We start from the raw sequence: 141,091 nt of genomic DNA on the forward strand, positions 1-141,091 counted from the left end.
CAAAAACCAAAAACCAATAATAGCTGCTATTGACTGGTGCTAGCCAGACCTGGCCGGGCCCTAGGCTGTGTGTTTTACAGGCATTCTCTCTTATGCTAACCCTGTTTACAGAGCAGGAAATGGAGGTCTAGAGAGGCCAAGTCAGTTTCTCCAGTTCTCACAGCGAGGAAGGGTGGAGCAGGGAATGGAGTGTAGGCCACACCGGCCCCGGCGACTCACCTTTGGTTCTGCTGAAGCTTTTCGGTTCTAATGTGCCAGCCACGGAAATTGCCTGCAGGTTGGGGAGCAAAGGGTTAGAACACCCAATGCTGGAGGACCCTCCCCACCTTCAGCAGCCCGGCCCTCCAAGCACTTACCCAGAGTCTCCAGGGGTCGCTGGGTGGGACCAGTAGCGGGTGCTGGCTCATAAATGTTGATGCCTGAAATGCACAGGTGAGTGGAGCCTCTGGGCAGCCCCTCCACCTTCCACTGCCTCATCCCTCCCTACCCGCAAGGCTACACACTGGAAGGGCAGGAATCTGTGCCAGGTCAGGGAAGCCCGGCAGGGATGAGTGAGTCAGGGCTCTGGGGAGAGGGCGATGCCAGGGGGTAAGCAGGGTGTGGTGAGACAGAGACAGAGGGACAAAGAGAAGAACCCAGAGAAACAGACAGGCCAAGAGTTTGAAACCAGCCCAGCCTAGCCAACATGGCGAAACCCGGACTCTACTGAAAATACAAAAATTAGCCAGGCATGGTGGTGCATGCCTGTAATCCCAGCTACTGGGGAGACTGAGGCAGGAGAATTGCTTGAGTCTGGGAAGCAGAGGTTGCAGTGAGCAGAGATTGCACCACTGCACTCCAGCCTGGGCGACAGCAAGACTCCCTCTCAAGAGACAGAAACACAGGCAGAGGGGGAGAGAGAGAGGAAGAGAGAGAAAGAGAGAGGGAGAGGTGTGAGAGAGGTAGGTGAGAGACATGACAGAGAGACAGGGGCAAAACGGAGAGGCACAATGACAGAAAAGGGGACAGAGGGATGCAGAGAAATGCAGAGACAGTGAGAGACAAAGAGCCAGAGAGATAAGGAAACAGAGAGGAAAAGAGGAAGAGACAGACGGTCAGGGTGGTGCCTCCCGGCTGCTCGGGGCCGTGCGCACCTTCGGGATTGGGCGAGCGCAGCAGGTTGCGGTAGAGCGGCCGCCGCAGCAGGAGCAGCTTCCAGGTGAGGCGAGGGGGCAGCTCCAGGCCCCCGCTCAGCGGCCCCCACTCCTCCAGCAGCAGCTGCCGGGCGTGAGCCTCGGACGGCTGCTCCGGCTCGGGGAGCTCGGGGGCCTCCGGGGCCACGGGCGATGGCAGCGACGGCAGTGAGGGCAGTGGTGGTGGCGACGGCGGCGGTGACGGCGACCGTGGCGAGGGAGGCAGCTCCTGGGGGCTCGCGGGCCCATCGGCTTCCATCCCGCCACCGAGCGAGTGTCCCTCACGCACCTCCTCCATCCCTCGAGGCTGCGCGACTGTCTCAGTTTCGCAGGGCTGGGGTTAACTGGGAGCGGGAAGGGGCAGGGCACCCCGGCTGGCATTTAAGAGAGGGACGTGTCGGGGGAGGATCTTGTCCCTCGGACCCTCCTCCCTCAGACCCAGGAGTCCAGGTCCAGCCCCTCCTCCCTCAGACCCAGAAATTCAAGACCCCAGCCCCTCCTCCCTCAGACCCAGGGGTGGGTTTCCCCAGTCCCTCCTCCTTCAGACCCAGGAGTCCAGGCACCAGCCCCTCTTCCCTCAGACCCAGGGGTCCAGTTCCCCAGCCCCTCCTCCTTCAGACCCAGGGGTCCAGGTCTCCAGCTCCTCCTCCCTCAGACCCAGGAGTCCAGGCACCAGCCCCCTTCTTAGGTTCCCAGACTTCCTGCCCCAATTTTCCCAGGGCCAGCTGAGGACCCAGCGAGGGCCTGACAGAGCATGTGACAAATGCACTAATGCCAGGGCTCCCGACTGTCTAATGGGGCCCGTGCACCTCATTAAGATCTAGCATAGCAGGATTAAGAGGCTAATTAACGAAGACGCCCCCTCCTCCCCCTTCCCACTCTGCGGAGGGGGAGTGGGCGGATGAGCTGGGGTGCAAAGGGGAGATCCTGCCTCTGCCACTTCCTTCTCTGTCCTTACCTGGGACACCCCCTTGGGGCCCTGACACGTTCTGTCCAGAAAACCAAGGTGGGGAGAGCAGAGAGACACCCAAAACCAGTGATGAGGAGCCTCAGAGATGGGGGACCCCAGGGAGGAACAAAGATGGCAGCAAGAGGGAAGCAGTGATCCCAGCTGGGGATTCTGGGGACCTGCACCCCTGGTTGGGACTGGGGTGGGTGGCTGCAGAAGCCTCCTCCATCAGAGGTCACGAGGAAGTGGGAGCAAGGAATTGGGGCTCAGGTGGGGACAGGAGGTCAGGTGTGGAGGAAGTGGGGTGGCAGAGGAACCTGTAGAGCCAGATGCCCACAGCCATTTCCTGCCCATGGCCACATCCCTCTACCTGGCCCAGGTAAGCTCAGCACTTAGCTGATGATCAGTATCATTCACCAGTGAGCGCTTTCTTTCTCTTCTTCTCTTTCTCTTGTTTGCTTTCGCTGTCTTTGTCTGTCGTCTGATATTATTCTGAGTATTTGGCGTGCGCTCGTGTTGCGCGAGTAGCTCTGATAGCGCGCTGGAGGGTCGTTGTTGCGGTCGGGGGGGGGAGGTGTCGGGGGGAGGCCGGCCTTTCGGCTTCCCAAAGCGACAAAACTACCTACATGCCTTCCTTCCTTTCCTTTATTCCTTCCTTCCTTCCTTCCTTCCTCCTTCCTTCCTTCTTCTTTCTTCCATTTTTTGTTTTTGAGATGGAGTCTCACTCTGTCGCCCAGGCTGGAGTGCAGTGGTGTGATCTCAGCTCACTGCAACTGCCACCTCCCAGGTTCAAGTGATTCTCCTGCCTCAGCCTCCCGAGTAGCTGGGATTACAGGTGCCCGCCACCACGCCCAGCTAATTTTGTGTTTTTAGTAGAGACGGGGTTTCACTCTGTTGGTCAGACTGGTCTCAAACTCCTGACCTCAAGTGATCCACCTGCTTCAGCCTCCCAAAGTGCTGGGATTACAGGTGTGAGCCACCGCACGGTGAGAGCTTTCTACTGAGTTCATTTCATTCTCCTACAAAGACAAGATGGGTGCTACTATGATCGGCATTTTATAGGTAAAGGAAAAGTAACAGCAAACGTGTGTGTGCAGCTGTGTGCTGGCGGATGCCCTCTGGGACAGGTCTTTCCACTACAACAACCCCGTGAGGGATGCTATCATTATTCCCATTTTACAGATGAGGAAACAGAGGCCGCCTTCCCAGGCCGGGTGCCACACAGTCCCAGATAACTCCACATGCCTCCACAGGCACTTCCTGCCCCACGTGCTCAGACACTCACAGACACTTGGGGGGTGGGAGACATAAGTCACGCCCCAGTGATGATGATCATGTAATTGAGACTGCCCGCATGCCAGGCATTGCACTAAGTCCATTATGTGCAATGGACTTAGGTAATTAATTAGGTAATTAATTCAGTATCCACATCCACCGTGGGAAGTAGACATGACTAGGAAGCAGCATGACTAGGAAGTCATGCCCATTTTGTGATGAAGAAACAAGGCACAGAGAGGTCTAGTAACTCACCCAAAGTTGCACAGCTGGTATAAAACGAGTTAGACACACTCGCATACAGAAGGTTAGAGAACATACACAGAGACACAGATTCAAATTGCCCCCAAGGGCTGGGTGAGGTAGCTCACACCTGTAATCTAACACTTTGGGAGGCTGAGGCAGGAGGATCACTTGAGCCCACGAGTTTGAAACCAGCCAGGGCAACATGGAAAGACCCCATCTCTACAAAAAAATTAATAAATTATCTCAGTGTGGTGGAACACACCTGTGGTCCCAGCTACTTGGGAGGCGGAGGTGGGAGGATCACTTGAGCCCAAGAGGTCAAAGTTGCAGGGAGCTGAGATCGCGACACCGCATTCTAGCCTGGGTGACAGAATGAGACCCTGTCTCAAAGAAACAAAAAACAAAAACAGGCCAGCAGGCGCAGTGGCTCACACCTGTAATCTTAGCACTTTGGGAGGCCAAGGCAGGTGGATCACTTGAGATCAGGAGTTCAAGACCAGCCTGGCCAACATGGTGAAACCCCCCTCTCTACTAAAAAAAAAAAAAAAAAAAATTAGCCAGGCGCAGTGGCAGGCGCCTGTAGTCCCAGCTACTTGGGAGGCTGAGGCAGGAGAATTGCTTGAACCCGCGAGATGGAGGCTGCAGTGAGCTGAAATCGTGATACTGTACTCCAGTCTGGGCAACAGAGCAAGACTCCATCTAGAAAACAAACAAACAAACAAACAAATCACCCCTGGGAAGAAAGAGTCTCACACGGAAGCAAGCCGGAGATGATGGTTACATTTACTGAGTCTTGGACTCTTTGAACCTCACAACCCGGCAGAGGTCGGAACTGGTAATTGTATCTCTACTGACAGATCAGGGAACTGAGGCAACAGAGGTGAAGTGACTGCCCTGGAAAGTTGGGAATTAACCAGTACCTGGGGGGGTGGGGAAAAACCAGGGGAGGGAGCAGATCAACAAATACTGCACCTGGAAGTTCCCCAGCAGATTCCCAGGCAAACACTGGTAGAGCCCAGGACACACGCACAACCAGACACTCCCCCAACCACCGCATGCACACAAACCCATGCCCTTGTCCTGGCTGCCCGCCCATCCTGCCTGAGAACCATCACTGCCATGGGGGAGGAGGAGGAGAAGGAGGGGTATCTGGTGAGTGGAGTCAGAGCTGTCCCCAAGTCAGAAACCGAGGCAGGGAGTGGCTGGGAGCTGGAGGCGACTAAGACAGAAGGGCAGCCAGGAGTCTGCAGAGTGGCTGGATGCGGTAGCTTGTGCCTGCAATCCCAGCACTTTGGAAAGCTGAGGCGGGCAGATCACTTGAGCCTAGGAGTTGGATACCAGCCTGGGCAACATGGTGAGACTGCATTAGCCAGGGGTGGTGGCACATGCCTGTAGTCCCAGCTACTTGGGAAGCTGAGGCAGGAGGATTGCTTGAGTCCAGGAGGTAGAGGTCACAGTGATCTGAGATGGTGCTGTCACTGCACTGCAGCCTGGGTGATGGAGCGAGACCCTGTCTCAAAAAACAATAATAATACGCCAGGCTCGGTGGCTCACACCTGTAATCCCAGAACTTTGGGAGGCTGAGGCAGGCAGATCACTTGAGGTCAGGAGTTTGAGACCAGCCTGGCCAACATGGTGAAACCCCATCTCTATTAAAAATACAAAAAAATTAACCAGGCGTGGTGGTGCGTGCCTGTAATCCCAGCTACTGAGGAGAATCACTTGAACTGGGGAGGTGGAGGTTGCAGTGAACCAAGATGGCACCACTGCACTCCAGCCTGGGCAACAGAGCGAGACTGTCTCAAAAAAAAAAAAGAAAGAAAGAAAGAAAAGAAAAAAAGAATTGAAAAAATAATAATAAATAAAAATAAAGAAAACTGGAGTCTGTAGAGATTGACATCCCTTCCTGCCTACCCCTAGCCTGGCTGTGGTTTTCACATGATCTCCTTTCTGGGTGCCTTGCCCACATCTGTTCCACACACACCCGTACACATGACAGCCACAGGGGTTGGACTAAAGCCTGAACTGCGTCACTCTCCCACTTAAGCCCTCCATGACTCCCCAGTGCCCTCAGGAGAAAATCCCAGCTCTTTGGCCAGCATCCAAGGTCCTGGGTTACTGGTCTCTGCCTCCAGGACCTGTTCTCTTGCATCTTAGGGCTTTTGTGGTTCCCCAACTCAGCGGTTCCCAAACTTTAGGGCAGGTCCTATCAGATTCACCCAAGGAGCCTCTGAAAAATGCATGTTTCCAAGGAGTCTGCTTCAGTCATTGTGATGGGCCCCAGAATCCATGAGAAACCCTTTTACTTCAATCCAAGGGATCCAGGGCCACAGCTGGGCCCTGCAAAGCCAGGTGCATTATTATTATTATTTTTTGAGACAGGACCTTTCTCTGTTGCCCAGGCCGGAGCGCAGTGATACCGATCACAGCTCACTGCAGCCGTGGTCTTTCAGAGTGCTGGAATGACACGCGTGAACCACACTGCACCTGACCTCCAAGTGCGTTCTAACAGTGAGTCCCAAACTTCCCCCTCTCTCTACCAGGGGGGCGGTAAACGTCCTAATATGGGAGCTCAGCCCCTGACACGGTATCTCCCAAATACATCAAGATCTGGGTGACCAACACAGGCCCTCTTCCCCAAAGCCAGGTCTCGTATATCATGAATTGCAGAAAGCACGAGCAGTGGTGTGACCACTTTGGAAAAGGATTGGACAATTTCTTTTCTTTTTTTTTTTTTTTTTAAGACGGAATCTCCCTGTCACCCAGGCTGGAGTGCAGTGGTGCAGTCTTGGCTCACTGCAACTTCCGCCTCCCAGGTTCAAGCAATTCTCCTGCCTCAGCCTCCTGAGTAGCTGAGATTACAGGCGTGCGCCGCCACGCCCAGCTATTTTTTTTGTATTTTTAGTAGAGACGGGGTTTCACCATATTGGCCAGGCTGGTCTCGAACTCCTGACCTTGTGATCCGCCCGCCTTGGCCTCCCAAAGTGTTGGGATTACAGGCATGAGCCCCGCCCCCGCTCTGCCAACAATTTCTTATAAAACCAAACACACTCACACCCTACGACCCAGCGACCCTGCTCTGAAGTATTTAGCCGAGGGAAATGAAACATCATCCACCCAAAGACCTGGTCATGGTAATTTTTCATAACAGCTGCAAGCTGAGGGGGACCTAAGTGCCCAGCAATGGGTGGGTGCATAAACAAATCGGAATGACCACAATGGAGCACCCCTCAGCAAGGAGAGGAGTGACCTATTTTTTATTTTTTTATTTTATTTTATTTTTTGAGATGGGGTCTGGCTCTGTCTCCCAGGCTGAAGTCCAGGGGCGCAATCTAGGCTCACTGCAACCTCCATCTCCTGGGCTCAAGCGATCCTCCTGCTTCAGCCTCCCAAGTAGCTGGGACCGCAGACACACACCACCAAGCCCAACTAATTTGTGTATTTTTTGGGTAGAGACAGGGGTCTCCTCATGTTGCCCAGGCTGGTCTCGAACTCCTGAGCTCAAGCAATCCTCCTGCCTCGGCCTACCAAAGTTGTTAGATTATAGGTGTGAGCCACCACACCTGGCCCAGGAAAGATCTATGGGTACACACAAAACACAGATAACTCTCAAACACATTTTGATGAATGAAAGAAGCCAGGCAATACAACGATACATTTTATTTATTTATTTTACAATTTTTTAATTTTTTGTAGTTAAAATTAAAATTGATGGGGGGTCTCACTGTGTTCCCATGCTGGTCTCACACTCCCCGGCTCAAGAGATACTCCTGCCTCGACTTCCCAAAGTGCTGGGATTATAGGTGTGGGCCACTAGGCCTGGCCAGTGATAGATTTTAGAGCATAAAGCAAAAAGAAAGCCAGGTGCGGTGGCTCACGCCTGTAATCCCAACACTTTGGGAGGCCGAGGTGGGTGGATCACCTGAGCTCAGGAGTTTGAGACCAGTCTGGCCAACATGGTGAAACCCTGTCTCTACTAACAACACAAAAATTAGCCGGGCGTTGATGCATGCCTGTAATCTCAGCCACCTGGGAACTGAGGCACGAGAAGCACTTGAACTTGGGAGGCGGAGGTTTCTGTGAGCCAAAATTGCACCACTGCACTCCAGTCTGGGCGACAGAGTGAAACTCTGATTCAAAGTAAATAAATGAATAAAAGAAAAATAAAGAAAAACAAAAGAAAGAAGCCAGACATAAAAGTACGGACTATGTGATTCCCATTATATAAAGTTCTGGAAAAAGCAAAACTAATCTAGAATCAAAGACAGCAGGTCTGTAATTTCAGGAGGCTGGTGGGGCTTAACTGCAAAAAGGTGCAAGAGTGAATGCTGTGGGCTGATGAGAAAGTTCCATTTTAATTGCAGTTGTCATTATATGGGTGTATACGTTTGTCAAAACTCAGCGAACTGTAGATTTAAAATGGGCGTATTTTATTGTATGTAAATTACACCTCAGTAAGAAACAAAACAGAAACAATAGGCAACTCTATGTTGCTGATAAGGGAATATCCACAAGGCAGTTATTAAGTAGAAAAGCAAGATATGGCCGGGCGCGGCGGCTCGCGCCTGTCATCCCAGCACTGTGGGAGGCCGAGGCGGGCGGATCACGAGGTCAGGAGATCGAGACCATCCCGGCTAACACGGTGAAACCCCATCTCTACTAAAAATACAAAAATTAGCTGGGCATGGTGGCGGGCGCCTGTAGTCCCAGCTACTCAGGAGGCTGAGGCAGGAGAATGGCGTGAAACCGGGAGGCGGAGCTTGCAGTGAGCTGAGATTGCGCCACTGCACTGCAGACTGGGCGACAGAGCGAGACTCCGTCTCAAAAAAAAAAGAAAAGCAAGATACGGAACAGTGGGTCTTGTGCTTCAAAATGGATGCTGAAGAAGAAGAATATATATATATATATACACACACACACATACATATACATATACATATATATACACATAGACAAAACATGAGCATTTGTCAGATCTCTTCCAGAAGGAGACTCTGGGGGTGAGATCTGGTGGTGGCCGGGACAGGCAAGGGGGGGCAATGACTTTGTACTCTATGTCCTTTGAACCTTTTGGATTTGGATTTGGTATCACTTATATGTATTACTTCTTTTTTTTTTTTTTTTTTTAGACGAAGTCTTGCTCTGTCACCCAGGCTGGAGTGCAGTGGCCGGATCTCAGCTCACTGCAAGCTCCGCCTCCCGGGTTCACGCCATTCTCCTGCCTCAGCCTCCCAAGTAGCTGGGACTACAGGCGCCGCCACCTCGCCCAGCTAGTTTTTTGTATCTTTAGTAGAGACAGGGTTTCACCGTGTTAGCCAGGATGGTCTCGATCTCCTGACCTCGTGATCCACCCGTCTCGGCCTCCCAAAGTGCTGGGATTACAGGCTTGAGCCACTGCGCCCGGCCTACTTCTTTTAAGTATTACACTTTTTTTTTTTTTTCCCCGAGACGGAGTCTTGCTCCATCACCCAGACTGGAGTGCAGTGGCGTGATCTTGGCTCACTGCAACCTCCACCTCTCACTCTCAGGTTTGAGTGATTCTCCCACCTCAGCCTCCCAAGTAGCTGAGATTACAGGCACCTGTCACCACACCCAGCTAATTTTTGTATTTTTAGTAGAGATGGGGTTTCACCATGTTGGCCAGGCTGGTCTCAAACTCCTGACCTCAAGCGATCTGCTCACCTCAACCTCCTAAAGTGCTGGGATTACAGGCATAAGCCACCACACCTAGCCTAAGTATTACACTTTTAAGTGTAATTTTTTTTTTTTTTTTAGATGGAGTCTCGCTCTGTTGCCCAGGCTGGAGTGCAGTGGTGCAATCTCGGCTCACTGCAACCTCCGCCTCTTAAGTTCAAGCCATTCTCCTGCCTCAGCCTCCCCAATAACTGGGTTTAGGATTACAGGCATGTGACATCACATCCAGATAATTTATTTTGTATTTTTACTATTTCAACATGTTTCACCATGTTGCCCAGGCTGGTCTCAACTCCTGATCTCAGCTGATCCACCTACCGCGGCCTCCCAAAGTGCTGGGATTACAGGCATTAGGCACTGCACCCCGTCTAAGTGTAATTTTTTTTTTTTTTTTTTTTTGAGACAGGGTTTCTCTCTGTCACCTAGGCTGGAGTGCAGTGGCTCCATCATAGCTCACTGTAACCTCAACCTCCTGGGCTCAAGTGATTCTCCCACCTCAGGCTGGGACCACTGGCACACACCACCATGCCCAGTTAATTTTTAAATGTTTTGTAGAGATGGGGGTCTCGCTATGCTGCCCAGGCTGGTAAAAAGTATAATTTTTATAACGCAAACAATGTCCGGAGCCTCTCATTGCCCTTTCTACCACGTGTTCTTTCAACAGATGTTTATGAGATGCCTTCAGTGGTCAAGCCCTATGCACTGGGGTGTAATGTGGTGAAAGAACAGATGCCATTCCTGTCATGGGGCTTGCAGCCTTGTAGGGGAAGGGATGTCAATTAGTTACAAGTCACACAAGTAACTAGTTAATTGACAAACAGCACTAAGTGCCTTGAAGGTGAAGAATGGGCTGTCAGGGCAGAGAAGAGCAGGTGGAAGCCTTGCCTAGTTGGGGTGGTCAGGGAGGGCTTCTCAGAGGAGGTGACATTTGAGCAGAGACCTGAATAAGGGGAAGGAACTGGCTGCACAAAGGCCTGGGAGAGGAGCATTCTGGGAGAGAAAACAGTCAGTGCAAAGGCCTTGAGGTGGGACGGAGCTTGGTGGGTTGGGGAAGAGCAGGGAGGCCAGTGTGGGGTGAAGAGAATGAAGGGGAGATGAGGTCAGACAGAGAATGAGGCAGCTCTTTGAGGGGGTTCTTGGGAAATCAAGTACTCCATGCATATATGTTAACAACGAGGTATCCACAGGGGCGATGCCACGACAACTGGATGTACGGGCTGGAGTTGAGAGAGGGGTCGGGGCTGAGATGAAAATCTGGGAAGCATCACCTTGTCGATAACCAGGGAACTGTATGAAATAAAAACCAGCCGATGGCCTGGCGCCATGGCTCACACCTGTAATCCTGGCACTTTGGGAGGGTGAGGCAGGTGGATCACTGGAGGTCAGGAGTTCAAGACCAGCCTGGCCAACATGGCAAAACCCCGTTTCTACCAAAAATACAAAAAGTAGCCAGGTGTGGTGGCGCGTGCCTGTAATACCGGCTACTCAGCAGGCTGAGGCAGGAGAATCGTTTGAGTCTGTGAGGCAGAGGTTGTAGTAAGCTGAGATTGCGCCACTGCACTCCAGCCTGGGTGACAGAGTGAGACTCCGTCTCAACAAAACAAAACAAAACAAAACAAAACAAAAAAACTGGCCTTGCACAGTGCATGTAATTACAGCACTTTCAGAGGCTGAGGTAGGAGGATGGCTTGAACTCAGGAGTTTGAGACCAGCCTGGGCAACACAGCAAAACCCGTCTCTACCAAAAAAAAATTGCCAGGCATGGTGGGACGTGCCTGTGGGTCCACCTACTTGGGAGGCTGAGGTGGGAGGATCGCTTGAGCCTGGGAGGTCGAGGCTGCAGTGAGCCAAGATTGCGCCACTGCACTCCAGCCTGGGTGACAGAGACTGTCTCAACAAAACAAAACGAAACAAGTCATCTTGTCATAAGGCACACACCCTTCTTGCTTTTTCCTGCCTAACAAGATGGATTGATGATTGTTCTCTACTAAGAAAGAGAGCTGAGCCGTCCCCAGGCCAGGTAAATTCCCCTCCCCTGCTAGTCTCTGTCACACCCCATTGGTCCTTTCTTGCATTCAGCATGCTTTGTAAATACATCTGCGCATGTGGCTGTGTTCACTGGGTCACAATCTCTCACTCTGCCCGAATGTCATCCTCACCAGGGCAGGGCCTTGGGCAGGTCTGTTTGTCCCCAGCTCAGGGCTGACATGACATTGCTGTGCTTGCTGGGCAGGGAGGGCAGGAAGGCCCAGCTGGGCGGTAGGAGGAAGAGGCTCTGACCCAGCCAAGGCACTGCTTCCAACCTGCCCAAGCCTAGCTCCCACCACACCTGCTGCAAAACCCGTCACCCCCAGGAGTCAGTGTGTCCCGTGGCCCAAGCCTGCTGGTAGAGGGGGAAGGGCAGGGGTCCTGGAGGGTGGGCACCTGGGGCTGGGGTAGCAGATCCTGGGCTCTGCATCAGGGCTGTGGAGGGTGGGAAAGTGCAGCCAGGTCAGGAGGGGGCAGGGGTAGGAGAAAGGTGAGCTGGGGTGGGTGCTGCCTGCCCCAGATACAAATCAGAGGTTTGTGAGGTGGAGGGGCAGTGAGCCCGCTTCACCCTGCAGGGGGCGACAGAGAGGCAGGACTGAGGTTGGGTAGGAGGAGGGAAGTGTGTGGACAGGGAGAGGCAGAGAGAGCAAAAAGATACACAAAGAGCCAGAAAACAGGAAGAGAGGGCCCCTGTAATCCCAACACTTTGGGAGGCCAAGACGGGAGGATCGCTTGAGCTCAAGAGTTCCAGAACAGGCCGGGCGCGGTGGCTCAAGCCTGTAATCCCAGCACTTTGGGAGGCCGAGACGGGCGGATCACGAGGTCAGGAGATCGAGACCATCCTGGCTAACACGGTGAAACCCCGTCTCTACTAAAAAATACAAAAAACTAGCCGGGCGAGGTGGCGGGCGCCTGTAGTCCCAGCTACTCGGGAGGCTGAGGCAGGAGAATGGCGTGAACCCGGGAGGCGGAGCTTGCAGTGAGCTGAGATCCGGCCACTGCACTCCAGCCTGGGCGACAGAGCGAGACTCCGTCTCAAAAAAAGAAAAAAAAAAAAGAGTTCCAGAACGGCCTGGGCAACATGGTGAAACCCCAATTCTACAAGAAATTTAAAAATTGTCCAGGCGCGGTGTCTCAAGCCTGTAATCCCAGCACTTTGGGAGGCCGAGACGGGCGGATCCCAAGGTCAGGAGATCGAGACCATCCTGTCTAACCTGGTGAAACCCCGTCTCTACTAAAAAATACAAAAAATTAGCTGGGCGAGGTGGTGGGCGCCTGTAGTCCCAGCTACTCGGGAGGCTGAGGCAGGAGAATGGTGTAAACCCGGGAGGCGGAGCTTGCAGTGAGCCGATATCCGGCCACTGCACTCCAGCCTGGGCGACAGAGCGAGACTCTGTCTCAAAAAAAAAAAAAAAAAAAAAAAAAAAGTAAATAAATAAATAATAAAATAAAATACAAAAATTAGCCAGGAATGGTGGCGCACACCTGTAATCCCTGCTACTTGAGAGGCTGAGATGGAAGAATCACTTGAGCCCAGGAGGTGGAGGTTGCAGCGAGCTGAGATTGTGCCACTGCACTCCAGCCTGGGCGACAGTGAGTGAGACCTTGTCTCAAAATAAAATAAAAAACAAAATAAAATAAAAAACACCAAACAACTCCAAGCCCCCTAAATGTCCAGTGACAATGGCTGTTCCCATGATTCATGGTTCCTCTGCTCAATGGCATATTATATAGCCACTAACAGGATCAAAATTGCTTTTTATGTACCAGCAGGGAACAATCACCAAGATACATTGTTAAGTAGGAAAAAGTAAGGGGCAGAGGGATGTGTCCATTATGCCAACCTTCAGCTTTTTTTTTTAGACAGAGTCTTGCTCTGTTGCCCAGGCTGGAGTGCAATGGCGCAATCTTGGCTCACTGCAACCTCCGCCTCCCGGGTTCAAGTGATTCTCCTCCTCAGCCTCCCAAAGTAGCTGGGATTACAGGCACAAGCCACCGTGCCCGGCTAATTTTTGTACTTTTAGTAGAGACGGGGTTTTACCACGTTGGTCAGGCTGGTCTCAAACTCCTGACTGCAGGTGATTCACCCGCCTCAGCCTCCCAAAATGCTGGGATTATAGGTGTGAGCCACCGTGCCTGGCCCATTATGCTAACATCTGTATGAAGGAAAATACACATCTGTATATGCATGTTAAGTATTTCCTGGTACATGCAGACATTTCTGGAAGGAAGCACAAGAAACTTGTTATCAGTGGCTGCCTCTGAGGAGCGGAACTGAGAGGCTGGGGATGGGGAGGGAGGTAAGGTGGGAGGGAGGCTGATTTTCCCATTTATTCCCTTTGGGATCTTTTAAATTTTGTACCATGGGCTTGGGCCACCTGTTCAAATAATGAAAAAGACTAAGCAGGAGAATGAAAGAGAGAGAGACAAAGGAAGGCAGAGATAAAGATGCAGGAAGAGGCTGGGTGCGGTAGCTCACGTCTGTAATCCCCCCACTTTGGAGGCTGAGGCGGGCAGATCACTTGAGGTCAGGAGTTCGAAATCAGCCTGGCCAACATGATGAAACCTCGTCTCTACTAAAAATACAAAAATTAGCCAGGCGTGGTGGCTGGTGCCTGTAATCCCAGCTACTCAGGAGGCTGAGGCAGGAGAATTGCTTGAACCCAGGAGGCAGAGGTTGCAGTGAGCCAAGGTCTTGCCACTGCACTCCAGCCTGGGTGACAGAGCGAGACTCCCATCTCAAAAAGAAAGAAAGAAAGATAGATAGATCCAGGGAGAGGAGGGAACAGAGAATTCAACTTCGTATAATCCAGCAGTCCCCAAGTGTGGCTCTGAGCTACCCCCATGTCCCCCAAGCGCAGTCCAGGACCCTGCTTACTGCCCCATCTCATCCCCTAGTCAACACCTCTCCACCCCAAGTCTCCTTGGAACACCCCAGGGCAACAGCCTCCCTTTCGGAGTCTGCGGCTTGGGGCCCGCCCTCCTTCCGTGACCAGCCACCTGGGAAGACACAGGCCCTTTTCTGTTCATAACTGTGGTCCCATGAGTCGGGTAGTGAAGGCAGCCTTGACCCGCTTCTCAGTGTGGCATGGTGAGGATGTGCAGGAATTCCCAGGCCCGATGCCAGGATTCTAATCCTGCCTCTATCGCTTTCTGGCTCTGTGACCTCAGGTTGACATCTTTGTTCCCGTCTCTCATCTGTCAAACAGGCCAAGGAAGGTGCAGTAGTTCCGCAGAAGGCAGCTACGAGGGTCATGTTTCCTGGGCTGTGATCACAAATTCCCAATGCGGTGGCTTGAAATAGCAGACATGCTCTCAGTTCTGTGTTTTGTTTTTGTTTTGTTTTTGTTTTTTGAGAACGAGTCTTGCTCTGTTACTCCAGGCTGGAGTGCAGTAGTGTGATCTCGGCTCACTGCAATCTCTGCCTCCCAGGTTCAAGCAATTCTCCTGCCTCAGCCTCCTGAGTAGCTGGGATTACAGGTGCCCACAACCACGCCCGGCTAATTTTTCTGTTTTTAGTAGAAACGGGTTTTCACTATGTTGGCCAGGCTGGTTTCGAACTCCTGGCCTCAAGTGATCCACCTGCCTCGGCCTCCCAAAGTGCTGGGATTACAGGCGTGAGCCTCCATGCCTGACCGTATTCTCTCAGTTCTGGAAGCCGAAGTCTGAAGTAGAAGTGTGGACAGGGCTCTCCTCCCTCTGAAGCCTTCAGGGCAGAATGCTTCCTGGCCCCTTCTGGCTTCTCCTGGAAGGCCCCTGGCGTTTCCTGACTCAAGGCTGCATCAACACTCTAACCCGTGATGGGCTGCTGCTCCGTGTGCCCCAAATCTCCCTGTGCATTTCTCTAAGGGACACTTTTCAGTAGATTAGGGCCCACCCGGATACACCAGGGTGACCTCGTTTCCAGATCCTTAACTCAGGACACATCTGCGGAGACCCTTTCTCCAAAAAAGGCCGCACTCACCGATTCTCCGTGGACCTATCTTTTTGGGGGGGTGGGGGTAACCTTTTTGTTTTTTTTTTGGTGGGGGGGGGAACATTTTCCTTGTGGGGCGGTAACCACTACAGGGGTTAAATGGGGCAAAACTAGGAGCTTGGCAAAGCCCCTGAACACAGCCAGACTTCGATCAATGTTGTTTTGTCTTTGAGATGGAGTTTCGCTCTTGTTGCCCAGGCTGGAGTGCAATGGCATGATCTCGGCTCACTGCAATCTCCACCTCCCGGGTTCAAGTGATTCTCCTGCCTCAGCCTCCCAAGTAGCTGGGATTACAAGCACCCGCCACCACGCCTGGCTAATTTTTGTATTTTAAGTAGAGACGGGGTTTCACCATGTTGGCCAGGCTGGTCTGGAACTCCTAAATTCAGGTGATCCGCCCACCTCGGCCTCCCAAAGTGCTGGGATTAGAGGCATGAGCCACCGCGCCTGGCCCATTCTCCCATTCTCAATCCTGGCTGCATGTTAGGATCACCTGGGTAATTTTTATCTTAAACACCTGTGACCAGGCCCCAAGCCACACAAAAGGGAGTTCCCGGTTGCTTAGAGAACCAAGCCTCAGTGTGGCCTTCAAGGCCTTCATTTCTCCCAAGATCTGTGGTTCATTCATTCTTCGCCCGTTTCCTTCCCCAGTGGCAGCCATGCGAATATGCAAATGAGTCTCCTAATTTGGTCTTGCAAAATGAGGACCATTGTTTTATGTCCATACTTTACAATTTATACACCCAGCCTTGTATTATAAATCTTATTATTGTTTTTCTTACCTGCTGGCTGCACAGGAATTTTGGGGGTGCACCCTTTCTGTTTAGCCACCCACCACCCTAGGGTGGACATGCCGCCACCTCCAGCCCCCACCCCACAAATAATGCTGCAGTGAACAGTGAACGTCCTCATTGACTCTCCCTCAGGTCCAGAGAGTTTCTTTGGGAAGTCACGCGGGTGTGACTATTGGAATCATTGGGAGAGACATATATGGAACACTTGACTAAGTCGGATCTGTTTTTATCAGACTCATGGTGTAAAACGCCACGGCATGTTTGAATGTGCATGTCTCTGATGACTAACGACTTTGAGCGGCTACGCACACCCTTATTGGCCTTTGAGTTCTTTCTTCTCTAAATTGCCTGTTCATATCCTTTGCCCATTGTCCTGTTACGGCTGGTCTCTTTTTCTTAAGAAGATATCTTAACAGTGTTAGACTTTGCAAATATTTTCCCCCATTCTGATACCTGTCTATTACAAATGAAAATTATTATTTTTTGAGATAGAGTTTTGCTCTTGTTGCCCAGGCTGGAGTGCCGTGGCGCGATCTCATCTCACTGCAACCTCTGACTCCTGGGTTCAAGCGATTCTCCTGCCTCAGCCTCCCAAATAGCTGGGATTACAGGCACCCGCCACACACCCAGCTAATTTTTTTGTATTTTTAGTAGAGATGGGGGTTTCACCATGGTGCCCAGGCTTGTCTTGAACTCCTGACCTCAGGTGATCCGCCCACCTCAGCCTCACAAAGTGCTGGGATTACAGGTGTAAGCCACCACGCCTGGCTTTTTTTTTGTTTTGAGACAGAATCTCACTCTGTCACTCACGCTGGAGTGCAGTGATACGATCTTGGCTCACTGAAACCTCCACCTCCTGGGTTCAAGTGATTCTCATGCCTCAGCCTCCCGAGTAGCTGGGATTACAGGCACCCACCACCATGTCCGGCTAATTTTTGTATTTTTAGTAGAGACAGGGTCTCGCTTTGTTGCCCAGGCTGATCTCGAACTCCTGACCTCAAGTGATCTGTCTGCCTCGGCCCCCCAAAGTGCTGGGATTACAGGCATGAGCCACTGCAGCCGGCCCCCCGCATGCTTATTAAATCTCCTTGTCGTATATGAAGCTCCTGTACACACCCGGGTCTGCCTCTGAGTTCTGTCCTGTCACCAAATCAGAATTACCAGGGTGAAGCCCAGCAAATCTAATGAACAAGAAGGGTGGAGAATCCTGACTGCATGGTAATAGAATTTGTGTTAGACACACACACAAACACTACATTTCCCAACCTCCCTTGCCTCTGGGTGCGGCTGCGTGACTAAGCTCTGGCCAATGAAGCAACGGCAAAACCTCTGGGTCAGTCCTTCAAGAGGAGTGCCCTCTTCTCTCTGTGCCCCCTTCAGAGCATAAGGAATCCTCTAATACCACATGGGAGAGGCAGGTGTCCCAGGAGGAAGGAAAAAGATGGAAGGACCAACTCGGAGTCCCACAGAAGTAGACCTTTTACACGGAAGAGCAGTCGTGGATCGCAGGGGTTCCCAAACGTGAGTGGGCACCAGCATCCCCCGGAGGGTGTGTTAAATACAGATCACTGGGCCTCACTGGCATCTGACGCACCTGGGGTGGCGCACAGGGATTTATTTGCGTGTCCAGTAAGTTCCCAGTGATGCTGCTGGTCTGGGAACCACACTGTGAGAACAGCTGGTCTGACCTGGTTGCATCGTTTATTTTGGGTCTCTGTAAACGCACCTCCAGCCCCCAGGTGGACAAATCCATCCCTGTGCCCCTCCTGGGCCTCCGGGTCTGACCCTCACCCACAGCACCTGTCCAGTCGAGTGTCATTCATTCCTGTGGAGCGCCTCAGCTGGTCAATTAAATGTGGGCAGAGGGAATCCTCTGGCGCCACCTTGCCCTAAGCGCTCCCCTGTTCCGCTCCAGGCGGACGCCTGAAACATGGATCTGTAGACCCCCTGGGCCGGTGGGGTCGGGAAGGGTCTGCCGGTAGGAGGCTCCTGGGTGAGAGTCCAGGGTGGGAAGCTGGATGAAGACACTCTGCTCTGGCCAGGCTGAGGCGAGAGTGACCACCTGGGATTTGGGGAATGTCATCGGCCCCTTCTGTTCCTCCAGCCACACAGGTGGCAGCAGCCTCCTGTCTTTAATGATCGCTGGGCACCTGGCGCTCTGTGGCTCCTCCAGCCTTCTCAAAGCTTTGTCATGATCCAACCACCTTTACCAAATCCCGCCATTTGAAACAACTCTGGTTGGGGTCTGTCTACCTGACTTGCTCCCGCAGGAGGAAGCCACGTGTGGAGGAACAGGACCTCGGGCAGCTTTCACCCCACGTTGCCCAAAGCCGTGCCTTCAAACTGCAGTTGAGTGGGCTGGGCGTGGTGGCTCACACCTGTAATCCCAGCACTTTGGAGGGCCAAGGAGGGAGGATCGCTTGAGGCCAGGAGTTTGAAACCAGCCTAGGCAACTTAGTAACATGTCTCTCAAAAAAAAAAAAAAAAAAAAAAAAAAAGAACAAAAACCCCCAAACAAAACGGAAACAAACCTGCAGTGAGTGACTGAAGGCACCAAACCAGCCGTCACCGTGGGCTCACAGATGTGACTGGGTACAGGAGCTCCCGCCTCTGAGCCTGTGGTTTCTTCAGCAGGAGAGTGGGCAGCTCCTAGAGCTAGCTGTTCTCCGTGCCCGTGGGGTCGCCGAGCACCCTGGCTGAGCCTTGTGTTTCTGAGATGCTCTGTTCTTCTCAGTCCTTATCTGGGTCTGGAACCACAGTCACAGTGGCCTCCTGAACTGCTATTCTCTTTTCTGGAACAATTTGTTCACAAGGTAGAAGGAATTACCTGCTCCTTCAAAGTCTGGTAAATCTCATTTGAGGCCAGGCACGGTGGCTCACGCCTGTAATCCCAGGACTTTGGGAGACCGAGGTGGGTGGATCACGAGGTCAGGAGTTCAGGACCAGCCTGGCCAAGATGGCAAAACCCAGTCTCTACTAAAAATACAAAAAATTAGCCGGGAGCGGTGGCAGGCGCCTGTAATCCCAGCTACTCGGGAGGCTGAGGCAGGAGAATCGCTTGAACCCAGGTGGCAGAGGTTGCAGTGAGCTGAGACTGTGCCACTGCACTCCAGCCTGGGCAACAGAGTGAGACTCCGTCTCAAAAAAAAAAAAAAAAAAAAAAAAAAAAAAAAAAAAAACAAACTCATTTGAAAATGCATTCAAGCCCGAAGCTTTTTATTTATTCTGGAGTGTGTGTACAGTGAGGAGACAGTTATTTTGGTTTTGTTTTCTATTTCTTCTTTTGCCAATGTTAGCATTTTTTTTTTTCTGGAAAAGCATCCACCTCACCTAAGCCTCCAACACATTGCAGAGAGCACAGCTGCTTGCACCGCTGGGTTTCACTCTGTGATGATCCATCTAGGCTGTGTTTGCATTTGGCATAGGCCCTGCCACACAGAGTACCCTGATTCTTGGGGTCAGGACCCATGGAGGGTGGGAGGCGTGGACTAACCTGGAATCTCTGCCCTGGCCACTCACTTCCCAAGAGGACCAGGCTGAGATCTCTGGTGCTGATGACACCTGGCTGGCTTTGGGGATGGAGGCTCACTCCTGGCTCTCCCCCTGCCCCACTGCCTCCCTGGGTGCTGGGGAGGATGCAGAAAGTGGAGCCCAACAGGGCCTGAGGCACGAAGTGCCAGAATGCAGCAGCAGCAGCAGCGATGGCGGCATGGCCACCTCCATGCCAGTCAGATGCCCCCCAGCGTGGGCTCGGCTCCCGGCTCCTGCGTGGAGGGACACACTTCACAGCGGGTCTCTCCGAAGCCAGCAGTTCCAGGCCAGTCGGCCTCCGTCAGTCCTCCAAAAGTCCATCTGCCCACTGACCAATCTGCCAAATGGCCTTAAATTTACCAACATCGGGTTAGCTCCTACCCACCAAACCTGCTCAAGACAAACAGCCTTTAAAAGGTTCCAGGAAATTGCAGATTTGGCAAACTGGGATCAGTCTGCACGTGGACCGTGGCAAACTGGCTGCTTCCAGGGGTGGGGACAATCCTGTCCCATTCTGGGGAGTGGCGGGTTGGGGGGGCTTACTGGCTACTTTGAGCTGAACTCCCCACTCCCCACCCCACCCTTGCCCTGCCTTGGCTGGAACTGTGGTTTGCTCCCAGATCCAGACCCTCTCCCTGCAAATTCCCACCCAAGACAGTCGGGCAGGGCCCCCAAACACACCACACACACACAAAACAAGACAATGTTTTAATTGTAAAACTAACTCGAGGCAGGGGTGGGGGGGCCGGGGCTGCGTTGACCGGGCAGGAACCTGGGTCTTCAGGCAGTGGTTCTGCCCGGACCACCCCGCAGGACAGGGACCATCTGTCCCCCAATAGGGGCAGGGGCTAGAGTGTTATAAAACGACAATATAAATAGACTTCTAGAAAAGAGGAGGCTGTCCAGGTGCAGTAGTCATTTGCTGCAGGGGCTGGAGAGGGTGGGGGGCCCTGACCCTGTCTTCCCATCCAGCCACAGAAAGGGGGTGCAGGGCTACGGGAAAAGGCCACTCTTCGGACATTCATGATCGACCCCCACAATGGCTCAGGGGGAGAGGGGGCTGGGTGTCAGGCAAGGCGCCAGACACCCCCTCGCAGGCTGGAGGACGGGGTGGCTGGATCTTTGCACACACGCACATGCACACTCGCACGCGTGCACACACACACACGTTCACCTCTTAGTGTTCTCTCCACCCCCAGCAACCCCCACTGCAGACTTCCAGTGATGGGAGGGCCGCTGTCCTCCTGGAGACAAGAACACGGGGGAGGGCCTGTCCCAGAGGGTGAAGGTCCTGGGAGCCTCACTTGCTCCCACGAGTCCCTGTGTTTTTCTAAAAGTCACGAGATCAAAACTGGAGTTCAGTAGTAGGGTCCCATCTACCCCCGGCAAGGAGGGCAGTGCCACACGGAGCACCTCCCGGGCTGGGAGGAGTGGGAGGCCTGGCCCCCTACTGGCCTCAGTGGGGCGGGGGTGACCCGGGGGGCTCTTTGGTCGAGGGGAAGGGCGCTGGGCCTCATCTGGTGCGGTTCTGGCGCATGAGGGGCACGATGCTGGCGGGCGGCCCTGCCTTGGCCAGGAATGGGTGCTTCAGCAGCTCAGCTGCCGTGGCCCGCTGCGCAGGGTCCCGCACTAGCAGGCGGTCCAGGAAGCCCTTCAGGGATGGTGACACCTGTCGAGGAGGAGGGGAGGGTCAGGGGGTGAGGGCCCCACTGACGGTTTGCTGTGGGGCCGCAGTTTCTGCCTCTGCCAAGTCGGCTGGCGGCATGTACTGTGCAGGAAGGAAGCGGGCAGAGGTCATGGGTGTCTAGAGCTTGGGGTGTAGACGGGACAGGGACAGTGATGGTGCCTGCGATGGGGCTTACTGTGTGGCCCCAGAGGAAGCGACAAACTCTGGGGGCTCATGGACTCCCTATTTCCATGGCTTAGCAAGGAGCTGGAAGCAACTGGGCCCCAGAGGTGCCCCTTCCTCTCCTGGCGAGTCCTCCACTAGGGAGGTCCCGGCCCTGTCCTCCACTTCTAAGTGTGCGAATCTCTCTAGGGCCGCCGGGCAGAGCCCAGGGCAACAGTGAGGGTGCGGGGAGGGGCCTGTGGCTCTGCTGCCTCTGTCGCCCAGGCCCCACAGACGGCGTCTGCACAGACACATGAGGCCTGGGGGTAGGGGGCCCAGCACACAGTAAGCACCATCCCAGGCGCCATCACCGTCCCCATCCCGTCTACACCCCCTGCTCCGGCTGGCGCACAGTTTCCCGGCCAGGGAGGGGCCTACCTTGTGTAGGTTCTTCAGTCGGGGCGGCAAGTTGTCCCGAATCATCTTCATGGCTTTGAGGGGTGGCTCGTTGAAGTAGGGGGGCTCTCCGTCCACCATCTCAATCACCATTATCCCCAGCGACCAGATGTCCACCTGGGGCAGGGGAAGCGACAGCAGGGCTGAGCGGTGGGGGGTGGTGGGTCCCGGGGAGGCCGTAGGGAGGGGCCGCCCGAACGCTGTCTCTGCCTCTGGCTCCCGGAGTCCTTGGCCCAGAACTCCCTCTTGGACACCCAGCCAGCAGTCCACGCACCAGGGAGCCCCTGAAGAGAGCTGCCCAACCCACACCCACCCCTCTTCTTTCTGTCAACTGCCCCCAGGTCCCCTCCCTCCCTCAGTCCAGGTGGCATCCAGTGGTGGGTTCAGGACCCAGGCGGCCTCATCACCACAGTGGAGACAGTGATTGGTTCAGAAACAGGCACAGGACCCAGCCTGGGTCAATCAGAGCCAACCTGGGAACTTTACCCAAAACACCCAGGGAAAGAGGGGAGCCCGCAGGCGGGAGACACTTCCCAGAGCTGCCGGGGCCAGCTCTGCTCGCACAAGGGGAAAGCCGGCCTGTGATGACAATGCTCAGAAATCAGAGCCAAGGCCGGGCGAGGTGGCCCACACCTGTAATCCCAGCACTTTGGGAGGCCAAGGTGGGCAGATCACCTGACGTCCGGAGTTTGAGACCAGCCTGGTCAACATGGTGAAACCTCATCTCTACTAATACAAAAATTAGCTGGGCATGGTGCCCGGCACCTGTGATCCCAGCTTCTCAGGAGGCTGAGGCAGGAGAATCGCTTGAAGCCGGGAGGTGGAGGTTGCAGTGAGCTGAGATTGCGCCACTGCACTCCAGCCTGTGCGACAGAGCGAGACGCCATTTCAAACAAACAAACAAAAAAAGAATGAATGAATACATGTATGCCTGCAGTACCTCCTCATCCAGAGCACCATTCCTGGCAATCACTCCCAGACTGGGCCCCACCTCCCGCCAGTGCTGCAGCTGGAAAATGGCAGTGTATGCTGTCCACGGCGGGACAGCCTAACCACCCTGGGGCTCACCTCTGGCCCATAGGGAAGGCGGGAGATGAGCTCTGGGGCCATCCAGTAGGGCGTGCCGACCAGCGACTTCCTTCGGGGCACTTCCTTGCTCACCTGGGCACAGAACCCGAAGTCTGACAGCTTCACCTGGGGCAGAGCAGAAGCAGTGGGGTCAGAGGAGCTGGCACTAAAGGAAGGCAAGCAGGGGGGATCCGCCTGCGTCATTCCTTGGCTTCAGACACGATGTGCTGCCCAGAGGACAGAGCTGGGGCCCAGAGCCAGACCAATGGGAAGCTCTACCACCGCCTGGTGGGGGCCCTCGGGCGAGTCACCTCCCCCAGGATCCCCTCATTTCCCTTCCTGACAGCCTCTGGGGCTTTTGGCGGCAGTGGCCTGAGTACTGCAGATAGCAGAGGCCGGGCTGGAGCTGGGAACAGGGGTGGCCCCAAAAGCCTGTGCCCTGGGGCCCTGCTGCCCTTGAGCAAGTCTTCAGTTGGGCTGGAGAGGAAGGCAGCCCCGCACTGGGGCCGTGAGGGGACACAGCCTGCCTTTGCGACAACCAGGCCCTCCACACCTCAGGAACTGTGGGCCCCAGTCCGAGTTCTCAGGATCTCTATGGGTCTTCCTGCCTCCAGAAAACATCCCCACAACCGTGTGTGGACAATCTCAGGTGGCCCACAGATGTCACCAAAGCACATCTGTAGACATCCGGAGCCTTCCACAGACTGTCGGTGACACAGAGCTCTCTCTGCCTCTGCCTAGACTGACTGGTGGGGCTTAATCTTCCTTGGGGGAAGGGATGGAGTCATCCACTTCTGCAAGCATTTCATTCAAGTCGAGGGCCCTCTCTCACAGGAAATCACGTCCACCCGGCGTTATAACTGCCATGGCCTCAGATTCGGAACCTCAGTCCAAAGTATGGAAGACAGGGCTGGGGTCCACGGCCCGCCCCGGGTGCTGGGCAGGGAGCAGCTTTTCAGTGGAGAAGCCTGCGGTGCGGGCTGCGCTGTCTGCCCAGATCCCTGTCCCCGGGCCCAGCGTCCTGTGCTGATGGCACAGCCTCCGCCAGCCTCTGCCCTCCCACTGCATACAGTCCCCACGGAGCTGGAGCCTGACTCCATGCTGCTCCACGACGGAGAGACGAACTTCCCAGCTCCTCAATCACAGACCTGGGGGTCGGAGCTCACCTACCCTCAAAGGGGATGGGGAGAGGTGGGGAAGCCCTGCTGCCGGAACCCCACCACCCCTGCACCCCGCCGCCCATCACCTCACCCTGCCATCATGGGTCAGCAGGATCGAGTCGCTCTTGATGTCCCGGTGGATGACGCCCTGGGCGTGCAGCACTGACAGGGCCTGCAGCACTGCCAGGCACACGGCCGCGATCTGCTCCTCGTTCATCCTGTGGGGTGGGGTGGGGGGTGAGCAGCCAGGTGGACAGCACCCCGGGGGCCAAGGGGGATGCAGTCCTGCCTTGGGATGGGAGGACTCTGAGACCACTCAACCCCACTCTGGAGCGGGAGGAATGGAAGACAAGGCCCCATCCCGGAGGCCCGAAGCACAGCTGGTTTGGAGATGTGGCCCCACCCCAAGCGGTCTGGAGGGGACTTGGTTGTGTCACAGGAGGGGTCTGAGGCCCCCGCACTACCTGGTGTGGGTGACGATGTCGGTGAGGGCGCCTCCTTCCAGGAACTCCATGACCACCCAGAGCTCGTCCCCCACCAGGTAGCTGTTGTACATCTCCACCACATTCTCGTGCTGGTAGTCCCTCATGATCACCACCTGTGCAGGGGCTGCATCAGCGGTGGGGGGAGGCGGGAGGGCTGCCAAGCCTGCCTCAGACCCAGCCAGCGCCACCCCCCTGGATCCCCCTGCAGTTCCACATCGAGTTTGTGCTCACTGGGGTCACCTGGACTGCCTTCCCCTACTGCCACAGCCACATGGGCCTCAGAGCCAGCTTGAAGCCCATGCCTCCCTTCTGGGGGTGCGCCCCCCTGGGCACACGCCCGTCTCAGGTCAGTCCTGGGCTGGTGCTGGCGGGGGAAGTGGGAAGACAGCGTTCAAGCACAGAGCTGAGACCCAGACAAGCAGGTATGGGGCAAGGATGAGAGAAGAGGCGTGCCTCTGGGGGTGGGTGAGGAACTCAGGCGAGGAGCTCCTGGTGCAGCCAGGCGCTGTGACGCGCAACGGGGCCAAGAGGGGCCTCACACACCCGGCAAAGGGGCCTGGGCTTCCTACTGTGGGGGCACTGTCGGGCGCTGCCAGGGTCTCTAAGGAGGGACGGGGATGGGGTGGCCTGAACGCGAAACATCCTCTTGGTCGTTGTGTGGGCTGTGCCGAGGGGATGCCCAGGAGCTGAGGCCGGGGCGGGGCACAGGGAACCCAGGAGGGGCAGGTCTGGAGGACACTGTACCCTGGAGCCCGGGTGGGCTTCAGTGGGTGCAAAGGGCCTGGAAGGCACTGGGTGAGGGGTCAGTGGGCCGAGGAACCCTGGGTCTGGGGCTCAGGGACAGAGATGTGGGTGACAGTGCTGTGAGGACAGAGGCAGGGACCAGCTGGGGCGGAGGAGATGGCCTGGGGAGGGAGAGGAGTAAGGGGAGGGGAGGAGCCTGGCCCAGCATAGAGGAGTGCAGGGAGAGGAGGGAGGGCAGGGTGGGAGGACCGGCAGGGTGGCAGGGCAGCATGGCAGCAGCGCCCACACCTCGTTGAAGAGCAGCTCGCGCCTCTGCTGCTTGCGCAGGTCCATCTTCTTGACGGCCACAAGCTTGCCCGAGCTGCGCACGGTGGCGATGCACACAATGCCCGTGGACCCCTCGCCAATCTTGATGAAGTTGTCCAGGTAGGAGCGGGGGTCACCTGGGTCCACCACCAGCTGCAGGGCAGCCCGGAACTGCTCATGGGATACTCGCTGCGGCTCCCGCTGTGGCGAGCGGGGGCCAGGGGGCCCGGGCACAGTAGGGGTGGCAGGGGCAGCAGGGGCGGCTGGGTTGCGGGTTGGAGGGGCCAGCTGGGGCTCCGAGGCGTGGGGGCCCAGCACTCCAGGGCTGGGGGCACCTCGGGCTCGGGTGGGAGGCCGGGAGGAGGAAGAGGAGGACTGGGGGATGGCCAGGCCCCCCGCTGATGGCCCGTTGGGGGCCACGTCGTGAGGCTCCCCCTGAAACAGAAGAGAGAGGCAGCTGTCAGTGATGGGTTCCAGGGGCCAGCTCTGCTCCCTAAGCAGGAGAGAGACCCAGCGATGGGACAGACACATGGGTGGTCAGGATGAGATGCATGGTGGCAGGGTGGGGCTGGAAGGTGGGGACGGAGGAGCAACGGGCAGGGGACAGTGGGGCCCTGGGGCGGGGGATGGGTTACCTGGGCACCCCGGGATGGGTGGTCCGTGTCAGCCCTCGGGTAGGTGTTAAAGGGCCGGCCAGCTGCCAATTTCGCCCCACTGGCCAGACCAGCAGGCTGGGGGGTGCCGACGTCAGGCCCGGAGAGGGGGCGTTTGTCCCGGGAGGACTCCTGGGGCCCCCCTGAGCCCTCCCTGGAAGACTTGGGCCTCTTCTCTGGCCCCACCCGTCGCCTGTCACCACTGCCGCCACCCGCCTCGCTGTGACTGGCGATCCGGCCTTGGCTGCCTGCCTTCCCCGGGCCCCCTCTGGCCGTGGTGGCCGGCTCCTCCGGCATCCCATTTTCCTGGCGGGCACGGGCGGGCGGCGGCGGGCTGTCTCTCCGCAGGGAGTTGGAGCGTGTCACCGACATGTTCTCAAACTCATCCAGCAGCAGCGTGAGGGCCCCATCCTTGGCACCTTTGCTGCCCCGCACGATGGTCTGGGGTCCCAGTCAATGGTGGGTGGGGGCCCAGCAAGGAGTGGGGCACACAGGACGTGCATCCGACACACAGGGACAGGACAGCACGACACACACAGAGACAAGACAGAGACGCAATGAAGAGATGCCATGGAGTGACAATGCCATGGGCGGTGCGGCCCCTCCCCTCCCTGGGGACGCAGCTGCAGGGGCCGGAGGAGTGATCGCCATGGCCAGGCTGCTGCCCCCTGGGCTGGGTGGGACCCTGGGGAGGCACCCTTTGTTTTTCTCCTGTTCCCCACACTGGCAGAATAGTCCTGCCCTGCGGGGCTGGGGGAGGGAGGGCAGAAGCCGACCCATCCCATAATCAGCCCTGAGGGCTGCAAATGACAGCGAGCTGGGGCCTGGCCTGGCACTCCCTCCCCTGTGTGCGCCAGTGTTCCTTAGCCCCAAAACCACACTCTGCTCCCGTGAACCACAAGGGGTGGGGGACAGGGAAGGTCAGAAAGGCCTGGTCCCAAAGTAGAGGGCAAGGGGGTCCCAGGAGCCAGGTGGCAAATACAAACGCAGGTGGGGAACAGGCAGAGCGTCCAGTGCGTCCCAAGTCACCCTGTCCCCACCCTCTGTGGTCTGAGTCGTGTCCTGCAGGGCCCCTCTGCCCCTGCCCCATTTCCAGGCACACGGGTGTCTCCCCGCCACGCCCCCGCCCAGGGCCTCTGCTGGCTGCTCCCTCTGCCTAGAACAGCAGCTCTCAGGGTCACCGTGGCTCCCTCCCTCCACTCCTTCAGGTCTTCGCTCAAAACTCAGCTTCTCAGTGAAGCTTCCGCTGGCCGCCCGTCATCTAAAATGCCAGCCCCTGCCCTGCCTGCATTCTACCCAGAGCTCCTGACAGCAGCTGATATAGAGCACGCAGGCATCTGTCTGCTCCTGGCTCTGCCCAGTGCACGCTCTGGGCAGGGATTGTTTTTTCCTGTCTGCTTCAGGTCCTGCTACATCTCAGCACCTAGACCAGCATCTGGCGCACAGCAGGGGCTCCGTGAACTTTTGCTAAACCACGGAGTCAGTGAGGCGGCTGTGCAGAGGCCACGGTGAGCTGAGAACGTGGGCCCTGCTGACAGGGACCCTGCCCAGGGTTGCCAGATATCCTCCAGCCGGAGGCCTGCCTCTAATGTGCAGAAAACACTGATCCCACAAAACCTGGACCCTGCCCGGGGCTGCCAGGCGTCCTCCAGCCGGAGGCCTGCCTCTAATGTGCAGAAAACACTGACCCCACAAAACCCGTGGTCTGCTGCTGCCCTGTCTCTCCTGGCTGTGGCTGTCTGCCTGAAGCCGGGCCTTGCCCAGGGGCCCCAAGAAAGCAAGGTGGACACAAGGCCAGTCTTTGCTCTTAGAACAGAGAATTGAGGCTAGGAGCGGTGGCTCACGCCTATAATCCCAGCACCTCGAGACCAAGGATCACCTGAGCTCAGGAGTTTGAGACGAGCCTGGCCAACATAGTGAAAACCCATCTCTACTGAAAATACAAAAACTAGCTGGGTATGGTGGTGGGCACCTGTAATCCCAGCTACTCAGGAGGAAAATCACTTGAGGCAGGAAAGTCTCTTGAACCCAGGAGGCGGAGGTTGCAGCCAGCCAAGATGGCGCCATTGCACTCCAACTGGGGAGACAGAGCAGGAATGTGTCTCAAAAAAAAAACAACAACAAAAACAAAAACAAACAAACAAACAAAAAAACATGGGGTTGAGAGGGCCCTGGGAGGCCTGAGGCCCGGACAAGGGCAGCAAACACAAGTGCCCATGGGGCCCCAGGACAGTGCTGGCCACCAGGTCGTGTGTGTGAATTCAGGTGTCCTGCCTCCTGGTGGGACAGTCACAGGCAGGCCTCACATCTGGTGAGCCAGGCAGGAGCTGGGTTTTTGGAGACACCTTGATGTGGGTCAAAGTCTACATGCAACTGGCCACAGAGGCAGGCAGGGCGTGGAGCTGAGGCGGGTCGGGTGTGGCCTGCGGCCCAGAAGAGCCAGTACCCTGCCTGCGGAGGCCACTGCCACTCGGCTCCAGCTGGTCTGTCACCAGATGCCAGAAACGGCCTCGGAAGTGGTCTGTCACTTTTTCAGTGGTGGCAAAGAAGTCGAAGCATTCAAAAGCGTCCTGTGTGGGCCACACGGACTCCTCAGTGGGCCACCACACTGAGGCTGCACTTGTGTCTACAGCCAACTTGTGGGCCTTGGGGCTCCTCCCCGCCAGGCCGGGCTGGGCACCGGGAAGGGTCAGTCCCCAGGCACACCCATCTCTACCCCGCTGGAAGCAAACCTGGCCGAGCTCCCCTTGGCCTGCGGCCCCTCCCAGTCCCCACTGACCACAGGAGAGTCCAGGCTCCAAGGCTGGCTTCCGAGGCCCAGCAGGGACTCAGGCCGGGCCAGCCTCATGCGAGGCCACACCCAGACACCGGCTCCACAACTCTCACCATTTCACATGGAGGCAGGAGAGGGGTTAGGAGCATGGGCCTTGGAAACAGACACTGGTTCAAATCCCAACCTTGCCATTTTGCTGTAGATGGCAGGAAAAAAACCGAAAACCAAAAAGCCTGTGCTTCACAGGACTGGCCTCCCCCACTAAAGCCCCACTTCCCCAGTGTCTGCTGAATTCCTCCTCCTCCTCCTCAGCTCTGGGCTCCGCCTCGGTGTCCCCTCCTCCCTGAAGCTTGCCTGGAGCCCTGGTCTGGGTCAGGTGCCTCTTCCAGGCTTCCCCATCCAAGCCCTGACCACTTGGGGCTGTCACCCTCTGGGAATGGGTCTGTCTCCCACTGCCATGAGCTCTGGAAAGACTCAAGGGTGCGATGGAGTGTGGTCTGGGGCACAGCAGCACGGCCCCCGGGGTATGAGTGTCTGGGAGACAGCAGAGCTTGGAGGCTGGTGTGGGGGCTGTCAGATGGGTCATGGGGGGCTCAGGTTGGGGTGGCATGGGTTCTCAGAACTTGGAGCTGGTGGGTGGAGGGTGAAAGGCCAGCGTTGGGCCCAGGATCAGGGTTGAAGGCTGGGGTGTGTCTCTGTTTCCATGTCAGTGAGGAGGTGTCAGTCATAGGGTCGAGTGTGGGGTTGAGGGCTGGGGTCACTCGGGGTGGGGGTGGGCTGGGGAAGGTGGTGGTGGGTGCCGCATACCTTGGGGGCCCCGGGCTGGATGGAGGTGATGCAGGCGGGGTCGATGAGGGGCTTTGGCCGGCGAGCTGACTCCTCGATCAGGCTCTGCCACTGGCGGGGCAGCCCCGTGAACTTCTGCTCGTGCTGGTCGAAGCCCGTGTGTACGCGGTGCTCGAAGTTGGACGGCGCGGAGATCTCCACCCGCTTCTTCCTCTTCCCAAACATGATTCCGGGGGGCTCGGTGCAGCCTGCGGGAGGGAATCGTGGTGGGTGAGTGAGAGCCTGCCTGTGTCTCTTCCTCCTCTGCCCCTGCCCTGTCCCTTCCAATCTCATCTTCCACTGGAACCAACAGGAGGCAGGAGCCTCCTTCCGGGCCTCCCTGCTCACCCCTGCCCCCATCTGTGTGGCACACACAGCCAGAGGGCATCCGTGAGCACCTGAGCCGCCATGTCCCTCTGCTCAGAACTTTCCTGCCGCTCTGTCTCCCGCGGGCCCACAAGGCCCCATCACCTCTCTATTCTCACCCCGAGACTTCAGGGCCTTTGCACAGGCTGGCCCCCCTGCCAGGAGCTCACTTCCCAGTGTCCGCACAGGGCTCCCCGTCTCCTCCTTCAGTTCTCAGAGCAGCAGTGACTCTTTTCCTGACCACCCCAAGGCAAGCAGCCCCGTGTTCCGCCGTCCCCGCTCTACATCACCGTCACAGCCCGGAAATCCTGTCTGTTGTTCCATCTTAGGTTCACGAGTGCAGCATCCACACCACTCCGCTAGAATGTCAGTGCCACCTTCTGGCCAGGTCTCATGTGCCCCGCTTCCCCACATCCCCCACTATGCCTGGTACACAGTGTGTACTCAACGGACGGTCACTGCTGGCCTGGCCACAGCCACTGCCGCTGGCCCAGCCCTGAGTCTGGGCTGGGGACGCACACACCATTGGATATTGCCTCAGCACAGGGTTACTGAGCCCCTGGGGTAAGAGGGAACCCAGGCAGCCTTGCCACAACACTCCCCTATCTTTAGGATCTGTGGTCTTCAGTCCGGCCCTTGCCATAGTACCAAGCACAGAGCAAACGCCCGATCAAAGCCACTTTAAAAAACAAAGGGGCTGAGGGGGAGACATGCTGATGGTGGCATCTCATAGACAGCCTGAAGAAAGATGGGAAGGGGAGCCAGGCGGCCAGAGTTGAACTCTCCACCACATGCTGCCGTGGCCTGGGGCAGGTGACAACCTCTCTGTGCTGTGGATGAACCCCCACAGGGCTGCTGCGAGGGGTCATGGGTGACTGGGAGCCAAGAGCTTGGTGCAGGGCTGGGCAAATGCGGGGGGCCTGTCGGTGGGGGCCACTGTGATGGCCGGGGCGGCTCCCACAGTGTCTGTGGGAGGAGGGACCCAGTTCCTGCTCCCCCCGAAGGCCCCACCCCAGCTGTCCCAGGCCTGGGCCCTGGAGTCGCACACACCTGGTCTGATGCTGGTGGGACAGAAGTGCCCTCAGGCAGGTGACCACTCCTCTAGAGGCTTCGGGTTACTCATCTGTAAAATGAGAGGAATGCATCCGTTCACTCATTCACCCATTCATTTAGGAGTAACTCAGCAATGGGCCTCCTCTGTGGCCACCGCAGCGGCCCAGACAGCCTTTGACCTCATGGGAAGTTCGTGTGGGGCAGACAGACCTGTCCCCATGCAGCAGCAGCCCAGGTGGTCAGGGCTGAGGGATGGAAGCACAGGACCCAGCCTGGAAGGATGGAGGGGTGGGCAGTAGGGAGGCTTCCCGGAAGAGGGGAACAGTTGAGACCAGAGGACGGGGGGACAAGCAGGTGGAGTTTCTGTTCTGTCTTGTTCCCAGCTGGCTCCCCAGAGCCAGGCACAGTGCGCAGCCCAGAGAGTCCTGTGGCCGTAGTGAGAGGACAGAGGATGCGCAGATGTAAGTGGCCCCTCCACACCTGCTTCTCCGCCCAGCTCAGGCTGCCTTCATGGGAGCAGCCAGGAAAGGTGAGGCCCTGGCCCAGAGCTAGGACCATCAATGGAAGCCAGCCAGGGGAACCGGTTTGGCAGCGGGAACCCCGTGGGAGGCGGGTGGGGACCCGGCAGTCAACCTGTCTCAACTGGTCCCAAGAGGCCAGCGGGTGGTCAGAGCCGGCCTGGCCAAGGCTCCCAGGGTTGGCCCAGTTTCCCTGCTTGCCCTGGGGCCCAGGATGCAGGGCGGGCCGGGGGCCTCCTCTGTGTCTGCCCAGCCCCTTTTCCGAGCCCAATGCCGGCGCCCTGAGCGCTGCCCAGCCCTCCCTCATGGCCTTCCAGCCGGGCCCATCCCTGGTGGCCCTGACCTACTCTCTCGCAGCTCTCTAGGCCCAGCTCCTAGGGTCATCCACATACCCAACAGTCCCCATCTCCCCACTCTGCCTGCTGTCACTCCAGAGCTGTGTCCCATGTCCTCTGGCCTCTCCGTCCTCCCAGATGTCCCTCCACCCCCTTTGGCCCCATGCCCAGCCCGTGACTCTTCATCGTGAACCTGTCACCCCGCCCATCCCACTCCCTCCCCACTGCGGGGCACTAGGCTGTTCCCATAGTCACAGGAACAGGATCAGCCATGTGACCCTCACTAAGCCCAGAGGGCGGAGAGCAAGGCAGACCCTGAGGTGGCGGACGCCTGCGGACAGGGCAAGAGAAGCCTGGAAGGCGGGCGGCTGGCCCAGCTAGCAGCACGGGGTCTGGGGTATGTCCTCCGAAGCCTGGCCTCCTGCCCTCCCACCCATAAACCCCCAAAGGAAGGGGGCAAGGGGCACGCCTCCGGATATTTGCCTGGGGCCACCCCTTTCCTCTGGGCACTGCAAAGAGGGCAGGACAAACAGAGGAACTGAACATGTTTATGACTAGGCAGGGGCCCCACCCTGGGCCCTCCTGGGCAGCTCCAAGCCCTGCTGGCTTCCCCAGCAGGCGCTCCCTTCCCGACATAAGCTCCTGATCTCGTGGGGGCCACAGAAGCCGTGCCAGGCCTGGGAAGAGGGGGAAGAGCTAGGCAGAAAGGCTGGGCTTGCCCAGGTGCAGGGAGGGAGGGGTGGGGGCTGGGCTCCTGGGCCAGCTCCGAGCTTGGCAGTCAGGCTGCCCAGGGCTCCAAACCTCAGCAGGGCTGCTATGACCTGCCCTGTGTGACTTCACTTTCTGTGTCTGTGAATTGGGGATCTAACCCAACCTGGGGACCTCAATATGTGGCCCTGAGTGAGCAACTCAGCCACGCTGTGCCTCAGTTTCCTCCTCCGTTCAAAGATGGCGATGACAGTAGTTGCTTCCTGGAGTATTTCTTTCTTTCTTTATTTTTTTAAATGGAGTCTCGCTCTGTTGCCCAGGCTGGAGTGCAGTGGCGTGATCTCAGCTCACTGCAACCTCCGCCTCCGGGGTTCATGCAATTCTCCTGCCTCAGCCTCTCGAGTAGCTGAGATTAACAGTTGCCTGCCACCACGCCCAGCTAATTTTTGTACTTTTAGTAGAGACAGGGTTTCACCATGTTGGCCAGGCTGGTCTCGAACTCCTGACGTCTAGTGATCTGCCCTCTTCGGCATCCCAAAGTGCTGGGATTAGAGGGGTGAGCCCCCGCGACTGGCCTTACTGGAGTTTTTATAAGGAATTACGGAGAACACAGAGCACGGAGGGCCTGGCCCAGAGACAGCGGTTGGGATCAGAGCCAAGGCAAATCACACACAGTAAGTGCTCAGTAAGTGCCGGTCACCATTCCAGTAGCAGCCAGCACTTACTGAGTAGCTACTGTGTACCAGCCCTCTTCCAGGCACTTTACCCAGGTCCCACATCTGGCCCTGGAGGGAGGGGCCATTATAAGCCCCGGATTACAAACAGGGAAAACAAGGCACAGAGGGGGACTTCATTAACCCCGGTGACCCAGCTCGGTGACCCAGCTAGGGTGGCAGAGTGGACCCCAGACTTCAGGCCTGTCTGCAGAGATTCACGGGTTCCGGCCCTGCTGTGTCTAATCCCGTTCCATCCTCATCCCAATTCACAAATGGGGAAACTGAGGCCCAGAGAAGGGAAGGCCCTTGTCCAGGGCATGGACAGGAGAAGCAGCCGGTGAGAAGCAGCCAGGATTTGAACCTGGGCGGCTGTATGTGGAAGGCACTGAAGGCTGGGCTCTTACCTGCCTGTCCTGCTGCTCTGGAGGGCTGAGGTGATGCTGTTGGTTTTTATTATTATTATTATTATTATTATTATCATTATTGTATGATTACCATCATCCTCTCAAGGCTGGTCCTGGCCTCCCCTCTCCCTCCCCATTCTTTCTGTCTACACCCAGACCTTGCCTTTCCTCTCCTGGCCTAGTCTCTGCTGAGTGAGGGTCCCTCCCTCCTGTGTGACCTGTCCTGGACACCACAGGCAGTGGGAGGAAGCACAAAGTGGGCCCCCGGGCCCCCACCTCCCCCACGGCTGTTCACCAGCCTTTCCCATGGGCCTTTGCAGCAGGAAAGATGCTTAAAACCAACCCTTCCCACCAAAGGTGGCCTGAGGCTCAGCTTGGTACTCCCACTACCACAAGGGACCCATGGCCAGAGCAGACGCTGAAGCTGAGCTCACAGGCACCCCCAGCCGCCGTGGTAAAATTTCTCACTAAACTCACCAAGCAGAGCTGGGCCTGGAAGCCAGTCCTGCCCACTCCAGAGTCCACAGCCTTAAACCCTTTGCTGGCCCCCAAAATGCCTCCCTGTGGCCTGAGAGTCCCCACAGGACATGCCCATCACCACACTGCCCTCCTCTCCTCCCAAGCACCCCTGTACTCACTGTGCCCTGGCCACACAGGTCTCCCTGCTGTTCCTCAAATCCTAGACACGGTCCCACCTCAGCACCTTTGCATGGGCGAGTGCCCCATCTGTAACTCTCCTCTCACTGACCTCCCTCCTCCCCTGACTTCCCAGGCCCGCCTGTGCTCACAAGCCCTGCTCCTGTCCTGTCGCCCTCTACGCCCATCTCTGTTTTATCTTTCCTCAGGGCTCTTACCACATATATGGTGTGTGTGTGTGTGATTCTTTTTTTTTTTTTTTTTTTTGAGACGGAGTCTCGGTCTGTGGCCCAGGCTGGAGTGCAGTGGCCCGATCTCAGCTCACTGCAAGCTCCGCCTCCCGGGTTCACGCCATTCTCCTGCCTCAGCCTCCCGAGTAGCTGGGACTACAGGCACCCGCCACCTCGCCCGGCTAGTTTTTTGGGTTTTTTAGTAGAGACGGGGTTTCACCGTGTTAGCCAGGATGGTCTCGATCTCCTGACCTCGTGATCCGCCCGTCTCGGCCTCCCAAAGTGCTGGGATTACAGGCTTGAGCCACCGCGCCCCGTCTTTTTTTTTTTTAGACAGAGTTTCACTCTTGTTGCCCAGGCTGGAGTGCAATGGCGTGATCTCGGCTCACTGCAACCTCCACCTAGTGGGTTCGTGTGATTCTCCTGCCTCAGTCTCCCGAGAAGCTGGGATTACAAGCGTCCGCCACCATGCCCAGCTAATTTTTGTATTCTTAGTAGAGATGGGGTTTCACCATGTTGGCCAGGCTGGTCTTGAACTCCTCACCTCAGGTGATCCACCTGTCTCAGCCTCCCAAAGTGTTCGGATTACAGGCGTGAGCCACTGGGCCCAGCCGTGTGTGTAATTCTTTAGCGTCTGCCTCTCCCCTAGAATGTGTCAGCTCCACAGGGCAGGGACTGTCCTCTGTCTTGCCCCCTCACAGCCCAGGACAGCACATGGTAGGGACTCTGTGGAATGACTGTCCCTGCCCACTGCACTATTCCCCTGCTCAGAGGCCTTGGACAAGGTCCGGCAGCACCTGGAAAATCTTTCAGATTAGCAGCTGGGACCTGGGGGCAGTAGCCCCAGAGCAGCAGGGAGATGCAGCCGTCTGCCCCAGCCGGGGCACAGATGCCTCTGAAGTCCACTATTCGATCGCAAAAATGCAGGCATATTTTGTATCCTACTCTAAAATGTTTATTTCCAATTTAAAAAAATCTTTTGAATTCTTTAACATGTGGGACAGGCAGCGTTGACCTGGCCGAGCAGACGCTTCAGATTTTCCAGTCACCCCCGGCATCCTCTGACCTTTTATGGGAGGAAAAGGGTACTACCACCCCCATTCTACCCTACAAGGTTAATTGGCCCAAATGGAAAAGCAAGATCCACTGTGTGACAAAGCTGTCGCTGTGAGCAGGTGCACATGTAAAACCCCTTACCGCCTGCCCCACCCCCCTCCAGGCTCTGATCAAAGCTGCTGCCCCTGGAAGCGAAGGGGGCTGACCCAGAAACAGAGCAGGGGAGGTGGCCAGGACCACAGGCATCCTTTCATCATCACTAAAATGAAACCCGAATCAGGAAAGGGACCCAGAGTGGTCACTGCCTCCAGCCTGCACTCAGGCTTCTACCATGGGTCGCACTCACCACCCTGCCACAATCTTCACCTACCAGCTCTGGGAAGACCCCTCCCTGCCTCAGTTTACCCCCTACCTTCTGGGGATGTGCTCTGATGGCAGAGGCGCTGGGAGTCTGGCTTGCGGTCCCAGCACAGCAGGCTCCTTGCTGTCCCGAGTCCCCCACGCCATTCCTGCCTCCAAACCTTGGCTCAGCTCTTGCCCCCATCCTGCACAGCCCCAGACCCTCCTCTATCCACATCTCTCCTCAGGCCTCCCGCACTGAGCCTCGTTCCTCCAAGGAGTCCTCAGGTTTGGGACTGACACATCCTTAGGGTCCTCCTTAGCAAACACCTACTCCACCCACAAGTGACCCCATCGCACCCACCCCCGCATCGACCCATGCACCTGTCCATATCTACTGAAGGCTGACTCTGCTGGGCCTGGGGCCCATAGCAGTGCACCCAACAGTCAGAAACATCCCTGTCCTTGCAGCATTCACATTCTAGAAGGAAAGAGGCAGTCAGTGTATGAGATAAATCAGAAATGTATCTACTAAGTCCAGGGAGGAATGCTGAGATAGAAAATAACGTAGCAACCAGGAGCTGAGGGGAGGGGAGGCTGGAATTCTCAATAAAGTGGTCAAGGCTGGGCACGGTGGTTCACACCTGTAACCCCAGCACTTTGGGAGGCCAAGGAGGGAGGATCACTTGAGCCCAGGAGTTCAAGACCAGCTTGGGCAACCTAGTGAGACCCTGTCTCTACCCCCCAAAATAAAAAATAAATAAAAAATTAGCTGGGCGTGGTGGTGTGCGCCTGTGGTCCCAGCTACTGAGGAGGCTGAGGCGGGAGAATCACCTGAGCCTGGGAGGTCGAGTGCAGTGAGTGATCATGCCACTGCACTCCAGCCTAGGTGACAGGGCGAGACCTTGTCTCAAAAATAAGAATAACAGGCTGGGTGTAGTGGCTTATGCCTGTAATCCCAGCACTTTTTGGAGGCCAAGGCAGGCGGATCACTTGAGGTCAGAAGTTGGAGACCAGCCTGGCCAACCTCGTGATATCCCGTCTGTACCAAAAATACAAAAAATTAGCCGGGCGTGGTGGCAGGTGCCTGTAGTCCCAGCTACTTGGGAGGCTGAGGCAGGAGAACTGCTTGAACCTGGGAGGCAGAAGTTGCAGTGAGCCAAGATTGCGCCACTGTACTCCAGCCTGGGCGAGAGAGTGAGACTCCATCTCAAATAATAGTAATAATAATAATAATAATAATAAAATAAAGTGGTCAGGCAGGCCTTGCTGAGAAGGGGACACGTGAGCAGGGACCTGTGTGAGGAAGGGAGAGGGAGCCATATGGGGCCCTGGAGGAAGGGCAGCCCAGGAGGAAGGAACAGCCAGGGTGGTGGGAATTTGCTTGATATGGTCAAGGGGCAGCAAGGAGGCCGTGGGGCTGGAGCAGGGTGGGCGAGGGGGTGAGTGGAAGGACAGGCCAAGGAGGTAATGGGGCAGATCGTGTGGGGCTTTGGGGGCCACAGGGAGGGCCTGGTCCTTTCCCGAGTGAGATGGAGTTGCAGGGGTCTCTGAGCCCAGGAGGGCCACTGCCTGACTCAGGAGTTCACAGGCTCCCACTGGCTGGGAACAGTCTGTGGGGGCAGAACGGAAAGGGGTACCAGGGAGGAGGAAGCTGTGATAGTCCAGTGGAAATCAAGAGCACAGGCCCGTGGGGACTGCAGAGGGAGCAGCATGAGCAGGTTCCAGGCACGCTATAAAGGTGGAGGTGGCAGAACTGGTCAAAGGCTGCAGCATGAGCTCACAGGCAGGCGCTTGGTCTGGTCTTGCTCCATGTGGCACCCCCAGCACCTGGCCCAGAACCTGGTCAGCCTGGGTCCATTCCCTCCAAGGCCCTCAGTGTTGCCTCACACGTTACAGTTGTTTGCCTGTCTGTGGCCGTCGTCCTCGCTAAGTCAGTGGCTCATGTGGACAGACACCACGTTTTGGTTCACGATGGCTGCATCTCAGTGCCTAGAGCAGGGCGGGGACTCACAGGGGCCCCCCTTCGTGGCTGTGGACTCGCCCAGGCCATGTCAGGCACGCAGACCAGGCCACATGGAGCCCTCTAAACAGTTCTGGGTGCTGGGTGGGGAGTCCTCTTCCTTCCTGTTCCTCACACCAGGAAACTGAGGCCCAGAGGGGGAAGTCACTGCCCAGGGCTATCCAGTGCCAGGTCACAAAAGCAGCCACTCTGTCTCACAGAGAAGGCAAGTCAACATACCCCAGCCTCCTGTTCCCCGGTGGCCCCGGCTCCAGCCAAGGCCTCCACTCGAGAGAAAGGACCCTGGAGGTTTACAGGACAAAAACAGGGAGGGACAATGTCCCTGAAAATAACCAGACCAAGACCAGAAAAGCCACCTTGGTTAGAAGGGAATCTGAAGACATTACACAAATGCACACAGTTCTACATGGCTTCCCACTTTGGCTCAAACACTGACTCAACACGGCCCTGACTGGGAGGGCCCTGCCAACCTCGCAAACCTCACTTCCTCCCCTCGCTTCTCTCCAGCCGCGCTGGCCACCTTTGTGTATGTCTTGGACTCATCACAGCTGTTCCAGCTTCCAGGCCTCTGCACCTATCTTCCCTTCGCCAGAACTGCACTGCTCAGCCTTTCTTGATATTCAGGTCTTAGCGCAAATAAAACCTCCTCCGAAAGGCTGCCCCGACCCCCTAACAAAATGTGCACCCCACTTTTTATGTCTCTGTGGCACCACCCCCTGGCATCCTACACCTACTGACTGGCGGTGCCCCCAGCGGAATGTCAGCCCCCTGAGGGCAGGGACCTCTGTCTGTCTGGTTCTCGCTGGCATCTAGAGCAGTGGCTGGAACACAGTAGGTGCTCCAGACATATCCGTGGAACAAATGAGTGATGCCATTACTGAGGAGGCGCAGGGCACGGGGATCGCAGGGCACAGGGACGGGGCCGAGGCAGACACATGTCCCTGGGCCTCGTTCACTCACTGCCTGGAAGTCTGACCTTGATGCCTGGGGAGAAAGTGGGTCTTCAGAGACTGAATCTGGCTGTTCTGCAAGTAAGCTGGTGTGTGTCCCAACACCACAAAACGTCCCCCTACTGTGTGCACCCAGGCCCTCCCCACTGCAGGGGGCCCACCCAGCCACACGGCCTAGGCTGGGAATCTCGGGAAGTGACAGCGTATCCTGGCAAGAGCCAAATCACATGGGGGATGCCTCTGGAAATCCATGAGTTCCCACAATGGGTAAAAGCCCGTGAAGATGCAGATCGGGGTCGGGGGGCCTCTGGATTCAGCAGCATCTGTGGAGGGTGGAGGGGGCAGCCGTGTTCCCCTTTGTTCCTCCAGGTACAGCACCGTCCCTGCTGCCAGGCCTCTGCACGGACTGCGCCCCTAGCCTGGGTCCTGAAGAGGCCCCTGACCCCTCAACCTTCACCTTGTTATCCCTTCCTCTTCCTTCAAACTGCAGGTCCATGGCCAGGCGCGGGGGCTCATGCCTCTAATTCCAGCACTGTGGGAGGCTGAGGCAGGTGGATCACCTGATGTCAGGAGTTCAAGACCAGCCTGGCCAACATGGCAAAACCCCATCCCTACTAAAAATACAAAAATTAGCTGGGTGTGGTGGCATGTGCCTGCAGTCCCAGCTGCTTGGGAGGCTGAGGCACGAGAATCACTTGAACCCAGGAGGCAGAGGTTACAGTGAGCCAAGATCACGCCACTGCCCTCCAGCCTGGGTGACAGAGTGAGACTCCGTCTAAAAAAAACACTGCATGTCCCGTGCCTTCCCCTTGACAGCATCTGTCACAGCTGTAATTTTACGTTTGTCTGTATGGTCCTTAATTAGTATGTCTCCTACAATGAACGGGCAGCCCCATGAGGACAGGGCCTGTCTGTCCTGGCCACTGCTTTGTCCTCAGCACAGGCCTGGTGCAGTACAGGGGCTCAGCAGGCAGCTGGTGGTTAAGAGCCTACTGCCCAGTCCCAGGTACTGACTCTATGACTCCAAGCTGTGTGCCCCTGGACAAGTTACTTAACCTCTCTGGGCCTCAGTGTTCTCATCTGCAAACTGGGGGTAGTGATAGTCCCTACCTCCCAGGAATGTTGGACGAGCGAATAAGATGACACGTGTAAAACATTTACAACAGTGGCTGGTGCCGAGTGGGGCCTCACTGCAGGCTCGCTGCTGTTATCAGTACTGCCAATCTTGCTGCTGAATGATGAATGAATGAACAAATAAACTACAGAGGATGCCAGGCATGGTCCCTTATGCAAATATGTTAGCCTTACTTTCTCCAGGGTTGGGCGAGGGGAGCCTGACAGGCTGTTACTGTCTGATAACAGGTCTGCCTCTCCCACTGGACTGGGAGACCCAGGAGGGCAGGGCCTGGGGCCCCATCTTAGCTACCCTGTGTCCCCAGGCTTGCCCAGCACAAGGTAAGGTACAGGAGAAAGAGTGTGGCTGAATGAAGAGATGATGCTTCCTTTATCCAGCCAGGCCCAGGCTGGAGCTCAGAGGCCCCAGTGATGCCAGGGCTGGCAGTCTCAGGCCAAGCCCTCCTGCCCCGAATCTGGCCCAGCACAAAAAGGCACAGACATAAAGGTGCCCTTCACCCCTCAGAGGTACCCAGGGTGGGGATGGACACCACAACAGAGAGTGTGCGGGAGCCCATACAGCCTGGGAAATCAGAGCAGAGTCATTTATTCCTCCCCTGAGGCTGGGCAGGGGGAAGGGGGCGATGTGGCAGGAAAGAGGCTCTGCCCCCTCAGGGCCCAGCACCCAACCCTCTCACTGTCCACTTCCCCTGCTGTGCAACACACAAGGCTGTGCACAGACACCAGGAGATACACCAGGCAGCAACCATGGCCTCTCCTCATAGACCCAACACACAGCAACTAGCGAAACCATCCCACAACCCATGCACGCTCACACATGCACGCACACACATGCACGCACACACATGCATACTCACAAACATGCACACACACATGCATGCTCACACGCACACTCACAAATGCGTGCTCACATACATGCATACACATGCACACTCACACACATGCATACACACACACATGATCCCTAGACACAGATGCATGTAAGGACACACCAGAGCGTGCAGGACATGTGCAGCTGACACTACACAGAGCCAAGCCCTAAGACCACCACACAGACATGCAGATACACACCCAGCCACACAAACCACAGGCCTCCAGCCACATGCACTGGTCACACGGAAAGCTCCCTGGCCATTCTTCTCCAATATTTATCTTAGGAGAAAAAAGAAAACTTCCCGGCTAGCCAGCAACAGCAGCAATCCACCCTCAACCCTACAACATCCTGAGCACCCAGCGGCGGCCCGTACAGGAGCATGGGCTCAGGAGGCTGGTGACCAGGGCTCAGTGCCTTGCTTGCCGCGGGGCAGAGGAAAAGGACATTTACCAAGAGCCTCCGTTCCTGTCTCGAGAATATGGGGCGCCAGCAGAGCGTGCCCCAGAGGGAGCTTCTGAGGCTTCAGTGGGAGAAGGTGGGGGAGCGGCTCTTAAAGCCAGCCTGGCTCAGAGTACACGCTCAGCGGGTGGGAAGGCTGCGGCTCAGTCAGCCCACACCTGGACCCCAGAAGAGCCATGGATGGACCGTGGACTTTCACACATGCTGCAAAGACTCGTGCACCCAGAGATGCAGACACTCCCAGAGACCCACACACAGAAACACAGGGACACGTGCGTACACGCACAATGCCGCAGACACTCCACGACTTCGAGGGAAAGCCATGCTGCACCCCAAGACACACACACACACACAGATAACCCCCAAGATACAAATCTACACCAGAGGGCCCCCCGACCCCAAAACCACACACAGCAGGCAAGGAGACCTCCATGGACCCAGGTGCACCCAGTCAACTCCAGGATCACCCAGAGTGAGTGAGGCACAGTCTCACAGAAACTTCTGCCCCCATGCAAGCCAGACCCCAGGAGCGAGCTCCCACAGAGAGGCTCAGGGACCTACGCTCAGACGCCTGCAAGTCCCCAGCAGACAGGCACCTGCCATCACGCACATGTTTAAACACAGCGACCCCGCCCCAACCCCAAGAAAGGTGCAGCCTTCGCACATGCTCACACTGGCTCCAGTGGCCAGAGAGCAGACCCTCCTTCCCCAGCAGCCAGCCTAGCCCTCCCCTCTCCCCTCCCTCCTGAGGCCTGGCCAGCTCACCTCCACCACGCTCCTTCCCACTTCCTGGGCCACCCTCAATGGGGCGGGCCTGTGGAAAAACAGGCTTCCAGCTGGAAAGCAGAGTAGATCCAGGGCTCCCCAGGCCCTCGACGTGGGCACCCACCGAGGAGGGCTGGCTGGGCTCTATGCTCCAGCCTCCAGGGCAGCGGTGGTGACGCGGCCAGGCTGGCCAGGAGTTGAGCCTTGGCTGTGGCTTCCACCCACGGAGGGCGGGAGGGAGGCGGGGCTGAGCCTGGAGCTGGGGTGGGTGAGCCTGGAGCTGGGGTGGGTGGGCCTGGGCCACGTGGCCCATAGCTGCCTGGATAGACGGCAGGGCTGGGCGGGGACCCCAACCACAGCCTTTGCTTCAGCGGGGTCAGCCTCCCACCCACAGGCACACCCCGCCTCGCCCCCACATGCCAGTCTAGGTGCCAGGGGCTGGAAGGGGTGATTACACAGCAAGGCTGAGTGCCTGCAAGCGGCTGGCCAGGCAGCTAAGGGGCAGCCAGGTTTGAAACAAGGGACCGGGGTACGTACATGGGGGCAGCTGGGGAGTGACGGGCCGCTAGGTACAGAGCCCCGGGGAGGGGGGTGGGTGGGCTCTCTGACATGGAGCCAGAACTGGAGAGCTGGAACTTGCTTCTCCTCCACCCTGACCAAGGCTGGGATTCTACCAAGTGCCCAACATGGGCTGGAGGAAAGGGGCCACTCTGCCCCCCTCACCCATGAGGAGGAATCTGAGACAGCCTGACGGGGGAGGGGCGAGGTCAGGGGAGACCACGGTGAAGCCCCCATATCGCCATGCCAAGGTGTGAGAATGGGGCTGGGAGGTGTGGATGGCAGGAAAAGGAGGAGGGAGAGGAGGCCGGGAGGTGGAACGTCATGCCGGCGCCGCCTCACCAGGATGAAACTAACCTTGCTGAAAATAGGCAGCTCAACACGACAAGGCCTTATTCTGGGCCAGGCCCTGCTCTTGGCACAGGCGTGGGCTCAGGGCTTTGCCTCACTGTTGCCCTAAATGGGACAGGTCCTTCCGTAGGCCCCTTTCATCATGGAGGAAACTGAGGCCCGGAGAGGCAGAATGACTTGACGCCTGGGGGAGGTCAGGTGCTGGGACTCCCAGGCCGGGTGTCTGTCCTGGTGTCTGCGTCCTTAACCAGCTGCTCCGAGCATGAGGCTGGTGTGATCAGAACCCCCGTTCAGGAACAGAAGAAAAAGACGTTCCACCGCACTCCTCCCTCCCCTTCAAATCCCACCTCCCGTGCAAAGGCTGGCCCGAGGCAGAGCTCGCAGGTATAACTGTTTCTACTATGAACACTGTCTGTTTCCCCTCCACCCCAGCAGGCTGCGGAGGGCTGCCTGGTTCATCCCTTCTCACCCTCCGGCCCCACCTGAGGCACCTGCTCCTCCAAGAAGCCCTTCCTGCCACCCCAGGCTGGGTCAGGTATTCTCCGGGCTCCAGCCCTGCGCACTCCACCCTGCACCTCCCCATGTCAGCCCTGACCACCCAGGCTGTCGCTGTCTGCAGCCTACCCGCCTCTCATTCATTCACTGAGCTCCAGGCACATACCAGGCACGCCTGTGGGAGGCCCTGAGAATTCAGCACTGAACAAACTCCACAAAACTTCCTGCCCGGGGGAGCTGACATCCTAGAGGGGCTCCATCAGGGACTCCAGTCCGGTAGGCGGTAGGGACCAAGGCTGCTGGGTACCCGGGCCCAGGATGGGTACCCAGGCCACGGTGAATCCAGGGACAACCGTGAGCAAGTGCCCGGGCACATGGCAGACAGAGGCCCCTGGGTCCTTCCCACTGCCCTGCTCTGGCACACCCCTGCCCCCGCAGCCAACTCCTCCAGGGCAGATGTTATCTCCACACAGAGAACGTGGGCTGGGAGGCCAGCGCTAGCTGTCGGGGCCTGGAACTCCCATCTCCACCTCCGTCCACCCCCTGCCCACAGTGAGGAGGAAGTCCAAGGAGGGGCTGGGCTGGGCTCTGGACCACAGCAGGGCAGGTCTGGGGGATCCCAGAAGTCCCAGATCTCAGGCCACCGCCTCCCTGTGGGGTGTGGGTGGGGCATCTGTCGAGTAACCACCCGGAGAGCAGGAGCCAGGTGGGGCAGCTCTGCAAACCAGACGGGCAGGTTTGGGCTCTGGCGGGGGAGCGGGTGGGGACTGGACAGCTCTGGACAGCCGCAGGAAACAAGGTCTCCAGGGGACAGAGAGGGAGCTGCACTGGGCGATTCTCAGTGATTCCCACTTTACCACACTTACGCTTATCTACCCCTTTTCCTTTTCCTTCTCTCTGTCTTTATGATACAGGCACACGGTTCAAAAGCCAAAAGGCACCAAAGGGTAAACTGTGACAGGATGTCCTCCTTCCACCCTGGCCCAGCTCAGCCCTGGAGGCGAGACTTCCGGTTGTTTTTTTTTTTCTTTCTGAGAGATCCTACATGTGTGTACGGGTACACACGATTACCCACTTTTTTTTTTTTTTTTTTTTTTTTTGAGAGGGAGTCTTGCTCTGTCGCCCAGGCTGGAGTGCAGTGGCCAGATCTCAGCTCACTGCAAGCTCCGCCTCCCGGGTTCACGCCATTCTCCTGCCTCAGCCTCCCGAGTAGCTGGGACTACAGGCGCCCGCCACCTCGCCCGGCTAATTTTTTGTATTTTTAGTAGAGACGGGGTTTCACCGTGTTAGCCAGGATGGTCTCGATCTCCTGACCTCGTGATCCGCCCGTCTCGGCCTCCCAAAGTGCTGGGATTACAGGCTTGAGCCACCGTGCCCGGCCGATTACCCACTTTTTAAAAAACAACAGAAATGGCAGCCACACGACACACAATATTCTGTACTTTGCTCTTCTCAAAAACATTCCGTGGCTCTCCCACGCTACTGGCACTTGGGAGGAGCTTAGCAGCATCCAGCGGAAGCGGGGACACATGCTCGACCTTGCAAGAGCTCTCCTGGATACACACCCAGCGTAACGCAGGCCCATGGGGCAGGAAGCACGCGCAAGAAGGGACTGGAAACAAGACAAATGCTCGTTCCCAGGAGGTGGCGAATGAAGGGTGACCTACAGGCTCCATGGCACTGCACACGACAGGGAGAATGAATGAATGACTACAGCTACATGTGGATGAGCATCAAAGAAGAGGCCACACAGAAGAGGCAAAAACATCGAACGGTACTCCGTCCTCGGACTTTAAGGTTCAAAACCAGGCAAAAGGAAACTGCTTCAGGCTGCATACAGAGGTGGCAAACAGAGAGAAAAGCAAGCATATGAGGGCCTCAAAAGTCAGGAGAGTCGGACTGGGTGCGGTAGATCATGCCTGTAAACCCAGTACTCTGGGAGGCCAAGGCGGGAGGATTACTTGAGGCCAGGAGTTCGAGACCAGCCTGGCCAACATTATGAAACCCCATCTCTATGTTTTTAGAGAATTAAATTTAAGGCCAGGTGGGGTGGGTCACACCTGTAATCCCTGCACTTTGAGAGGCCAAGGTGAGATCGCCTGGGGTCAGGAGATTAAGACCAGCCTGACCAACATGGTGAAATCCCATCTCTACTAAAAATACAAAAATTGGTGGGCCATGGTGGTGGGCACCTGTAATCCCTGCTACTTGGGAGGCTGAGGCAGGAGAATGTCTTGAACCTGGGAGGCAGAGGTTGCAGTGAGCCGAGATGACGCCACGGCACTCCAGCCTGGGTGACAGAGTGAGACTCTGTTTCAAAAAAATAAAACAACAACAACAAAACACAAAAAATTAGCCGGGCGTGGTGGCACATGCCTGTAATTCCAGCTACTCGGGAGGCTGAGGTATGAGAATTGCTTGAACCCAGAAGGTGGAGGTTGCAGTGAGCTGAGATTGTGCCACTGCACTTCAGCATGGGTGATGGACTCTGTCTCAAAAAAAATTAAAATTAAAAAGAGTGGATGCTTCTGCGGGGAGGGAGGGCCTGGGAGCTTTTGGGGGTAGGGGGAGGCTGGCACCATCTGTTTCTTCACCTGGAGGGGTGACTACATAGATTTTCCCCTTTATAGTAATCAGTTTTATAAAACATAAGCATTTATGTTTTATGCAGTTTTCACTGTGCATCCTAACAATTTATAATTATGATTTTAAAGAAAAATGTATATATTTACACAATTGTCCCCTGGTAGCTGAGGGAGCCGGGGGTACCACATCCAGGGATGCTCGTCCCTCAGTCGGCCCTCCATAACCACGGATGGAAAAGCTGGCCCTCCACAGTAAATTTTCACACCTTGGTTGGTTGGTTGAATGGGTGGGTGCAGAACCAGTGATCCTGAGGGCCCATGATACCAAGGGCCGACCATATACACAGTAGTTCCCCTTACCTATGGGGCGTATGTTCCAAGACCCCCAGTGGGTGCCTGAAACTGTAGATAACACCAACACCGATTGCCATCAGTTGGAACAGGTTTCTGTTCCTGTCTTCCATCCCCCAAATGTAATGCCTTTTCCACAAGCACTTATGCCCTCTGGCTGTAACTTTTGCAGTTTGAGGTGTGACAGTAAACCTAGCACAAATTCTTTCCCTTCTTCACAATTTCACGGACAGAAGGCTCGTTCTTACTGTAGAGAGAGCTTAGTAATCTTAGCATACAATTTTTTTTCTTTTCCTTATTAGGTTAAATACATTCCTCTTTTTCACTTAAAGGAAGCACTTTACGGCTTCTCTTTGGCATATCCAAATTGCCAGCATCACTACTCTTGCACTTTGGGGACGATGTTAAGTAAAGTAAGGGTTACCTGAACATAAGCACTGTGGTACCGCAACAGAAGATGCGATAACCGAGAGAGCTACGGAGTAGTCACAGATGGGTAGCACATACACCACGGATATGTGGGAAAAGAAAGGTGATTCATGTCCCAGGCAGAACGGAGTGGGATGGCTCAAGATTTCATCCCGAGGCTGTGCGGTGGCTCCTGCCTGTAATCTCAGCACTTTGGGAGGCTGTAGCAGGAGGATCGTTTGAGCCCAGGAGTTTGAGACTAGCTAAGCAATATAGAGAAACCTCGTCTCTACAAAAAAAAAAAAAATCACAACTCAGCATGACGCGCAATTAAAAATGTATAAGCTGTTGGGCCGGTGCAGTGGCTCGCGCCTGTAATCCCAGCACTTTGGGAGGCCAAAGCAGACGGATTCCTTGAAGTCAGAAGTTCCAGACCAGCCTGGCCAACACGGTGAAACCCTATCTTTACTAAAAATACAAAAATTAGCTAGGCGTGGTGGTGCATGCCTGTAATCCCAGCTACTCGGGAGGCTGAGGTGGGAAGAATTGCTTGAAACCAGGAGGCGGAGGTTGCAGTGAACTGAGATGATACCACTGCACTCTGGCCTGGGTGACAGAGTGAGAGTCCATCTCAAAAAAAATAAATAAAACAGCCGGGCGCGGTGGCTCAAGCCTGTAATCCCAGCACTTTGGGAGGCCGAGACGGGCGGATCACGAGGTCAGGAGATCGAGACCATCCTGGCTAATACGGTGAAACCCCGTCTCTACTAAAAAATACAAAAAAAACTAGCCGGGCGACGAGCTGGGCGCCTGTAGTCCCAGCTACTCGGGAGGCTGAGACAGGAGAATGGCGTGAACCCGGGAGGCGGAGCTTGCAGTGAGCTGAGAGCCGGCCACTGCACTCCAGCCTGGGCGGCAGAGCAAGACTCCGTCTCAAAAAAATAAATAAATAAATAAAATAAATAAATAAATAAATAAATAAATAAAACAAATGAATTGGTTATTTCTGGAATTTCCCATGTACTTTCGGGCCACGGTTGGTCACGGGTAACTGAAACCACAGACACACTGCATAGGTATGTGTGTCTTGGTGATCTTCCCCTGCCTCGATCTTGGCGGAGCACTGCCTTGCTGCTTTGGCAACTGTGTGGAAGGACTGTGATGTCTGGAGCCAGTCCCCATGGGGCCAGAGTGGTGGTTCCCTGTCTTTTGCTCTTATAAATGGTGCAGCAGCACTCACTGTGTGCGGCTCTCATTTCTCACACTTGCAGGTGTGCAAGTTTGTCTGTGGGTAAATGCCCAGCAAAATTCACCACTGCCAAGTGGCCCTGCGTGAGGCCTGTCCCCCACTCACAGCCCCTCGGTGGTGCCGGGGCCCATCCCCTTGGCCTCGCAGCATGGGGCATGGCCAGTCTCTCTGATCTTTGCTGATATGTGAGACCTGGCCCCCCTCAGCCTAGTTTTCATTTGTATTTTTCTATTTAGTAGGGTTGAGTATCGTTCGTATTTATAAAAGCCATCAGAATGTCCTCTTCCGCTAAGTGTCTATTCAAAGCCTTTGCCTTTTTCTGCTAGGTCAGGGAGACCTTTGTAAATCTAATCTGATTGTATCCTCTCCTGCTAAAAACCTACTCAGGCCCGCAGAGCTAAAGCCGTCTCCTCACCAGGGTCACGCCCACCTCTCTGTCCTCATTTTTGCACACTTTCCACCCCCAGTCACCTGCTACAGCCACACGCAACCTCCTTCCCACGTTCATGGACTCCACCAACAGAAATCCAATGTGTGTCTATCACGTGCCGCCTGCGCGGGGGCAGAAGCGCAGTGTGGGCCCTACCCCATCAGGCTTAGAGTCAAGCACCACACACAAAAAATGTGGAAGTCCAGCTGACACACACTGGCTGGAGGGAAGGGTGGGCAGCAGGCCTGAAGGGGGACGGACGGTGTGGTGGAGGCAGATTGTGAGAGAGCAAGGGGAGACAAGGTGGGTGCCAAGGACAGGCCTGGGTTTTTGTATTCTTTTAATTTTTATTTATTTTTTTTAGAGACAAGGTCTCACTATGTTGTCCATGCTGGTCTTGAACTCCTGAGCTCAAGTCATCTGCCTACCTCGGCCTCCCCTGGTGCTGGAATTACAGATGGGAGCCACTCCACCTGGTCCCGGCCTGGGTTTTACAGATGTAACTTTGGCTGCCCTGTGAAGGATGGATGGGATCAAGGGGCCTGAGTGGGTGTGAGGATGAGTAACAAGGAGGCACCGCTGTCTGGGCAACTGATGAGGCAGCCGGGACAGCAGCGGTGGAGAGAGAGGGACAGACCTGGGCTATGTCTACCAAGAAAAGGCAGTGCTCGCTGACGGCTCAGACACCGGGGCTGAGGAGGAGGTAGTGTCAAGGATGACTCCGAACCTGGGCCCAACACAGTGCCATCTTCTACACGGGGAACCCTAGAGGAGCTCCAAAATGCCAGGTTCCAGACCTCTTTTTTCAAGAGCTCCATCTTGAAAAAGAAAAAAAAGAGAGAGAGAGAGAGAAAGCCAGAGGAATCCCTCTCCCCACACTTAAGGCCTGCTGCAGCGAGTAACCCAGATGGGGTGGGACGGTCACCGCAACGGAGCAGCAGAACGGGACAGAGAACCCAGAAACAGACCCACACCAACATACCAAGCTGGTTTCAAAAATGTATTTGTATGATGACAAAATATACAGCATATTTATCATTGTTAACCATCTGTAAGTATACAATTCAGTGGCATTAAATACATCCAAAACGTTGTATAACCACCACCACCATCTACATCCAAACATGTTTACCATTCCAACAACAACTATGTACCCATTAAACAACAGCTGCCCGTTTCCCGCAACTCCTGATAACCTCTCTTCTACTTTCTTTCTCTCTATATACACATAAACATATATTTTATTATTCATTTATTTATTTAGAGACACAGTCTCTCTTTGTCGTTGGGACTGGAGTGCAATGGGGTGATCTCAGCTCACTGCAATCTCCACCTCCCAGGTTCAAGACATTCTCATGCCTCAGCCTCCCAAGTAGCTGGGATTACAGGCGCTCACCACCACGTTAGGCTAATTTTTGTATTTTTAGTAGAGATGGGGTTTCACCATGTAGGCCAGGCTGGTCTTGAACTCCTGACCTCAGGTGATCCGCCTGCCTCAGCCTCCCAAAGTGCTGGGATTACAGGCGTTAGCCACCAAGCCTGGCCCTATATATACATTTCTTTTAAAAGAGACCGGGTCTCACTATGTTGTCTAGGCTGGACTCAACCTCCCGGGCTCAGGTGATCCTCCTGCCCCCGGAATAGCTGGGACTCCATGCGTGCTTTCTGTCTCTTTGTATTTGCCTACTCTAGGTCCCTCACAAGTGGAATCATAGAGGATTTCTCCTTCTGTGTCTGGCTGATTTCACTAAGCATAATGTTTTCAAGACCATCCACATGATAGCTTCTACCCAAAATTTCATTCCTTTTTATGGCTGAATAATATTCCATGATGTATACCATCTTTTGTTCCTCCATTCATCCACTGATGGACACGGGGCTGTTTCTACCTTCTGGCTCTTGTGAATAAGGCTGTGATGAGCCTGGGTGTACAAGTATCTGTTCGAGTCTCGGCTTTCAATTCTTTGGGACGTACAGCTGGGAGGAGAATTGCTGGCTCATGAGGTAATTCTATGCCGAACAGCAGCGGCACCATTTTACATTCTCGCAAGCAATGCATGGGGCTCCAATTTCCCTCACATCCTCCCAACACTTGTTCTTTTTGTTTTTTTGACAGCAGCCATCCTGGTAGGTGTGATGTAGTATCTCATCGTGGTAACTGGTTCTTGTGAAAGAAGCCTAAGCAATTCAACAGAGGAAAGGCGGCATTTTCAACAAATGCTGCTGGAACAACAGGGCATCCATATGCCAAAGGGGAAAAAAAAGAACTTTAATCCAAAACTTATACTTTGCACAAAAATTAACTCATAATGGATCACAGACTTAAGTGTAAAACTATGAAACTTTTATGGGGAAAAAAAAAAAAGCAGGTCGGGTGTGGTGGCTTACGCCTGTAATCCCAGCACTTTGGGAGGCCAAGGCGGGTGGATCACGACGTCAGGAGTTCAAGACCAGCTTGGCCAATATGGTGAAATCCTGTGCCTACTAAAAATACAAAAATTAGCCAGGTGTGGTGGTGGGCGCCTTTAGTCCCAGCTACTTGGGAGGCTGAGGCAGAAGAATCGCTTGAATCCAGGGGGCAGAGGCTGCAGTGAGCCTACTCCAGCACGGGCAACAGAGTGAGACTCTCTCTCGAAAAAAGAAAAAAGAAAATTCTTTGGTACCTAAGACAGGGCACAGGGTTCTGAGACTTGACGGCAAATGTGCAATCCATAAAAGAAAAAAATTAATACAAAACTAAAAACTTTTGCTCTGCAAAAGTCCATATGAAAAGTATTAAAAGACATGCTACAAACTGGGAGAGAATATTTGCAAACCACATATCTGACAAAAGACTAGTACGTAGAATAAAGATCTTGCCAGGTACAGTGGCTTATGCCTGTAATCCCAGCACTTTGGGAGGCCAAAGTGGGTGGATCGCCTGAGGTCAGGAGTTCAAGATGAGCCTGGCCAACATGGTGAAACCCCATCTCTACTAAACACACAAAAATTAGCTGGGCCAGGTGGCACATGCCTGTAATCCCAGCTACTCGGGAGGCTGAGGCAGAAAAATCACTTGAACCTGGGAAGCGGAGGCCGCAGTGAACCGAGATGGCGCCACAGTACTCCAGCCTGGGCGACAGAGTGAGACTCGGTCTCAAACAAAAACAACCGAAAACAAACAATCCAATAGGAAAACGAGCAGAAGACATGAGAGACCTTTAGCGTGAAGAGGATACACAGATGGCAAAGAAGCACATGAAAAGCTAATCAACATCATCACCATTAGAGAAATGCAAATTAAAGCCACAATGAGTTATCACTGCACACTTATTAGAAGAGCTAAAATAAAAAATAGTGACACCACCCAACGCTGGTGAGGATGCGGGGAACCTGCCGCTGGTGATATAACATGGTACAGCCACTCTAGAAAACGGTTTGATGGTTTCCTTAAAACATGGAACCACCACACTGCCCAGCAATTGTACCTCTGAGTATTGGTCCCAGAAAAACAAAAACTGACATTCACACGAAACCCTGTTTATCAAGGTTTATAGAGGCTTTGTTTGTAACCGCCAAAAAATTACAAAAACCCAAATGTCCTCCAATGGGAAACGGTTCAACAGTGGCGCATCCAGACCACGGGATACTACTCAGTAGTCACTATCAGCACAGCAATCTGGATGCACCCCCAGAGAATCATGCTGAGGGGATAAAGTCAATGCAAAAAGGGTGCATACTGGGTGGCTCCATTTACATAACATTCTTGAATTGACAAAATCATAACAATGGGGGAACAGACAGATGAGTGGTTGCCAGAGGTTAGGGATGGGTAGGGGAAGAGTGTAGCTATGAGAAGGTATTATGAGGGATCCTTGTGATTGAACAGATGCTCTGCATCTGAACGGTATGAATGTCAATCGACACTCTGGTATCTGGTACTACAGTCTTGCAAGGTGTTAGCATTGGGGAAAACCGGGTAAAGGTATGCCAGACCTCCTCTCTGTATTCTTTCTTTCTTCCCTCCCTCCCTCCTTCCTCCCTCCCTCCCTCTCTCCCTCTCTCTTTCTCTCCTTCTTTCGTAACAGAGCCTAACTCTCTCACCCAGGCTGCAGTGCAGTGGTACCATTAACAGCTCAGAGCAGCTTCAACCTTCCGGGCTCCAGTGATCCACCTCGGCCTCCCAAGTAGCTGGGACTCCAGGTGCACAGCATCACAGCCAGATAAGTTTTTCTGTTTTGGGAAGAGATGGTGTCTCCCCATGTTGCCCAGGCTGGTGTCGAACTCCTAGGCGCAAATGATCCTCCCGCCTTGGCCCTCCAAAATGGGGTGGAATTATAGGTGTGAGCCACCGCGCCCGGCCACTCTGAGGTACTTCTTACAACTGTAGGAGAATCTACAATGATCTCAGAATTTAGTTTTCTTAAAAATAATAATGGTTTATTTAAAATGCCAGACCCTTTCCCATCTTTTAGCCTTTGAACATGCTATTTGCTCTCCTTGGGACAATGTTCCACAAACTAACCCTGCTCCTCCTTCAAGCCTCAACTCAGAAGTCTCCTCCTCCAGGAGGCCTTCCTTGACTTCCTAGGCTGGAGCCAGGGCCTCCCACAGTCCTCTGGGTCTTCTCCCATCACAGCTGTCACACGCTGGCCTGTGCTTTCCAAGGTCACTTTGGTTTGTCACTGCCTAGTACCATGTCTGTCTCCCTCACTGTATTATAAGCTCCATGAAGGCAGGACCTCAGCCTGACAGGGTGGTGGCTGACCGGGCTGGACTCAGAGGAGGCAAAAAGTGACTATTAACAAAAATGAATGAATGAATGGCAAGCATGACAAAGATACTAACAGCCAAGACTCATTAAGAGGTTTCCACACACTAGCTTCTACGAGTGCTTTGCATGGATGAAATAACCCTTACACAATTCCATTTTACAAATGGGGAACTGAGGCCAACAGAGGCGGGGCAGGGGTCAACACATGCCCAAGGCCATCCAGCTAGAAGGTGACAGAGCTGGGTGACAAACCCAGGCCAGTTAGATACAGAGCCTTTGATAGTAATCTCCCCGCCAGAGGGCCTCCCCAAGAAAGGCTGAGCGAGCCTGGCTAACAGGGCGGGTAAGGGTGGGGAGTGGGCGGGGGGTGGGGGAGGGCAGTAGGGGAAGAGAAGAGGCCCGCCCTCCTGTCCCCAGCCGCTGATCCATGCCCTCCTCCAGAGAAGGCCCCACCGTGGTACACACAGGCCCCAGGCAGCACCAGCACCCCACTGTACCTTACATAAGCTCAGGGAGGGCCCCTTCATATCATGGCTGTAACTGAGTCCCATGTGGTGCCCCAGGAAGCCAACGGCACTCTACCACTTCCACTGGAGGTGGCCGCTTCAAACCCAGGTGGAGGAGGGGGCTGCGGGCCTGGGTGAGAGGAGCCCAGAGCGTCCGCCTGGGCACCCCCCAGGGCAGAGCTGCTTTCCTCTGGCCATGGGTGGGGGTGCCCTGACCCCCGCTGGGAACCATTCCTCCTGGCACAGAGCTTCATTACTCCACCCAGAGAAATCTTAAGAACAAAATATTGAGAGAGTTGCAGCCAAGTGCCGCCGGCCTCGTACCATTTGGACGCAGTTTAAAATCCTGCAGAACAATGCTGGACACTGTTTAGGGAAGCAGATGCAGGGCCAGTGAGGCCTGGGGCCCTGGGGGAGGCACCTGGGGGCTGCACCCACAGCAAGCATTTCGTCTTTTAGCTGCCAACGGGCCTGAGGGTGGTCAGCAGGTGATTCTCTATTCTCTTGGGGGTGTCTGAAATCTTTCATAATACACCAAAAAAGAGGTAACAATGAAAAGAAAGGGAGGAGAATGTTTTTGTTAGTACTGGGAAGGGCAGGTGGAGGAGGGGGCTTTCAGGGAGTTGGTGATGCCTGTCTTCTTGATCTGGGTGGTAGTTTCATGCCTGTTTGCTTTATAATTATTCATGAAACTGAACATGGAGGTTTTACGCACTTTGCTGTACTGTACACAGGTCAGATTTTACACCACCATGCAGGAAAAACCGGGAGAGCGATCCTGACAATTGTAAGCTTTCTCTGCATTTGTGTGTGTCTGCAAACAGTCTCTCTCCTCATTCCTTTACCGTCTCTCTCTTTACCATGAGCACAAGTGCACACACACACTCACACACACATGCACACTTCCCAAAGCTGTAACTTCCACCATAACCACAGCAGCATCCTCCGGCCCCTTGTAACTCCTGGCCTGTTTCCTGCAAGGAAGACAAAGGCCGGGAAGCAGCCGGCCCTGGGGCCCTCAGACTCAGGCCACAACAGCCAGGTCTCTCCACATGCCAGGCACTCTCAATCCGGCTCCAATCCCAGTCCTCAGGAAGCCCTTCTGGCCTCCGGAACAAACCCAGATCAACAAGTCCCTGCCCTGGGGCACCACAGCTGGTCACCCAGAGTGGAAGGAGTTATTACTAAAGATTGGGTCAAGCATCCCTCTGGCAGGGACGGCTTCTGGCTGGTTTGTCGGTGTCTTGTGCTGGAGATAGGACAGCAGAGAGACCACTACAAAGTGTTACGTGCAGGCTCCATCCTGGTGCAAAACCAGGCTGCAAGGAGGGTGCTGTTCACACCCTATTTTGCAGAGGAGGAGAGTGAAGCTCAGAGAGAAGACGTGTCAGCCCTCAGTCACATGGCAAGTGTATCAGATCTAGGATTCCATGGCAGGTCTGACCTGGACCAAAGTCCACTCACTTAACCACATCCATCCATCTATCTATCTATCTATCTATCTATCTATCTATCTATCTATCTATCTAATCAACCTATCTAATCTATCTTATCCTATCTATCTAATCAATCTATCTTATTCTATCTATCTAATCAATCTATCTAATCTATCTTAATCAATCAATCAATCTATCTATCTCTATCATCTATCTAGTCTCTATCTATCTATCTATCTATCTATCTATCTATCTATCTATCTATCTATCTATCTATCTAGAGATAGGGTTTTGCTCAGTCACCCAGGCTGGAGAGTAGTGGCGCAATCATAGCTCACTGCAGCCTCCAACTCCTGGGCTCAAGCAATCCTCCCACCTCTATCTCTTGAGCAGCTGGGACCACAGGCACATGCACCATGCCCTTTTACATTTTAAATAATTTTTAAATTATTTTAAAACAATAATTTAAAAAACATTTTGTAGAGCAGAGGTCTCACTATAGCCCAGGCTGGTCTCAAACTCCTGGGCTCAAGTGATCTGCCCACCTCAGCCTCCCAGAGTGCTGGGATGTGAGCCACTGCGCCCAGCCATGTTCCTTCTTTTATTCATTCACGTACTCAACAATTTTTTTTTTTTTTTGGAGACAGAGTCTTGCTCTGTCTCCCAGGCTGAAGTGCAGTGGTACGATCTCGGCTCACCGCAACCTCTGCCTCCCGGGTTCAAGCAGTTCTCCTGTCTCAGCCTCCCAAGTAGCTGGGATTACAGGTGTCCGCCACCACACCTGGCTAATTTTTGTATTTTTAGTAGAGATGGGGTTTCACCATGTTGGCTAGGCTCGTCTCGAACTCCTGACCTCAGGTGATCCACTCGTCTTTGCCTCCCAAAGTGCTGGGATTACAGGAGTGAGCCACCGCGCCCAATCCTTTTTTTTTTTTTTTAATGCTTCTACCCAATGAACAACGAGTCCTTAATATGCACTCAGCAGGTGCCAGGCACTGTTCTAGGCACTGAGGATACAGCAGTGAATAAGACAAGAGTCCTTGCCCTCCTGGGGTTGACATTCTAGTGGGAACACAATATGCAGGTAAACAAGTGGGAGAAGGGACAGAGAGTGACAAGGTGCTCTTTCAGACAGCACAGTCGGGGAGGTCTCTAAGGGGGTGGCGTCTGAGCAAAGACGGGATACAGGTGAGGAAGCCACGCGGAGTACCCGGGAACAGCACTGAGGGTGGAGGGCATGGTCAGTGCGGAGGCCCCCAGGACTGGAATCCGAGTGGCTGGAAGGGAGTGGGGAATGGAGCAGCTGAGGTCAAGGAGGTTTATATTAAAATGCAGAAGTGGAAGGGCAGCTCCCAGAGGCCCAGTCACCACAGCCCAAGGCATGTACAGCCACCATCAGGCTGTTGAGAAGGAAGCAGGTGGAGAGGCCAGGAAAGCCACTCAGGGTGACACAGGCGGCCAAGGGTAGAGCTGGGGTGGGAGACCACTCCGCCCTGAAGGTGTAAGCACCACGCGATGCAGAAGGGCTTGCCAGGGTGGGTGGGAGCAGCTCTCAGCTGGGGGCCTGTGGCCCTAGCAAAGCAGGAACCAGAGGCCCACATGTTAATCAAGCCACTGGTTTACTTGATGCCAGGGCACCAGCCCATTGCTCCCAGGCTGTGGGGGTGGGGAGGGGGGTGACCCGAGCCTCTGACCTTTGGTCCCTCCTGCCCTACTTCTGCTGGATCTGGGTACCAGCCTTACCAGGAGTGACTTCAGAGTAGTTTTCTCAACCTAATCACTTTTTTTAAAAAAAAGTTAACTTTTACTTTAAAAGTGAACTTGACAGTCATGCAGACATTTAGTAATTCTGATGCTCATCCAAACACCACCTAAGAAAGCGTGCTTGCCAGAAGAAACTGAACCTGCATCAGATCGAGCCTCTAGACCTAAGTCCTAACTTACAGGAAGCACTGAGACAGACAACACGTGCAATGACACCACAGGGATGTATCAGCTGGCTCCAGACTGCAAAACTCCAGGACAAAAGGCCTGGGTCGCCCGTAGAAAAACTACCAAAACAAGCACGCCAAAGAGCTGACGCCAGGATCTGAGCGTGGCGGTGCACACCTGTGGTCCCGGCTACTCAGGAGACTGAGGCAGGAGGATCGCTGCAGCCGGGGAGGTCAAGGCTGCACTTGAGCTCTGATCACTCCACTGCACTTCAGCCTAGGCGACAGAGGGAACAAAACAAAACAAAAAAAAGAGGCCTATCAAGTGGATGCAAAGTGTAGACCTTGTCTAGACCCAAATCAAACAAATGGGCCGGGCGCCATGGCTCACGCCTATAATCCCAGCACTTTGGGAGGCCAAGGCGGGCAGATTACTTGAGGTCAGGAGTTCAAGACCAGCCTAGCTAACATGGGGAAACTCCGTCTCTACTAAAACATACAAAAATTAGCCAGGCATAGTGGCGGGCGCCTGTAATCCCAGCTACTCCAGAGGCTGAGGCAGGAGAATTGCTTGAACCTGGGAGGCGGAGGCTGCAGTGAGCCGAGATCGCGCCACTGCACTTCAGCCTGGGAGACAGAGTGAGATTGCATCTCAAACAACAACAACAACAACAAAACAAATGAAAAAGGATTATGGCAGGGTACGGTGGCCCACGCCTGTAATCCCAGCCCTTCGGGAGGCTGAGGTGGGTGTATCACCTGAGGTCAGGAATTCAAGACCAGCCTGGTCAATATGGTGAAACCCCATCTCTACTAAAAATATAAAAATTAGCCGGGCATGGTGGCACATGCCTGTAATCCCAGCTATTCGGGAGGCTGAGGCAGGAGAATCACTTGAACCCGGGAGGCGGAGGTTGCAGTGAGCCAAGATCGTACCACTACACTCCAGCCTGGGTGACAGAGTGAGACTCTGTCTCAAAAAAAAGCAAAAGAGAAAAGAAAAAGGATTATAAGATAACTGGGGAAGTATGAGGAAACTGAGGCAGGCTTGTTTTTAGAAAAGTGTAGAATATTTCTGGCTGTATGACGTTTGGGATTTGCTCTGAAATAATCAGGGAGGTGAGGAGTGCAGGCACAGGTGACAAGGCCTGGTCACAGCTGCTACCTGCTGAGCTGCTGACAGGGACCCCAGGAGGGCATGAGACCATTAACTTCTGAGTATGTGTGAACATTCCCATGACACAAAGGTGGTCAACATTTTACCAAAGGAAATGTGACCTCATCATAATGGCAAAGAATTAGGGATCACTCACCATGTGAATCCTAACTACTAAATCCAAGCACGTATCCTGCCTCTCTAATAAGTGTAATGGTAATAAGAGTACTAGTAACCAGAATGGCATAATGACAGTGGCCCTGTTCGGAGCATCACACAGCGGACTCACTTCATCCTCCCAGCAACCCTGGGAGGCAGCAGGAATCATTATCCTCCTGCTCCAGATGTGGGAACTCAGAAACATCTGAGGCTCAGGGCCTCGCCCAAGGTCAGAGGATGCTGTGCTGGGGCAGGGAGAGGCTGGAGGTGGAGCTGGACTCCTGAGCCCTTCCCTGGAGAGGGGGAGGGGGAGAGGAGGCAAGGGGAGCCCTCAGGCCTCAGTGAGTGGGGATATACAGGACCACTGGCTATCATTTCCCCCAATTCCCATTAAATAATAAAGGCTCTTGCAATGTAATATTCGCCTTTTTAGCACAAACCTTTGCTGCAATTAAACTACTGACTGGGCGGCAGTCCTACCCACAGGAGCTGAATTGTTAACTGGCAGTAGAGGACTTCCGGGACCGTAGAGGCGGCTGGTGTCACAGGGCATGTCAGAGTCAACCTGTGGGGACAGTCCTCCCTAGAAGCTTGCAGAGCCGGGCCTAGCCACCCTCTGACTGTCAGTCAGATGGCATGTTGCCCCCAGCCGCAGACTCCAGGTGTCAGGAGCTGTAAGGGAGGCCAGTGCGGTGACATCAGCAGCCTTCCCCTCAGAAGGATGTCCTGGGCCTGCAGAACCCATCTCCCCTCTGTGGCTTCAGTCAGATCCTGCCTCAAAACATAGAAATCTGGGAAGTTTCCACCAGGGGAGGAGGGAAGCTGAAATGCGGGGGGCGGGGGGGAGGAGGGAGATAAGAGGCAGAGAAACAGGGAGAGAAACAGAGGTGAAATGGAGAGGGCCCTGACAGACGTCTGGACAGACCAGAAATGGGAAGATAAGACAGTGACAGAAGCCGCACCGCCAAGCTCGAGGCCTTCTCTGCGCCTCAGTTGCCTTGTCTGGAACACAGGAACCACAGTCACATGTGCCCATAGCGTGCTGTGACTTAACCCCTCCATTTCAGAAGCCTAGAAAAGCACCCAAAACATGCCAAAAGCTAAAACACGTTTGTTGCCATTTGTGCAGGCCAGCAGCTCTCACCCCAGCTCAGAAGCATGTCAGAGTCGCCAGGGGAGCATTAAAAAACCCCAAGACCCAGGTCCCACAGCTGGAAAGTCAGCTTTAAATGGTCCGGCCTGGACCCCTGCAGTGACCCCCCCACCCCAGGTGACCCTAAGGTGCAGCCAAAGGGTGAGGAGGAGATTGGGGAGTGGGCAGGAGGGCAGATCCAGCCCTGAGACCTGGACGGGGGAGGGTGTAAAGAGAGACCAAGACAGACGGATGGAGTGGGGGGAAGGCAGTACCCGGAAGGCCCTCTCTGGCTCACCCTCCCCCACCTAGGGCCATCAGGAGTCTGGGGCCTGCGGAGGAATGCAAGGAATGAAGCCAGGCCTGGCACGGCCATCTCCAGAGTCCCCTCCCCCTTCGCAAACTCCCAGGAGGCGTTCCTGGTCCAGCCGCCTCCAAGCCGTCACTCAGTCCTCCCGGCCTGAACAGCCCTTCCCAACCCCCTCCTCGGAGTCCAGGTCCCGAACCCTTTATCCCGCTGGGTATCCAGACACTGGCCCAGCTCAGACACCCCCCTCAGTGCACTTCTCAGCGTCTGCAGGGGGAGCAGCGGAGGAGCAGCCGTGACCCCGAGAGCTGGCCAGCGGCCGCAAGGCTCATCACCGGCTCTGGCAGGAGGGAGGCCTGAGGAGGCTTCCCAGAGGTGCTGACCTTCAAGCCAAGACCCACAGAATAAATGAAGTCACAGCACTCTACAAAGGCCAGCAAGGCTGGGGTGCTGCAGGAAAGTGGGGAGGGGCGGGCCCCGCCAAAGCTGCTGTGGCGAACGATGTGAATCAGGGGAGGAATTGGCTGCAATCTCCATCACACGTGCTGCCCTCCACCTGTCACAGCGCAAAGGGGGATGGAGAACCCCCCACTGACCCACTGGAGGGTGCTAGGGTATCCCCATATCCTGCCACCCCCACAGAGTATCCCCACTTTCTGCCACGCTGTGGGGAGACCCCAGCTGAGCTGCTTCCCACATCCCAGAGCCTATTCCCTAATAATTAAACTGTAAGCTGATTAGTCAAGGCAAACCTTTAATTAGCCCTTGAAATCATTCAGGAAAATTACAGCCTCCTTTCTGGGCGCCCTGCCCACCCTCCACCAGGGTCCAGGGGCAGTGCCAGGGAAGAAGCAGAGAATGGGGGAAGTGGCCTCCTGCCACCGCCATGAGGTCCTCAGCCAGCAAGGCTGAACCTAGGCTGCGAGGCATCTTGTGGGAGTGGAGGGCACAGACTCTCTGCCACATCATGAACTACCCTGGGAAAAACCCCACAAGAGGAGGCCAAGGCCTTGGCTGGAAAAGTATGAATGAGAAGACAAACAAATGGAGAGACATACCACGTTCATGGATTGGGAGACTCAGCGTCAGGTGTGTGCGCACGAGCACACGTACATACACTGACAATGTGCTTGTCTAATATGTAAAGGGAATTACAAAAAGTCAAGAATGGGCTGGACGCAGTGGCTCATGCCTGTAATCCCAGCACTTTGGGAGGCTGAGGCAGGCAGCTGGCTTGAGCTCAGGAGTTTGAGACCAGCCTGGGCAACATGGTGAAATCCCATCTCTACAAAAATACAAAAAAAAAAAAAAAAAGGTTTGAGAACAGGATGGCCAACATGGTGAAATCCCATCTCCACTAAAAAAAAAAAAAAAATTGCCTGGTGTGGTGGCGTGTACCTGTAGTCCCAGCTACTGAGGCTGAGGCAAGAGAACTGCTTGAACCCGGGAGGTGGAGGCTGCAGTGAGCCAATCTTGCACCACTGCACTCCAGCCTGGGTGACAAAGCAAGACCCTGTCTCAAAAAAAAAAAAAAAAAAAGTCAAGAAGGGCTAAGACACCAGGCACAGTGGCTCACGCCTGTAATCCCAGCACTTTGAGAGGCTGAGGCAGGTGGATCACAAGGTCAGGAGATCGAGACCATCCTGGCTAACACAGTGAAACGCTGTTTCTACTAAAAATACAAAAAATTAGCCAGGCATGGTGGCGCATGACTGTAGTCCCAGCTACTAGGGAGGCTGAGGCAGGAGAATCGCTTGAACCCGGTAGGCAGAGGTTGCAGTGAGCCGAGATGGTGCCACTGTACTCCAGCCTAGGCGACAGAGCGAGACTCTGTCTCAAAAAAAGAAAAAAAAAGGGAAAGTGACCTGAACTGGCCCTTCCTTCACAGGAGTCTGGAAGAACAAATTGAAAGCTGCCCCACCTGACTGGCTACCAGAAAAATGCACATCAGACCACAGAGAAGACACCACCAGATCTGTTCTAGTTTGCAAAATGGGCGAAGGACTTAGCATTGGTGACCCCCTCAACTACGAATCTGTGAAATGGGTCACAGGGTGCAGCCACATCCTGGGATTTCAGGGAGGCCCAGGCAGCAGCTTGGGAGCACTGGCCAGGGCATAGGGCGGGCACGCAGAAACCCTCCATTCGTCTTCCCTATTCATCACCCTGAAGAGCTTCCCGGATCCAGAATAAGGACTCCCCCGGCCCAAGCTTGGTCACACCAGACCTTCTGCTGCCTCCAAGCAGGGGTGCCCCAGATGGCTCCAGAGGCCAGGCTCCAAATGGGTGGCAACTGGGTCTGTTTATCCACCACCGCATCCCTGGAGGCCACACGAGCCAGCACTCCACCAAATTTGTCAGAAAAAATAAACAATCACATTTGCATTTATGTGTCAGGCACCAGAATAAGTGTGTTAGGAACAGAACTTCAGGGACGTCCAGGAACACCGGAAGCAGCCTCCTTCTAGAGAGGAAGACGCTGAGGCAGAGATAGGCCCAGGCAGCTGTCAAGACTGGAATCCAGATAGACCCAAGAACCAACCTACCCGTCTTCCTTCAATTCCTCAAAGGCCCCCTGCACTCCCCCGCCCGGAGACCTCTGCACTGGCAGCTGCCTCAGCCTCCTCCCTTAGCCGACGCCAAGTTCATCCTTCAAGTGGCATTTCCTCCTCAGGAAAACCTGCTCGGTGTGCCCCACCCAGGGCGGGTCCCCATTAGACGCTTTGGCAGCCCAGCTTACTACAGGTCAGTCAGTCAGTCAGTCAACCAGCATTTACGGAGAGACCACCACACCCTGATCCTTGAGAACACAGCAAGAGGCAGGGCAAGGCCCTGGGGTTCTACCCCTACCCCCATGCCCTGAGGCTGTGTTATGCCAGGAGGCGAAATAAACCAACAGACCCACATGTCATCGTATAAGTAACCATCATGAGTGTTACCGGGGGAAGCTGCTAGAGGGAGGGTGGCAGGGGCTGCTCCTGGAGATGGTGGGAAGAAACATCTCCCCAAGGGGACCACGGTCAGCAGAGGCTGCCTGAATGCAGGGAAGGAGGGTGCTGCCTGCCCAGGGGGCAGCAAGAACAAAGGCCCTGGGGTAGGACCCGCCTGGAATGTTCCAGGAATGGCAGCAAGAGAGGAGGGAAGTGGAAGCGGGGAAGGCGGGAAGGTGGCCAGGCAGCCTGGGACCTTGCAAGCTTCTCTCCTGGGAGAGGTGGAGCCAGGGGAGGGCTCCTGCCAGGTGCGCACGCCTCCCTCTGGCTGTGCTGGGACAACTGTGGGGACAGTGGGGGAGGAGGGAGCAGGGAGCACACCTCAATGGTCCAGGAGGGAGATGAGGGTGGCTTGAACTAGGTGGTGACAAGGAAGGGGGTGGTGACGAACGGGGGTGACGAGAAAGGGGGGTGACGAAGAAGGGGGGGTGATGAGGAAGGAGGGTGATGAGGAAGGTGGGTGACGAGGAAGGGGGATGACGAGGAAAGGGGGTGACGAGGAAGGGGGTGACAAGGAAGGGGGTAATGAGGAAGGGGGTGATGAGGAAGAAGGGGTGATAAGAGGGGTGACGAGGAAGGGGGGTGACGAGGAAGGGGGGTGACGAGGAATGGGGGTGACGAGGAAGAGGGGCCCGCAGCGCCAGGTTATGTTCTCGGGTGGAGTGACAGGCTCTCTGGACACTTTGGATGTGGGGGTGGCGGGGGCAAGAGAGGAGTCAGGATGACACCAGATTTGGAGAAGCCTGTGCCTGAAATAAGATGAAGGATGGGGGTTCCTGTTCCCAAAAATGGGGTCACTGTGGGAAGATGGGGGCTGGGAGCCTCCAGTCCGGCTTATCTTTCTGTCGCTCTTCGGTCAAGGTCTGTGTTCCCACCGGACTGAGCTCAGGGAGGGCTGCCTGCTGTTTGGGTTCACCCTTGGGTCGCTGGGCCCCAGCACAAAGCTGGTCAAAGAATATGCGCGTGGGTGGGGCGCAGTGGCTCACGTCTGTAATCCCAGCACTTTGGGAGGCTGAGGCAGGAGGATCACTTGAGGTTAAGAGTTTGAGACCCACCTGGCCAACATGGTAAAACCCCGTATCTACTGAAAATACAAAATTAGCCAGGTGTGGTGGCCCATGCCTGTAAATCCTAGCTACTTGAGGGGTTGAGGGAGGAGAATTGCTTGGATCTGGGAGGTGGCGGTTGCAGTGAGCCAAGATCGCGCTGCTGAACTCCAGCCTTGGTGACACAGCAAGGCTCCGTCTCAAAAAAAAAAAAGCAGCAGCACTTGACTCCTGTCCACAGAATGGGCAAGAGTCAACAGACAGGAACAGCACGGGGAGGAGAAAATAACACGAGGGGCTCAGTCCGATGATAACCAGTGATGTTAGTTTTGCAGAAAAGAATAAAAATGTTCCAAGGTCAACTAAAAAGTCCAACAGTACCAAACGTTGGTGAGGAGGTGGAGCAACTAAGATCCTCAGTCACCACTGCCAGGAGGATACACAGATATGACCACCTTGGGAGGCTGTGCGGCAGCATCCGCTAAATCCGAAGCTACCCTACCCTCTGCCCTGGGCTATGCACTCCCAGGTACATTCCCTGAAGAAAGGCACGCACTGGCGCCCCAAGAGACGCTACAAAGAGATGGCTCACACCAGCGCAGCGGGAGATGGAGAAACAGAAGATTATATGGGGCTGGGCGCAGTGGCTCACGCCTATAATCCCAGCACTTTGGGAAGCTGAGGCGGGTGGATCACCTGAGGTCAGGAGTTCAAGACTAGCCTGGCCAACATGGTGAAACCCCATCTCTAATAAAAATTTTTTTAAAAAATTAGCCAGGCATAGTGGTGTACGCCCATAATCCCAGTTATTCGGAGGCTGAGGCAGGTGAATTGCTTGAACCCAGGAGGCAGAGAATGCAGTCAGCCAAGACTGCGCCACTATACTCCAGCCTGGGCGACAGAGCAAGACTCTGCGTCAAAGAAAAAAAAAGAATATTATACGGCAACAAAGATGAATGACTACAGACACACTCAGCACACAGATGGATCTCATAGACCTAAGGGTGAAAGAAAGCACAGACAAGGACATACTGGAAGATTCCATTTATGTCGAGTTCAGAAGCAGGCAAGATAACATTCTGTAATTCAAGGATGCACACCTCATGGTAAAAGCTATCAGGAAAAGCAAGGACACAGTGACCCCCAAGGTCAGGAGAGCGCTCATGACTGTGGTCGTGATGGACAGGGGTTATGGAGGGGCGGCTTCTGGGAGGTTGTGTTGTCTTTACTGAAGTGGTGGGGAAGTGTTCACTTTGTAATTCTTCGGTAAACTTACCTTTGCATTTCATGTACTTTTCTGTGGGCATATTATAATTGACAATTATTAAAGATTTTTTAAAAGCAGTGGAGTTAGAAGCACTGTGTAGTCAAATAACGTGAGGCCAGGCTGCAGTGGAAGATTTGTGGGGAAGGGACGACAGAACTATGGAGACCCCTGTGGGTGGCAGGGAAGGAGGGTTCCTCCGGAGAGAGGGACATGGGCCTCCTGTGGGGAGGGAAGGGAGGGGTCTTCACCTGGGGACGGGTCTGTGGAGGCGCCAGTGGCCCGCAGGGTCCTACTTTCTCCCCACACCCAGTGCTGACTGGTGGCTGTGGGGGCAGCGAGGGAGGGAAGGGAAGGGGAGGGGGGCTGGCACCCCACTCAGCCCAGGAAGGCAGGCCGCCTTCTGCCTCTGGGAGTAAAGTGTGGGAGTGGGAAAACCGGGCTGGGAACCACTGCACAATGCTGCTTTATCAGGACTTCCCAGGACAGGGCCAGGTGCTGGGTGGCAGGAGCAGGGAGGGCCCAGGAGGGGAGCTCTCTAGGTGAGGACCCCACCCACCTGGTGCTCCCACCCCTCAAGGGGTGGGCTCGAAAGCTCCTGGGCAGCCTGCCTCTAATGGAGACAGCAGAAGAGGGGTGGGGGAAGGAGGGAGAGCTTTGTAATCCTCGGCCTTAGCCTTGGGTGGCAGAGGAGGCGGCCACAGTGATTAGGAGCCAGGCCTCCAGCACCCAAATCCCAGCTCCACTTGCTCTGTGACCCGGGGCAGGTCTCCCAGGCTCTCAGTCTCCTCCCTAGAAAATAGAGATCGTAAGAACACATGTGTCTTGGAGTTGATGGGAGGGTCCAGTAGGTTAGTTCACAGAAAGCACTCAAACAAGTGCCTGCTCATATTAATAACACAGCTATTGTGACACAGCTATAATATTAATAATACAGCTATTGGTAAAGCAGCTAACAGTCTTTGAGCACTTACTATACATTTTGCCTGCCAAGTATACATTTATATCCTCAAAACAACCCTAAGAGTAGATACCATTAGCACCCTCATTTTACAGAGGAGGACACCTGGGCACAGAGAGGCGGTGTGACTTGTCTGGGGTCACACAGCTAGTAAGAGACAAAGCTGGCTCTGGAGGCCAAGCCCTCGACCTCTGCTGTGTCAGACAGACGGGTTAGGAGCTCCAGAACAGAGCCAAGGTTTGACTGCCACATCTGCCACGTATTTGCTGTGGGATTGCTGGCCTGCGCCTCAGTTTCCCCTTCTCAGAGAAAGTAAAATTATCAGGAATAGAGAGCTCTGAGAAAAGGAAGCTCAAGATGGCTTTCAACAACACAAAGCTGTCCCACTTTGCTCTGATTAAAATCAGAACCACGATGGGACTGTTTGTCACCTATCTGACTGACAAAGGTGAGAGTGTCAGGTGACACCCAACTATTCCAGCAGGGGAGTGAGGAAACCCCGGCGCCATCAGACACTGAGGGGTGGGAGTGTGAGCTGGCCAACCTCCCCATCAGGGTGAAACACTACCGGCAAAGCTAACCGGGCGCCTGTCTCCCACCACGAGGCCACAGCTCAGACTCACATCTAGGGACGTGCGCACAGTCACACTCAGGCGGGTGCAGCCCTGCTCACGGCACAGAAAGACGGGAACGGCCTGATGGCCATCAGCACACCACGGCTGTGCTGTCTGTGGGGGCACGCGTGTGCACAGGACACTCGAGGCAGCACTCTGTCCTGACAGCGAGCCTGGGAGTGGGAAGCGCAAAGCACAGGACAGAATATCAACATGGGAAGTCCGCTCCATCTGAGTAAAAACAAAAGGGAGGGGCAGGCACTTGGGGGAACAAATATTCCAAGAAAGAAAGAAAAGAAACCGGGGGTGAGGATGCTACCTCTGGGAAGGGCCTGGCAGGCGGGTGGGAAAGAGATTTGCTCGTCCCTGTACATCCTTTTGTGCTGTGTGCAGTTTTTCAGTGATTATTTAGGGGAATAGGTAGTGCATGCACATGGAGCAAAAACGTGCTTTCTGAAAATTAAAACACAGGAAAAGAGAAATGAGGTTAATAACACCTCCTCCTCAGGGTCTCTGGGTACAGCTACACGACCATGCTCACAGACTCACAGCACACGCGTGCCTGACACGCGGAGTGGGGCCCCAGGGGGCTGGGGTTATTACAGCTCACTACAGGATGAGAACCCAGAGGGGGACAGGGTGCAAGGGGCAGAAACCGTCAAAAGCACCAAGTTCAACATTTACCAAATGCTTACTGCGTGTTGAGCATCGGGCTAAGCACGACGCATACACATGATCTCCCGTCCTCCCACAGCCCTGAGAGGTGGCCACCAATACCCCCTGTAACAGGTGAGGAGTTGGAGGCCCAGGGAAGTTCTGTCTCTTACCCAGGGGCTCCCAGCCAGTGGGAAAGGCTAAGGGATGTGTGTGGATCGGGCAGTTCCGGCGGGGAAGTTCCCACGGCCCCTAGGGAAGGCAGCAGATGGCCTCCCAGCCTGGGGAGGGTCAGGGCAGGACCAGAGGGCCCCAGGAGACAGGCTTCCGTGAGCGGTGGCTTCCGTCGCATCCGCCAGAGCTGGCTCCCCTGGGATGGGAGAGTGTTCCCCTTCTCACCCTCTTTGGCCCCCGCAACCTTCCTGTGGGCCAAGGAATCTGGCATACGAGAAGCCTTGTCCCCAGATGGGTGACAAGGCGGGAAGGGTCCCACCTTCCTGGCCGTGACTTGGAAGGAGGCTGCTTCCTGCTGGCAGCCTGTGAGGGGCTGGGCTCGGTGATGGGAGAAACAGCTGCTGGGGACACCCCTGATCGGTGTCTGGCCAGGAAGTCTGGCTCGCCATGAGCCAGTGGAACGAGGAGTAGATGAGAAAGCAAAGGGAGGCCCTGAGGGAGGTAGGGACCCAGCGCCCAGAAACTACCAGGTTGAACAGGTCCCCACGGAGCTTCTATCAACAAAGGAGCCTGGGTAAGAACCAACTGGACAGGTATCAAGCCCGTCTCATCCAAGCCAGTTCCAAATCACGGAAGGGCAGCACCAGTGAGCAGTGACACTGAAGCCCCGAGGCCTGGGGTTCAGTCCTACCTCTGCTACTGCCTGCTGTGTGACCTTCGGCAAGTCCTGTACCTCTCTGGGCCTCCTTTCTCATCTCTAGAGTGAGGATGATACTAGCACCTACTTCACAGGTTGCTGTGAAGATGAGTGAGGTAACACGGGTAAAGCGCTGATGACCTCGGCTGGCACGAGGACACTCCTCCATCCCTGTCCCCTCGTCCTCTCCACCCTCTTCTGCCTGGACTGTCACAGTAGCCTCCCCACAGTCTCCCTGTCGCTATCCCTCCGCGATCCGTCCCCCACACAGCAGCCTGAGCAATCTTTATAAAAGGAAAACCAGATGTCGCTAAAGCCTCTGATGACTTCCCATTATGCACAGAATGGAATCCACGCACCCCACCGGGCTCTGCCAGGCCCTGCTGCATCCGACACAGCCTCCAGGCCTCTGACCCCAACCCCTGCTCAGCCACACTGGCTTTTCTTTTGCTTTTCTATTTATTTCTGTTGTATTTTATGTATTTCTTTAACTGCTCTTTGCAGAGCAAGGCTACCACGCAGTCAGGGTGCACAGCATACCCTACACTGGCCTATCTGATGATCTTCAGCCATCCCGAGGTCATCCTGACCTCAGGGCCTTGGCACTTCTGTACCCGCGACCTGTCGTATTCTTTCTACCTCCTTCCGCCTCGCTTATATTTTCTCATCAGTCAGATGTCATCTTATCCAGAAAGCCCTCCTCGATTCCCCACGCTGGGTCACATGCCTCCTCCGGCTTCCCACCGTCCCTGTGCCTCCATCCCAGTCCCAATCCCTCTCTGTGCCCCTCCCCACCATCCCGCCCGGACCCCTCTGCCTGGATCCCCCCCAATCCCACCCCGACCTCTCTGCCTGGGTGCCCCACCATCCCGCCCGGACCCCTCTGCCTGGGCCCCACCATCCCGCCCTGACCCCTCTGCCTGGGCCCCACCATCCCGCCCTGACCCCTCTGCCTGGGTCCCCTCCCATCCCGCCCTGACCCCTCTGCCTGGGCCCCACCATCCCGCCCTGACCCCTCTGCCTGGGTCCCCACCATCCCGCCCTGACCCCTCTGCCTGGGTCCCCACCATCCCGCCCTGACCCCTCTGCCTGGGTCCCCTCCCATCCCGCCCGGACCCCTCTGCCTGGGCCCCACCATCCCGCCCTGACCCCTCTGCCTGGGTCCCCTCCCATCCCGCCCTGACCCCTCTGCCTGGGCCCCACCATCCCGCCCTGACCCCTCTGCCTGGATCCCCGCCAATCCCACCCCGACCTCTCTGCCTGGACCCCACCATCCCACCCTGACCCCTCTGCCTGGGCCCCACCATCCCGCCCTGACCCCTCTGCCTGGGCCCCACCATCTCACCCTGAACCCTCACCTAGGCCTCTCCTTCATGGCCCTGGCCTCTCTGGGCTGCCACTGTCTGGGGACAGCAGGTCTGTCTCCTTTACTATACTATAATCTACAAGGGTAGAGCTGGGCTGTGTTGGTTACCACTGGGATCAACAATCAGAAACACAGAAAGAATGTTACAACGCCTCACCCAGCCTCCAACTTTCACCTCCGTCCTCCCTGCCTCCCTACTGAGAGGTTCGAGTCAGTATAGTTCTCTCTCCCAGCTGTCACCCCTGGCACCTGCCCCCAAGGGCAGTTGGGGCAAAGCTGCAGTCACCATCCTGGATGCCCAAGGGGGTAAAGGTGAAAGCCCTCCCAGCCTGCCTTCTCCTCTGGGTGTAGGGACTCAGTGGGGACGAGGTCCCAGCTAAGCCAGTTGTGTGAACCATCTCCCCATCTGTTTCCAACCAGACTGGTGGGTGGGTGGGTCCAGAAACTTCCCATCTCACGGCCGAAGAAATCATTTCAGCGAGGGCCACAAAGCTGTCCAAAGCAGGACTTGGAATGAAGGGAGCCTCGGAGCCTGCTGGGGAGGACAGTGGTCCAGCCACTGGGGGCACGACTTGGCAACCGCTAGGAAAGTGGGGAGCTCCGGCTTTTCCGCTGCTGGGCATATGCCGGACAGACTCTGGCCGTGGTCTACAGGAACACAGGTTCCAGAAGGCCCATCATCACACTGTTACAGCCCCAACAGGAGACCACCTCAGTGGCCAGCAACAGGTGAAGAGGCAACTCCTGTGTGACACCATCACAAAAAGAAATACCAACAGGAAAAACAAATGGCCTGTCCTAGACCTACACACATCCCCATGGAGAGAGATCCAAACTCCAATGCTCAGCTCAAAGCGGGGTGCAGAGGTGCATGCCTATAATCCCAGCTACTCCAGAGGCTGAGGCGGGAGGATCACTTGAGGCCAGGAATTAGAGTTCAGTCTAGGCAACACAGCAAGACCCCATCTCAAATATACCTATAACGTTGAACAAAAACAGCAAGTTGCAGAAAGCCATGTTTATGGTGACACCATTTATCTGAACAGTGAAACAACAGTGGTCAGCCCCTGCTGGCCATAAGAACTGTCCAGGGAGCTTCCAAAAGCCTAAGGCCAGCCCCAGCCCAGACCAAGTAAGTTGGAAGCTGAATTTCCATGGCAGGCCTGGGCCAAAGCATCTTTTCAAAGCTCTCCAGGGGGTTCCAATGTGCAGCCAGGGGCAAGAGCTGTTGCTCTACTGGTGGTGAATACATCCAAGGACAGTAAAAGTGTGAAAGTCAGAAGAGGAATGGGGACCGCCATGCGCAGGGCAGCGGCTGCCCCTGGAAGGGAGGGAGGAAGCGGGGTGAGGAGGAGACTCTTGGCCTCTAACTGCATCACGGTGTGTTCTGTCCCAGGCCAGACACTGGCTGGATGCATGAGTGTTTCATTATACTGAAAGCCCTGCTTTTTCCCCTAGCTGAACGTGTGCTGAAGGAATAAAAGTGGCAAATAAGAAATCATTTGTCCAAGGTCCCACGGCTGGTAAATGAGCGAGGGACCTGAATATGGGTCTCCAATGCCCAAACCCTATCCTTCTTTATCTTTTTGGCACTTTATCTGTGCCAAACCCTGAGACGCTGAGTGAGCTGGCACCGCAAGGCTGGGAGGCTGGGCCAGCCTCAGAGGGCTGCCTGGCAGCATGCCGGCTCCCCAACCCTGCCAGAGCCAGGTGGGGATGGGGTGGCTGCCAGAGAAAGCCAGGAGGCAAGTGGAGCAAGGGCCTCCACCGTCTCTGAGGCCCTCCCCAGGCAGTGGTGGGGTGGCAGCAGCAGCAGCAGCAGCAAGACTAATGCTTACACAGCAATTACTATATGCAGGGCCTTGGGCCAAGGCTCTCTAGCCCACATCCTCACAGCAATTCTACGAGGCAGTGCTAACGCTATGCCCATTTTGCAGAAGTGGAAACGGAGGTCCCCACACGCTCTGTGAGTGATGGAGCGGGGTGTGTACAGGCATCCCTTGCCCAGCACTGCTTTCTGAACCACACTCCATCACGGCCTCACGCAGCTACACACACACAGGTACTCCTCAGCCCTCCCCTGCTCCCACCGTCCCGCCCAGGCTGAGCCCCCTCAGGGTCTCGCCCTGAACCTGCACAGACTACATGTTGCCCCAGATCCCCAACTCTGCACCCGAGTCCTGACCTCCACTCATGCCACGGCCTCTGCACACACGCTCCTCCTGCCTGGTGAGCCCATTCCCAGCCCTCCTCCCCATCCTTCAGAGTCTTCCCAGGGGAAAGGGACTCAGGCTTCAGCCCAGGGTAGGGGCACTCTCCCGGCTCCCTGAAGATGCCCTCGCAAGCCACACCACCGTTTGTAGAGACGTAGCCTTGTGTCACTGGCTTGGGGGCTGGTTCCACTGTGCTCCCACAGGGGGACTGAGTGCCCTCTGAGGCTGGGGCTCTGCGGATCTCGTCCCCTGCCACACTCCCAGCACCCAGCATACTGCCCAACAGTCAACCCCCAGCAATGTCGCATCCTCTGCAGGCCAGGCAGGGCTTCGTGGGGACCGAGGCAAGGAACCCCACAGAGCAATTCCACCATGCACCCTAATAATTAAGGTAAGGAGGGAGGGAACGGCTGGGCAGATGAGAGAACAAGAGCCTGCAGAAAGTGCGAGCCAGGGTGGTCCCCGGCCAGCTGAGACTGAGCGACCTGTCAGTGAGAGAGGGCAGGGTGGGGAAAGGATTCCCAGCAGAAGGAACAGGAAGGTCAAAGATCGGGTGGGAGGCATGGGCCTGGAGTTGGAGAACAACAAATGGGCTGGGCCGTAGGAAGTAAGGTGGGAGTGACTGAGGACCACAGCAAGAGCTTAGGGTTTTAAGAACAGTGAACACCCAGCTCTGCCCAGGGTACCACCCAGGGACACCCTCCCCAGTTAGAAGCCCATCTGACTCCCTCGCTGGGACTCCAGACCACCCACAAACACCCCACTCCCATAGGCCCACAGGAATCTGCCCTGCCAGATCACACCCTTCCAAGGAACCCAAGCTGACAATCCCATAGGCCCAGGGAGTGGCCCAGCCCTGCCCAGCCCCCTGCTTCCAGGAGAGACCTAATGGCCGGCACCGGACAATGTGGTGACCAGGAGCAGGAGCCCTGGAATCACCCAGGCCCAGCTTCGATTCTAACTCTGCCTCCAGCAGAAGCTTCTGAGCCTCACTCTTCCCGTCTGTAAAGTAGGCTCATGTTGAGCAGTCACTTCACAAGATTGCAGCAGGGGTGAAATACGACCAGGCACACAGGGCGTGGAATACAGTGTGAGCCCTTATTAAACATTAACCGATATGATGATGATTTGAGAGCCGGTCGGCCAGAGCAGGGCTCTGGGCCAGAACTCCAGAGTTAGAATCCCAGCGCACAACTTACGCATCGGGTGACCTTGGGCAAATCACTTAACCTCTTAATACCAGGTTAAGACCCCCTAAGACTGTAGTGAGGACTGAATCAGCTAATACAAGTAAAGCGTTAATAAAAGGGTCTAACCCATAGTAAGTGCTTCATGAGTGTTTGTCATTATTATTTGTGGGAGGGTTCCCCCTTCTCCTGCCACAAGGAAGCATCTCTGACCCCGCCCCTGGATGCCCCGCCCCCCCGTCCCCCGTCCCCTGCAATACGCCCTCCTTGGGTTTTAATTTTTGACTCTGGGAAACAGCTGCCCCGCTGTCAGATTCTCACCTTTGCACCTTCTAGGCACGCCCCAGCTTTGAACCCCTAAAAGACGCCCCCGAACCTAAAACTCATTCATCTGCTCCGCTGGGGGCAGCTTTAAACCTCCAACCTGGGGCCCCTGGGGCTGAGGCCTCTGACCCTTGTAAAGGCAGCCTCACCTCAAATTATTAACTTTGACTCTGTCTTTTTTGAGACTTGCCCAGATCCCCTCGAACGCGCCCCCACTTCGAATTTCAAACTTTGCACTCCCCTTCGCCACGCCCCCTTCGCTGGTTTGACCTCCGACCTCCACTACACCTCCCTCCAGACTGCGTTAACCCCCAACCCCTCGGACGCGACCCTTCCCTCCACCAGTGAACTTTGACCCCAACGGCCCCGCCCCCCTCCTCGCGGAAACGCCGTCCCTCCGCCAGCGCCCGGCCCACTGCAAGCCCCTGGTCGAACCCCTTATCCTACCGGCTCGGCGCCGCAGTCGCTCGCGGCCTAGCTGCTCGGCCTGGAACTCCGCGCCCTCGCGCCTCCCTCAGCTCGCTTGCGCCGCCGCCACCGCGGCTACTGCCGCCGCCATGTCGAATCCCCAACGAACATCCGGGGTTTTCCCCGCTCACCGCCCACCAGTCCCCATAGCAACGAGGCTGACCGGGCAGTGGGCAGGATCAGCGCGGGGGCGGAGTCGGGCGCCTCTCAGGGCCCGCTCCAGCCTCCGATTGGTGCAGAGCGCCCAATCGGAAACCTTCGTGCGGAAAATGCCAAGCGGGGATTGGAAATTTTGGAAAAGGTGCGGGAAGGCTGGCTCCCAGCCCACTGAGGTCCTTAAAGGGGAAAGGACTGTTTTCGTGTGATACCGATTTTCTAACTTCCCCCCAGAAGGAGTTTAGGGGCTGGGAGAGAGTAATGAGTTATTATGGGCAGAAACAGTTCTTAAGCACTTACTAGGAGCCAGGCACCTGGACAAGTGCTTTACTTGCATTTTCTCGCTGCATATACAACCCTGTGGTATAATATCATTAATACACGTTTTACAGATAAAGAAACTGAGATTCAGAGGGTGAAATAGCTGGTAGAAAGAAGGTAATGAGTTTTGAACGCTGGTCTGTCTGAGCCCGGTAACCTGATACTGTTTGATCTTAAATTTTAAAATACGTTTTTACAAAGTAATTAGTCAAAATATTGGAAACAAACACCAGACATCTTCTTTTTAAAATTTATTTTATTTTATTTGTACTTATTTATTTATCTTGAGACGGAGTTTCGCTCTTGTTGCCCAGTCTGGAGTGCAATAGCTCGATCTCAGCTCACTGCAACTTCTGCCTCCCGGGTTCGAGAGATTCTCCTGCCTCAGCCTCCTGAGTAGCTGGAATTACAGGCGCCCACCACCACGCCCGGCTAATTTTTTGTATTTTTAGTAGAGATAGCGTTTCACCATGTTGGGCCGGCTGGTCTCGAACTCCTGACCTCAGGTGATCCACCCGCCTTGGCCTCCCAGAGTGCTGAGATTATAGGCGTGAGCCACTGCACCGGCCTTTTTCTTTTATTTTTAGAGAGGGTTCTGCCGTGTTGGCCAGGCTGGTCTCGAACTCCTGGGCTCAAGCTATACTCCCGCCTCGACCTCCCAAAGTGCTGGGATTGCAGGTGTGAGCAAAGGTGCCCTGCCAGACAACTCTCCTCCTGGATCTTAGTCACTGGACTCTAGCCTTCATGCTGTTCCTGAACTCTATCAGGTGTGTTCTCACCTCAGTTTTTGCATTGGCTGTTCCTGTGTCGGGAACATACTCTTCCCCCAGGTATCCTTATCTCTCCCTGCCTCCCTTTCTTCGGGGCTTTACACAGATGTCACTTTCTCTGTGAAATAATTCCCTCGCCCACCCTAAGGAAAGCAGCAAACATCCCTCTCACATACTACCAAATCCTGTCTGCTTTTTTCTTATTTCTCGTTGCTAATTGTAGTTATTGCCTGTTGGTGGTCTCCTCTGCTGGAATGTCAGCCCCATGACAACACGGATTTCTGTCTTTGTTCACTGCTGCATTCCCAGCGCCCTGGCACTGTTGGCATGTAGATGCTCAGTAAACATTGGTGGAAGGGATGTTTGAATGAGTGGTAATTCCACCCCTTCAGAGATATCAGAGATACTCTTAAACGTTTGGTGCTTCTCCTCTGCCCCAGAACAGCCACATAGTAGGCATTTAATTAATTTCTATTAATGTCTGTGGCAACAATGAATGAATGATTGAATGATGAGTTAATGAATGAATGATTGAATGAGTGAATTTTTCTTTATGTTTACCTACCCTTTTTCTTTTTATTTGTTCATTCTTTTTTTCCCTCTCTCTCTCTTTTTTTTTTTTTTTTAGATAGGGGTTTTATTCTGTCGCCCAGACGGGGTTGCAGTCTGAAACTCCTGGGCTCAAGTGATCCTTCCACCCCAGCCTCTCAAGTAGCTGGGACTACAGGCATATGCCACCACACTGGCTAATTTATTTTCCCCCTCCCCTCCCTCCCCTCCCCTCCCCTCCCCTCCCCTTACCTTCCCTTCTTTCAGAATCAGAATCTCACTTTGTCACCCAGGCTGGAGTGCAGTAGCATGATCTTGGCTCACTGCAACCTCCGCCTCTGGGGTTCAAGCAACTCCTGGGTGCCTGCCACCATGCCCGGCTAATTTTTGTATTTTTATTAGAGACGGGGCTTTCCCATGTTGACCAGAATGGTCTCGAACTCCTGACCTCAAGTGATCTGTCCACCTTGGTCTCCCAAAGTGTTGGATTACAGGCATGAGCCACTGCATCCGGCTTGGCTAATTTCCTTAATTTTTAGTAGAGACGGGGTCTCACTGTGTTGCCCAGGCTGGTCTTGAACTCCTGGCCTCAAACAGTCCTCTCACCTTGGCCTCCCAAAGTGTTAGGATTGCAGGTGTGAGCCACCATGCCTGGCCCCTTTTCTCTTTTAACAGAATTGGAAGCATACATTTGCAAAGAATGTTGTGTCTTTTATTTAATTAATTAATTTTTTTTTTTTTGAGGCAGAGTTTTGCTCTCCTTGCCCAGGCTGGAATACAATGGCATGATTTCAGCTCACCGCAACCTCTGCCTCTCAGGTACAAGCGATTCTCCCTCCTCAGCCTCCCAAGTAGCTGAGATTACAGGCATGTGCCACCACGTCCAGCTAATTTTGTATTTTCAGTAGAGACGGGGTTTCTGCATGTTGGTCAGCCTGATCTCGAACTCCTGACCTCAGGTGATCCGCCCCACCCCCGGCCTCCCAAAGTACTGGAATTTCATGCGTGAGCCACCGCGCCCAGCCTAGAATGTTGTGTCTTTTAAAACACAAGATTGTAAATATCACCAGTGTCTTTCCATGTCATTAAATATTCTTCAAGAAGATTAGTTTTAATGACTGCGTAAGATGCCATCCTATCAATGAACTTGAATTTGTTTAATCACTGTCCTTTTGAACATCTATGCTGTAGTACCTTGCCATTATAAATAACCATCCTCCCTGTCACGCAACATCCAAGCAGCTAAATATTTGTGCCCGTCTCTAATTATTTCCTTGTGCCTGTCTCTAATTATTGTTCCTACTGCAAATGAAACTTCTGGGTCAAGGAGAAGGTATATCTTTAAGAATTAAGAATAGTAACAGTGGCTGTGTGCGGTGGCTCCCGCCTGGAATCCCAGCACTTTGGGAGACCGAGGCAGGCGGATCACTTGAGGTCAGGATTTCGAGATCAGCCTGGCCAACCTGGTGAAACCCCCGTCTCTACTAAAAATACAAAAATTAGCTGGATATGGTGGCACGCGTCTGTAATCCCAGCTACTCAGGAGGCTGAGGCAGGAGAATCGCTTGAACCTGGGAGTCAGAGGTTACAGTGAGCCAAGGCGACAGAGGTGGCATCACTGCACTCCAACCTGGGCGACAGAGTGAGTGAGACTCTCTCAAAAAAAGAATAATAACAGTTCCCATGTTTCAAGCATTTCGGTGAATGAGGAGGCATGGTGCTAAGCCCTGTAATTGTTAACAACTAAAATTGTGAATATTCATCCCTTTTCCAGAGGAGGAAACTGAGGCTTAGAGGAGTAACTTCACTTGCTCAAACTCAAGGACCAAGGGGGCAAACCCAGCTTTGACTCCTGGGCACTGTTCTCATTGACTGCCCTCTGCTGCCTCCTCATGGCCTAGGACACACATTGCCAAATTGTGCTATAGGGATCCAACTCACACTCCCAGCAGCCTTCAGAGAAAACGTGCCCTTTAAAGAATCCTTGTCAGCACTGGGTGCCAGGCACAGTGGCTCACGCCTGTAATCCCAGCACTTTGGGAGACCGAGGCAGCCGGATCACAAGGTCAAGAGATAGAGACCATCCTGGTCAACTTGGTGAAACCCCGTCTCTACTAAAAATACAAAAATTAGCCAGGCGTGGTGACGGGCGTCTGTAATCCCAGCTACTCAGGAGCCTGAGGCAGGAGAATTGCTGGAACCCGGAGGTGGAGGTTGCAGTGAGCCAAGATCACACCACTGCACTCCAGCCTGGCGACAGAGCAAGACCCCATCTCAAAAAAAAAAAAGAAGAATCATTGTCAGCATTAAACATTCTTGTTTTTGTACTCTTTTGAAATGCTTGTGTCTTGCAGAATCATTAAAAAAAAAAAAAAAAAAAAAGACCAGGAGTTGAGATGACAACACCTTGTTCTGGTCATAGTGACAGGAGGAGGGGCAGGTGCAGCCTTTGCCTCTTTAACGCCCTGCACAAACTTCAGAGCTTTAGGTTCTAGAACTGATTTTTGGGGAAGTCCCCTTGTAACTTAGTTGGGGATTGCAGTCAGTAATCAGACCCCTGGAACAATCCCAGGGACAGATCCACCCCAAGGGCTTACTCAGGGTGAGCAATCAGGCCCTGCTACTCCAGGACCCTGGGAGAGGAAAATCAGACTCCAAAAAGCCCCCGTACAGAAGGCTTCCCAGTGGGGGTGTTGAGGAGGTGACCTTGAGGGATGGAAAAAGGCAAGGAGGGTGAAGAGGATTTGGCTTCATAAAAATGATACATTTCAGTACATCAAGGAAAAAGATACATTGCAACATATGAATGGAAAGCAAAGTTTTCTGTCCTTCATATGTAAAGAGAATCTGCAGATCAATAACAGAAAAAGGTGAACATACAACAGAAAAAAACAGGCAAAGGACCTAAAATAAATAAATAAATGAATAAATAAATAAATAAATAAATAACACAGACAGTGAATACAAAAAATTGAATTGGTGAACAAACAATTAATGAAATAAATATTAAACTGAGATTTGCTTTTGGTCTCTCAGAAAAATGTTTTTAAATATATATTATAGAATTAGTGCTGATGAGAGTACATGCTATCAGCACTCTAATACCCCACTGTGGACTGGATCTGGGCAGCTTTTTGGTGATATCTATCAAGAGACTTAATATTCCTGTCTACCTCTTGATACAGCAATTCTACTTCTAGGAACTGATCTTAAAGGAAAAGAAAGACTAGTGTTGCTTTCTTTAGAAAAAAAAAAACACAGACAAAGGTGTATATGTGCAGATATTCATCAGTAAGTACTATTTTAATGTTGATTATAGCTATCGCTTTTTATATGTAATATTATTGATGTATCATAATGTACTTGGGCCGGGCACAGTGCCTCATGCCTGTAATTCCAGCACTTTGGGAGGCCGAGGTAGGCAGATCATTTGAGATCAGGAGTTCAAGACCAGCCTGGCCAACATAGTAAAATCCCAGCTCTACTAAAATAAGAAAATTAGCCAGGTGTGGTGGCACATGCCTGTAATCCCAGCTACTCTGTGCACTCAGTTAGGCTGGGCATGGTGGTTCATGCCTATAGCCCAGCACTTTGGGAGGCTGAGGTGGGAGGATTGCTTGAGCCAGTGGGGGAGCGGGTATGTGTGGAGGTTGCAGTGAGCTGAGATCGGCCCCTGCTCTCCAGCCTGGGTGACAGAGCGAAACCCTACCTCAAAAAAAAAAGTACTTGAATCCCCTATTATTAGACATTTGGGTTGCTTCCAAGTTTTTCCCTGCCCTCTATGCCAGACCCTCTCTAAATTCACCTTACCTACATATCTTTTGTTTTAGAAACAGGGTCTCTCTGTCGCCTGGGCTGGAGTACAATGGCTGGATCATAAAGCTCACTATAACCTCTTATTCCTGGGTTCAAGTGATTCTTCTGCCTCAGCCTGTTGAGTAGCTGAGACTACAGGCATGCACCACCACACCCAGCTCATTTTTAAGTTTTGTGTAGAGACAGGGTCTCAGTATGTTGGCCAGGCTGGTCTCCAACTCCTAGCTTCAAGTGATCCTCCCACTTTCGCCTCCCAAAGTTCTGGGTTATAGGCATGAACCACCATGCCCAGCCTAACTACTTGATCTTATCTAATTGTCACTATTTATATTTAAAGTGGGATCTTTAGCCCCACTTAGCAGATAAGGAAATTGAGGCATAGGAATAGAGTGGAAAGTAGAACAAAGTCCCACCACCTGGAAGGAACTCTGCTGGGCTTGTAACCAGGAAATCTTGATTTCAAAACTGATGCTTATGCCGGGCTTGGTGGTCACGCCTATAATCCCAGCACTTTGGGAGGCTGAGGCAGGTGAATCACTTGAGGCCAGGAGTTCAAGACCAGACTGGTCAGCATAGTGAAACCCCATCTCTACTAAAAATGCAAAAAATTGGTCAGGCACGGTGGCTCACACCTGTAATCCCAGCACTTTGGAAGGCCAAGGTGGGCTGATCACGAAGTCAGGAGATCAACACTATCCTGGCTAACACAGTGAAACCCCATTTCTACTAACAATACAAAAAATTAGTTGGGCATGGTGGCACGCACCTGTAGTCCCAGCTACTAGGGAAGCTGAGGCAGGAGAATCGCTTGAACCTGGGAGGCAGAGGTTGCAGTGAGCCAAGATCGCGCCCCCACACTCCAGCCTGGGAGACAGAGCGAGACTCCATCTCAAAAAGAAAAAAAAAAAAAAATTAGCCGGGTGTGGTTGCACACTCCTGTAATCCCAGCTATTCGGGAGACTGAGGCAGGAGAATCACTTGAACCCAGGAGGCAGAGGTTGCAGTGAGCCAAGATTGCACCACTGCACCACTGGATGACAGAGTGAGACCCTGTCTCAAAAAAAAAAAAAAAAAAATGCTGGGCGTGGTGGCTCACGCCTGTAATCCCAGCACTTTGGGAGGCCGAGGCGGGTGGATCGCGAGGTCAGGAGATCAAGACTATCCTGGCTAACATGGTGAAACCCAGTCTCTACTAAAAATACAAAAAATTAGTCGGGTATGGTGGCCAGCTACAGGCTGAAGGAGGGAGGCTGAGGCAGGAGAATCGCTTGAACCTGGGAGGTGAAGGTTGCAATGAGCCATCACGCCACTGCACTCCAGCCTGGGAGACAGAGCAAGACTCTGTCTCAAAAAAAAAAAAAAAAAAAAAAAAATTAGCCAGCCATAGTGGCACACTCTTGTAATCCCAGCTACTTGGGAGGCTGAGGCAGGAGAATCACTTGAACCGGGGAGGCAGAGGTTGCAGTGAGCCAAGATTGCACCATTGCACTTCAGCCTGGGTGACAGAGTGATACCCTGTCTCAAAAATATATATATATATATATTTTTCAATAGAATTATGTTAAAATTGTTGTTAAAATGTAGAATAAAATTTGGATTTTAGTTAATAATATATCAATATTGGTTTATCAATTTTAACAATATAAGTAACCATACTAATATAAGTTGGTTTTTTTTTTTGAGACAGAGTCTCGCTCTGTCACCAGGCTGCAGTGCAGTGGCGCAATCTCGGATCACTGCAACCTCTGCCTCCCAGATTCAAGCAATTCTTCTGCTTCAGCCTCCAGGGTAGCGGAGATTACAGGCGCACACCACCATGCCTGGTTAATTTCTTTTTGTATTTTTAGTAGAGATGGGGTTTTACCATGTTGGCCAGGCTGCTCTCGAACTTGTAACTTCAGGTGATCTGCCCTCCTCAGCCTCCCAAAGTGCTGGGATTACAGGAGTGAGCCACCGCGCCTGGCCTACATTCTATTTTATTATTATTATTATTTTATTTAGCTAGCTAGCTAGCAAGGACAGGGAGAGTGTCTCCCTTTGTTGTCCAGGCTGGTCTTGAACTCCTGGCCTCAAGCGATCCTCCTGCCTTGGCCTCCCAAAGTGCTGAGATTTCAGCCCTCTTTTTTAAAATTAACAGATAAAAGTGTATGTATTTAATGTGTTCAACACGATGTTTGAAGTATATATACATTTTGGGATGACTAACTCTAGCTAATTAACATATGCATTACCTCACATAACTATCATTTTTGTGTCTGCTTTATCCTTTTTTGCATGGTTTGAGTTGATATATTTTTAGCAATGAGTGTGTTGCTTTCTCACCTGAAATAAAATAAAACTATTACCATTTTTAAAATTTGCTGAAAAGAAGCACCGAAGATCTGGAGGGAGGAAGGGGCTAGGAGGAGGGACTCCTGTCCTAGGAGGGAACCCGTATAACCCGTATAACAGAAACCCCTGCAAAAAACCTCCGAGAGCATCCTGTCTCTTTGGCTGTGTGTGTGGGATCCGGGAGAAAGTGAGTTTCCTCCTCGACTTTTTGCCCGCTCCACAGGCTCTATCCTCATCTCCCTCCATGTTCCCCTTGCTCAATCTTAGGGTGGCCAAATTTAGCCAATAAAAATATAAGATGCAGGCCAGGCATGGTGGCTCACGCCTGGAATCCCAGCACTTTGGGAGGCAGGAGGATCACCTGAGCCCAGGAGTTCAAGACCAGCCTGGGAAACATAGCGAGACCCGCCCCCTACCCCTCGCCCCCTCCTCCCCAACCGCTGTCTCTACAAAAAAAAAAAAAAAGAAGAAGAAGAAAATTAGCCAGGCATGGTGGCACTCCCAGTTACTTGGGAGGCTGAGGGAGCATGATTGCTTGAGCCCTGGACGTTGAGGCTGCAGTGAGCTGTAATTGCACCACTGCACTCCAGCCTGGGCAACAGAGCAAGCTCCTGTCTCAAAAACTAAAATAAAAATAGGCCAGGTGCAGTGGGTCACGCCTGAAATTCCAGCACTTTGGAAGACTGAGGCAGGTGTATTACCTGGGGTCAGGAGTTCAAGACCAGCCTGGCCAACATGGTGAAACCCCATCTCTACTAAAAATACAAAAATTAGCCAGGTGTGGTGGTGGACAACAGCTACTCAGCTACTCGGGAGCCTGAGGCAGGAGAATCGCTGGAACCCGGGAGGTAGAGGTTGCAGTGAGCCAAAATTGTGCCACTGCACTCCAGCCTGGACAACAAGACCCAAACACTCCATCTCAAAAAATAAGAATAAATGAAGAACTCATCCAGGTGCTGGGAGGGTGGTGTGCCCCAACTCCATGGGGACAGAAGCTGCTATGCTCACCCTATGTATCTCTTCATTAAAATATCCTTAGTCATAAACCTTAAATGTAACTGTTTCCCTGAGTTCTGTGAGCTGCTCCAGCAAATAAATCGAACCCCAAGAGGGGGTCGTGGAGACCCTAACTTGAAGCTGGCCAGTCAGAAGTTCCGCGGGGACCCAGACATGTGACTGGGGGGAAGGAGGGAGCAGTCTGGGACTGAGCCCTCAGCCTGTGGGATCTGAGGCCATCTTTGGGTAGACGGTGTCAGAATTGAGTTGGAGGACACCCAGCCGGTGTCTGCTGCTTGCTCTGTGGAGGTACCCGCCCCCTGCATTTGATCACATTCTTTGTTGATGACTGTTGTTGTGGTGTTTTGTTTTGTTTTTTTCAGACAGTCTTGCTTTGTTGCCCAGGCTGGAGTGCAGTGGCACGATCTCAGCTCACTGCAACCTCCGCCTCCCAGGTTCAAGTAATTCTCCTGCCTCAGCCTCCCGAGTACCTGGGATTACAGGCATGTGCCACCACACCTGGCTAATTTTTGTATTTTTAGTAGAGACAAGGTTTCACCATGTTGGTCAGGCTGGTCTCCAACTCCTGGCCTCAAGGGATCTGCCTGCCTCGGCCTCCCAAAGTGCTGGGATTACAGGCATGAGCCACCACGCCCGGCCGTTGTGGTGTGAGAGCAGAGAAAAAACAGTTTCAAAGGTTTTCCCTTCATAGAGGGTGCATGTTTCTTTCATGGTTCTCAGTTGTCGTCAACAGAAACCACTTCTGGCTGATTTGAGCAACAAAGGAGTGTAATAAATAAATACTTACTGATGAATGAATCCAGAGCCCCACGGATCCCCCAGTCTTCCCATGGGCTCTCCCTGTGGCCCTGCTTCCCTTTCTGGGACCACCCGCTACCTCCCAACCCCAGCCTGCAGTGCAGGCATCTGTGCAGCCTTTGAAAGCCTTGTGACGGGGGACATGGTGGCTAACACCTGTAATCCCAGCACTTTGGGAGGTCAAGGCTGGCTGATTGCTTGAGCCCAGGAGTTGGAAGCCAGCCTGGGCACCATAACAAGACCCCATCTCTACAAAAAATACAAAAATTAGCTGGGTATGGTGGCACGTCTAGTAGTTCCAGATACTCAGGAGGCTGAGGTGGGAGGATCATTTGAGCCTGGGGAGGTCAAGGCTGCAGTGAGCCATGATTGTGCCACTGCACTCCAACCTGGGCGACACAGTGAGACCCTGTCTCAAAAAAAAAAAAAAAAAGACCTTGCTCAGCTTCATCTCTCAGAAGCTTCGGGGTCTCCGGCCCTGCAGCCTGCAACTTCCTGTGCACGTCACACAGGGCAGATGTTGCAATCAGTCCTGCGTGCCTGTCTGCTGCGCACCCAGCCACAGGAAGCTCCCAAGGGCTGAGCCTTTATCTGAGTCACCTAAGTCACTGTCATTCCTACTGATAAGCATCCCTCAGTGCCAGGCCCTGTGCTAAGCATTTTACCTTTATTTCTCATGCCTTCCTTCTTCCGTACAAACCACATTTATTGAGCACCTACTGTATACCAGGGACCAAGGTAACAGTGGGGGACAGAACTGGCAAAAAACAAACAAACAAACAAAAACACTCTGTGGTCTAGGGAACTCACATTCTGTTGGGGAAGAAAAGGAACAAATAATTAAACATGTCTATATAGTGGGTCACAAGATGTAAATGCCTTTTTTTTTTTTTTTTTTTTTGAGATGGAGTCTTGCTCTGTCACCCAGGTTGGAGTGCAGTGGTGCTATCTTGGCTCACTGCAACCTCTGCCTCCCAGGTTCAAACGATTCTCCTGTCTCCTGAGTAGCTGGGATTACAGGTGTGCATGACCACACCTGGCTAATTTTGTATTTTTACTAGAGACGGGGTTTCACCATGTTGGCCAGCCCGATGACCTCTGGTTGGTCTTGAACCCCTGACCTCAGGTGACCTGCCCACCTTGGCCTCCCAAAGTGCTGGGATTATAGGCGTGGAACCATCACACCCAGCCCTCAGAAGGAATATAAAGCAGGGAAGGGAGATGGGAGGTGTGTGGAGGGTAAAGCTGTTTTATTTTATTATTAATTATTAAATTTTTAAGAATTTATATTTATTTATTTATTTATTTGTTTGTTTGTTTGTTTGTTCTTTGAGACAGGATCTCACTCTGTCATCCAGGCTGGTGTGCAATGGCACGATCTTGGCTCATTGCAGCCTCAACTTCCCGGACTCCAGCGATTTTTCCACGTCAGCCTCCTGAGTGGCTGGACCACAGGTGCATACCACCACACCCAGCTAATTGTAGTTTTGCTAGAGATGGGGTTTCGTCATGTTGGCCAGGCTGGTCTCAAACTCCTGAGTTCAAGTGATCCTCCCACCTCAGCCTCCCAAAGTGCTGGGGTTACAGGTATAAGCCACAGTGCCCAGTCTTAGGTTTTAATTTTTGTTGGGTCCATAGTAAGTGTGTGTATTTATGGGGTACGTGAGATATTTTGACACAGGCATGCAACGTGAAGTAATCACATCATGGAGAATGGGGTATCCATTCCCTCAAGCATTTATCCTTTGTGTTACAACCCAATCACACTCTTTTAGTTATTTAAAAATGTGCAATTATTGAGAATAGTCACCTTGTTGGGTGATCAAATAGTAGGTCTTATTCATTCTTTTTTTTTTTTTTTTTTAACCCATTAACAAAACCAAGGCTGGGTGCGGTGGCTCAGGCCTGTAATCCCAGCACTTTGGAATGCCGAGGCAGGTGGATCACTTGAGGTCAGGAGTTCGAGACCAGCCTGGCCAACATGGTGAAACCCTGTCTCTGCTAAAAATATAAAAATTAGTCAGGTGTGGTGGTGGGTGCCTGTAATCCCAGATACTCAGAAGGCTGAGGCAGGAGAATTGCTTGAACCCAGGAGGCAGAGGTTGCAGTGAGCCGGTATCTCACCATTGCATTCCAGCCTGGGCGAAACAGCAAGACTCCATCTCAAAAAACAAAAAGAGAAACAAAAAAAGCCCATCTCCTGCAGCCCCCCAGCACCCTTCCCAGCCTCTGGCCACCATCCTTCTACTCGCTGTGTCCGTGAGATCAATTGTTTCGACTTTTAGCTCCCACAAGCGAGTGAGAACATGCGAGGTTTGTCTTTCTGTGCCTGGCTTATTTCACTGAACTCGATGACCTCCAATTAGGTGGAGCTATTTTAAACAAGAGGGTCAGAGAGGGTGGCACTGAGTAAGGACTGAGGGAGGGGAGAAAGGGATCATACAGATCCCTTGCGGAACAGTGTCCCCAGCAGAGGGAACTGCCAGTGCAAAAGTGGGCGGTGAGTCCAATGCAGAGGCCAGGGTGGCTGCAGCAGAGTGGGCGAGGGGGGTGATTGAAGGGGATGAGGACAGAGGGGTGACGGGGTAAAATCGTCTGGGGCCTCGTGGACCTGAGACAGAACCATGGGAGATCTGTGAGCTGGGGCGGATATGATCTGATGCAGGTGTTCACAGGTGCCTTTGGTTGTGTGTGGGGAACAGACTCCAGGGACAAGGAGGGAGCAGGGAGTCCAGGGAGTCTGTAGGAAATGAGTGTAGACAGGACCAGGGTGGGGGCTTTGGGGGTGGCAAAAGTGTAGAGAGTCTAGATCAACCCAGGCATGGTGGCTCACGCCTGTAATTCTAGCACTTTGAGAGACCGAGGCAGGTGGATCACCTGAGGTCAGGAGTTCGAGACCAGCCTGGCCAACACGGTAAAACTCGTCTTTACTAAAAATACAAAAATTAGCCAGGAGTTGAGGCAGAAGAATGGCATGAACCCGGGAGGCAGAGCTTGCAGTGAGCTGAGATTGCGCCACTGCACTCCAGCCTGGGCGACAGAGCGAGACTCCGTCTCAAAAAAAAAAAAAATTAGCCAGGAGTGATGGCACGCTCCTGTAATCCCAGCTACTTGGGAAGCTGAGTCAGGAGAATTGCTTGAACCTGGAAGGCAGAGGTTGCAGTGAGCTCACACCACTGCACTCCAGCCTGAGCGATAAGAGTGAAACTCCTTGTCAAAAAAAAAAAATGGAGTTTATATCGATTTCGAAGGCAAGGCAAACAGGATTTTCTAGACACTTGGATGTGGAGCATGAGAAAAAGAGGAATCAAGATCGATCCCAAGGCTTTCAATCTCATTTAACCCCAAAGCAGCCTCACAGAATATTATCATTCTTAGGTTACAGATGAAGAAACAGAGAATCAGAGAGGGTTGCCGACTTGCCCATGGTCACACAAGAATTGGCAGAGCTGGAATTTGAACCAGTTTCTGTTTGACACCAGTGTCCAACCTCTGCCCTCTGTGGAGGTTGCCACCTCCCGGCATGTCCACAGCCTCACCCAGCCCGGGACAGGGCATGCCAGGCCCACACAGGGCACCAGTTCAGTCAGTGGCCACAGCACTCCATGACCGTCCAGCTTGTGACTTCACGGTCTTGGACCGGCCCGCCATGAGATTCTCTCACTGCTCATCACCTGTGTTGAGTAACCGTGTTTCCCTGCCTGCCTGCGAGCTCCCAGAGGGCATGACTGTAGCCGATTCATCACTGTCCCTGGCATTGCCTGGCCAGAGCCTGGCATGTGGTGGCCTTCATTAAGGCAATCAATATTAAGCATCTATCTTGTGCTGGGCAATGCTGGGACGCAACTCTGGGCCCCGTCCTTCTGAGGTTGAAGTCCAGTGGGGGAGTCAGAGAGACCTATCCCCAGACAGTGATGGCCTAGAATGGGCAGGACTGGAACTGCAGGGGAGCCCAGAGTCCCCAACCCAGCCTGAGCAGGGGCCTGGGAGGATTTGGCGGAGGTGTCGAACTCATGGTCACCACCCTCACAGACTTAGCCTTCTGGGTGTGGACAGCCAATGAACAAGTTAACCAATCAAGGAGAGAATTACAGATGGAAGTATAATGGGGATGGGGCAGGCAGCAACAGAGGATATTTTTGCTGGGGTCAGCAGGAAAGGCCTCTGAGGAGGGGACACCGAGGTCGAGACCTGAGGCTGAGAAGGTGCCAGCCTGGGATGAGCTGGGGAGAGGGCACACAGGGGGCAGACAGCCAGTGCCCAGGCCCCCCGTGAGAAAGAGCTGGCTGTGTTCCAGGAATGGCTAGGAGTCCTGTGTGCCTTGGGCCAAGCAAGGGGTGGGTGGGAGGGAATAAAATCTGTGGAGGCAGAAACCGCGCCCCATGATGGGGGAATAGATACATCTCAGGTCATCTGGCAGGGCTGGGAGCCCGCAGGCCCCAGGGCAGCCGTCAGCCCTGGGGCCTTTACCTGTGACTCGTGGAGTCCGATCACTTCCTTCACCTGATCAGAGCCTCCCCTAGCTCCACCCACAGTCCTCACCGTGGCCTGTAAGGCCCCGTAAAAGCCGTCCCACCACTGCCCTGTCCTCAAGCTCGGTCTCCCTCTCACTTCTCCCTACTCCAGCCACAGTGGCCTCCTCGTGGATGCTCCAACAGGGCAGGCACGTTTCTTTGTTTTATTTTTCTCTTTTTAAAACTTTTTTATTTAGAAATATTTTTGGAGACAGGGTGTTGCTCTGTTGGCCAGGTTGGGGTGCAGTGGCACAATCATGGCTCACTGCAGCCTCAACCTCCTGGGCTCAAGCCATCCTCCCACCTCAGCCTTCTGGGCAGCTGGGACTACAGGCACACACCACCATGCCCAGCTAATTTTCATAGTTTTGGTAGAGACAGGGTTTTGCCGTGTCAGCCAGGCTGGTCTCAAACCCCTGGGCTCAAGGGATCCGCCCGCCTCAGCCTCCCAAAGTGCTGGGACTACAGATGTGAGTTACTGTACCCAGCCGGCCAGGCACATTTCTGTCTCAGGGCCTTTGCACTGGCTATTCCTCTGCCTGGAACGCTCTTTCCCCAGATGTCTGGCCACTTGGCTCCTTCCCCACCTCCTTCAGATCAAATGTTGCCCTCTCAGTGAGATCCCCCTGAAAACTGCAACGGCTCCCTCACTGTCCCTGCATTTTCTATGCACAAATCGCCATTTAACCAACTCATTTATCGTGGTTTTTGTCCAACTCTCTGGTTAGGGTGTCAGCTCTGTGAGGGCCGAGATCTCTGTCTTGTTCATGGCTGTCTCTCCAGCTCTGAGAACAGAGCCTGGCACAGGGTAGATGCTGGATAAATTATGATTCAATAAATACAAGACGGGAAAGAAAGGAAGGAAAGAGGGAAGGAACTGGCGAGTCTGTGGCCTCTCGCGGTTCATCATCTGTCCTAGCTGGGAGGCAACAGTGTTAACACGTCTCCTCTTCCCGGATAAGACGGTGCCAGGCTGGAAAACTGAGGCATGAAGGGACTCTCGGTAGCAGTCCTGGAGCAGTGAAGCAGGAGCCAGGCTTCAGACTAACTCTCAATGCCGCGATCAGAAGAAAAAGTCCCCGACACCACCTGCTGGTGAGTAGTGTCATGGCGGTTGTGGCCACCTTGCTGACGGAAGGCTGGTGATGCCCTTGCCCGGTGGGCAGGACAGGAGGCAGCCCAGGGGTATCCCTGGAAGATGAGCAGAGTCCATGGAGCCACAGCTTAAGCCTCTTGATTCCTGAAGCCCTGTGGGCAGCTCACCCGATCAGAGCTATGCAGGAGGGTGGGGCCCTGCCAGCAGAGAGCTGCTCTGTGTCACTCTGTGCCCGCACACCTGCCTTCCCTCCACAGCCAGCCAGGACTCCCACCTCTCCAGGAGGGAACAGCTGCCCCAGCTCCATAGGGCTGCATGCACCCTACATGGGGCCTCTGGAGGGCAGGGGAGTCAGGGCCCACCCAAATCCCCACCCAGGCCTGGGCAGTTTCTGGTCACAGCAGCCAAGGCAGCAAAACGTAGGCTTCTGGAGGAGAGCTGCCCCCATCCCTAGAGGTACATCCTCCGGCCAAACAGGGGTCTCACCACCCAGACATCATCTACGATCTTCCCATCCTGTGAGGGACAAAAACAGGGACAGTAGTTAGAACTGAAAGCCTGAACTCTGGGGCCAGATGGCCTGGGTTCCAATCCCCTCTCTGCCCTCTGGTGGGCTGTACAACCCTGAGCAAGCAGCTAGACCTCCCTGGGCCTCAGTTTTCCTCATCTGAAAAGTGGTGGGGAGAGTGACAGTACCCACATCATAGATGTTGTGGGAGTTAAATGAGATAGTATTTGTAAACGGAGCCCAGCATATGGAAAGGGCTATGTAAGTATAGGCTATTCTTAGAGCACAAACTCTGGAGTCAGACAGACCTTGCTTTATATTCCAGCACATCCACTCTTTCTCTCTCTCTCTCTCTCTCTTTTTTCTTTTCTTTTCTTTTTTTTTTTTTTTTTGAGACAGAGTCTTGCTGTGTCACCCAGGCTGGAGTGCAGTGGCACGATCTTGATTCACTGCAACCTCTGCTTCCCAGGTTCAAGCCATTCCGCCCCAGCATCCCGAGCAGCTGGGATTACAGGCGCGCACCACCACGCCTGGCTAATTTTTGTATTTTTCACTAGAGACAAGGTTTCACCATGTTGGCCAGGCTGGTCTTGAACTCCTGACCTCAAGTGATCCACCTGCCTCAGCCTCCCAAAGTCCTGGGATTACAGGCATGAGCCCCCGTGCTGGGCCCACTTATCTAACTTCTTTGAGCCTCAGTTTTCCCGTCTGTGAGAGGGGATGATCACAGTTTCCACCTCACAGGACTACGTGGGGGTTGAAGGACTTATTATATATAAAATGCTTAGAATAGTGCAGAACTTGGTAAATTTTGTAGGTATTTCCCACTGTGAGGCAGGGGAAGATAAAGATGGCAGGGTGGGACACAGGTGGGGGGAAATAATAAGATGGGTATGTGGTAGGGGTGGCTGAAGGTTAGGTGGACCCAAATAATAATGGCTCACCTTTCTTTATTTTTGCCATTGTAGTTTTTAAAAAATGATAATATTTATGATTTATTGAGCACCTACTGCATACCAGGCACTGCCTAGATGCTCTGTATTTAGTAGCACTTTTTTTTTTTTTTTTTTTTTTTGAGACGGAGTCTCGCTGTGTCGCCCAGGCTAGAGTGCAGTGGCCGGATCTCAGCTCACTGCAAGCTCCACCTCCCGGGTTTACGCCATTCTCCTGCCTCAGCCTCCCGAGTAGCTGGGACTACAGGCGCCTGCCACCTCGCCCGGCTAGATTTTTGTATTTTTTAGTAGAGACGGGATTTCACCACGTTAGCCAGGATGGTCTCGATCTCCTGACCTCGTGATCCGCCCGTCTCGGCCTCCCAAAGTGGTGGGATTACAGGCTTGAGCCACTGCGCCCAGCCTTTAGTAGCACTTTATTTTATTTATTTATTTATTTATTTTTGAGACTGAGTCTCACTCTGTCACCCAGGCTAGAGTGGTGAAACCCTGTCTCTACTAAAAATACGAAAAATTAGCCGGGTGTGGTGGTGGGCGCCTGTGATACCAGCTACTCGGGAGGCTGAGATAGGAGAATTTCCTGAACCTGGGAGGTGAAGGTTGCAGTGAGCAGAGATGGCGCCACTACACTCCAGACTGGGCGACAGAGCGAGACTCCATCTCAAAAAAAAAAAAATGTTAGATGAGTGGCTCAGAGTCATTCAGCTGGTAAGTAGCAGGAGCAGGTTTCTAGTTCTACAGTCCACATTTGTTTGTTTTTTTGTTTTGAGTTAGGGTCTCACTCTGTTGCCCAGGCTGGAGTACAGAGGCGAGATCATAGCTCACTGCAAACTCTAACTCCTAGGCTCAAGTGATCCTCTGCCTCAGCCTCCCAAGTAGTTGGGACTACAGACTTCTGCCACCACACTTGGCTAATTTTTGTTTTTTTTTGTTTTTTTTTTTTTTCCAAGACAGAGTCTCATTCTGTCTCCCAGGCTGGAGTGCAGGGGCGCCATCTCAGCTCACCGCAACCTCCGCCTCCCGAATTTAAGTGATTCTCCTGCCTCAGCCTCCCATGTAGCTGGGATTACAGGCACCTGCCACCACGGGGAGCTAATTTTTGTATTTTTAGTAGAGACAGGTTTTCACCATGTTGGTCAGGCTGGTCTCTAACTCCTGACCTCAAGTGATCCATCTGCCTCAGCCTCCCAAAGTGCTGGGATTTCAGGTGTAAACCAGCACACCTGGCCTAATTTTTGTATTTTTTTGTAGAGACTAGGTCTCACCATGTTACCCAGGCTGGTCTTGAACTCCTGGACTCAAGCAATCCTCGTGCCTTAGCCCCACCAACTTGCAGGTGTTGCAGGCATGAGCCACTGCGCCTGGCCGAGTCCATGTTTTTAACAACTCATTTGCCTGGCGGGGCCTGGCTGTGCAGTCGGATGACTCGGGCCTGCCCCTCACTGACCTGGTCGTCCGACACCTGCTGGATGTGGATGTGGGTCCCATTGAGGATGTGCAGCCGGGTGTACCCGTACTCCTTCACACGCACGGCACTCCAGGGCCTCGGGAAGACAGCAAAGGGCGTCAGCCGCTCCTCACAGCCCTGGGAAGGGAGAACTGGTCAGACCCAGGGCAGGTGGAGGACCCGCAGGGAAGCAGAAATGATCTACCAGTCCAGGACCCTGCTGCCCTCAAGAAAGACAGTTAAGACTTGGCCATAGAGACCAGGCCCGGTGGCTCACGCCTATAATCCCAGCACTTTGGGAGGCCAAGAACGACAGATCAATTGAGGTTGGGAGTCAGAGACCTGCCTGGCCAACATGGTGAAACCCTGTCTCTACTAAAAATACAAAAATTAGCCCGGTGTGGTGGCGGACAACTATAGTCCCACCTACTTGGGAAGCTGAGGCAGGACAATTGCTTGAACCCAGGAGGCGGAGGTTGCAGTGAGCCAAGATCATGCCACTGCACTCCAGCCTGGGCAACAGAGTGAGACTGTCTCAAACAAAAACAAAAACAAAAACAAAAAGACTTGGCCACAATAATGCTTCGCAATTGAACATTGTGTCCCGGGCAGGCTTCCCTTGCTCCAAGTCTCTGACTTCTAGAAAAGTACATGGCTGTGTAAGACTCTGCCCACTACAGCATTAGCTTTGAACAGGAAGTGAAAGCTTTGAACAGGAAGCCATCCCAACGCCCATCAGGGAGTCAGTTAAATACATTATAGCATAGCCATTGCAAAGCGGGGAAGCGGGGTGAGACAGAAAGATGGCCAAGATGTGTGTGAAGGGGAAAAAGCAATTCGAAGAACAGAGAAATCCCTGGATCTGAAGCCTGGCTGCACAGTAGACCCTCCAAGAAAGCTTTTTAAAACACCAATGCCTGGGGAAACAGAATGCTTGTGCTTCCCACAGAAAAGCCAGGCTTGAGGAGCAGAGAGGATGCTAGAGCGAGGAAAATCACCATTTTGCACCCAGCATTGTAATACCAGGTTGAAGTAAGGATCATGAATGGATGATAAAACTAGCAGGGAAAGTTTGAGGCATAACAGGACGTTTGCATAGTCTCAAAGTCTCTCTCCAGGAGGTGCTTGTTAATTACATAGGAAAAAAGAGAGTCACTTTATGGTGGAGAGGGCTGGCAGACACCTCCCTAACCGAGTGATCAAAGTGAGTATCATCAGTAATGAGACCCATCCATACCACACTTTCAGCTGAGAAATCAGAATCTCAAAGAGGTTGGAAAGACATCGTGCAGCCGGGTGCGGCGGCTTATGCCTGTAATCCCAGCACTTTGGGAGGCCGAGGCAGGCAGATCATGAGGTCAGGAGTTCGAGACCAGCCTGGCCTACATGGTGAAACCCTATCTCTACTAAAAATACAATAATTAGCCGAGTGTGGTGGCGCAGGCCTGTAGTCTCAGCTACTCAGGAGGCTGAGGCAGGAGAATCACTTGAACCCGGGAGGCGGAGGTTGCAGTGAACCAAGATCTTGCCACTGAACTCCATCCTGGGTGACAGAGCGAGACTCCGTCTGAAAAAAAAAAAAAGAAAAGAAAAGAAAGAAAGGAATGAAGGAGACAAGACACCTAAATACAGCACGTGATGTCAGATCGTGGGCTGGTGGCGGGGGGAGAAATCTTTGCTTTGATTTAAAAGACACCAAGGGGACTACTGGCTAAACTTGAATAAGGTCTGTAGAGTAGATAATAGTATATTATCAATGTTAACTTCTTGAATTTGATAACTATACTGTGATGATATAAGAGGTTTGTTGTGGTTGTTGTTGTTGTTGTTGTTTTTTAGGAAATACAGAGAAAGTGGTAAAGGGGCATCATGTCTACAACTTGCTCTTGATTAGACCTGAAAATAAGACTAAAATGGAGAGAGAAAGACATTAAAACAAATAAGTTTAGCTAAGCACAGTGGCTGACACCTGGAATCCCAGCACGTTGGGAGGCCAAGGCAGGAGGACTGCTTGAGGCCAGGGGTTCAAGACAAGCCTGGGCAACATAGCAAGACCCTGTCTCTACAAAAAGTAAAAATTAAGTTAAAAAATATTAGCCGGGCATGTGTATAGTTCCAGCTACTCAAGAGGCTGAGTCAGGAGAATGGTTTGAGCCCAGGAGGTGGAGGCTGCAGTGAGCTATGATGGAGCCGCTGCACTCCAGCCTGGGTGACAGAGCTGGACCCCATCTCTATTTTTTTCTTTAAAAATTTGGTTAAGCCGGGCACGGTGGCTCACACCCGTAATCCCAGCACTTTGGGAGGCCGAGGAGGGTGGATCACCTGAGGTCGGGAGTTTGAGACCAGCCTGACCAACATGGAGAAACCCCGTCTCTACTAAAAATACAAAATTAGCCAGGTGTGGTGGCACATGCCTGTAATCCCAGCTACTCGGGAGGCTGAGGCAGGAGTATTGCTTGAACCCAGGAAGCGGAGGTTGCAGTAAGCAGAGATCACGCTAATTGCACTCCAGCCTAGCCAACAAGAGTGAAACTCCATCTTAAAAAAAAAAAAAAAAGTGGTTAAATGTTCATATTTGGGAAATCTTGGGGAAGTGGATATGGAAAGTCCTTGTATTGTTAGTGCAACTTTTCTATTGGTCTGAAATAATTTCAATTTTTTTTTTCTTCTCTCATCTCGTCAAAGTCATTCTCCGATAATTTCAATTTTTAAAAAAACTTTTTATTTTTTTATTTGTTTTATTTTTATTTTTTTATTTTTTATTTATTTATTTTTTTTGAGACGGAGTCTCGCTCTGTCACCCAGGCTGGAGTGCAGTGGCCGGTTCTCAGCTCACTGCAAGCTCCGCCTCCCGGGTTTACGCCATTCTCCTGCCTCAGCCTCCGAGTAGCTGGGACTACAGGCGCCCGCCACCTCACCCGGCTAGTTTTTTTTTTTTTTTGTATTTTTTAGTAGAGATGGGGTTTCACCGTGTTAGCCAGGATGGTCTCGATCTCCTGACCTCGTGATCCGCCCGTCTCGGCCTCCCAAAGTGCTGGGATTACAGGCTTGAGCCACCGCGCCTGGCCAACTTTTTATTTTTGAGACAGAGTTTCGCTCTTGTTGCCCAGGCTGGAGTGCAATGGCATGATCTTGGCTCACTGCAACCTCTGCCTTCTGGGTTCAAGTGATTCTCCTGCTTCAGCCTCCTGAGTAGCTGGGATTACAGGTGCTCGCCACCACGCCCGGCTAATTTTTTGTTTTTAGTAGAGGCAGGGTTTCACCATGTTGGGCAGGCTGGTCTCAAACTCCTGACCTCGGGTGATATGCCCGCCTCAGCTTCCCAAAGTGTTGGGATTACAGGCGTGAGCCACCGCGCCCAGCCTCAAATTTTTTAATTAAAGAAAAAAACCAATTTGTGCTTATAAAATCAGAATAGCAGTCACCCATGGGCAGAGCCTGACTGCCAAGGGCCGTGAGAAGCCATCTGGTGCTGACAGCATTCTATTTCGTGCTCATGTGGCAGCTACTCTGGGAGACCAATGCCAGGGATTCTGGTATTTTGTCCAGGGTCAGGTCCAAGCATTGGAGTTTTAAAAGCTCCCCAGGTAATTCTGATGTGGACCAAGTTTGAGAACCACTGGGGCATGACTCACAATCTAAGTAGTTTTTGTTTTTGTTTTTTAAAGTAAGCAATACAGTAACATGTCTGTATCTAAACAATTACTCATTTGTATATGCAGAGAACATTATAAAATGCCTCAAGAGAGTCAACAGCTGAGAGTGGGGCAATGTGCGGTGTGAGTGGCTGCTGTTCACCTCCTGTCCTCTGTAATCATTTGCATTTTTATTACAAGTGATTCTTACTTTTATATCTATACATATATATATATAATAATAATTGGTTTTGTCATTGGTCTCAAACTCCTAGACTCAAGCCATCCACCCATCTCAGCCTCCCAAAGTGCTGGGATTACAGGCGTGAGCCACCGCACCCTGCCTCACGCTGCTTTTAATCATGTATAAGCAGTAGCTTTGGAAGGCCAAGTGGGGGAATTACTTAAGCCCAGGAATTCGAGATCAGCCTGGGCAACATAGTGAGACTGTCTCTATTAAAACATTTTTGTTTTTGAGATGGGGTCTCACTCTGTCCCCAGGCTAGAGTGCAGTAGCACAATCTCAGCTCACTGCAGCTTCGACTCCTTGGGCTCAAACGATCCTCCCAGTTTGGCCTCCCAAGTAGCTGGGACTATAGGTGTGCACCGCCATGCATGGCTAAATTTTGTATTTTTTTTTATAGAGACGGGGTTTCACCATGTTGCCCAGACTGGTCTCGAACTCCTGACCTCAAGCAACCTGCCCGCCTCGGCCTCACAAAGTGTTGGGATTACAGGCGTGAGCCACTGTGTGTGGCCAAAATTTTTTTAATTAAATTTAAAAATTAAAAAACTCAGCCTCGCTCCATGGAGAAGGGGTAGATTCCAAGGCTGAGCAGAAAAAACACATGATGATCCTGGAATGTTTTGAAGTGCCAGAGAATAAGGAGGGGACGAGTGGAAAGGAGACAGGAGCCCACTGATGGCCGGAGCCGGCACAACTTAAACATCCAGATAAATAACAGTCGTGTTGGATAATAACCTGCAGAGTAAAATAAATTACCCATGAGTTCACACAGACATAAATAAACAACTAACCAACTGAACAAATGTGGCAGAAGACACAAGTCAGCCTTGCAGGAGGATCTCAATTAATAAATCTTGGAAGAGTGAGGGCGACAGAAAATCCCCATTAGAACAGCACAGTAAGCCTGGGCGCAGTGGCTCTCGCCTGTAATCCCAGCACTTTGGGAGGCCAAGGTGGGCTGATCACCTGAGGTCAGGAGTTCGAGATCAGCCTCGCCAACATGGTGAAACCTCATCTCTACTAAAAATACAAAATTTAACCAGGCATGGGGGTGGGCACTTATAATCCCAAGTACTCGAGAGGCTGAGGCAGGGCAATGGCTTGATCCTGGAACGTGGAGGTTGCAGTGAGCTGAGATCACGCCACTGCACTCCAACCTGGGCAACAAGAGTGAAACTCCGTCTCAAAAAAGGAAGGAAGGAAGGAAGGAAGGAAGGAAGGATGGAAGGAAGGAAGGAAGGAAAGGAGGGAGGGAGGGAGGGAGGGAGGGTTGGTTCTAATTAGAACAGCTTGGTAATAACTTGCAGGCAGGGTCCACTAATGGGTTCTAAAATAAGAGGGTGAAAGTTTGAGGAGAAATGGGACATTTGGGCCAGGCACACCTGTAATTCTAGCACTTCGGGAGGCCGAGGCAGGCAGATCACTTGAGGTCAGGAGTTTGAGACCAGCCTGGCCAACATGGTGAAATCCCATCTCTACCAAAAGTACAAAAATTAGCCAGAAATCTCTTGAACCGGGAGGCGGAGGTTGCAGTGAGCTGAGATCATGCCACTGCACTCCGGCCTGGGCAACAGAGCGAGACTCCGTCTCAAAAAAAAAAAAAAAAAGATAGTTTTTTTGTTTTGTTTCGTTTTTTTGTTTAGAGACGGGATCTTGCTTTGTCACCTGGGCTACAGTACAGTACAGTGATCATAACTCACTGTAGTATCTTCCTGTCTGTGCCTCTGTTCCTGGATCCATCCAATGGACATGCTGCTAGGAGTTCCTGACTTTAGGGCTGAGGGTTAAGTGATATGCACTGTATAAAGCACCCAGCACTCAGGCTGGAACAAAGTCAGCCCTCCACGGGTAGGAAGAGAGAGAGAAGGCAAAGGCAACCGTCCCCCTGCTCACGGCAGATCCTGTGATGATGTGGACAGGTCCTCGCGGGTTCGTGTAGGGCATCTCTCCGCTGCCGTTAAATACCTGGGGAAGGGAACAACGTTGGGTGGCGGGCAGTCACACGAGGCCATTCTGGGGGCATCTGACCACCCTGACCCCAGCTGCGTGGGCGCCCAGCCCTCCACGTGCCTCACCTGGTAGTTGTAAATTGGCCACAGTCGTTCATACGAGTGCTCATGAGCCCACAGCTGCAGATCCACTCCTGAGATAGAGCAAGCGGGGATCAGACCTCTGAAGCGGGCAGAGGTGGGGTGTGGGGCATGGGTCCCAAGGGTTGCTCACCGTATTTGTAGAAAAGATCCTCCAAACCATACAGCTTGCCTTGGAGGCCTTTGCGGACCTGAGCAGGGTGAATGAGTGGGTGAGGGTGACGCAGACCTACACGCACCTGACTCTCAGCACCTCCCCACTGTCTCCCAGGGAGGGGGCCTCACCTTGCTTTCATATTGTGTGCAGTCGTCCAGATCTGCATTGGAGCAGTACATGGGCCGGTGCCCCATGGTGATGATCCACGGCCGGGCTGCCCGGTTCTTATTGGCTTTCTAGGGAGAAGGGCCCAGGGTGAGGGGCTAGGAGTGGGGGGTGGAGGGGGAGGTGGGGCCGGCCGAGGGACTACAGAGGACCTCCACCCAGGTTACCTGGAGGTCACTCTCCAGCCAGCGAAACTGCCTCTGTACCAGGTGGCGGCCGTAATGGAGAAAGAAATAGACCTCGGTGGAGAAGGAGATGATGTGGGCGGGACCCAGATCCCAGCTGGAGGAGTCAAAGGGCAGGGGTCAGGGACCGGGGCTCCTCTGCATCTCCCATCCTTCAGGGAAGAGGGCCAGTCCCTCGGCACCTGCACATTACCTGTACCACAGGCCCTCATTATCCCCTGGCATGCTGAAGCGAGCCTTGTAGTTAGAGAAGTTGCTAGAATAAAGGAAGTACAAGGGATGGAGGTGAGGGACTGAATTTCATAGCCCTACTCCTATACCCTGCCACTGTTGGGCCCTGAGTCTGGCTTCCAGCCCACCCCCATCTCCTCTTGCTACCACAATTGAAATGTTGCAGCATGAGAGACTCAAGGGAGACACTAAGAAGAACGGGACCATTTCCATTGATCCAGCCCTTGCCCACCGCCACAGCCCTCGGTCCTCACTAGCGTTCTTCATGGTTCCCGGGGCATGTCATGTACGGCAGGCTGGCAGCCACAGGTTCAATGAGCCGCATGAACCTATCCCCGACGCGGGCATTGTCCTGATCCATGTTGTAGGCAAAGTCTCCTGGGGGAGGGGGTGGAAGGAGGGTGAGTACCCAGGCCCAGCTCTGCTTTCATTGGAATTGAGAGAGCCAGGTTAGTCCCAGCACTTTAGGGGGCCGAGGCAGGAGTATCACTTGAGCCTAGGAATTCAAAACCAGCCTCCCAAAGTGCTGGAATTACAGGTGTGAACCACTATGCCTGGCTAAGATGGTTTTTGTTTGTTTGTTTGTTTTTGTTTTCTTTTTTTCTTTTTTTTTGTGAGACCGAGTCTCCCTCTGCTACCCAGACTGGTATGCAGTGGTGCCATCTTGGCTCACTGCAACCTCTGCCTCCCGGGTTCAAGCGATTCTCCTGCCTCAGCCTCCCAAGTAACTGAGATTATAGACACGCGCCACCACACCTGGCTAATTTTTGTATTTTTAGTTGAGACAGGGTTTCGCCATGTTGGCCAGGCTGGTCTCGAACTCCTGACCTCAAGTGATCCACCTACCTTGGCCTCCCAAAGTGCTGGAATTATAGGCATGAGCCACCGTGCCCGGCCCAACATTAGTATTATTATTATTCCCATTTCAGATGGGGAAACTGAGGACCCAGGTCACACAGCTGGCTAGTGAAGATGTAGAAATAAAACCTAGGGAGCCTGATTCCAGCGTCTGTACTTTGAAACATACAATCCCCAATCCCCATTACCCATCTCATTCTCTTCCCCCTCTTAAATAACAACAGCAGCAATAATAATAATAACAGCACAAGGACACCGAAGTGCACCTGCACCCTGCCAGGCAACGCGAACTCACATAGTCATCATAACAGTCCTGCGAACTCGGAACCAGCTTTCTCTCTAATCAAAATACACGGCGGGAAAAACGCCTGCTCCTGGCAAGAGTGCCAGAGTTGGGATTTTAACCAAGGTAGGCTGGTTGGCCACAGACACCGTCTCCGTAGCCAGTCTCATCCCGTGTCCCTTCAGAGACACACTGGCCCCAGCCCTGTTCCCTCCACGGTCCTGGCACCACCCACCACCCGCGCTCCCCCCCACCCGCGCCACCATCCCTCCGCGTGCGCGCTGACCACCATCCTTCCGCGCGCCCCTGCGGATGCCTCACCCACATGGAGAACGGCGTCGTACATGCCCTGCTGGGTGTCCCTGCGCAGCCGGGGGAAGGCCTTCGGGTTGTCAGCCCCCAGGTCCCCAAACACAGCCAGGCGGGGACTCCAGTGGGCCCCATTCTTGAGGGCCCTGAAGCGGAACCGACGGCTCCAGCCTTGCGCACTGCCACAGCGATAAACTGAAGGGAGAGGGAAATGTCGCAGTCAGCTGGGCCGCTCCAGGACCCTCCCTCCAACCCCATCCTTCCCCAACTGTTGGAGGGGAGGAGATGGGGGGACTGGTTGGGGCTGGCCCATGCCCCTTCGATCTGCCTTTCCCGCACCTTCCGTTTTCATCCTGGAGTCTCATACAATAGCTTTTTGCAGATAGGCAGAGGAGTTACCAGCCCAGCCTGAGCCACCGGCCAGTGGTAGCTTCTAGTCTGTATCCCACTCCTCTTCCCATTCCCCCTCAAGAACTCAGCCTAGCGTCCCTCTCACCATACTGAACCCCCGGCAGCAGCTTCCGAAGCGTGACTCGGTGTATGTAGAGCTTCCGCCGGAGAATGCCCCCGTCCACAAAGGGGACGAAGGTGCCTTGGGAGCGGAGGGGCAGAGGCCCCGACGGCTGCAACCCGAATTGCACTTCAGAGCGGGTTGGGACCCATGTGGTCCAGGTTACAGTCATGGAGCCTGGCTCACCTGGGGAGAAAGGGACAGAGGATAGACCAGGAGTGAGGCCTGGGCAGGGTGGTAGGGATGTGCAGAAAAAGTGAGGGGCGTTGACCACTGTTGAACAGTTAGTAGTTAAGGAGACAGGTTCTGGAACTGCCCAAGTTCAATCCCAGCTCTGCCATTTCTTCTTCTTCTTCTTCTTCTTCTTTTTTTTTTTTTTTTTTGAGTCGGGGTCTCACTCTGCTGCCCAGGCTGGAGTACAGTGGTGCAATCTCAGCTTACTGCAACCTGTGCCGCCTCCTAGGTTCAAGCGATTCTCCTGCCTCAGCCTCCCGAGTAGCTAGGATTACAAGCATGTGCCACCATGCCTGGCTAATTTTTGCATTTTTAGTAGAGATGTAGTTTTGCCATGTTGGCCAGACTGGTCTTGAACTCCTGACCTCAGGTGATCCACCCACCTTCGCCTCCCAAAGTTCTGAGATTACAGGCATGATCCAGCTCTGCCATTTCTAAGCTGAGCTTTTCTGGGGCACATCACTTCACCTCTCTGAGCCTCAGTTTTCCTGTCTGTAAAATGGAAAAATAATAGTTTCTGTGCTATATGGTTGTTATGAGGCTTAGATGAATAAATATAAATAAAGCAAATGAAATAGTGCTTAGTACACTTAGGGTTATATGGGGGAACAAGTATTATTATTAATATCATTATTTACTGTATGCAGATCTTGTACCAACTATTGTACACACATGATATCATTTAAGGGTTGCCAGCTTGGGTGTCTGGAGGCCACAGGTGATCTAAAGGGAGACAAGGGCCACCTGTAAGTGAGCAAGGAGTTACAGAGCATGTAGCCAACTGTAGACCCTGCCCTATCCCAAAGGGGCAGCCATCACTCAGATCTGGCGATAGCCACCAAGCAAGCAGGAAACAGGCCCAGTACTAGCAAAGCTATTGACTTTTTTTTTTTTTCTCGGAGATAGGGTCTCACTCTGTTGCCCAGGCTGGAGGTGCAGTGGTGCCATCTTAGCTCACTGCAGCCTTGGCCTCCTGGGCTCAAGCTATCCTCCTGCCTCAGCCTCCCAAGTAGCTGGGACCACAGGCACATGCCACCATGCCCAGCTAATTTTTTTTTTTTTTTTTTGAGGAGGAGTCTTGCTCTGTTGCCCAGGCTGGAGTGTGATGGCGCAATCTCGGCTCACTGCAACCTCCATGAGATGGTTTGGCTCTGTGTCCCTGCCCAAATCTCATCTTGAATTGTACTCCCATAATTCCCATGTGTTGTGGGAGGGACCAGTGGGAGATTGTTTGAATCAAGGGGGCGGTTTCCCCCATACTGCTCTCATGGTAGTGAATAAGTCTCACGAGATCTGATGAGTTTATCAGGGGTTTCCACTTTTGTTTCTTCCTCATTTTCTCTTGCCACCGCCATGTAAGAAATGCTTTTCACCAGCTGGGTGTATTGGCTCATGCCTGTAAACCTAGCACTTTGGGAGGCCGAGGCCGGCAGACCACGAGGTCAGGAGATCAAGATCATTCTGGCCAACATGGTGAAACCCCATCTCTATTGAAAATACAAAAATTAGCTGGGCATGGTGGCGTGCACTTGTAGTCCCAGCTATTTGGGAGACTGAGGCAGGATAATTGCTTGAACCAGGGAGACAGAGGTTGCTGTGAACCAAGATCACACCACTGCATTCCAGCTTGGCAATAGAGCAAGATTCTGTCTCAAAAAAAAAAAAAAGAAAGAAAGAAAAAAGAAATGCCTTTCACCTCTGCCATGATTCTGAGGCCTCCCCAGCCATGTGGAACTGTAAGTCCAATTAAACCTCTTTTTCTTCCCAGTCTTGGGTATGCCTTTATCAGCAGCATGAAAATGGACTAATGTAGTAAGTTGGTACCAGTAGAGTGGGGTGTTGCTGAAAAGATACCTGAAAATGTGGAAGCAACTTTGGAACTGGGTAACAGACAGAGGTCGGAACAGTTTAGAGGGCTCAGAAGAAGACAGGAAAATGTGGGAAAATTGGAACTTTGAACTTGAGAGAGATGATTTAGGGTATCTGGTGGAAGAAGTTTCTAAGCAGCAAAGCATTCAAGATGTGCTTTTAAAGGCATTCAGTTCTAAAAGGGAAGGAGAGCACAAAAGTTCAGAAAATTTGCAGCCTGATGATGGGATAGAAAATAAAATCCCATTTTCCGAGGAGAAATTCAAACTGGCTGCAGATATTTGCATAAGTAATGAGGAGCTGAATGTTAATCCCCAAGACAGTGGGGAAAATATCTCCAGAGCATGTCAGAGACCTTTGCAGCAGCCCCTGTCATCACAGACCCAGAGGTCTAGGAGGAAAAAATGGTTTCATGGGCAGGGCCCAGGGTCCCTGTGCTGTGTGCAGCCTAGGGACTTGGTGTCCTGCATCCTAGCCACTCCAGCTGTGGCTGTAAGGGACCAACATAGAGCTCGGGCCGTGGCTTCAGAGGGTGCAAGCCCCAAGCCTTGGCAGCTTCCACGTGGTTTTGAGCCCGCAGGTGCGCAGAAGTCAAGAATTGGGGTTTGGGAACCTCCGCCTAGATTTCAGAAGTTAGTTTTCATGCTGTTGATAAAGACATATCTGAGACTGGGAAGAAAAAGAGGTTTAATTGGACTTACAGTTCCACATGGCTGGGGAGGCCTCAGAATCATGGCAGGAGGAGAAAGGCACTTCTTACATGGTGGTGGCAAGAGAAAATGAGGAAGAAGCAGAAGCGGAAACCCCTGAGAAAACCATCAGTCTCAGGCCGGGCGCAGTGGCTCAAGCCTGTAATCCCAGCACTTTGGGAGGCTGAGATGGGCGGATCACGAGGTCAGGAGATCGAGACCAACCTGGCTAACATGGTGAAACCCCGTCTCTACTAAAAAAATACAAAAAAGTAGCTGGGTGTGATGGCGGGCACCTGTAGTCCCAGCTACTTGGGAGGCTGAGGAGGAGAATGACGTAAACCCAGAAGGTGGAGTTTGCAGTGAGCTGAGATCCAGCCACTGCACTCCAGCCTGGGCAACAGAGCGAGACTCTGTCTCAAAAAAAAAAAAAAAAAAAAAAAGCCATCAGTCTCATGAGACTTATTCACTACCACGAGAACAATAAGGGGGAAACTGCCCCCGCGATTCAACTGATCTCCCTTTAGGTCCCTCTCACAACATGTGGGAATTATGGGTGTACAATTCAAGATGAGATTTTGGTGGGACACAGAGCCAAACCGTATCATTCTGTCCCTGGCCCCTCCAAATCTCATACCCTCATATTTCAAAATCAATCATGCCTTCCCAACAGTCCCCCAAAAGCATTAACCCAAAAGTCCACAGTCCAAAGTCTCATGTGAGACAAGTCAAGACCCTTTCAACTATGAGCCTGTAAAATCAAAAGCAAGCTAGTTACTTCCTAGATGCAATGGGGATACAGGTGTTGGGTAAACACAGCCATTCCTAATGGGAGAAATTGGCTAAAACAAAGAGGTTAAAGGGCCCACGCCAGTCCAAAATCCAGGAGGGCAGTCAAATTTTAAAGCTCCAAAACGATTTCCTTTGACTCCAGGCCTCACATGCAGGTCATGCTGATGCAAGAGGTGGGTTCCCATGGCCTTGGGCAGCTCTGCCCCTGGGGCTTTGCAGGGTACAGCCTCCCTCCTGGCTGCTTTCACAGTCTGGCACTGAGTGTCTGCAGCTTTTCCAGGAGCACAGTGTAAGTTGTCGGTGGATCTACCATTCTGGGGTCTGGAGGACGGTGGCCCTCTTTTCACAGCTCCACTAGGTGGTGCCCCAGTAGGGACTCTGTGTGGGGGTTCCAGCCCCACTTTTGAAGTGATTCTCCTGCCTCAGCCTCCTGAGTAGCTGGGATTACAGGTGCGTGCCACCACGCCTGGCTAATTTTTGTAATTTTAGTAGAGACAGGGTTTCACCATGTTGGCCAGGCTGGTCTCGAACTCCTGACCTCATGATCCGCCCACCTCAGCCTCCCAAAGTGCTGGGATTACAGACTTGAGCCACCACGCCCAGCCTAGAACACATCTTTACACGGTGGTTTTTATATCCCAGGAGCATATATAGATAGATATGAAAATCCAGATTTTGAAGGGATAGCGTCAAATTTTTAAATGTTAGCACCCAAGTCAAGGTTTTAAAAATACCGTGTGGTGTAGTGTAATGTTAAGAGTTCTTCCTCCAGTCATACAAAAATGCATGTGTTCAGGGTTATTTATGGCAGTACTCTTTGTAATTGCAAAATACGGGAAACAACCTAAATGCCCATATTTAGGAGAGTGACTGAATAACATCCACACAATGGTGTAAAAAAGAATGAGGACAAGCTCCAAGAACTGCTATGAAATGTTTCCAGGACATATTGTTATACCAAAATAAGCAAAGTGCATAAGAGTATAGTTAGCTGCCCTTAATGTAAGGGGTATAAGAAAATATGGAGGTGTCTCTGCTCATTTGTACAAAAGAAATACACCAGGTACTAAAGGATACACCAGGTACTAAAGAGATGAATTACTTACAGGGGATGGGTGGAAAATGAGGTAGAAAAAAAGAGGAGGCCAGACTTGTATTCCCAGCAGTTTGGAAGGCCGAGGTGGGTAGATCACTTTGAGGCCAGGAGTTTGAGACCAGCCTGGCCAACATGGTGAAACCCTGTCTCTACTAAAAATGCAGAAATTAGCTGGGCGTGGTAGCTCACACTTGCAATCCCAGCACTTTGGGAGGTTCAGGCAGGTGAATCACTTAAGGTCAGGAGTTCAAGACCAGCCTGGCCAACATGGCAAAACCCGGTCTCTACTAAAAATATAAAAATTAGCCGGGCATGGTGGCGCATGCCTGTAATCCCAGCTACTCAGGAGGCTGAGGCAGGAGAAGCACTTGAACCCAGGAGGCAGAGGTTGCAGTGAGCCGAGATTGTGCCACTCGGTGCACTCCAGCCTGGGTGACACAGCAAGACCCGTCTCAAAAAAAAAAAAAAAAAAAAAAGAGAAAGAAATAGCGGGGGCGGGGCGGGGGAAGGAGGGGAAGAAAGAAAGAAAGAGAGAGGGAGGGAGGGAGGGAGGGAGGGAAAGAAAGAAGGAAAGAAGGAAAGAAAGAAAGAAAAAGAAAAAGAAAGAAAGAAAAGAAAAGAAAAGAAAAGAAAAGAAAAGAAAGAAAAAAAGTGGGGGGCCAGGCATGGTGGCTCACACCTGTAATCCCAGCACTTTGGGAGGCCAAGGCAGGTGGATCACTTGAGGTCAGAAGTTCGAGACCAGCCTGGCCAACATGGCAAAACCCCATCTCTACTAAAAATACAAAAATTAGCCGGGTTTGGTGGCGCACACCTGTAGTCCCAGCTACTCAAGAGGCTGAGACAGGAGAATTGCTTGAACCCGGGAGGCGGAGGCTGCAGTGAGCTGAGATCATACCACTGCACTCCAGCCTGGCGAGACAAAGCAAGGCTCTGTCTCAAATAAATAAATAAATAAATAAATAAATAATAAATAAAAGGGGGAATGGGAACAGAGGAACAGAGTAGCAGGGATGAAGAAACAGAGACACTTACCTGAGTTGGGCTTTTCGTATAAGTGTGACTCCTGGAACTGTAGTCATGTTTCACATTTCCCTCACACACCCACAAAATAAACAAAACTGTCAGGATATGCGGGGAACCCAATATGGAATAGAGACACTAATAAGTGGACCTAACCAGATTAAAAAATGAATAACATAACCACGTGGAAGGGGTAAGGAAGAAAAATAACTGCAAGAAACAGTGTCCTAAGTGGGTATTACTATAAAGCAAAAGATGAAAAGGACTGTGCATAAAGGCTGTCACCTTGGCATTGTGTGCTTCTGACAGACATACCCGTAAATGATTCTGAAACTGCTATATATATATATATATATATATATATATATATATATATACCGAGTTTCACACTTGTTGCCAAGGCTGGAGTGCAATAGCACAATTTTGGCTCACTGCAGCCTCTGCCTCCTGAGTTGAAGTGATTCTCCTGCCTCAGCCCCCCAAGTATCTGGGATTACAGGCACGCACACCACGCCCAGCTAATTTTTGTATTTTTAGTAGAGATGGGGTTTTACAGTGTTGGCCAGGCTGGTCTTGACTCCTGACCTCAGGTGATCCACCCGCCTCGGCCTCTCAAAGTGCTGAGATTACAGGCATGAGCCACCACACCCAGCTGTAACTGCTTTATGTATATACTAGGATTGAACAAATAAATATATTGTAGACAGTAAGAGTCAAGTTTCTGAGTGTTAGAGAAAGAAGTTACAAATAAGGAAAGATGAGGCTAAAATAAACCCATGATCCTGGGCTGATATCAGGGATATCAGTATGATCTCATGGTAATTTATTTTTTTAGTTGGAGTCTCGCTCTGTTGCCCAGGCTGGAGGGCAGTGGTGCGATCTTGGTTCACTTGAACCCACCTCCCGGGTTCAAGTGATTCTCCTGCCCCAGCCTCCTGAGTAGCTGGGATTACAGATACACGCCACCATGCCTGGCTAATTTTTTGTACTTTTGGTAGAGATGGGGTTTCATTATGTTGGCCAGGCTGGTCTCAAACGCCTGACCTCAAGTGATCCACCTGCCTCGGCCTCCCAAAGTGCTGAGCCACCGTGGCCGGCCAGGTAATTAATTTTATACAGATTCAAACATAGATGTGTGAATATGAAGCTTTGTGTACATGCATGTATTACCTTGCTGTGTTTGTTGAGAGGAACTAGAAGCTATGACATCTCAGTGGCAATGAGCACACCTAGTGCCCAGATATTAGTTTCTAAATACCCATTCTCCAATAAAAAGGAACTGGAGGGCTGGGTGCAGTGGTTCACGCCTGTAATCCCAGTACTTTGGGAGGCTGAGCAGGTAGATCACAAGGTCAGGAGTTCGAGACCAGCCAGACTGATGTGGTGAAACCCCATCTCTACTAAAAATACAAAAATCAGCCGGACTTGGTAGTGCACACCTGTAGTCCCAGCTACTTGGGAGGCTGAGGCAGGAGAATCCCTTGAACCCAGGAGGCAGAGATTGCTGTGAGCCAAGATCACGCCACTGTACTCCAGCCTGGGTGACAAGAGTAAAATTCTATCTCAAAAAAAAAAAAAAAAAAAAGAAAGAAAGAAAGAAAAAAAAGAAACTGGAACTCATTGTGGGAAATAGGTACTTCCAAGGATAGAACAGGAAATATACAAGAGGAGCCTGGAACTATTTGTGATGTCATCAAGTGAGGAAGTACTCAGAAATGATGGAGGTTTGTTGTAAGCACACAGAACCCAATCTGAAGGAATTCTGAGAGACCAAATCTGGGACAATCATAACATCAGATTTTTCACCCACAGAATAAAATGGATATCCATGAGTCCATGATATATATAAATCATTGAATAAATTAATAAAGGGATCAGGGGCCGGGCGCGGTGGCTCAAGCCTGTAATCCCAGCACTTTGGGAGGCCGAGACGGGAGGATCACGAGGTCAGGAGATCGAGACCATCCTGGCTAACACGGTGAAACCCCGTCTCTACTAAAAAATACAAAAAACTAGCCGGGCGAGGTGGCGGGCGCCTGTAGTCCCAGCTACCCGGGAGGCTGAGGCAGGAGAATGGCATAAACCCGGGAGGCGGAGCTTGCAGTGAGCTGAGATCTGGCCACTGCACTCCAGCCCCGGCAACAGAGTGAGACTCTGCCTCAAAAAAAAAAAAATAATAATAATAAAGGGATCAGGAAGGGACAGCTCTTTCTTATAATAAAATTTCAATTAGATGGAAGGAGCTACTCTATTGAATAGGAACAATAGACCAAAAAAGATAAAATAAAATAGAAGTGTGGAGGCTGGGCACAGTACCTCACATCTATAATCCCTACACTTTGGGAGGCTGAGGCAGGTGGATTGCTTAAGCCCAGGAGTTCCAGACCAGCCTGGGCAACATGGTGAAACCCTGTCTCTACAAAAATGCAAAAATTGCCAGGCATGGTGGTGCATCCCTGTAGTCCCAGCTACTCAGGAGGCAGAGGTGAGAAGGTCACTTGAGCCCGGGAGGTAAGGGTTGCAATGAGCTGAGATTGCGTCACTGCACTCCAGCCTGGGTGACAGAGCAAGACTCTGTCTCAAAAGAAAGAAATAAATAAATTAGAAGTTATTGGCCGGGCGCAGTGGCTCACACCTGTAATCCTAACACTTTGGGAGGATGAGGCAGGCAGATTGCCTGAGCTCAGGAGTTCGAGACCAGCCTGGGCAACACAGTGAAACCCCGTCTCTACTAAAATACAAAAACTTGTCCAGGCATGGTGGTGTGCGCCTGTAATCCCCACTACATGAGAGGTTGAGGCAAGAGAATTGCTTGAACCTGGGAGGCAGAGGTTACAGTGAGCCGAGATCGCGCCACTGCACTCCAGCCTGGGCAACAGAGCAAGACTCTGTCTCAAAAACAAAACAAAACAAAAGTTATAAAATTTAAAAAGAAAAAAAAAAAAACGAGGGAATTAGAAAATTAGAAAATCACCATTAGGCAAACACTACATTTATAATTGTTGCCAATAAGATCCACTGATGGATGCTAAAATTAGTGAGCAAACATTGAGGAGAAATGGGATTTGCATTGTCTTGAGCCATCTCCCTCAAGATATTTATTAACTACAAAGAGAAGAATAATTACTTTATAGAAGAGAAACCCAGCAGGCACCTCCTTAATGAAACAATCAGGGTCAACATCAGTAAGTCACAGCAATAAGTCATAGCCACATCTTGATCCTTCATATCATGCTCCAAGAAGGGCACAACATCACGTCTATGATAGTCTTGCCAAAAATACATAACTTAATTCCAGTCATGAGAAAGTATCAGACAAACCCCAAACAAGAGATACTGGACGAAATAGCTGATCAGTACTCAGCAATACCAACATCATGAAAGACAAGGGAAGACTGAGAAACTAATGGATGGGAGGAGACTAGGGAGGCACAACCGCTAAATGCAATGTGAGACCCTGGATCAGATTCTGGAAGGGGAAATGGACATTAGAAGAAAAACGGGTGAAATTCAAATGAGATCTGTAGTTTAGTTAACAGTATTGTACCAATCTTGATTTCTTGGTTTTAATCATTGTACCATGGTTACGTAAAATGTTAACATCAGGGGAAACCAAGTGAGGGGAGACAGGAACTCTGTAATATTTTTGGAACGTTTCTGCTAAATCTAAAAGTGGTACAAAATTAAAAAGTTTTAAAATAGGCCGCGCACAGTGGCTCATGCCTGTAATCCCAGCACTTTGGGAGGCTGAGGTGGGTGGATCATTTGAGGCCAGGAGTTCAAGATCGGCCTGCCCAACATAGCAAAACCCCGTCTCTACTGAAAAATACAAAAATTAGGGGCCAGGTGCAGTGGTTTATGCCTGTAATCCCACTGCTTTGGGAGGCCAAGGTGGACGGATCACTTGAGGTCAGGAGTTCAAGACCAGCTTGGGCAACACGGTGAAACCCTGTCTCTATTAAAATACAAAAATTAGCCGGGCTTAGTGGCATACACTTGTAGTCCCATCTATTTGAGAGGCTGAGGCAGAAGAATCGCTTGAACCTGGGAGGCGGAGGTTGTAGTGAGCCAAGATTGCACCACTGCACTCTAGCCTGGGCAGCAGAGTGAGACTCCAACTCAAAAACAAAAAAAATGCAAAAACACAAAAATACAAAAATCAGCCAGGCATGGTGACACGCACGGTTAGTCCCAGCTACTTGGGAGGCTGAGGCAGGAGAATCCCTTGAACCTGAGAGGCAGAGGTTGCAGTGAGCCAAGACCGCACCACTGCACTCCAGCCTGAGCGACAGAGTGAGACTCTGTCTCAAAACAAACAAACAAACCCGCAAAGATTGTGGGCTCCTGAACCAGCCTGCCAGCATTCAGATTCCCAGGCTATGTGAACTGGGGTCAGACTCTTCCCCTGCTATGGGTCTCAGTTTTACTCTCTTGTCAAATGGGAGTAGCAATGGTACCTACAGCTTAAGGTGGATACCAGGTTAAACGAGTTATCCATCTAGCGCACTTATAAGCATGTACTTGCCATTGTTATTGTGTAGGCTGAAAAAGGACAGCCATGATCTCACTGGATTGCCATGGCAGCACTATGGGATGGATTTTTACTGCCTTTCCCATTTTTACAGAGGCCTCCAGGCAAAGTGCTTTGTCCAAGGTCACTAGACTGGCAAATGCCAAGCCAGTTCATTCATGTGGTTTCTGATTCCACATTGCAACTAACCTTTAAGAAACTCTCTCTCCTGGGCATGGTAGCTCACCCCTGTCTTCCCAGCACTTTGGGATGCTGAGGTGGGAGAATCACTTGAGCCCAGGAGTTTGAGACTAGCCTGGACAACACGGTGAGACCTTGTCTCTACAAAAAATAAAAAGAATTAGCCAGGCATGGTAGTGCACGTCTGCACTACTCCAGCTACTCAGGAGGCTGAGTCAGGAGGAGCACATGTGTCCAGAAGTTAGAGGCTGCAGTAAGCTATGATTGCGCCATTGCATTCCAGTGTGGGTGACAGAGTGAGATCCTATCTTAAAAAAAAAAAGAAGAAACTATCTTCTTTGAAGATGTGAAAGACATGAAAAACAAGGAAAGATAAGGAATAACTGAGGAACTGTCACAGATAGAAAAGAGTAGGACTAGAGCCTGGCACGGTGGCTCACACTTGTAATCCCAGCACTTTGGGAGGCCGAGGTGGGTGGATCACCTGAGGTCGGGAGTTCAAGGCCGACCAGGCCAACATGGTGAAACCCCATCTCTACTAAAAATATAAAAAGTAGCCAGGCGTGGTGGTGTGTGCCTGTAATCCCAGATACTTGGGAGGCTGAGGCAGGAGAATCGCTTGAACCCAGGAGGCAGAGCTTGCAGTAAGCCAAGATCATGCCATTGCACTCCAGCCTGGCCAATACAGTGAGGCTCCATCTAAAAAAAAAAAAAAAAAAAATTAGCTGGACATGGTGTCATGCCCCTGTGGTCCCAGCTATTCGAGAGACTGAGGTGGGAAGATCGCTTGAGTCTGAAAGTCGAGGCTGCAGTGAGCCATGTTAGTGCTACTGCACTCCAGTGCCAAACCCTGACAGAGCCAAACCCTGTGTCAAAAAACAAACAAACAACTGTTCTCCCTGTTTCAACCACACGTCTGTGCAAGAACAGATTTTCTTCACAGGCAAAATCCAAAACAACAAATCGCAACAGACTAAAATAAAAACAGATCTGAGGAGAATCCAGGTGTCAGTTACCAAACCAGATACTAAAGAGATTTTAGGCCAGGCGCGGTGGCTCATGCCTGTAATCCTAGCACTTTGGGAGGGCGAGACCAGAGGATTTCTTGAGCTTAGGTGTTCAAGACCAGCCTGGTCAACATGGTGAAATTCCATATCTATGAAAAATACAAAAGTTAGCCAGGTATGGTGGTGGGTGCCTGTAATCCCAGCTACTCGGGAGGCTGAGGTAGGAGAATCGCTTGAACCCTATGGGGCGGAGGCTGCAGTGAGCCAAGATTGTGCCACTACACTCCAGCCTGGGTGACAGAATGGGACCTTGTCTCAAAAGAATAAAAAATAAAAGATTTTTAAAAGATGCAAGTCAGTGTCACTCTCCTCACTCAATTTCTTCTCTTGCAAAATACAGTTTTTTCATTAAAAATGTCATTTACACAGAAGGTATTTGTTATTGTTAATTTTAAATGACAATAATTTTTTTTTTTTTTTTTTTTTTTTTTGAGACAGAGTCTCGCAGTCGCCCAGGCTGGAGTGCAGTGGCCGGATCTCAGCTCACTGCAAGTTCCGCCTCCTGGGTTTATGCCATTCTCCTGCCTCAGCCTCCCGAGTAGCTGGGACTACAGGCGCCCGCCAACTCGCCCGGCAATTTTTTTGTATTTTTTAGTAGAGACGGGGTTTCGCCGTGTTAGCCAGGATGGTCTCGATCTCCTGACCTCGCGATCCACCCGTCTCAGCCTCCCAAAGTGCTGGGATTACAGGCTTGAGCCACCGCGCCCGGCCAATAAAAAATTTTTAATGCCTCAGTTTTAATACCTTATTTGGTAAATATTGCTAGCTATACTGCACATAAGCTAAAGCTCTTTGAAGTTCTCCATAAGTTTTAGCAGTGTAAAACAGTTCTGAGATTAACAGTGTAAAACAAATAGTCCTGAGATTTAAAGTGTATGGAAATTGCTGCTACATACCAAGCTCGGTTCTGTCCCACCAACCCTTTTTTTTTTTTTTGAGACAGGGTCTCACTCTGTCACCCAGGTTGGAGTGTAGTGGCATGATCTTGGCTCACTGCAACTTTTGCCTCCTGGGCTCAAGTGACCCTCTCGCCTCAGCTCCCCAAGTAGCTGAGACTACAGGCGTGGGCCACCATGCACAGCTAATTTTTTTATTTTTTAAATTTTTTTGTAGAGATGGGGTTTCACCGTGTTACCCAGGCTGGTCTTGAACCCCTGAGGTCAAGTGATCCACCCACCTCAGCATCCCAAAGTGCTGGGATTACAGGCATGCACCACCGTGCCCGGCCTCCACCACATTTTTTTTTTTTTTTTTTTTTTGAGACGGAGTCTCACTCTGTCACCCAGGCTGGAGTGCAGTGGACGGATCTCAGCTCACTGCAAGCTCCACCTCCCAGGTTTACCCCATTCTCCTGCCTCAGCCTCCCGAATAGCTGAGACTACAGGCACCCGCCACCTCGCCCGGCTAGTTTTTTTTGTTTTTTTTGTTTTTTGTATTTTTTAGTAGAGACGGGGTTTCACCGTGTTAGCCAGGATGGTCTCGATCTCCTGACCTCGTGATCCGCCCGTCTCGGCCTCCCAAAGTGCTGGGATTACAGGCTTGAGCCACCGCGCCCGGCCCACATTTTTTTTTTTTTTTTTTTTTTTTTAAGACAGGGTTCTCTCTGTTGCCCAGGCTGGAGTGTAGTGGCCAATGATGGTTCACTGCAGCCTTGAACTCCTGGGCTCAAGCGATCCTCCCATCTCAGTCTCCCAAGTAGCTGGGACTACACGTGCTTGCCACCACACATGACTAAGATCTTTTTCTTTTTTCCTAAGAGGCAGAGGTCTCACTATGTTTCCTAGGCTGGTCCCAAGCGTGTGACCTCAAGTGATTCTCCCGCCTCAGTCTCCCAAACTGCTAAGACTACAGGTGTGAGCCCCCACACCCAGCCTCAGTTCTGCCTCTTTACAGGTAGCAACTCATTTACACCTCACCATGAGGTTGCACTAATATTACCCCATTATCCAGATGAGGAGGCTGAGGCCAGAGAGGTTAAGCCACTTGCCCAAGATCAGGCAGCAGGTACATAGCAAAGATGGGATTCTAACCCATTCAGTCTGGTTGCCCAGGGTCCAGAGTCCAAGCTCTTGCCCTGACAGTGGAAGGATCCTAATCAAAGATTGGGAGGCAGCCATCCTGGTGGGGAAGAGGAGAGCGGGGATGGAGAAGGGGCTGGGTAATCCAGCTCTGTTATCACTCATCCACTGGTTCCTTCCAAAACTGGCTCTGAGGCCTACTGTGCACAAACGAACAAATGTGCCAGGTCCCAGAAACACAACAGAGATGCAATGAACAAGGACAGCAGCAGCCCCCTTTGGAGAGCAGGAGAGCACTCACTGTGGGCTGGGCACCATGATCATTCCGCACACTTCCAGGTGTACCATGGCCTGTACTTCCCATTCCACAGAGGCAGATGACAGAGGCTCGGGAGAAATGAGCCACCTGCTTAGGGGCTCACGGTGGGGATTCCTGAACCCTCAAACAATGAAGCACCGCTGGGCCTCGCTGGGAGAGGCGTAGAAAGGGGTCAGGGACACTTACCTGGGTAAGACAGATGGACTTGCTCTGGGGCAGCGCTGGGGGCCCCTGGGGACCCCTGGACTCCCAAGGAGAATAGCAGGAGTAGAGAGCAACAGGACCAATAGCCAGGAAGGGGGTGCATGGTGGTGGGGTGGTGACCGGAGACAGGGGAAAAGTGGAGGGACTGAGGAGATCACCTCCCCACAGGTACAGCAGGAAGGGCTGGGAGGTTGGGGGATGGAGGATGATCTGGTAGTCCTCTGGGGGACAGAGGCAGGAGGGCAGGGAGGTCTCCTTCAAGACAGGTGGTATCCAGACGCTGGAGAGAGAAACCAAAAGTAAGAATGGCTAAGGAGCAGCAGCAGAGCTCTCTGAGCCTCACTCACAGTGTGCCAACCGCTTGACATAGATGAACTCACGGAAGCCTCATGACATTGCTATGAGGTGGTGGCTGTGAGCATCGTCATCCCCATATCACAGATGAGGAAACTGAGCAGCTGAGTGATTCAACTGCACAGCCAGGATGCGATGGAGCCAGGATTTGAACCCAGGAGGGCCTGATTCCGGAGCCTTGCTCCTAACCAGAGCTCACTCTCAGTGCTGGGGGCCTGGGAGTGGGGTGGAGGCTGTGCAGGAGGTTGCATTCGGCAGCCCCATCCCCAGCTTTCCATCCTGCTGTTAGAAACCCCAGTTCTCCTACCTACTCCCGAGATTCCAAGCATTCCTGCCTGCCCCGGGGATCTCGCCTCTCTACTCCATCCTTAGCCTTCCATTTTGCTCCTAGTGACCTCAATCCTCCCACGCCACCCCCAGATCCTTTAGAGTCCATCCTGGCCAGAGCGGCCGCATCCTCTCTCCCCATCCCCAGCGTCCCTGCCCTTCCACCATCTGTACCCACCCGCCTTCTCCCCAGCGCTTCCCCGCCTGCTCCAGCTCTGTCTCCAGCTGCCAGGCTGGAGCTGGGTCGGGACCATCCGGGAGCGGGGGTGCCCTCCCGCACCCCGGCTCACCCTCGGGGGCACCGGCTGCCCGCACGCGCCTCTCCCGCCGCCAGCGCATCCCCGGTATTTATGAGTTCGTGGGTGCCGAGGCCTCTCGCCGCCTACAGCCGTCCCAGCCCCGGAAGAGCCGGTCGCCTCGGGTGACAGCCTCCCTAGACAGCCAGGGCCCCGGGTCCCACAGGTCCGGCCGGTCCTGGGCGCCCCACACCCACCCGCCCACCCCCCCACAGGGCGTGGCGCGGGAAGGGGGACCCAGGAAGGCTTGGTGCGTCTCGGCCTCCACCTCCGCGCCGGCCACCAGGTGAGCGCCCGGGCAGGTAAGCCTGCGCTTGTCCTTCAGGCGCCCACTCTTCAGCTGGGGAGCCCCCAGGGCACGGACACCGGCCCCTACCCTGGCCCTGCCCCATCCCCAGGTACCCAGATGTGCAGGTACCGGGGCATCCCCAACCTTTCCAGCCTTGCTGCATCTTCCTCGCAATTCATTCCGGCTTCCTTCCTCTCCATGCTGAGCCCACTGACTCCTCCTCAGAAGCCCGGGGCAACCTGAAAACCAAACTAGAATCCCGGAATTGCAGTGGGCTTTCTGAGCTGTTCGACCTAGGTGAGTTACTCAACCTCGCTGGACCTCGGGTTTTTTCACCTGTGAAAAGGAGGTGATGATCGTATATACCCCGTGGGCTGTTGTGAGGAGTAAACGAGTTACTGCATGAAATTTCAGGCTGATAACAGGGCCCAGCCCAGAGTAAGGGTTGGATAAGAATCAGCTGTTCTTTTTATCGTATTAATGCATGAACTCCAGAAACTGACGTCTAGGGAAAAAGTTAGGGTTCTCCTCTGTAAACCTTTGCAAACTGTTTGAATGTGAGGAGTGGCTGCCACAAAAGGAGAAGCAGGAAAGATCTGGGGGGCCCGGATTTCCAGTCGTTTCCCCTCCCTGAACGCAGATACAATGACCTGCCACCACTTGGCTTTGTAAATTGAGAGCATATAGGCTTCTACTGATGGTGAACACCAATTTCAGAAATTGGCACTAGGAGTGTGGGAAAATCAAAACGAGCCCTTTGACTGTTTGAGTTTTTTTTTTTTTTCTTCCCACTTCCAGAGGCTCCATTACAGCCTAAAATATAACGAAAGTAGCTTTCATAGCCAAACTTGAATACCTGCCACTCCTGTGGCCCCCAATTGTAGCCTCCCCTTATTCTTAGTTCTTCCAGAGTGGGAGGTTCCTCAGCTTTTTTGTCCTAGAGATGCCTATGGCAAGCTGGTCAAGCCCTTCTCAGAATCATGTTGTTACATGTATAAAATAAATACACAGAAATACAAAGGAAACCAGTGCTATTGTGATATAAGGTGTAGGGGTGTGTGTGTGTGTGTGTTGTTTTTGTTTTGAGACAGAGTCTCGCTCTGTTGCCCAGGCTGGAGCGCAGTGACACGATCTCGGCTCACTATAACCCCTGCCTCCTGGGTTCAAGCGATTTTCGAGCCTCGGCCTCCCAAGTAGCTGGGACTACAGGCATGAACCACCGTGCCTGGCTGAAAACGAGAAGTTTTAAAAACACACGAATATACATGCATATATTTCTATCAGCCATCAGAGTGATGACATTATCACAGGTCAGGTAGTCACTGGAGAATGAAAAGGACAAACATCTTAGTATAATTATGAAAATACTTTTGACCTAACTGACCCCCTGAGAAAGGCCTTGGGGACCCACAGGTATCCCCAGACCACATTTTGAGAACTGCTAGATTAAAGCATAGTAAAAGAGGAGGTAAAAAAATTTTCCCCTATCCAAGTTCACGTAGCTCCTGAATTCCCAACCACCAGTCCAGTTGGAAAAAACCCACTGGAATTGCCTCTGATTGGACCCTGACTGGCAGATGAGGGCTTATAGCTCAGGTATAAGCTTGTGGTGGGGAACGGAGCATCGACTCTGGGACTAGATGGCCTGCTTATAAATGTATCTTCAGCATCGACTAACTTAGACAAGTGATTTAACCGCTAGGTGCCTCAGTTTCCCCATCTGTGAAATGGGAACAATAGTAGCACCTTATAGGGTTGTTGCAAGGATTAAATAATAAACCCCTTAGAACAGTGCCTAGCCCAGGGCAAGTGCCCCCATACAATCTTCTAATTATCATTATCATAATTATCATCATAATAATTAGAAGATTATTATCAATAATCTAATTATTACCAAGACATCTAGTCTGCCCAGTTTGTAAGACAGAGTTTTAATAAGCCTAGTTTTCTAAGTCACTTTACTCTGTCCCCCAGGCTGTAGTGCAGTGGCACGATCTCGGCTCACAACAACCTCTGCCTCCCAAGCTCAAGCGATTCTCATGCCTCAGCCTCCTGCGTAGCTGGGATTATAGGTGTGTGCCACCACGCCCAGCTAATTTTTGTATTTTTATTTTTATTTATTTATTTATTTTTATTTTTATTTTTATTTTTTGAGACAGAGTCTCACTCTGTCCCCCAGGCTGGAGTGCAGTGGTGCAATCTTGGCTCGCTGCAAGCTGCTCCTCCCAGGTTCTCGCCATTCTCCTGCCTCAGCCTCCTGCGTAGCTGGAACTACAGGCGCCCGCCACCACGCCCGGCTAATTTTCTGTATTTTTAGTAGAGACAGTTTCACTGTGTTAGGCAGGATGGTCTCTATCTCCTGGCCTCGTGATCTGCCCAAAGACGGGTTTTCATCGTGTTAGGCAGGATGGTCTCGATCTCCTGACCTCATGATCTGCCCGCCTTGGCCTCCCAAAGTGCTGGGATTACAGGCGTGAGCCACTGCACCCGGCCTTGTATTTTTAGTAGAGACGGAGTTTCACTGTGTTGGCCAGGCTGGTCTCGAACTCCTGGACTCAAGTGATCTCCCCATCTCGGCCTCCCAAAGTGCTGGGATTACAGGTGTGAGCCTCCATGCCCAGTCAATTTAAACCTTTTAAATTGTGAAATGTGATATACATGCAGAAAAGTACATGAGACATAAATGTCCCACTGAATCAATAGGACAAAGTGAACACACCTGTGTAACCACCAATCAGGTAGAAGAAAAATAATCTTACTGGCTTCCCCTAAGCCTCCTCCTGCTTCCTCTCCAGCACAGCCTTCTTCCTTCCCGTGAAGGAATCCACTTAACTTTTACCTGACTTTAGTTTCCCCACCTGAGTATGCCTCCCTATACACAGTGGTTTCATTTTGCCTATTTTTGCACATGGCATAAATAGAAATATACAGAATTAACTCTTTCACTCAACTTTATGATTGGGAAATTTATCTGAGTTGGGAGTATAATTGCAACCCATTTTCTTTCTCATTGCCAAGTAGCCCTCCATTGTGTGAATGTACCCCAATTTATGTATCAATGGTGGGGTTTTTGTTTTTGTTTCATTCTTGTTGCCCGTTTCATTCTTGTTGCCCAGGCTGGAGTGTAATGGGGTGATCTCGGCTTACTGCAACCTCTGCCTCCCAGGTTAAAGCAATTCTCCTGCCTCAGCCTCCTGAGTAGCTGAGATTACAGGCATGCACCACCACACCCGGCTAATTTTGTATTTTTAGTAGAGACAGGGTTTCACCATGTTGACCAGGCTGGTTTCGAACTCCCGACCTCAGGTGATCCACCTGCCTTGGCCTCCCAAAGTGCTGGGATTACAGGTGTAAGCCACTGCGCCCAGCCTTCAATGATTTATTTATCAATTTGTTTATCAGTTGGTTTATCTATCAAAACCAATTGTCAATGGAAATTTGAGTTACTTCCTTTTTTTTTTTTTTTTTGGCTTTTGCAAATAGTGCTGCGATCAACATTCTAGTACATATTTTGTTAAACATATATACACATTTCTCTTGGATGTAAACCAGGAGTATAAGATGGCTGGATCATAAGGTGTCTATATATTTATCTTTGGTAGATACAGCCAAAGAGATTTCCAAAGTGATCATAATCATTTCTTCTCCTCTCACCAGCCACGTTAGAACATTTCCATTGTTCCACATCGCTGCCAACACTTGAAACCAATAAAGCATTGTCAAGTGCTTTATTTTTAGTCATTCTGGTGGGTGTGTAGTGGTAACTCATTGTAGTTTTAATTTGCATTTCCCTGCTGAGTAATGAAATTGAACATCTCTTCATTTGCATATTGGTCTTTTGGATATCCTTTTTGTGATGTGCTTGTTCAAGTGTCTTGTCCGGTTTTCTATTGGGTTGTCCATTTTTATTGGTTTATTTACTTTTATTTTATTTTTTTAGAGATAGGGTCTTGCTCTGTCACCTAGGCTATAGTGCAGTGGCATCATCATAGCTCACTGCAGCCTCTACCTCCCTGGCTCAAGCAATCCTCTCATCTCAGCCTCCCAGTAGCTGGGACCACAGGCATGCACCACCACCATGCCTGGCTAATTTTGCTTATTTATATTTCTATATTTATTTATTTGTTTGTTTGTTTGAGACAGAATCTCACTCTGTCACCCAGGCTGGAGTGCGATGGCATAATCTTGGCTCACTGCAACCTCTGCCTCCTGGGTTCAGGCGATTCTCCTGCCTCAGCCTCCCAAGTAGCTGAGATTACAGGCACCCGCCACCACGCCTGGCTAATTTTTGTATTTTTAGTAGCGACAGGGTTTCACCATGTTGGCCAGGCTGGTCTTGAACCCCTGACCTCAGGTGATCCACCTGCCTCGACCTCCCAAAGTGCTGGGATTACAGGTGCGTGCACCATGCCCAGCTAATTTTGTTAATTTTTTTGTAGGGACCAGGTCTTGCCATATTCCCCAGGCTGATCTTGAACTCCTGGACTCAAGCAATCCTCCCGCTTTGACCTCCCAAACTGTTGGCATTACAGGTGTGAGTCACCGCACCTGGCCTCTGCTGTTACTTTCCAACAGCTTTCTCATTTGAGTTACCCCTAGGTTGTCAATCTATCTGGAACTGATTTTTGTGTGTGGTGTGAGTTAGGGTTTTAAATTTTATCAAAGTAATGCACATAGCTAATAAAATAAAAATAAATGAGTCCACTTCCTTAAGGAGGCTTCTTTTTAAAAAACTATTTCTCCATTATGAAAATAGTAACATCGGCCGGGCGCGGTGGCTCAAGCCTGTAATCCCAGCACTTTGGGAGGCCGAGACGGGCGGATCACGAGGTCAGGAGATCGAGACCATCCTGGCTAGCACGGTGAAACCCCGTCTCTACTAAAAATACAAAAAACTAGCCGGGCGAGGTGGTGGGCGCCTGTAGTCCCAGCTACTCGGGAGGCTGAGGCAGGAGAATGGCGTGAACCCGGGAGGCGGAGCTTGCAGTGAGCCGAGATTGCGCCACTGCACTCCAGCCTGGGCGACAGAGCGAGAATCCGCCTCAAAAAAAAAAAAAAAAAAAAAAAGAAAGAAAGAAAATAGTAACATCATTGGCGGCAGCTCACGCCTGTAATCCCAGGACTTTGGGAGGCCGCGGTGGGCAGATCACGAGGGCAGGAGTATGAGACCAGCCTGGCCAACATGGTGAAACCCCATCTCTACTAAAAATACAAAAATTAGCCAGGCATAGTGGTAAGTGCCTTTAATCCTAGCTACTCGGGAGGCTGAGGCAGGAGAATCGCTTGAACCCGGGAGGCGGAGGTTGCGGTGAGCCGATTTCACACCATTGCACTCCAGCCTGGATTTTAGCTGGGTGTGGTGGCACACACCTGCAGAGCCAGACTCTGTCTCAAAAAAAAAAAACTACTAAAAATGAAAATATTCGCATCTCATTACTGAAAACTTAAAAAGAGCCAGGGAGGTTTCATGGCTCAAGGAACTAACAACACTGGGTTTTGTTTTTGTTTTTGGAGACAGGGTCTCACTTTGTCACCCAGGCTGGAGTGCATTGGTGCAATCATGCAATCACAGCTCACTGTGACCTCAAACTCCTGGCCTCAAGCAATCCTCCCACCTCAGCCTCCCAAAACGCTGAGATTATAGGCATGAATCACTGCACATAACCACAAACCTGGGTTTGAATTCTGGTTCTGCCACCTTGTGACTGGGTAACGTTGGGTGAATGTCTGCTCTTGTGTTAGCCTCAGTGACCTAATATCTAAAACTGATATACAGTGCCTACTTTGCAAGTGCTTGGAAAGATACAGCAAGTAAAACATGTAACACGGGGTGGGGCTGATCAAGAAAGAGCTCCATAGATAACAGCCACAATTATTTACAAAAGATTTCATTCAATCACTCAGTGGCCATTGAGAATGCTTGGAGCATTTTTTCTTATACACAGGAATTGGGTTGAATCACAGTCATACCACAGTCTGACGTTATTTTTACTGGACTCTTCTAAACATTCTTTGATACTGGCTCATAATATTCCATTGTGTGGTTTACTTTACCCAATCTGAGAGATGGCATCCATGAAGAAAAGCCAGGGCTTTGGAGACAGACAGCTTGTGTTTAAACCCAGCTCCAACATTGAGCAGCTATGAGCCATTTGCCTCTCTGTGCCTCAATTTCCCCATCTGCAAAATGGGGATAATAAACCATGCTGTATATTTGATGTATTTTAGAGAGTTGTGAGAATTAGACGAGTGAATGAATGGATGTAATGAACTAAGACCTGTGGTAAAAACAGCACTTGGTATAAACCAAGTCCTTAAAAATCTTAATAGAAATATTTCAAGGTTTTAGCTGGGTGTGGTGGCACATACCTGCAGTCTTAGTTACTTGGGAGGCTGAAGCAGGAGGGTTATGTGAGCCTTGGAGTTCAAGACCAGCCTGGGCAACATAGTGGGACCCCCATCTCTAATTTATATATGTATAGTTATATATTTTATATATATATATATATGTATGTATGTATAAAGAATAGTAAGATATGGGCTTTTTGGGTTTGGTTTTTGTTTTTTTTTGTTTTGTTTTTTGTTTTGTTTTTTTTTTTTGAGACGGAGTCTCACTCTGTCACCCAGGCTGGAGTGCAGTGGCCGGATCTCAGCTCACTGCAAGCTCTGCCTCCCGGGTTTACGTTCTTCTCCTGCCTCAGCCTCCCGAGCAGCTGGGACTACAGGCGCCCGCCACCTCACCAGGCTAGTTTTTTTGTTTTTTTGTTTTTGTATTTTTTTAGTAGAGACAGGGTTTCACCATGTTAGCCAGGATGGTCTCAATCTCCTAACCTCGTGATCCGCCCGTCTCGGCCTCCCAAAGTGCTGGGATTACAGGCTTGAGCCACTGTGCCCGGCCTGTTTTTTGTTTTTTAAGTCAGGATCTTGCTCTGTTCCCCAGGCTGGAGTACAGTGGTGTGATCTCAGCTCACTACAGCCTCAACTTCTTGGGCTCAAGCAATCCTCCCACCTCAGCCTCCCTAGTAGCTGGGACTACAGGCTCACACCGCTATGCCTGGCTAATTTTTGTACTTTTTGTATAGACGAAGACTTGCGATGTTGCCCAGGCTGGTCTCAAATTCCTAGGCTCAAGGAATCCTCCCACCTTGGCCTCCCAAAGTGCTAAGATTATAGGTGAGACGCACTGTGCCCAGCCAAGAATAGTAAGATGTTAATGATAGAATCCAGTTGGATACATGGTGGATATATGTGTGTTTCTTGCAAAGGTCTTTCAATTTTCCTCTGCATTTGAAAATGTTCATAATAAAATGTTGGGGAAAACGCTTGGGGACATCCACATAGTTGCTTTTGTCGACAATCACGGTGAAGCCAGAGCAGCAACTGATTCCCGAGTGATTGACACACCCTGTATGTTCATTTAATGACCCTGACAATCTTTAATGCAGACTTTATAAATTTTACAGATGAGGACCCATTTTACAGATGAGGAACCTGAGGGTCAGCAAGGCAAAGCACCTTGTTGTGTGAACTTCAGGTCACTGACTGGGTTGGGGGCAGACAGGGTGAACTGTAGAAGGACAGCTCCTTTCCAGAAGGAAGAGTGGCATGCATCTGGGGACAGGGACCTGGGCTAACAGGTCTTGGGGTCCGCCCGGGAATGATTCCCATTATTGCAGCTTCCCTGTATGGAGTGCTTGGCTGTGTGCCAAATGCTCTGCATGAATAATCCCATTGATACTGCACACTCCCTATTAAGCCCATTTTATAGATGGAGAAACTGAGGCTAAAGACATTGAGTAATTTACCTAAAATCACACAGCTGTTGTGTGGCAGAGAAGCCAGGACTAGAGCCCCGGTGTGTCTGATTTCAAAGCCTGGTGTGTGATTTTTTTTTTTTTTTTTTTTTTTTTTTGAGACAGAGTTTCGCTCTTGTTGGCCAGGCTGGAGTTCTATGGCAAAATCTCGGCTCACTGCAACCTCTACCTCCCGGGTTCAAGCGATTCTCCTGCCTCAGCCTATGGAGTAACTGGGATTACAGGTGTGCGCCACCATGGCTGGTCAACTTTTTGTGTTTTTAGTATAGATGAGGTTTCACCATGTTGGCCAGGGTGGTCTCAAACTCCTGACCTCAGGTGATCCACCCGCCTCAGCCTCCCAAACTACTGGGATTACAGGTGTGAGCCACCACACCTGACCGTGTGAATACTTTTAGGAGCGACTCTTCCCTGCTTAGAATATTATCCAGTGTGAAATGCTGTCAGCTCCACCTTCCAAACTATCCAGAACCTGTCCACTTTTGCAGCCCCTACCCATCCTCTCCTTCCTGGGTTGTTTCAGCAGGCCCTTCCCTGGTCTTCCTGCTCCCATCCTGTCCCCCTTCTCACCCCCTGCAGTCTGCCCCTCACATGCAACCAGAGGGGTCCTGTGAACACCTGAGTCAGATCACATCTCTCACCCACTCAAAGTCCTCCTGATCCTCTCACTCACGGGAAAGCCAGAGACCTCCCCATGGCCCACGAGACCCCCACGTGACCTGCCCGTCACTTCTCTTTCCTTATCCCTTACTACTTGCCTCTCACCCACACTGGTTCAGGCACGAGGCTTCTACGCTGTTTTTTGTTTTGTTTTGCTTTTTTTTTTCGAGATGGAGTCTCGCTCTGTTGCCCAGGCTGGAGTGCAGTGGCGCGATCTGGGCTCACTGCAAGCTCTGCCTCCTGGGTTCATGCCATTCTCCTGCCTCAGCCTCCCGAGTAGCTGGGACTACAGGCACCTGCCAACATGCCTGGCTGATTTTTTGTATTTTTAGTAGAGACGGGGTTTCACTGTGTTAGCCAGGATGGTCTCGATCTCCTGACCTCGTGATCCACCCACCTCAGCCTCCCAAAGTGCTGAGATTACAGGCGTGAGCCACCGCGCCCGGCCTGTTTTGCTCTTTTGAGAGACGGAGTCTTGCTCTGTTGCCCAGGCTGGAGTGCAATGGTGGGATCTCAGCTCACCGCAACCTCTGCTTCCTGGGTTCAAGCGATTCTCCTGCCTCAACCTCCTGAGTAGCTGGGACTACAGGTGCACACCACCACGCCCGGCTAATTTTTGTATTTTTAGTAGAGGCAGGGTTTCACCATGTTGCCAAGGCTGGTCTTGAACTCCTGACCTCAAGTGATCCACCCATGCTGGCCTCCCAAAGTGCTGGGATTACAGGTGTGAGCCACTACATCTGGCCTCTACATTATTCTTTGAACATGTTAGTCATGTCCCCACTTCAGGGCCTTCTTTCTCATTGCCTGTTCCCTCGACCTAGAACGTTCTTCCCCAGTGCCCATGTAGCCCCTTCTCTCCTTCCTTCAGGCCTTACCCGGATGACACTTTCTCAGGGAGTCCTCCCCTTGACTAATATAAAATTATAATCCACCTCCACACACTACTCCCCATCCGCCAAGCCAGGGGTCTGCAAAAGTTTTTTGGTAAAGGGCAAGATATTAAACATTTTAAGATTTGCAGGCCACATAGCCTCCATCACAGCTACTGGACTCTGTTATCACACAAAAGTACCTATAGACATTATGGAACCCAACGAATGTGGGTGTGTTCCAGTAAAACTTTATGGAGGCCAGGCGCAGTGGCTCATGCCTATAATCCTAGCACTTTGGTAGGCCGAGGCAGGAGGATTGCTTGAGGCCAAGAGTTCAAGACCAACATGGCCAACATAGTGAGACCTCATCTCCAAAAACCAAACAAACTTATAGACACTGAAATTGGAAATTCATATAAATTCCTTTTCTTTTCTTTTTTGTTGAGATGGAGTTTCTTTCTTGTTGCCCAGGCTGGAGTGCAATGGTGCTATCTTGGCTCACTGCAACCTGCCTCCTGGGTTCAAGCGATTCTCCTGCCTCAGCCTCCTGAGTAGCTGGGATTACAGGAGCCCACCATCATCACATCAGGCTAATTTTTGCATTTTTAGTAGAGACGGGGTTTCACCATGTTGGCCAAGCTGGTCTCAAACTCCTGAACTCAGGTGATCCACCCACCTCAGCCTCCCCAAGTGCTGGAATTACAGGCGTGAGCCACCACGCCTGGCCGAAATTCATATAATTTTCATATACCAGAAAATATTATTTTTATTTTGTTTTTGTTTTCCAACCATTAAAAAACGTAAAAATCAACCAAGCATGGTTGCTTATGCCTGTAATCCCAGTGCTCTGGGAAGCTGAGGCAGAAGGATCACTTGAGTCTAGAAGTTTGAGACCAGCCAGGGCAATACAGCAAGACCCCATCTCTTAAAAAAAATACTAAAATTAGCAAGACCCCATCTCTTTAAAAAAAATACTAAAATACAGCAAGACCCCATCTCTTTAAAAAAAATACTAAAATTAGCTATGGCTCTATCTCGGCTCACTGCAACCTCCACCTCCCGGCAGAACCATTTCCTTTCATCCCCAACTTTGAACTCCATGATTTCATCCTGACTGTGTGTGAAAATTAGTGCACACGTATAGTCCCAGCTACTTAGGAGGCTGAGGTGCGAGGATTATCTGAGCCCGAGAGGTTGAGGCTGTGGTGAGCCATGATCACACCACTGCACTCCAGCCTGAGTAAGAGAGGTGAGACCCTGTCTCAAAAAAAAAATTTTGTAAGGTTAAAACCAGGCCAGGCGTGGTGGCTCATGCCTGTAATCCCAGCACTTTGGGAGGCCAAGGCAGGTGGATCACTTGAGTTCAGGAGTTTGAGACCAGCCTGGCCAACATGGTAAAACCCTGTCTCTACTCAAAATACAAAAATTAGCTGGGCTTGGTGGTGTTTGCCTGTAATCCCAGCTACTCGGGAGGCTGAGGCAGGAGAATCGCTTGAACCTGGGAGGCGGAGGTTGCAGTGAGCTGAGATCGCGCCACTGCACTCCAGCCTGGGCGACAGGGAGAGAATTCGTCTCAAAAAAAAAAAAGTAAAAGTCATTCTTAGGGTGTAGGCTGTATAAAAACAAATGACAGGCTAGATTTGGCCCCCGACTGTAGTTTGCTGACCCTGCCCTAAGCTTATCCTGGTTAATACTTGTTTCATAGCATTCATCACCTTCTAACAGACTGTAATATTTACTTGTTTATTATGTTTGTCGTCTAACATCTCCCCTGGAGCTGTCAGCCCCAGCTTCCTAACAGCTCCAGGAAGGCAGGGATGTTGGCTGTCTGGCACATAGCAGGTGTGCAGTAAGGATTTATTAAATGATCAAATACACAGATGAATCCTAATGACTGTTGGGATCATGAACCATCCTTGCTGCCCGGCTAAGTACTGGACCCTAGAATTTGAGATTGGAAAGAGAAGGTGAGCACAGAACCATTTTCCCCTTCCTTCCTTCCTCCCTCCCTCCCTTCTTTCCTTCTTTCCTTCCTTTTTTTCTTTTCTTTTTCTCCGAGTCTTATTCTGTCGCCCAGGCTGGAGTGCAATGGCTCGATCTCGGCTCACTGCAACCTCCACCTCCCAGCAGAACCATTTCCTTTCATCCCCAACTTTGAACTCCATGATTTCATCCTGACTGCGTGTGATATCACACGTCAGGGGACCTGTGAGCCACCGGAGGTGAGCAGCATGCCCAGGGCACAGCTCACCTCCTGAGAGATGCCACCCTGCTTCAAATTCCAGCAGGAAGGAAGAGTGACTCAGCCTCTCAGATGTGGAGACTTCCTGTGACGGACCCAGGACAGCCCACCCCAGGCTTCACCTCGTAATCATGGCTATAGCCAGTTTGCTGGAGGCTCCCTGTGAACCGTGTATGATTGCATGGATTCCTCACCGCTTCACATAGTCCCATTTTCTATTACAGAAGAGGAAACCGAGGTTCAGAGGAGTGAGCTCACTTACCTGACATCACACTGCCAGTACGAAGAAAAGCTGAGCCGGGTGCGGCAGCTCATGCCTGTAATCCCAGCACTTTAGGAGGCCGAGGCAGGTTGATCGCCTGAGGTCAGGAGTTCGAGACCAGCCTGGCCAACATGGTAAAACTCTGTCTCTACTAAAATTACAAAAATTAGCTGGGCGTGGTGGTGGACACCTGTGTTCCCAGCTACTCAGGAAGCTGAGGCAAGAGAATCTCTTGAGCCTGGGAGGTGGAAGTTGCAGTGAACTGAGATTGCACCACTGCACTCCAGCCAGGCCAACAGAGCAAGACTCTGTCTCAAAAAAAAATAAAAATAAAAATAAAAAAAAGAGTTGAGATTCATTCCCTTCTGCCCTCTTGGCCTTAACCACCAGGTCCCACTGTCTCCAGTTCATCCCTCTGCCATCTCGTCCTGGATTTCAGGCCTCAAGTCCTGTGTCATCTCCCAGCATGGTTTTGTTTTGTTTTTGTCTTTTTTTCTTTTCTTTTCTTTTCTTTTTCTTTTTCTTTTTCTTTTTCTTTTTTTTTTTTTTTTTTTTGAGATGGAGTTTTGCTCTTGTTGCCCAGGCTCGAGTGCAATGACACGATCCTGGCTCACTGCAATCTCCGCCTCCTGGGTTCAAGCGATTCTCCTGCCTCGGCCTTCCGAGTAGCTGGGATTACAGGTGTGCACCATCACACCCGGCTAATTTTGTATTTTCAGTTGAGACGGGGCTTCTCCATGTTGGTCAGGCTAGTCTTGAAGTCCTGACCTCAGGTGATCCACCCGTCTCGGCCTCCCAAAGTGCTGGGATTACAGGCGTGAGCCACCGTGCCTGGCTGTGTATTTTGTTTTTTTTTCGTTGTTGTTTTTTCTTTTTTTGAGACTACATCTCCCTCTGTCGCCCAGGCTGGAGTACAGTGGCGTGATCTCAGCTCACTGCAACCTCTACCTCCCGGGTTCATGCGATTCTCCTGCCTCAGCCTTTCGAGTAGCTGGGACTACAAGGCGTCCGCCACCACGCCCGGCTAATTTTTTTATTTTTAGTAGAAACGGGGTTTCACCGTGTTAGCCTGGATGATCTTGATCTCTTGACCTCGTGATCTGCCCGCCTCAGCCTCCCAAAGTGCTGGGATTACAGGCGTGAGCCACCGCGCCTGGCATATTTTGTTTTTTTAAGACAGGATCTCATTCTGTTGCCCAGGCTGTAGTGCAGTGGCATGATCATAGTTCACTGCAGCCTCCAATTCCTGGACTCAAGTGATCTTCCCACTTCAGCCTCCCTAGTAGCTGGGACTGCAGGTTCACGCCACCTCACCCAGCTGATTTTTACATTTTTTTGTAGAGACAGAGTCTTGCTTTGCTGACCAGGCTGGTCTCAAACTCCTGGGCTGAAGCGACCCACCTGCCTTGGCCTCCCAACATGCTGGGATTATAAGTGTGATCCACCATGTGTGGCTTCTAAGCACAGCTGTATCATGGGGTGGACGTGACAGTTCCATAAAATCCTGAATTGAGGCCAGGGACAGACCAAACTCTCAAACAAACATGACCTCTTGTAAATATTGGCCCAACTATTTATTTTTATTTTATTATTATTTTTTTGAGACGGAGTCTTGCTCTGTCACCCAGGCTGGAGTGCAGTGGTGTGATCTTGGCTCACTGCAACCTCTGCTTCCTGGGTTCAAGTGATTCTCCTGCCTCAGCCTTCCAAGTAGCTGGGACTACAGGCACATGACAACACACCTAGCTAATTCTTTTTTTTTTTAGAGATGGGGTTTCACCATGTTGGCCAGGCTGGTCTTGAACTCCTAACCTCAAATGATCTGCCCACCTCAGCCTCTCAAAGTGCTGGGATTACAGGCGTGAGCCACCATGCCTGGCCCCAACTATTTATTGTACCATTGTTGGGTACACCATTTTCCACTGGAGTCACGTTGAGGAGTGTTGGAAGATTTTAAAGTCCTACAGGGGTGTGCTTGGGAGGCTGAGGTGAGAGGATCACGTGATCCCAGGAGGTTGCAGTGAGCTGTGATCATGCCACTGCACTCCAGCCTGGGCAACAGAGCAAGACCCTGTCCCCCAAAAAATATTGCCTTAAAAAATATCTTATTAGTCTGGATGTAGTGGCTCACGCCTGTAATCCCAGCACTTTGGGAGGCCGAGGCGGGTGGATCGCTTGAACCCAGGAGTTTGAGACCAGCCTGGCCAACATGGCGAAACCTCTTCTCTACAAAAAATACAAAAATTAGCCCGGTGTGATGGTGCGCACCCGTGGTCCCAGCTATTCGGGAAGCTGAGGTGGGAGGATCACTTGAGCCTGGGAGGGAGGCAGAGGTTGCAGTGAGCCAAGATCTCACCACTGCACTCTGGCCTTGGTGGAGCCTTCTGTAAATAAATAAATAAAAACCCCCACTAGACAGCAAGACTCATCTTTCTGCGTGAGGAAGGGGCAGCCTGGCCCCTGCTGTGTGAAGGATAAGCTGAGTCATATCAAGGTCAAATCTGGTGTGACCTTCCCTGAGGGTCTACACAAACCCCTCCTCGTGAGTTCAGTGAGTGAGAACAGGAGTTGAGTCCTAGAGGGCACATGACCCACCACCAACCGGGGGATCTGTCAGGGCTGAAGCGTGGGTCACGCTGTGCATTGTGGGCAGAAGGGTGGTCAGCTCTGTGTATGCTACCTCCAGGAACACCCCAGCCCTCCACAGGCTCCCAGGCGTGGACCGAGCAGCACAGTTACTAGAAGGAAATGAGTATACCCCCGGGTCCATGGCAGGTCACGCAGGGAGAACAGGATCTCTGTCACAGTCAAGGCAAGTCATGTATAGACAGGAATGTGGGCCGGGTGTGGTGGCTCCCAGCACTTTGGTAGGCTGAGGTGGGAGGATCTCTTGAGCCCAGGAGTTCAAGAGCAGCTTGGGTAATATAGTGAGACCCTGTCTCTAGTTAAAAAGAAAGAAAGAATGTGGGTCATGTTCAGCCAGCCATACTCTCCTCAACTTAAAAAACAAAACAAAGGCCGGGCACAGTGGCTTATGCTGCAATCTCAGCACTTTGGGAGGCCACAGGACAAGGTGGTCAGATTGCTTGAGCTCAGGAGTTCAAGATCAGCCTGGGTGACATGGTGAAACCCCATCTCTACAAAAAATACAAAAACTAGCTAGCTGTAGTGGTGTGCACCTGTCATCCCAGCTACGTGAGAGGCTGAGGTGGGATGATCATTTGAGCCCAGGAGGTCAAGGCTGCAGTGAGCTGAGATCATCATACCACTGCCCTCCAGCCTGGGCAACAGAGTGAGACACTATCTCAAAAAAACAAAAAACAAACAGTACAATAGCAGTTGGCATGCTGGCGATGATTGCCCTCACCATGTCGGCTTCATGAGTCACACGGTCCTATCTGGACTGGTTGCCCTCTAACCTTTTCTCTTTTATTTTTATATAATATAAATCAATAAATAATTTGTATATTATATAATTATAGAAATAATTTTATATAATAGACATAAATATTATATATTTATTTTTATACAATATTTTTATGTCTATATTAGAGAAAGGGTTTCTCTCTGTCACCCAGGCTGGAGTGCAGTGGTATGATCATGGCTCACTGCAGCCTCGAGCTCCTGGGATGAAGTGATCCTCCTGCCTCGGCCTCCCCAGCAGCTGGGATCACAGGCACACACCACCATACCTGCCCTGCCCTCAGACTTTGATGCCCTGCTGCCATTCTGGGACCTCCTTTGGTGCCATCCTGAGGTGCCCCTTCACTTCTCTCCTGTGTCAGGTCCCGTGTGTCCTGGATCGCAGTGCTCCCCTTTGTCTTGGTGGTGCTCTCATTTCAGTGGAGCGCATCTTGGAGCTTTTTTTTTTTTTTTTTTTTCGTGAGACAGAGTCTTGCTCTGTCGCCCAGGCTGGAGTGCAGTGGTGCAATCTTGGCTCACTGCAACCTCGACCTCCCAGGTTCAAGCGATTCTCCTGCCTCAGCTTCCCGAGTAGCTGGGATTACAGGCATGCACCACCATGCCCAGCTAATTTTTGTATTTTTAGTAGAGACAGGATTTCACCATGTTGGTCAGGCTGGTCTCGAAATTCTGACCTCGTGATCCACCCGCCTTGGCTTCCCAAAGTGCTGGGATTACAGGCGTGAGCCACCGTGCCTGGCCATCCTGGAGCTTCTTGAGCAAGGTCATGGAAGGTAAATGTTTGAGACTTTACACTCTGAAAATATCTTCAACCTCCCCTCTGACTTGATTGACAGTTGACTGGCCAGAGAATTCGGGGACCAAAATTCATTTCTTTCAGAATTTTAAAGGCATTGTTCTCTCATCTTCTTGTTGGCGATACTTTTCTTGAGAAGTCTGGGGTTTTTGTTGTTGTTGTTTGTTTGTTTTGTTTGTTTTTTGTTTTTGAGACAGAAAAGGTGGTACATGGAGCGGGAGGCATAAAAGAGGTTGATGTGAGGGAGGAAAGGCGTGGCAGGGTCCACCGGCTGTTCACAGTGGTCATTCGCACATTCGCACCTTCTATAACAGCACCCTCAGGTTTCTCTCTCTCTCTGTCTTTTTTTTGGGGGAGGCAGTGGACGGAGTCTCCCTCTGTTGCCCAGGGTGGAGTGCAGTGGCACGATCTCGGCTCACTGCAACCTCCGCCTCCCGGGTTCAAGTGATTATCCTGCTTCAGCCTCCCAAGTAGCTGGGCTTACAGGCACGCACCACCGTGGCCGGCAATTTTTTTGTATTTTTAGTAGAGACAGGGTTTCACCATGTTGGTCAGGCTGGTCTTAAACTCCTGACCTCAGGTGATCCACCCACCTAGGCCTCCCAAAGTGCTGGGATTACAGGCATGAGCCACCATGCCAGGCCGAGAAGTCTGGTCTTTAAAATTCTATTTTATTTTTCTCTCTGTTTCTTTTTTTAAGAAACAGCGTCAGCCGGGCATGGTAGCTCATGCCTGTAATCCTAGCACTTTGGGAGGCCAAGGCGGGCAGATCACCTGAGGTCAGGAGTTCGAGACCAGCCTGGCCAACATGGTGAAACCCTGTCTCTAATACAAATACAAAAATTAGTCAGGCATGGTGGCACATGCCTGTAATCCCAGCTACTCAGGAGGCTGAGGCAGGAGAATCACTTGGACCCAGGAGGCAGAGGTTACAGTGAGCCGAGATCATGCCACTGCACTCCAGCCTGGGGGAGGAGAGCAAGACTTCATCTCAAAAAAAAAAAAAAAAGAAAAAAAACAAAGAAACAGGGTCTTTCTCTTTCTGTGTTGCCCAGGCTGGAATGCAATGATACAACCATGGGTCACTACAGCCTCAAACTCCTGGCCTCAAGTGATCCTCCCGCCTCAGCCTCCAAAGCAGCTGGGACTGTAGGTACCCACCACTATGTCTGGCTAATTTTTAAAAAGTTTTTGTGCTGGGGGCTCTCACCATGTTGCCCAGGTGGATCGTGAACTCCTGGGCTCAAGCGATCTGCCCTCCTCGGTCTCCCAAAATGCTGGAATGATAGGCATGAGCCCCCATGCCCGGTCCCACTCTGTTTCTTGATCTTTTGTATATTATTATCTGTCCCTTCCTCCCCACAAGCTTGTCAAATTTTTTGTCTCTAGAGTTCTGAATTTTCGCAGCAAATTGTCCCAGGAAAGATCTATTCTTTTTTTTTTCTCCTTTAAGACAGAGTTTCACTCTTGTCGCCCAGGCTGGAGTGCAGTGGCGTGATCTCGGCTCACTGCAGCCTCCACTTCCCAGGTTCAAGCGATTCTCCTGCCTCAGCCTTCTGAATAGCTGGGATTACAGGTGCCCACCACCACGCCTGGCTAAAATTTTTTTTTCTTTTTTTAAGTAGAGATGGGGTTTCGCCATATTGACCAGGCTGGTCTCGAACTCCTGGCCTCAGGTGATCCACCCACCTTGGCCTCCCAAAGTGCTGGGTTTACAGGCATGAGCCACCGCTCCCAGCCAAAAAGGTCTATTCTTATCAACTGCGGTGGGCACAAGGAGGGGCTGGGGCTGGAGCTGGAGCAGAGACACCAGTGAGAGGCCGCTGGGGATGATCCAAGTGGCAGGTGGGGCCAGGTGGGGGTGGCAGGGGTGGTGAGAGTGGATCATATTTGTACAGATTTTGAAGGTAGTGCCAACAGAATTTGCTGCTGGGTCGGACATAGGATTCGAGAGAAACAGCAGAATCAAGGACAGCTCCCAGGCTTTTGGCTTGAGCAACTGGAAAGATGAGTTGCCTTTCACTGAGATAGGAAAGAGAGGAATGAATAGGACAGGAAAATAAAAAATTCAGTTATTTTCTTTCTTTTTTATTTAGTCATTGTAGTTTAACTAATTACTATTTTTTATTTTAGTTTTTAAATATTATTATTATTATTATTATTATTATTATTATTATTATTATTATTTGAGACAGAGTCTCTCTCTGTCGCCCAGGCTGGAGTGCAGTGGCAAGATCTTGGCTCACTACAACCTCTGCCTCCCAGATTCAAGAGAATCTCCTACCTCAGCTTCCCGAGTAGCTGGCATTACAGGCGTGTACCACCATCCCCAGCTAATTTTTGTATTTTTAATAGAGACGGGGTTTGGCCATGTTGACCAGGCTGGTCTCAAACTCCTGACCTCAGGTGATCCACCTGCTTTGGCCTCCCAAAGTGCTGGGATTACAGGTGTGAGCCACTGTGCCCGGCCCTATTTTATTATTTTATTTTTAGAGACAGGATTTCATTCTGTCACCCAGGCTGGAGTACAATGGTGGTCTCAGTTCACTGCAGCCTCACCCTCCCTGGGCTCAATCCATCCTCCCACCTCAGCCTCCAAAGTAGCTGGGACTACAGGTGTGTGCCACCACACCCAGCTAATTTTTTTTTTTGAGACAGGGTGTCACTCTGTTACCGCGGTTGGAGTGTAGTGGTGCGAACACGGCTCACTGCAGCTTGGCCTCCTGGGCTCAAGCAATCTTCCCGCCTCAGCCTCCCAAGTAGCCGGGACTAATTTTTCATTTTTTGTAGGGAGAGGATCTCACCATGTTGACTAGGCTGGTCTGAAACTCCTGGGCTCAAGCGGTCCTCCTGCCTCAGCCTCCCAACTGAGATTTCAGGCATGAGCCACTGCAGCCAGCACAGTGAATTAAATTTTAAATACAAGGTACCATTATTAAGGTTCTTTTTTAAAAATAATTTCAAATATTTTAGAGACAGAGTCTTACTGTGTTGCCCAGCCTGGAGTTTAGTAATTTGATTATGGCTCATAGCAGGTTGAAACTCCTGGGCTGAAGTGATCCTCCTATCTCAGCCTCCCGAAGTCCTGGGATTACAGGAGCACCACAGTGCTGGGTCAAGAATTCCATTTTCACCATGTTAATCTGGAGACATGTGTTGGTCATTCACACGGAGATGTTTAATAGGCAGTTGGATAAGGGGTCTGCAGTTCAGGCTGGGGAGATAATTATTTAAGTATTTAAGGCCATGAGACTGAATCTGAACACCCACGGGAAGAGATGAGGACCAAGGACTGAGCCCTGGGAGACTGAGAAGGAAGAAATGCTTAACCATGTCCAACGCTGCTGGTGGGCCAAAGATATTGAAAATAAGAATTGAGGCCAGGCATGGTGGCTCACGCCTGTAATCCCAACACTTTGAGAGGCTGAGGAGGGCAGATCACCTGAGGTCAGGAGTTCGAGACCAGCCTGGCCAGCATGGAGAAACCCCGTCTCTGCTAAAAATACAAAATTAGCTGGGAGTGGTGGCGGGCACCTATAATCCCAGCTACTCAGGAGGCTGAGGCAGGAGAATCGCTTGAACCCAGCAGGAGGAAGTTGCAGTGAGCCGAGATTGTGCCACTGCAATCCAGCCTGGGTGACAAGAGTGAGACTCTGTCTCAAAAAAAAAAAAAGAAAAGAAAAGAAAAGAATTGAGGCTGGGCGTGGTGGCTCATGCCTATAATCCCAGCACTTTGAGAGGCCGAGGTGGGCAGATCACTTGAGGTCAGGAGTTCAAGACCAGCCTGGCCAACATGGTGAGACCCCGTCTCTACTAAAAATACAAAAATTAGCCAGGTGTGGTGCACATGCCTGTAGTCCCAGCTACTCAGGAGGCAGAGGCAACAGAATCGCTTGAACCTGGGAGGCAAAGGTTGCAGTGAGCCGCGATCACACCGCTGTACTCCAGCCTGGGTGACAGAGAGGGATTTCATCTCAAATAAATAAATAAATAAATAAATAATTGAACTTTGGATTTGGCACCATGGAAGTCACTGATGACCTTGACAAGCTGTTGGATTTGTTTTTCATGACTGCATGTTATGCTCCTAGGTCCCATGGCTGATACAGTCTGGGTGCTATCACCACCAATCTCATGTTGAATTGCAATTTCCAATATTGGAGGTGGAGCCTGGTGGGAGGTGATTGGGGGTGAATCCTTCATGAATGGCTTAGCACCATCCCCTTGGTAGTGAGTGAGTTCTCAAGAGATCTGGTCATTTAAAAGTGTGTGACAGCTGGGTGTGGTGGCTCACACCTGTAATCCCAGCACTTTGGGAGGCCGAGGTGGGCAGATCACTTGAGGTCAGGAGTTCGAGACCAGCCTGGCCAACATGGTGAAACCCCGTATCTATTAAAAGTACAAAAAAATTACCCGAGCGGCCGGGCGCGGTGGCTCAAGCCTGTAATCCCAGCACTTTGGGAGGCCGAGGCGGGCGGATTACAAGGTCAGGAGATCGAGACCATCCTGGCTAACATGGTGAAACCCCCGTCTCTACTAAAAATACAAAAAAACTAGCCAGGCGAGGTGGCGGGCGCCTGTAGTCCCAGCTACTCGGGAGGCTGAGGCAGGAGAATGGCGTAAACCCGGGAGGCGGAGCTTGCAGTGAGCTGAGATCCAGCCACTGCACTCCAGCCCCGGCAACAGAGCAAGACTCCGTCTCAAAAAAAAAAAATTACCCGAGCGTGGTAGTGGGTGCCTGCAATCCCAGCTACTTGGGAAGTTGAGGTATGGGAATTACTTGAACCTGGGAGGCGGAGGTTGCAGTGAGCCGAGATCTTGCCACTGCACTCCAGCCTGGGCGACAGAACGAGACTCTGTCTGAAAAACAAACAAACAAAAAGTGTATGTTATCGCCCGGCTTCTCTCTCTCTCTTCGCCATGTGAAGAGGTAAAGTGTCTGCTCCTGCTTCACCTTCTGCCACAAGTCAGAGCTCCCTGGGGCCTCCCCAGAAGCTGAGCAGATGCTGGTGCCATGCTTCCTGAACAGCCTGCGAAACCACGAGCCAATTAAAACCTCCTTTCTTTATCAGTTATCCAGTCTCAGGTATTTCTTTACAGCAACCACAAGAATGGCCTAATACAATGGCTTTTTTTTTTTTTTTTTTTTTTTTTTTGAGACAGAATTTCACTCTTGTTGCCCAGCTGGAGTGCAATGGTGTGATTTCGGCTCACTGCAACCTCCGCCTCCTGGGTTCAAGTGATTCTCCTGCCTCAGCCTCCTGAGAAGCTGGGATTACAGGCGTGCACCACCGCACCCGGCTAATTTTTGTATTTTTAGTAGAGACGGGGTTTCACCATGTTGGCCAGGCTGGTCTCAAACTTCTGACCTCGTGATCTGCCCCCCTTGACCTCTCAAAGTTTTGGGATTACAGGTGTGAGCCACTGCGCCTGGCCTGAGGGTTATTTCAATTGTTCCCGATCTTTTGCTATTTCATGCAGTATGGCAATAAAAAACCTTGTAACATACTAGTTTTTTTGTACTCAATACAGGTGTATGTCTTCTAGGTGTGAATTTCTAGGTCAGAAAGGGGGTGCGTTTCTAATTCTGACAGACGTTAGAAATTGTTTACCATAGATACTGCTCCAGTATACACTCCCACTAGCAACCTGTGCCCTTTCCCCCCAGGTCCTGCCAGTACAAGATACTGCCGATCTCTTTGTGCTTTTCCAGTTTGATTTACTAAACACTGGCATCTCGGTGTTGGTTGAATCCGCGTTTATTTAACTTCAAGTCAGGTCTTACATCTTCTCATATACTTAAGAGCCTCTTTTTTTTTTTTTTGACAGTCTCACTCTGTCACCCAGGCTGGAGTGCAATGGTGCAATCTTGGCTCACTGCAGCCTCTGTCTCCTGAGTTCAAGCGATTCTCCTGTCTCAGCCTCCTGAGTAGCTGGGATTACAGGCGACCACCACCACACCCGACTAATTTTTGTATTTTTAGTGGAGATGGGGTTTCATCATGTTGGCCAGGCTGGTCTCGAACTCCTGACCTCAAGTGATCCACTCACTTCAGCCTCCCAAAGTGCTGGGGTTACAGGCATAAGCCATGGCGCCCGCCCTTAAGAACCATTTTTATTTCCTTTTCTATGAACTATTTGTTCACATTCTCTGTGCATTTTTTTCCCCTGATGAGATTGTTCCTTTTCTTATTCATTTGTGGGAAATCTATTAAAATTAACCTTTTGCATGTGATGCAATTTGGAAGTATTTTTCCAGGTTTGTTCATGTTAATTCTGGATTGATCAAATATAGACATCATTATGAACGATCAGCATTCAGCTCTCACCCCAGCACTCTTTTTATTCCCCATCCCTGTGATTTCTGTTATTAGAACTCACTCTACCACATTTAATCCTCTTTCAAACACAAGCTTCTGACTGTCAGTCTTCTCAGACAAAATCATGATGATCTAATCACATCTCAGACATTGCTGCAAAAGAAGTAAGAGATCTATGTTTGAAAGTCTGGCGAGCACCATTTTAGTTTTTTCAATGTTTTTGACTACAATTCAAAATAAGACATGTACTTACATCACAACCTAGCACACATGCATATATGTATATCTATTCCATAATTAAAAGTTTATATAACTTGGCCAGTTGCGGTGGCTGCCACTTGTAATCCCAGGACTTTGGGAGGCCAAGGCAGGTGGATCACTTGAGGTCAGGGGTTCAACACCTGCCTGGCCAACATGGTGAAACCCCGTTTCTACTAAAAGTACAAAAAAATTTAGCTGGGTGTGGTGGCACACACCTGTAATCCCAGTTACTTGGGAGGGTGAGGTAGGAGAATAGCTTGAACCCAGGAGGCAGAGGTTGCAGTGAGCTGAGATCCAGCCACTGCACTCCAGCCTGGGCGGCAGAGCAAGACTCCATCTCAAAAAAAATAAAAATAAAAATAAAAAATAAAATAAAATAAAATAAAATAAATCCACTTGATTGATTTCAAAGCCTTAGCAGATCTCTATCTGCTTTCTAGAACAAGCCTATGTTTTTTGTTTTCTGTTTTTTGAGACAGGGTCTTGCTCTGTTGCCCAGGCTGGAGTGCAGGGGCGAAATCTTGGCTCACTGCAACCTCCGCCTTCTGAGTTCAAGTGCTTCTTGTGTCTTAGCTTCCCAGGTAGCTGGGATTACAGGCGCCCGCCACCACGCCCGGTTAATTTTGGATCTTTAGTAGAGATGGGTTTCTCCATGTTGGCCAGGTTGGTCTTGAACTCCTGACCTCAGGTGATCCATCCACCTGGGCCTCCCAAAGTGCTGGGATTACAGGCCTGAGCCACCACGCTTGGCCAAGTCTATGTTTTTAAAGTTTCTGTGCAGATATTTTAAAATTTGTTTTATTCCACTTGAGTGAGGTATAATTTACATTATAATTACAGTAAAACGCGCCCACTTTAAGTGTGCAGTTGGATGAGTTTTGACAATTGTACACCACCTCAATCAAGGCAGAGAACATTTCTATCCAGAACATTCCTTTGTGCCCTTTTGCAGTCAATCTTCTTACCGCCCACCCCCCACCCCCAGGGGTAACTGCTGTTTTGATTTTTAGCATAGATTAGTGTTATAATAAATATTTTATATGCTCCTTTTACCACCCCGAAATAAAGTTTATGGATAATATAACCCACCCACGTATAAAAAATGTTTTTAATCAAGATAATGTCCTTACTATAATAAAGAAAGAATAAGTGGAAAATAATTTATAGTAAAACGTTCAAAAGGCTCAGACTTAAGCTATAAAACATAATAAAGGGTTATGGGTGTGCCAGGGGTAGAAGCTTTGCAAAGGCCTGCTGGAGAGCCCAAATGAAGACAGACACAGGTACATTGGCTTTGTGACTCAGGCACCAAATGGTGAACAATGAACACACATCCCTGGTGAGATCACAACTACCCAGTAGTTGCATTCCTGAAAAATTTAAAACTGTTTACAGGCCCGGTGCGGTGGCTCATGCCTGTAATCACAACAGTTTGGGAGGCCGAGTTGGGGGGATTGCTTGAGCCCAAGAGTTTGAGATTACAGTGAACCGTGATCACAACACTGCACTCCAGCCTGGTGATGGAGAGAGACCCTGTCTCTAACAACAACGACAACAAACCTGGTTATGAGTATAATGGAGTTCCATGCGGGGCGTAGGTAATTTTGTTTTTTTATTTTGAGACAGGGTCTTGCCCTGTCACCCAGGCTGGAGTGCAGTGGCGTGATCATGGCTCACTGTAATCTCAAACTCCTGGGCTCAAGCAGTCCTCCCACCTTGGCCTCCCAAAGTGCTGGGATTACAGTCATGACTCACTGCATCCACCCCAGGGCATCTTCCTTCCTTCCTTCCTTCCTTCCTTCCTTCCTTCCTTCCTTCCTTCCTTCCTTCCTTCCTTTTTTCTTTCTTTCTTTCCTTCCTTCTTTCTTTTCTTTTCTTTTTTTAAGACAGAATCTCACTCTGTTGCCCA

At 52.1% G+C, this 141,091-nt stretch overlaps 3 protein-coding genes across 9 annotated transcripts in view; all 3 read right to left on the reverse strand.

The window, feature by feature from the left end:
* Nucleotides 1–1,521, reverse strand: part of NCCRP1 (NCCRP1, F-box associated domain containing) — a 4,950-nt gene extending 3,429 nt beyond the window's left edge. The window contains exons 1-3 of the mRNA XM_010380924.2: nt 1,134–1,521; nt 357–419; nt 220–271 (exon numbers count right to left, since the gene is read on the reverse strand). Coding sequence (XP_010379226.1) covers nt 220–271; nt 357–419; nt 1,134–1,470 — 452 coding nt within the window. The 5' untranslated portion in view covers nt 1,471–1,521. The remainder of the gene's footprint in view (nt 1–219; nt 272–356; nt 420–1,133) is intronic.
* Nucleotides 1,522–20,356: 18,835 nt separating this feature from the next.
* On the reverse strand, nt 20,357–74,416 carry PAK4 (p21 (RAC1) activated kinase 4). Of its 6 annotated transcripts, none has more exons than XM_010380925.2 (10): nt 74,274–74,416; nt 31,380–31,452; nt 29,946–30,172; nt 26,348–26,806; nt 25,695–26,147; nt 24,642–24,775; nt 24,269–24,395; nt 23,018–23,143; nt 21,932–22,066; nt 20,357–21,334 (listed from the first exon to the last, which is right to left on the reverse strand). In XM_010380925.2, exons 3-10 carry the CDS (start codon nt 30,147–30,149, stop codon nt 21,179–21,181), a joined length of 1,794 nt encoding a protein of 597 aa, XP_010379227.2. In that variant the 5' UTR covers nt 30,150–30,172; nt 31,380–31,452; nt 74,274–74,416; the 3' UTR covers nt 20,357–21,178. The 6 variants fall into 6 exon arrangements, with proteins under 6 accessions (XP_010379227.2, XP_030768970.1, XP_010379228.2 ...); XM_030913110.1 differs by lacking the exon at nt 74,274–74,416 and adding an exon at nt 42,530–42,650; XM_010380926.2 differs by lacking the exon at nt 26,348–26,806 and having other exon boundaries at nt 74,274–74,415.
* A 14,304-nt stretch (nt 74,417–88,720) lies between these two features.
* Nucleotides 88,721–116,330, reverse strand: ACP7 (acid phosphatase 7, tartrate resistant (putative)). Of its 2 annotated transcripts, XM_010380927.2 has the most exons (13): nt 116,235–116,330; nt 115,246–115,543; nt 101,227–101,427; nt 100,743–100,925; nt 99,535–99,658; nt 99,243–99,305; nt 99,032–99,146; nt 98,828–98,935; nt 98,676–98,733; nt 98,528–98,595; nt 98,346–98,417; nt 92,571–92,708; nt 88,721–90,178 (listed from the first exon to the last, which is right to left on the reverse strand). In XM_010380927.2, the coding sequence occupies exons 2-13, from the start codon at nt 115,364–115,366 to the stop codon at nt 90,113–90,115; spliced, it is 1,317 nt and encodes a 438-aa protein (XP_010379229.1). In that variant the 5' UTR covers nt 115,367–115,543; nt 116,235–116,330; the 3' UTR covers nt 88,721–90,112. The 2 variants fall into 2 exon arrangements, with proteins under 2 accessions (XP_010379229.1, XP_030769131.1); XM_030913271.1 differs by lacking the exons at nt 92,571–92,708; nt 99,535–99,658.
* Between the last annotated feature and the right edge of the window lie 24,761 nt (nt 116,331–141,091).

This window comes from Rhinopithecus roxellana, chromosome 12, assembly GCF_007565055.1.
Source record: "Rhinopithecus roxellana isolate Shanxi Qingling chromosome 12, ASM756505v1, whole genome shotgun sequence".
In the NCBI taxonomy this organism is placed as follows: Eukaryota; Metazoa; Chordata; class Mammalia; order Primates; family Cercopithecidae; genus Rhinopithecus; species Rhinopithecus roxellana.

Bases quoted from the DNA above. Each gene is read 5' to 3' on its own strand.
- PAK4 (XM_010380925.2), bottom strand. From the start codon at position 30,149: ATGTTTGGGAAGAGGAAGAAGCGGGTGGAGATCTCCGCGCCGTCCAAC. The intron at 26,148-26,347 runs GTAACCCATCCC...CTTCTGTTTCAG, and splicing joins ACCCATCCCGGGGTGCCCAG to GGGGAGCCTCACGACGTGGC. The intron at 22,067-23,017 runs GTGAGCCCCAGG...CCCCTGCCCCAG, and splicing joins GCCTTCCCTATGGGCCAGAG to GTGGACATCTGGTCGCTGGG.
- ACP7 (XM_010380927.2), bottom strand. From the start codon at position 115,366: ATGCACCCCCTTCCTGGCTATTGGTCCTGTTGCTCTCTACTCCTGCTA. The intron at 101,428-115,245 runs GTAAGTGTCCCT...CTTTCTCCCCAG, and splicing joins AGTCCATCTGTCTTACCCAG to GTGAGCCAGGCTCCATGACT. The intron at 98,936-99,031 runs GTAACCTGGGTG...CCTTCTCCCTAG, and splicing joins GGCTGGAGAGTGACCTCCAG to AAAGCCAATAAGAACCGGGC.